This window comes from Mesoplodon mirus (assembly GCF_964341445.2).
Source record: "Mesoplodon mirus genome assembly, chromosome: 2".
Taxonomy (NCBI): domain Eukaryota; kingdom Metazoa; phylum Chordata; class Mammalia; order Artiodactyla; family Ziphiidae; genus Mesoplodon; species Mesoplodon mirus.
The window spans coordinates 17,043,406-17,187,584 of NC_138977.1; the positions used below are offsets into that span (position 1 = coordinate 17,043,406).

The 144,179-nt window shown below is 38.4% G+C and overlaps 4 protein-coding genes across 12 annotated transcripts in view; 2 read left to right on the forward strand and 2 right to left on the reverse strand.

Moving 5' to 3' along the window:
* The window catches only part of LOC309811332 (uncharacterized protein C4orf54), a 17,860-nt gene extending 17,273 nt beyond the window's left edge, over positions 1–587 (forward strand). The window contains exon 3 of the mRNA XM_082633974.1: positions 1–587. This exon is cut by the window's left edge and continues 613 nt beyond it. The gene's annotated coding sequence lies outside the window, so the exon portion shown is untranslated.
* Positions 588–17,887: 17,300 nt separating this feature from the next.
* On the reverse strand, positions 17,888–63,428 carry MTTP (microsomal triglyceride transfer protein). Its single transcript, XM_082629360.1, has 18 exons — positions 63,301–63,428; positions 57,446–57,633; positions 55,830–55,973; positions 50,062–50,169; positions 48,736–48,852; positions 48,312–48,451; positions 46,373–46,523; positions 44,069–44,226; positions 40,911–41,079; positions 39,976–40,083; positions 35,230–35,442; positions 32,875–33,086; positions 30,625–30,722; positions 30,398–30,519; positions 28,796–29,023; positions 23,148–23,272; positions 20,731–20,901; positions 17,888–19,223 (listed from the first exon to the last, which is right to left on the reverse strand). Exons 1-18 carry the CDS (start codon positions 63,359–63,361, stop codon positions 19,052–19,054), a joined length of 2,685 nt encoding a protein of 894 aa, XP_082485486.1. The 5' UTR covers positions 63,362–63,428; the 3' UTR covers positions 17,888–19,051.
* A 1,920-nt stretch (positions 63,429–65,348) lies between these two features.
* LOC309795889 (snRNA-activating protein complex subunit 1-like) lies at positions 65,349–66,643 on the reverse strand. Its single transcript, XM_082608690.1, is given in 2 exon segments — positions 65,349–65,863; positions 65,866–66,643. Coding segments are annotated over 2 exon segments (1,122 nt in total). The 5' UTR covers positions 66,626–66,643; the 3' UTR covers positions 65,349–65,501.
* A 9,443-nt stretch (positions 66,644–76,086) lies between these two features.
* Positions 76,087–113,235, forward strand: TRMT10A (tRNA methyltransferase 10A). 9 transcript variants are annotated; one of them, XM_082638240.1, is made up of 9 exons: positions 76,458–76,780; positions 81,269–81,342; positions 81,577–81,773; positions 85,433–85,595; positions 99,981–100,052; positions 101,122–101,196; positions 109,563–109,712; positions 110,790–110,895; positions 112,093–113,235. In XM_082638240.1, the coding sequence occupies exons 3-9, from the start codon at positions 81,589–81,591 to the stop codon at positions 112,356–112,358; spliced, it is 1,017 nt and encodes a 338-aa protein (XP_082494366.1). In that variant the 5' UTR covers positions 76,458–76,780; positions 81,269–81,342; positions 81,577–81,588; the 3' UTR covers positions 112,359–113,235. The 9 variants fall into 9 exon arrangements, with proteins under 9 accessions (XP_082494364.1, XP_082494372.1, XP_082494366.1 ...); XM_082638243.1 differs by having other exon boundaries at positions 76,480–76,527; XM_082638242.1 differs by lacking the exon at positions 76,458–76,780 and adding an exon at positions 76,815–77,464.
* The last annotated feature ends 30,944 nt before the right edge of the window (positions 113,236–144,179 follow it).

Consider the following 144,179-nt stretch of genomic DNA (forward strand, 5'->3'; position numbering starts at 1 on the left):
TGGTACAATGCCATGACACTATTTGTTGCCTTAAAATAGAATGGCTTGAAAGACTAGAGAGCCAGTGGTTGCATTTAAAGTTAAGTTCTTAGTTTCAGAAAGGTATAAAATATCTACTTCTCTCAGAATCCAACCTCTGCTATGAGTGTAGAGGATTCTTTTTCTTCTTCAATGATCCCTCCTTAGTTGCACACTCCTGTCTCTCACGGATTATTTGGAGTCTGAAGAGTGACCTGTTTGGGGCAGTGGAGTAGAAAGTAAACTCTGATTTGGTGGCTCTGATTATCTCCAGCCCCAGCCATACCCACGGCAGTGACCTAGGTTTATATCACTTGCTCTTTATGGTTTTAAGAGATGTCGAGAATCCAAATCACAGAATCTTTCATTGACATTCAATACTGCCTCAGTTGTAGCCCAATTCTGAAGGTTATTTTAGTGAGTGTTCATGGTGAGTTTTGAAGTTGATTGAACAGATAAATATTTAGCTCGTCATAATAATGAGTCAATATATATTCAACAAGTGTTACATTGTAATATTTCTTTACTTTTTAAAACAATAACTTGAAGGTTCTCCCAGGCTTTTTTTTTTTTTTTAAAAAAGAATCTCCTCTTATTTACTTATTTGTTCAAAGATAAAGCATTCTGGTCATTTTTTAAAGCTTTATTTTGATTTTAATGATCATCAATATTGGTTTCTGCTTAAAACAGCTTCTTGAAACCACAGAATTTTATACTGCTCATAACTGAAGGTGTGAGTAGAAAAATTAAGAGACTGATTTTTGTATGATTTACGTAATCTCATTACTTTGTATTTATGCTTTCCATCTCCGTTGGACTCTTTAAAAAAAAAAAAACTCAATTTCACATTCAGGAACTTCCTTAAAGGGATCTTACTCTGAAAAGAAGTTCTGTTGGGTAAAAGGAAGGGTTTGAGGCAGGAATAGTCAGTTCTGGTCACAATTCAATCAATCATTGAGCTGATGAGCTATGACATGAAGCAATAGCCTCTCTGAGACATGGAACATGAAATATGAAACAGTCTCTGTGTTTGGAAAAGATGCCCTTGTGCCATATTTGGGAAAGCATTATTCCTTTGTCATAGAGGTCTTCTTACCCAAGTACATCAACAGATTCACCCCAGAACTTGCTTAATTTTTCACCACTGGGAAATTTCTCTTACAGCATCAGCCCTTCCTCATTTTCAGTAGAGATGTGCTGGGCAAGAGGTCACCTAATATTGAAACAAGAAAGTAGACTCAATCAAAGATCTTAAACTTATAATACTTAAAGCAGCACCGTGAAGTCTCAAGTATTTGAACACATCTTGTGAAACTCAGATAGGATTTGGTAGGTAGAACCAGAATTGATAAGACTGTTTTAAAATGACATGTGACTTAGGAAAACCCAGTGCTCGTGTCAAGTAGTCAACGGCTTACCAGGTCTTCAAAATGAGAGACATCTCCTTTCCTAGAACACGTGGTAGAGTTCTTACCTACCAAGGGTCTGGGAGGCCCATAAGCTATTTATCACTATTTATCATTATTTATCACCAGCAGATCTGAGCCTTAAATTCCCACATTGAGGTAAACTAGGACAGAAACTTGGAAAGAAAGGAGAAATTTTCATTTGTCGGTTCTATCAGAGAGGCCGTGTCCTCTGAGAAGCTGCTGTGGATGTAGTAAATGTCCAAGTGGTTAAAATGTGACTTTAAAATAGTATTCTATGAACGCCATATCATCTACTGTTAATTTGATGGCTTTCCATTTCATCAAGCCATAAAAAACCAAATCAAACCTGCCGGGCCATTTACTACCTCGAGTGATAGGGAGGAACATTTTTAAAAACATGAGGTAAATCTAAATCCCCATTTTCATTGTTTTATTTATTGCTTGAGGTTGAATTGAGATTTGAATAAAACAGTTGTGCCCTTCCTTTTTCAACCAAAGTTAAATAGAAAAAAACCAGGAGTCTATGAAGTCTTCCGACCCATAAAACCATTACCCTACCAGTGTCCTTTTAGCTACAGAACTACTCTTTTATGGCTCATGTACACAAAACCATTACTAAAGCATGTAGCATTTCCCATATAGTGCCTGGAGCTTGAATCTAATTAGCATTTCAGTCTGGCTTTTGCCGTTTCCTCTCAGGGTTACATGTGTGACTCCGTTTTCCATATGAATCACAGGGCATTGTGTATAGAAATCTTGACCCATTTCCTGTTTTTCCCTGTTGGTTAAATGGTAAGGTTGAGATATGCTCCATTTGAATTGTTTTTGGAAAACTGAACAAATTTGTGACCCGTACGAAAATTTAAGTCGCCAGAATGTATTTTTCTTAAAAAGCACTCACTGAAATTGCCCTCAGGATGAAATGAAGCCCAGATATGCAGTTAGTAACTTAACATATAGGCTCTCTGTATGTCTGCCTCTGTCTCCGTATGTCTGTATGTGTATGGCTCTCTGGATATTACTGAATAAATAAGCTAAAACAAATTACACTTTGACATCTGTATGATAAATCTTAAATGTTAACACACATTTCAAACCCATCCTTATATCACTAGGAAATATCTAGAGATATAAATTTCTTACTTTCAGATTTGACTTCATCATTCTAGCCTCTTAAAGAGATTTAATGCATTTTAATTATTTTCATATTTCATAGAAATGGAAGTCAGTGTTTGCTGCAAACTGAATGCTCATGCTACCTGAAATAATACTTTGGAGTGCAGGACAGTGTTGATTCTTAAGTAGATTGACTATAATCTCATGATAAGTATATATTATATGTGCATGAGAAAACACATTCAGTAATAGCCTCTGTTTAAAAACTATCACGGTATACATTTTCCAATGTGGTGCTTGAGGAGTTTCGTTCTACAGTTTACAAGGTGTAGGTTTGCACCCCAAATTCTCAGGGTATGCTGTTTTACCCAAATACTTGAAAGAAAAAGGTGCCCTGTATTTTATCAGTACTGTTGAGGGGAAAAATTATGTGTAGGTTTGTTTTACAAAACTACTTATGAAAATCAACTTCACAAATTATGTTAGGCTTTTACATAATTCCTAAGGAAGTATACATATAGATATGATACATATTTTCAAGAGACTCTTTCTATATTCTTAACTAACTTCTGGGGCCTAAGTAGACCTCACAGGTGCATAAAATCATTAATAAAGCATGTAGCATTTGCTAAATTGTACCTTGAGCTTGAATCTAATTGGAATTGCAGACTCTGGTCCTTGGGGGTGGGGGGGAGTGTCCATCTGTGTCACGTGTCATTACAAGGCCCAGGGGAGGATTCTGAAAATTGGACTCATTTGTATGCCCCTTGTCTCAGAAGAGAACTAAATGTTCACAGTAACATTGTTAAGCTGTTAACATTCTTGTTTTATGTTGCAGCTAGAGCATATTATTAGTTATTTTCCTATTTGATTCATAATGGTGCAGAATAAAACACACACACACACACAAAATACATCGAATTTGATTTCTTTTTTAAAGTTTCCTACTTGCTTTTTATAAGCTGGTATTAATGGCAGAAGTGCTATCCAGGGCTCCCTGAAATTACTTGTCATCCCTGTATCTTTTTCTAGAAGGTGGTCCTTTCTTTTTCTCCCCCTTTGAAGATGTAGGTTTCTATATTTACATTGACGTCATCTTATTGTACAGTAAAGACAGTGATGGTTGAAAAGAATGTGAAGACTGAGGAAGTTAGGTCCCAAACAGAGGAGAGTAAATTGTGTGGTAAATGGAGAAAGACATTGGATAACGCTGAATTATACCCCTGACTATGAAAAAAGCCAGTGGGAAATGGAAAGAACATGAACATTTAAACTGCTCTCAGGATAGAAGTCTTCGTGGAAGAGTTCCTACTTGAGGTCTGATGTGATTCAATTATGGAATGCAGTGAGCATGGCCACTGGGACGGTGAATCCAGCCCAAAAGCTCTGAGAATTACTTTGTCAGTGGATTGCATATGGAGAAAACTACTTAGACAAGGACTCTGTGAGACTGACTAGCTTACTTACCTTTAATTGCCAGCATTTGTGATTGTGCGATCTTGTGTAATGGTCCTTTATTTTGACTCTTTTTGAAAAAAAAAATGTGTTGTTGGCTTTTTTTTTTTTCCAGTAAAAGAAAATGCAAAGAAAACATGCATTCTTTCTCTTTATTTTAACTCAAGAAAAAGCTTTGGACATTTTCATTTTCTCTCTGTCTTCTAACAAATCCTTCCTTTAACTAAAATACTCTATTATAATGTTTCACATCCAGGTTGTATTAGTTTCTCTTGCTGTGGGAACCACAAACTTAGTGGCTTAAGACAACACAAATTTATTATTTTACAGTTCTGGAGATCAGAGTCTGGTATGGTCTTTCCCTGTAACCCGGAGTATTTCACCTGATCAACCGAAGGCATCTAACTGCTTACATTTTTAAGTAGCATTGTGAGGGGCACCTACCAAGTTGAGAGATGCTCCACTGACACCAAAGAGTAACCCAGACAACGAGCGTCCCTGAGGGTCCACACTGAGACCCAGAGGAGTAACTGTGGTCTGTCCCCTTCAAAACCTAAATATCTGAAGCACACATTTGGAGACCCACTGCCCAGGGAGGGTCTGTACTGTAAAATGTCAAGCACTAGTGGAAGTCACTATAAACTTTAAGATTGAAGCCCCCAAAAGATTTGAAACCACATTCCACAAGAACATACATCCAGAATCCCTTACATATGTCCAGGGTTTGGGGGTTGTAGGGCAAGAAATTAAGTTGAGGGCTGTTCTAGGCCTTGTATTTTCCTGACTCACCTCTGGCTTCCAGCTCTTGTTTCCAGTGAATTCTCAAATTCCATTTTGCCTCAAGTGTGCATTCCTTTACTCTGCATTGCATTACCCAACCAGGCTTCATTGCAGGACACCCATCCCGTCCTGAGTATTCCAGACTTGAGACTGTATATGTGGGGCAGGGTTTTCCCGAAGGCTTAGGTACATGGGATGGAGATTTGCAGGTGCTCCACCCCACGGCAGCCAGCTGCATTAGCAAACACCTCAAACCTGAGCACTGGCATCCCTGTTCTTATACAGTCCCTGCCATCTCTGGCACTAGGTAATCTTGCTGGTTGTTGAGTTCATTTGTGCTTTAGCCATGCTGCCTATGGCCAGAGCCCTCTCCCTCTCTTCACCCTCTGCTTCCTCTGCTCCTTAGCTTACCGGCTCAGAATCCTCTAATTTCCTAGTATTTCTTATATAGAGCAATTTAACCACCTAACAAAGCCCTACTAAAGCAGATCCACTGCACTATGTCCAGAACCATTGTTCTAGTTATGTATTGCTGAGTAACAATCCACCCCCAAATTTAATGGCTTAAAAAACACAAAAATCGGGCTTCCTTGGTGGCGCAGTGGTTGAGAGTCCACCCGGTCCGGGAGGATCCCACATGCCATGGAGCAGCAGGGCCCATGAGCCATGGCCGCTGAGCCTGCGTGTCCGGAGCCTGTGCTCCGCAACGGGAGAGGCCACAACAGTGAGAGACCCGCGTACTGCAAAAAAAAAAACAAAAACAAAACAAAAAACCACAAAAATCATTTGTTTAAGTTGTGAGTCTGCAAATTGGGCAGAGCTCGGCATGGAAGTTTTGCCTCTGCTTCAGACAGCAGCGTGACTTCCAGGGGGAATCAACTCACATGACTAGAGAGCTGATGATAGCTATCAGCTGAGAGTGCAGTTGGAGCCAGCCAAGGGCCTCAGTTCCTCTTCAGCTGGGCCTCTCCTTGGGCTGCTTGGGCTTCCTCAAAACATGGTGGCTGGGTTCCAACAATGAGTATCCAAGAGACAGGAGCAGATGCTGCCCATTTTTCATGACCTAGTTCAGGAAGTGACACAGCATCATTTTTAGCATACTCTATTTGACAAACAATCACAGAACCCAGATTCAGCGGGCAGGAACACAGTCCCAGCTCTCAATGGAAAGGGTGTCAAATAATTTGGAAACTTGTTTTAACCACCATCCTCATTAAGGGGTGTTTGTAAACAGATCCTTTTTTAAAAAGGAGTTTTAAAGTTAGTTCTTAGATTAGTGTAGTCTCGGTCAAAGATTTTAGAAAAAATCTAGAATGACAATGGTCTATACAAGATTTGTTGGGCATGCTTTGTGTGTGTGTTGGGAGTATGCTGGAATCTCAGAGGGCAGAATTTCACTGCTGTATTTCCAGCATGGAGGGAATCAATGTTGTTTAGGAATGAATGAATGCCTGCTATATGCCAGGTGCTCTGATTCATGAAGAGGTTCGGATTTCAGGAAGCCTTTAAACATGGTGAGAATGCCTGATACGCTGATGAAGCTCTCCAGTCTAAGCCTTGTCAAATGCACAGAGATTGAAAGAGGAAACTGGCCAGCAGCCACAAAGAGGAGATCCATGCCAGTGACCCAGCATGGGGCAGACAGGGAGCAAAGAGGTCTAGGTGTGAAGAGAACCAGAAAACCAGTGCAATAGCAAGAGACTGAAAAAGAAAAAGCTGTTTAGTTGTGTAGGGGGCAGGTAGCTGCTGAGGGCAATAAGGGAAGGAGTGTATGGAGAAGTAGCGTGGACTAAACCCTTTGGTAGCAAGTTTATCCAACAGAAGTGGTATGAAAAGATAGTCGTCAAAGACACAGCAAAATCGTATATATATTTTTTATGCTCCTTGAAGTTACAACGCAATCAACAGATTGTCCCTTGAGTGTAATCTTCCCTGAAGGCTTATATACCTTCAGTGCTACTGGATAGAGAGGGAAAACAGGTTTTATTATACACATATGTATATTCCACACAAACACACATTAGATACAGTATTGCAGCATAACATTATTATATATAATATGTGACATACTATATATTATTATAAATAGAGAATTGTGAGATAATATATATTACCCCAACCTGTAGTTGTATTCAAGAAATATTAACTACTACAATATACCTCTCCATTATAACATTTCTGCTCCTGAAAAATTCAAGTTCACTCCTATACAGGTTGTTTAAAAATACTCAGACCAAACCATTTATTGGGATATCTCCTGTTTATAAAAATAGTGAATGTTCTTTGAAGGATATTTAGAAAATGTTAAAATTTCTAAAAACTGAAAAGTAGGGAAAATTCTTAATCACTAAACAAAATGCCTCCAGAAATAAATACTTGCAAGTGTATTTGATACTTTACATGCTATTTTGTAGTCTATTTTTTTCTTCATAAATTTATAAACCTACCTCCTTATCTTCCAGTATTCTTAAAGGAATGATTTTTAACAGCTATATCTTAAATTTCTTTATATGGCTGTATCATAACATGTTTAATCAATCTCATATTTTTAAGTACTTAGTTTTTATGGTTTGGGGCTATGAAAATAAATGCTGCAATGAACATCTTTGAACAAAAATCTTTCCAAGCATCTCTGATGATTTCCTTGAGATAAAGTCCTCTGGGTAGAATTACTGAATAAAAGGACATAAACATTCTTAAAACTTTTCACACAGATGTCTCCCCAACATCCACCCGGAAACATGCAAACACCTCATTTAGAAACTTTATATTTTAGCACTTTTACAAAATTATCCTGATGACCGAGGGATGAGAAGCTCCTTGTGATTTGCTGAAATACATATTTCCCTGCCGAAAATACAAACTCTTACTTTCAACCCCCCAACAATCCCCCCAGATACACACACACACACACACACACACACACACCGCTTCCAAACTTTAGGAGAGACCTGTGGTCTTCTTATGACTTTAAGTGTCTTCCTTTTTCTCAAGAGCAAGGCTCCCAAAGTGTGACCGCCATCAACAGTGTGCACTTTACTTGGGAAACCTCACCTGTTTCAATGCAAATCCTCAGCACACTTCAGGCCAATTGAATCCAAAATGGGGGGGAGGGGCAGCAATCTGTGCTTTGACAAGCCCTCCAGGTGATTCTTCTGCACACAATTTTGAGACCCACTGCTCTGGACCACAGGGCACTGGCAACCACCAGCTGACCTCTTTCTTGGAGGGAAGCCAGAAGGCTGATGTCCTGAGTGGAGAACTACGCTCTTCACCCACCACGTTAGTGTATTCATCCCCAAAGAGATATTCCCCTCCCCATCCTCATTTTCCTCGATGATTTTTTTTTTTTTTTTTTTTTTTTTTTTTTGCAGTACGCGGGCCTCTCACTGTTGCGGCCTCTCCCGTTGCGGAGCACAGGCTCCGGACGCGCAGGCTCAGCGGCCATGGCTCACGGGCCCAGCCGCTCCGCGGCATGTGGGATCCTCCTGGACCGGGGCACGAACCTGTGTCCCCTGCATCAGCAGGCGGACTCTCAACCACTGTGCCACCAGGGAAGCCCCCTCGATGATTTTTTTAATGGAGACAATAAATGCCTGTTTCAGGGTTTTGGGGAACATTAAAAAAAATAGTGCTTAAGAAATAAAGCAAAGGTACACATACAAACATACACAAAAACAAGAAAAGCAAAAACTAGGGTCTTTGGGCTGGTTGTTTTTTGAAATAACAAAACATTGGAAACAATTTCAATACCTATAAATAAGAGAATAGGTAAATACAATGAGGCTTATTAGTACAGTGGAACAGAATGATGTCATTTAATGAATGAATGGGAACCACCTGTATCTGCATGAATAAATCTGAAGATCAATGCTGAGGGACAAAATCAAGTTGCAAAATGACAGGTGCAGTGTGATACCATTTATATAAACTCCCAAGTATATCAAACAAAAATGTCTATTTTATGATTACACAGAAACTTCCTAAGAACCAAAAGTCTGGATAGAAAGATACCAACTTGAGGAGAGCAGCTAGTTCTATGGAGGGAGGAAGGGAGATCAGGGAAAGACAAAAAAGGGGCTTTAACTATACCTGTCTATTTTTTTTTTAATATCTGAAGTCAAGAAGGACTTCCCTGGTGGCGCAGTGGTTAAGAATCAAGGGACCGCAACAAGCTCAGTAGTTGTAGCTTGCAGGCTCGGTAGTTGTGGCACACGGGCTTAGTTGCTCCACGGCATGCAGGATCTTCCTGGACCAGGGCTCGAACCCGTGCCCCCTGCATTGGCAGGCAGATTCTTAACCACTGTGCCACCAGGGAAGCGCCAAACCTGGATCTTAAATGCGTAGATGTTTCACCCTCTATTTTCCATCTGAAGTATTTTGTAAATAAGAAAAACATTTTATTAAAAAAATTGTGTTTTGACCAGGAGCTTTTGTGAAATCATGTTTACTAAATTGCTTATCATAAGAAAAGAAATATTGCTTTTCTTCCTTTTTGGCAAAGTTAATCTAGCCCTTATTTTTTGTTCCTTTATTTTTTTCTTTTGAGGAAAACGTTAGAGCACTGGGCCATGAGGGACATTGCTTCACTCTGGAGGCTCTGACAGACAGCAGGCTCTGTCTGCTTCAAATGTCTCCTTGGCCACTCTGAAGGCAGTCTGAGCATCCTGAAAGTTACAAACGTACTGACGTCCCTGGGGAATAGCTCAGTAGTTACTGAACATCGGCTGTGCTATGTGGAGGATACTAAGGACATATACGTGGACCTGAGCTTGAGAAGCTCACCCTTCATTTGGGAAAATAGGCTATTTACATAATAAAAGAAAATTTTAATGACATAAGGAAAGAGAGACGGGTAGGTTGGTATGGTTAATTCTCAAGTGGTGGTATATGTAATAAGTGTACCTGGGAAGCAGGTGGCTCAGTAGCTGGCAGTTTCTATGCATAGGAAATGCAGCGGAAGCTGGGCTTGGGAAGATTCATTTGGGCAGAGGGCAGGTGGAAGGATGAGAGCCAAGGAACCGGAACAGCTGAATGCTGTTGTGTTTGGAGAGTGCACGTGACAGGAACAGGAGGTGTGCTGTTTGTTAAGACTAGTACACATGAGGCTGGAATAAAATGTCGAACTGGAGTGGGGAGAAGAAATTGACTTCCAGGCTTAGGAGCTTAGACTGGATCCTGGGTACATGCTTAAACTCTAGAGGGAGACTCCAGGGTTAAATCCTGACTCTGCTCTCCACCAGCTGTGCGATCTTAAACAAGTCACTGAATATCTCTGTTCTTCAGTTCTCCATACACAAAAGGTGTATAATAACAGTTTCTACCTTATAGGGTTGTTTTGAGAATGAAACGATTGGATACCTATGAAGTGCCTAGAGCAGTACGTGTTGCCTAACAGGTGTAATATAAAATGTTGAGTAAAAAGGGTAGAGGGAGACTGTGGAAGACTTTGGTTAAGCACAAATAATTCTAATTTTTAGGTATTGTCTTCTCATCCCATAAGTGCTTTGTATTCACCAAGGCCCCTCAGATTTTATTAAAGAGCTGACGTCTTCTTCCCTAATTGGGGAATATATTAGAACGTGTCCACTCTTAAGCATCTCTTTGTTTCTCAATCATTTGATTCATCTCATACTGAAATCTTACTCATGACTGTGTTTACATGGTTGATCCTCAGGCAGATTGAGTGGAAGAAGTATAAAAAAGTGGGGATAGGTACCTCAAAACAGAATGGAGGTGACTCACTTTCACCAACAAAAGAGTCAGGTAATTTAAACCTAAAGCCTATTCTGAAAAGAGAACGTCCAAACTTTTACATGTAATCCTAGATTATGGCAGGAATCTTTCTAGTAAAAATAGAAGGATGAAAATAGCATACAGGTTTATGTGATGTTCCAAGTCAACTGTGAATAAATTAAACTTTTATTAATAGGAGGGTAACAAAGGATTACTAACTCATTCTAGCTTAACTGTAATCCCATTATGGAAGGTAAATGATTACCTAATGTACCTCCAATGGCAGACTTTTTATTGATATCAATTTTTATGTTCTTCTCTAATCTCATCAAATAGCATATGCAATTGTGTGGTAGACTTTCTGAGAATGTGAAGTGTCTGCACACTCAAGCTGAAGACAAACAGATCTGACTCCATTTGGGGGTCTGAGATGTCCTGGATAGTAAAGGAAGCTGATGCACAAAGAAGCCAATTCTGGTGAAACAGTAGATGAAGAGAGGTGAAGAAATCATATGGCCTCCTTCAAATTTCACCTCCTTGATGATTTTTTCTTTATCTTTCTCCTCTTTATGCTCTCTTAGGATTGTGAACACGTTTCTTTTACAACATTTATTAATTGTACTAAAATTATTTGTAGTTGTATTGTTTTCCCTAATTCACTGAGTTTCTTGAGTTGAGGCAACCCATCTAAATTTTTTTAACCTAGTATATTTCTTGATCCTAATAGACTTTCCACATTGTAAGATAATTAATTAAAGAAATTAATAAATTGTAGGGGAGAACCCATCATATAAACTGGAGCTAGATTTCTTCCATTTTCTCCTCCAAACCCCTCTCTACCCTTTTCATCTTTGTGGATAGTCTGGGTCCATAGAAACTCTTGCCCTCTGCCTTGTGGCTGGTCTCAGCCAATGGGTACCATAGGCAGGAGATCCAAGGGAGAAAAGAAAGTGAAGTCAGGATGTTTGTTTCCCTGGTTCCCTCCGGTGGAGGTGGTGAGGGCTGCTTGTGTCCCTTAATCCAAGGCCACAGGTCCACATGGCTTAGGCTCTTTGGGTTCCAGTGATCTCCCTTGACCTTTCCTTCTCCCTGTTGTTATGAGCCTGGAGGTGCTGTTATCACCCTTGAGGTTTCCTTATATCCTGCCCTTATCTTTCTAAGGTTTATTAAGCTCTTCTCAAGTTACCCAGTTTGGATGTGCCATCAGTTTTATGCAGTGGCCCTGTTTCCTACAGGGATCCTGACAGAGAAAAAGAAAGAGACAGTGAGGGTGAAAGTGACTAATAATACGCAGAAGTTTAGACACAGAGATGATATCCTGCTCAAGTCCTGAAGAAGGATAATGACTGAGTTGAGATGCAATCTTCTTCCCATATTTTCTTCGTTCTCAAAAATGTTGTACATGTCACTTATGATATGGAGTCCTTCTTACTATTTTCTAGAACTTTCTACCGGAACCTGCTTATTTTAAGGCTGAATTTTTTATTCATTCCATGCTTCCTCATGGAAATACTTATTCTTTTTTCTTGGTAATTATCACATTCACAGAGAACAAAAGCAAAGGAATTTGGTAAAGAAAGGATTGGTGAAATCTGAAGTCAATTTAGGCAAGTAGAGAAACGGATGAAAGTCGTATTTTTACAAAATATGAGAATAATCTTACAATGTGAAAGTAGCGATTTCATGATAAGCAAATAAATAAGCCTGGTAATCTTCCTAAAACCCATTTTCCTCATGGATGAAAGTCCAGAAAATAGATTCACTCCATAGAGTAGTCATAACGTAACACGTTGCTTTTTGTCAGGAGTTCTATTGGACCACATATTGAAAGTGAATATTAGTGAGCACTTATTAAGTTCTTGCTGTGTACCAGGCACTGGCGCATAACCTTACCTCATCCTCACAACAACCCATGAGGAGAGGCTCATTTCACAGATGTGAAAGCCAAGAGGCTTGGCAGTTTATATAGCGGGACTATGTGGAAGAGGTGAGATTTCAGATAGACAGGAGTATCTTACTCAGAATCGCCCTCACTACTGTCCTCCCCTGCTTCCCACTTTCCTGGATGCTGCATGTGAGAGGTTCAGATATCCTAGCCATACTGCACCAAGCCCTGAGAGTTAGAGAAGCATGACCACTGTGCTGTCTGACTAGTTGGAAGGTAGAGGTAGAAAGTACATGTAAACAAACCCCATTTTATTGAAACCAATCATAGGTAAATAAGAACATTGCACACCACATCTCTAACATTAAAAACAACATTGATGGACTTCCCTGGTGACGCAGTGGTTAAGAATCCGCCTGCCAATGCAGGGGACACGGGTTTGAGCCCTGGTCCGGGAAGATCCCACATGCCACGGAGCAGCAAAGCCCGTGAGCCACAACTACTGAAGCCCACGCATCTAGAGTCCGTGCTCTGCAACAAAGAGAAGCCACCGCAATGAGAAGCCTGCACACCGCAACGAAGAGTAGCCCCCACTCGACACAACTAGAGAAATCCCGCGCACAGCAACAAAGACCCAATGCAGCCAAAATTAAATAAATAAATAAAATTTTTAAAAAATTGATGAAAGTGAAAAATAACATTTATCAAATGCTACTGTGTGCTCAACACTATACATGCATTATGTCAATGAATCCTTAAACCAACCCAGTGAACTAGGGATTATCATACCTATTTTAGAGATGACAGATAGAGTCATATACCCAAAATCATTCAACCAATAGGTAGTAGAACTGGAATTCCAAGCCAGGCCTCCCTGCCCCACTCCCCTGCTGGACCCACTGTCTCAGCTGACAACTAAATTAATGCAGAAGAAGCAACAAAGCTGTGATCAATCTGAGTATGGAACAGACTCTTAATGTCAGGATAGACATCTCGAATTCTGTTCCTCCTCCCTGTACAGGAGTGCATTTAGGCTATTTTGAATGTGTTTTAAGGTTTCAAATAAGTTTTTATGAATTTTAAAATATATTATTTAGTGAAAATAGAACCAGATCATTGCCAAGTGATCTGAGCCTTCCTTTCGGGTTCGGGGGTTATTATTATCCCTCATTACTATCACCCTCACCACCATCTTCACTAGCACCATCATCTTGGCTATGTCCACACTTACCACTTCCATTCAACCTTCAACCTCCAAGTTCAAACCAGGGCAATTAAGCAATAAAAAGAAATTAAAGATATTCAGAATAGAAAGGAAAAAGTAAAACAATCTCTATTTACAGTTGATGTGATCTTTTATATGGAAAATCCTTCTATCATAAGATGTTAGAATAAGTGAGTTCAGCAGGGTTGCAGGATACATGATCAAATACAAAAAAAATTGTACTTCTATATACTTGCAATGAACAATCTGAAACTGAAAGTAAGAAAACAATTCCATTTATAATAGCATCAAAAATAATAAAACACTTGGAATAAACTTAACAAAAGAAGTGCAAAACTTATACTCTGAAAATTACAAAATGCAGTTGAGAGAAATTTTAAAAGATTTAAGTAAGTGGAAGGGTGTCTCACATTCATGGGTCAGGAGACTTAATATGGTTAATATGGTAATAGTTCTGAAACTGATGCACAGGTTGAATATAATCCTTATCAGAATCCCAGCTGGCTTTGTAGAAAGTGACAAGCTGATCCTAAAATTTATATGGTAACTCAAGAGACTCAGGATAGCCACAACAATCTTGAAAAAGAACAAAGTAGGTAGACTCACAAGTCCCAATTTCAAAACTTACTACAAAGCAACAACAATCAAGAGAGTGTAGTACTGGGATAAAGATAACATGCAGATTAATGGTATAAAACTGACAATCCAGAAATGAGCATTTACATTTATAGTCAACTGATTTTCAACAAAGGTGTCAAGACAATTTAGTGGGGAAAAAATAATCTTTCAACAAATGCTGCTGGGACAACCAGGTATCCTCATACAAAAGAATGAATTTGGGCCCCTACCACACATCATATAAAAAGATTAACTCAATATAGACCAAATACTTAACTTAAAGCTAAAACTATGAAACTATTAGAAGAAAACATAGGGGTAAATCTTTGTGACCTTGGATTTGGCAGTGGTTGCTTGGATATGACCAAAAGTACAAGCAACAAAAGAAAACATAGATTACTTGGATTTCACCACAATTTAAAACTCTTGTGCTTCAGAGGACATTATCAAGAAAGTGAAAAGACATCACACAGAATGAAAAAAAAATTTGCAAATCATATATCTGATAAGGGACTTACACCCCAAGTATATAAGGAACTCTTACAACTCAATAATAAAAACAAATAATCCAATTTTTAAAGGGGCAAAGGATCTGAATAAACATTTCTCCAAAAAAGATGTAATAATATGTAATGGCTAATAAATACATTGAAGGATGCTCAACGTCATTAGTCATTAGGGAAATGCAGATCAAAACCATAGTAAGATATCACTTCATATCCACTAGGATGGTTATAATCAAAAAGAAAGATAATAAAATTGTAGCTGAGGATGTGGAGACATCAGAACCCTCATATACTGCTGATGGGAGTATAAAATGGTGTAGTCACTTCAGAAAACAACCTGGCAATTCTTAAACAGCTAAACATAGGGTTGCCATTTGACCCAGCAATTCTACTCCTGGGTATATACCCAAGAGAAATGAAAGCATATGCCCACACAAAAATTTGTACACAAAAGTTCATAACAGAATTATTCATAATAGCCAAAGGTAAAAATTACCCAAATGTCCATCAGCTGATAAAAGGCATATCTACATAATGGGATATTATTCAACTGTAAAAAAGAGTGAAGTACTGATACTAGCTGCAACATGGAAGAACCTTGAAAACATAATGCTAAGTGAAGGAAGCCAGTCAAAAAAGACCATGTAGTTATAAGATTACATTTATATGAAATCTCCAGGATAAATCTATAGAGACAGAAAGCAGATTAGTGATCGCCTCAGGCTGGGAGATTGAAGAGATTGGGGGTAGGAGCTAGGGGTACAGATTTCTTTTTGAAATGATGAAAATGTTCCCCAATAGATTGTATGATAGTTGTACAACTTTGAGACTCTACTATATTTATATATATTACAAAAAATTGAATTCTACACTACAAGTGGATGAATTGTATGCGATGTGGATTGCATCTCAGGAAAGCTGCTATCCAAAAAATGCACATTTGTTGGTAGCACATTCAGACCTGCCTCCAGGGATGAAGCACCTTTCACGGAGGAAGGGACACAGGACACTTGGCAAAGAAAAATATCGAGACCTGTGAGTGTACAAGGACTTCTGATGCTGTCAGAGAAAGAGACCTAGAACTACAGAGAAAGGACAATGACTCTCAGAACTTTGTAGCATAGCTTAAAGCTTTGTAGCCACTGTTCCAGTCTTATCATTTTCATAACTACTATTTGTATTCTTTTAGCAGCAAATTTAAAAAACCCAAACAATCTGGGAAATATAGTGGATTCAGAGAGCAGTTTCTGGGGTAAGACTGCTATATTTGGATTCTAGTTTTACCATTTCCTAGCTGAGAAAAGGTCTCCTGTGGGGTAAGTTAAACGTCTTCTGTGCCCTGGTTTCTCCATCTGTAATCGTGCTGTCCAATTCAGTAGCCGTTAGCCACATGTGGCTATTGAACACTTGAAATGAGCTAATCCAAACTGAGATGTGCTATAGGTGCAAATTATATATCACATTTCCAAGACCTAATCCTCTCCCCCAAAATAGAACATCCTATTTGATATGATAATACTTTGGATATAGTGGGTTAAAAATAAATTATTAGGGCTTCCCTGGTGGCGCAGTGGTTGAGAGTCCGCCTGCCGATGCAGGGGACACGGGTTCGTGCCCTGGTCCGGGAAGATCCCACATGCCGCGGAGCGGCTGGGCCCGTGAGCCATGGCCGCTGAGCCTGAGCGTCTGGAGCCTGTGCTCCACAACGGGAGAGGCCACAACAGTGAGAGGCCCGCATACCGCAATAAATAAATAAATAAATAAATAAATAAATAAATAAAGTTCATGTCACCTGTTTCTGTCTATTTTTTGAATATGGCCACTAGCAATTTAAAATTGCTTATGTTTATATTTATTAACATTTATATTACAAACCTACATTTGTATTTATGGTTATTTTTAAACAGGTTTATATTTATAAACAGAAGTCAAAATTATCTGTTTACATTATATTTCTATTGGACAGTGCCAGTCTACAACATGGAGGTAATAATGTTCCCCGTTAAATGTGGTTGTTGTGAAAATTAAATAATTTTTAATATACGTAAAATGCTTAAAAATCCCTGACCCTTACAAGCGCTAAATAAGTGTTAGCTTTAAAAATGTATTTGAAGGTGGTCAGGTTCGAAGAAGCAGAGGGCAACTTGCCATGGGCAGTACATCTGTGAGAGACAGGGCATGACAGTAGTGCTTTGTAGAAGAACAGCCAGGCTAAATCCTTCAGGTCTGCAAGGAGAGGCTGACTGGGCACAGGGGCTCATGCCAGAGGGTCGTGCAGTTCCCAGACAGCCATCTCTGCAAAAGTCAGCCGTATGGACACTGGTGTTTGAAACAGGTCAACAATAAGGATGCCAAGTAAGTTTTTCTGGCTCTAATATGTCACATAAAATGTGAAATATCACCCTACTCCTCTAAAATTTGTCTCATTTATCTAGAAAGGAGTTAATGTTTGTTCTATGCTTCAGGTTTCTTTTTTCTTTGGAGCATGTTAGAGTTGGTAAGTACCATCCATTCTCCAAATAAGTGGCCATATTTGACTCAGCCAGGCAGATAAGCAGTTGGGAAATAGCATAACAGTAATACCCGTGACACTGCAGTCATCACTCTTAAGTAAGCTATTATTTTACGTAATAACTAAGTTATTATCACAGAAGCAGCTGTGATTTACTAAGTGTCACATGGATGAGGTTCCTTAGCCCACAGCCTCTTCAGCTCAGTGCCCTGCATCAACTTGCTTTTGCTGCAGCATGAGTATCTCTACAGAATGCTTCCTCCAAGGCCAATGCCACCACCACCAAGAGTACCCCTGAAACCCTCCTGTTTTTATTCCTTTTTCTCTTCTCAATAACATAACAGTACGTGTGCAGGTCCAGAGCTTTATAAAAACTGGGCTTAGAGCTTGTTTTTAAGCTTGCCGGTCCTTATGAGCTTCTGACTGCTTCTGCTGCTATTTTCAATAGCGTATTTTCCAAAGGGCTCTGACCACCTATTAGAGCATCTGGCCTGTTCTATAGAGCTTCAGAGGCTTAGCTGTATATGTGTCTGGGCTCAGAAAGGGGCAGGAACAGAGAAATATGGTGCTCGAAATAATGGAAGACAAAAGCAATTCAATAGGAATTCCACATATTTATTTCATCACACATCATTTTAAATTTACAACTAGTGGTGGGCTAGCTAAACTTCCCGTGTGTGTGTGCGTGTGTGTGTGTGTGTGTGTTTAATGGACAAGTGAGCACCTGTTATCTGTTTTGGGCCTGTCGCTATCCAAACATGTATCTGTTTTATTAGTAAATATTTGAAAATGGTTAACGTGGCTCTTTTAATTTGTACAAATAGAGACACTCTTTTCTTGATTTCATTTTTTAGAAGTCCAAATCCATCAGGTTCTCAAAGCATTATTAAATTCTCTCAGCCATTCTGGCTTTTGTAGACTGCAGTCCAACAGACTGGAATTTCCACCACTAAACAATTGAGTGAAAAATAAAATGATGAATATTTGAGGATGTCCCTTATAAAGGACAGTGGACCACATTATAGTCTCAAAGAGATACAGCACAAGAAAAAATCAAATGGAGTTCCTGAAATTAATATTTCTAATTCTGATATGCTGAGTCCGACATTTTTGTAAGCCAGAAGGCAGAGGACTGATTAGCTTTCTTCTAGCGATCTGACTACATGGCCAGCAGAAAGAAGAGATGGTATGTGTTCATTCTGTGTGCCTCTTACCTCAATACTCAATAAAACTAACAGAAGAGATAAATATTAATTCTTGAAGATGGCTGACAAAAGCCATTAAAAGTCTTATCCCTTTCCTCCCTGCTCCCCTCTCCAAGAAAAAAAGGTCTGTTTTTTCCTGATTGGGCATGTTTCGTAGAAACAAGCTGTGTAAGGTTCTACCAAGGGCTTCATATACATTGACTGAAAATTGTTAAAACAAAATTGTGCTCTCCTGAATGTGTGTCTGTGTGTCTTATTTTTTACAAACAGTAGTTTCTTCTTAGGGCAGAACTATTTTCATAGTACTAAATGTGATTTGAGAGAGATACAATAAAACTAAGAATGCTACTAAAAGTGTCACATAGGTTGGCTCACAATGACACTGTAGGTAGTACTGAATGATTCAGGCCCAAGCTTAATTATGTGAGGTTTTTCACTGTTTTTTACAAAACTCTTAAATACAGGTAAATATGTAAACACTGTGCTCTCAGGGAGCAAGTACTTAGGCATGTCACATCATATCCCTTCCGGGGAGATGGATTCCAGTGAAACAGCCCCATCAGTTTCAAAACCAACCGCTGGAACTACTCTCTGGTTGAGGAGGAAACACCGCCTTGCACATGTCAGAGTTCTCTTGGTGCAGCGGGAATTCAGATCCCGCTATTAGGCTTTCTTTTCTCTTCCGAGAGACATAACCTCTGCCTGTGGACAGCCTTTCATACTTTGTCTCAAATTGCCTGCATAATAACAATAATAACAAAATTACACACATATGAAAGTCACCCCACACCCGTCAGAGCCAAGTTATTGAGTGAACACTTGAAGCTTCTGTTTCAAAGCCATTTGAGAAAGGACGTGAGTACCAAAGACGACTAGCTTTCGTTCCCATGAATGGGGTGATTTTTTTCTTCGCATTTCTTTTTACACCAGCAGATACACTCCACACGCCTGGGATATGGGAGTGCTGCTACTCATTCTTCTGGAATGAGGGACCAAATGCCTCTCAGCTTTCTGCAGAGGCTGCTAAGCTTTGGAGGCCTTGCTGTGTCCCCCACCCTCATTCCAGGAGCCCCACCTTTGGAGTATTCCCCTTTTGAGAAAGGAGCAAATCCAACTGGATTTAAGCTGAGAATGCTGACAGGGAAACATCCCCAGAGCCCTGGCCCAAGTGAAATGTGGAACCTAACCAGTTAGCCTTGTGCCTGGGCTGCTGGTCACTGCATTTTGACCATTGCAAGGTTGATTTTCTAAAATGTATTAATGGAGGTTTATTCTAGACATAGGTTAATAAATTAGCAACAGCTTAATGTACAATAATCTACGATCTTTTCTTCTGTAAAAACATAACCTGTTCATATTTGTACTTACATCATCTAGCATTCCTTACATGGATCATGAAATGAAAAAATAAATAAAGAAGGTGCATAACTCTGCCCTACTTATCAAAGGAGATCATGTAAAACATGGTTCTCTGCTTTAAGTCTACAGATTCCCTTCATGGTTAAGCGTGCATGTCAAGGCGACCTCTACACCCACCACAGAAAAGTCAGTGCTCCCTAGACCCGAAGCAGCCTACTTCCTCACTATAGTATTATTAGAATAATTGTCACAAAATTCAAAGGGCACAGTGTAAATGAAAAGCTCTAGAGTGGATAAGGTGTTGGGAAAACTACATGGACAGTTATATATTTAGTTTCTGGGACACTAAGTACTCTACTAAAAGCCTTTTTTTTAAAAAAATTCAAAATCCCCAAATCTTAAGCTTGAGCCAAAACTTAAACCAGGTCAAGTTGCTGTTGTATGGATTACCTAAAAATTGTGATTCATTTGGGCTCTTAAACCATGGTAAATGATTGTCAGATGTTCTGTTTTGAACTTTCTGTCCAAGAGACAACTGTGAAGATAGCTGATAGTAAATATGCATCTAGTGTTTTTGCTGAAACTGTGTGGTAATTCTTACAGTAAATCAAATCCCTTTGTTGCCTTGATAAATTATTTCTGGGCTAGAATATGATATTATCTCCAGAATCAAATGAACTAGTCATTATAGTTTCTTGGTATCCTAGAAACTAACTTTTTTTTTTAGTCTTATCAATTATTCTTTTACTCATTTAAAGAAAAGTCATGTTTCACTGGGTTTTTACCATTTTCCTTTAATTTCTATAACAGAATGCGCAAAACTGGGTGCAAGTTCCTGGTGAACTGGGGCTGGCCGTGGAACATTCCAGAAGCACTGCTTCTTACCTGTATGGAACTCCATCCCTGTCCATCTGCAGGCACACTAAGAAGGGGTACTGAGAAAACTGCACTGTGGAGATAAACTCCAAGCCTGCTTCTGCTTCCACACCAATTTCCAGGCCAGCTTTCACAAAAGAGGAGTCCACTGTGATGTCACCAGTTATTACCACAGTTACCCTAAGAATTGAGCAAAATAAGCTGTTAATCACATTTAACTGAGCTGAACTAACAGACCACAGGGTCTGAATTTCTCATGCTGATAACTGGAAAGAAACACTTAAGGGACTAATAGGTGACCTAAATGTGCTTAGAATTCTGTTGGTAACCAGGAACTGGTTTGTCCCAGCAGTTGGGCAGTGAAGTTTTGCCCTGCTCCTGAGTCCTCCCCCAGCCTTCAATTCTAGATGTGGGAATGAAATGTCTATCAGGCATTAATGTTTGGTATGGGCATACCAAGAGCCATGATGAAAACATGCCTGGAACCTGGTCCTATCAGGAAGTCAGAAATACCTGTGTTATCTTGAAACAAAGTCTAAGCTCACCCAGAAGACAGTTGATGTTTACAACAATTTTCTTGGTAACTATCTCTCTGTTGGCTTCTATGTAGCTACCTCAATTCCATTTCATTACTTTCTCTGATGACAGAAGTCTATGGTGGCCAAGATATTTGAAAAATACAGTATCACAAAGAACCCTTCCTACAGCATGTATATTGGGTGCCCCAGAAAGGACAGATATCATAGGTTCTCCAGTGATCACCTAGACAGATTGGATTGACTCGGATAGAGGCTTGGATGAAAATGAAGAGGATAAACAATCCTAGTAGAAGGCTTACCTCTAGGACTACTCTAATTTAATTGCAGACTTTAGATGAAATCAGAGCTGTACGTTCGTGCTCTTTTAATAGGCTACTAATTTTTGCTGTGCTTCTCACAACACACCTGCTGCTATTGCCAGTGTAAAAGTAGGTCAGAGGTGGTATCATTTAAATCCCTGAATCCTTTTCCCTGAATTCATTAAATCCCTGAATACCTTCTAATATCTTACACTCAACAAAGGCTTTAGAGATATTTTTTAAATGAACAAATGGAAAATTGAAGATGAATTGGCTATAATGTGGACACTGGCAGATACTTAGGGATATCGTGTCTCTTTTAAAAAGCCAGAAATTTTTGTTGTAGCTGTTGTTGATTTCCTTCTGAAAATAATTCAGTTCAGTTTAATTTGGGTAAACTTCTGTCTAGAAAATACATCAAAAAGATGACCAAGATGACTGATGCAGTGGGAAGCCCTAAATTATATTGCTTATCACTCTGAAACCCTCTCTCATTTCTCATTCTTTGGTTCCTTTTAGTAACACTGAGGGTCACCTTTCATGTTAAAGGTGCCACCTTTTGATTTTTCTCAATTCCTTCATCCATTGTTCAAAATAAACTAAAAATCTAATTTTAGCACTCCTATCTCACTTCTGCCCCACTGTATTTTTAAATATCCAAAAAGGTAAAAATCAATTGCATTTTCATGTTCTTTTCTTCAGTATTACAACAAACAGAAGAATAATTCTTTTGATTATCACATTGGTTCAAAGACATTGTTTTAAGTTCAAAATAAAACACTTTCATTTGATCTGATGGGTCAATTAGAAAAACTAAAGGAGCAGAGAAAATTCTGTTTAGAAAAATGAACACTAATAAAAACATTTAAGGACTCAATGTTTAAGAATTAGATTCTCACAAAAGTGATCATCTTTTTATTTTTCTCCACTGAAGACAGCAAAAGAGGAAAGATTTTAAATCCCAACAAGAGGTATAAGCTAAAAAAATTTGCTTAAAAGTAAAGTCTTCTGACAGCATTGTCAGCTACTAAAGTGGAATACCAAGAGAAGATGAACATCTCATCCACTGTGCAAGCTGTCCATGGATGTCTTTAAAAGCGAAAAGATCCTTGGCTGAGTCATATTAGGTACCTAGCTGCTCATAAGAAGCTATGGAAAGAATGACTTCCCATGGTTACTCACTACTCTACGATTTAATGATTACAAACAGAAAGCATAGATTTCAAGAAGTCGGAAAGTTAAACAATTCCAAAAACATATCTCTGCATATAGAGAACAGACTTGTGGTTGCCAAGAGGGAGAGGGGGTGGGGGAGGGGTGGACTGGGAGTTTGGGATTAGCAGATGCAAACTATTATATAGAGAATGGATAAACAACAAGGTCCTACTGCATAGCACAGTATATTCAATATCTTGTGATAAACCATAATGGAAAAGAATACGGAAAAGAACTATATATATGTATAACTGAATCACTTTGCTGTACAGCAGAAATTAACGCAACATTGTAAATTAACTATATTTCAATAAAAATTTTTAAAAACCTTATCTCTGTGGTTCTTTGCATAGAGTACTATACATATACTTACCGATTTTTCACTCGGGTCTTAGACTCACGATACCACAGGCTAAACTCCATTGAACCTGAAATATCAATAGCCAGACCACCCTGGACATCCATATTTGCCTTAAGTCCAGACTGCAACAGAAGCTCCTAGAAACAAAAATACAGAATAATAGTTAGAAGAAGAAGAATTAGAAGGAGGAGGAGGAGGGGGGGAGGGGCACAATGTAGCCAGCCCCTTTCCAAAGGCACATTCAACCTCCGGCTGTAGGTAATACCATTTGAGTTGTGTTAACATTGAAGTCTTTCTCTAGGCTTGGAAACACATTCTAACCTTGATCACGGAAGTAGATTATTGATTTGCTAAATTATTTAGTCAATTCAAATACTAAAGAAGTGAAGTGTCAGTTGACAAGGGTGCTTTCTTTCAATCTTTGCCTCACTTTGGGAGGGGCAATGGTTCTCAAAGTGTGGTTCCCTGACAAATAACATGAGCATCCAGGGAACTTGTTAGGAATGGAAGCCCCATACCTACTGAATTAGAAACTCTGAGGGTGGTGCCCAGAACTCTGTGTTTTAATAAGCCCTCATGTGCTTCTGTTGCACCTAAATTTGAGAACCACAAGACTAGGGAAAATGAAAGCATATCCATCAGAAATCCAGTGTGGCTTTGGAGTGGGGGTGAGGGTTTGGGATAGATGATCTCTTGAAGTCCTTTACCACTTCCATAGTTAAATGCTGTGTCAAATATAGTAAACTGCATCCTGCTGGTAAACGAAAGGCAGGATAAAAACTGCCGATGCAGTATACAAGTTCCAGGAATTGCCTAGGAAAGGAAAGCTAGGAAAGTAAGGCAAGGCAACTTAACTAAGCCATAATACCCTATTGTTTGACATTTGGAATGACATCAAAATAACAAACAAGACCAACATGAACTCCACGGCATATTCCAGAGGGACAGCACTCATTTACAAACATAGTCAATCCTCAGTAATTTTGTAGTTGTCTGAAACCCATTGTTTTATGCTGTTTGCCAGCATTTACCCTTTAAGTCTTGCAATTCTATGTACATTAGATGGGGCGATGTTGGCTGAAAAGTTCTCCAGCTGGATTGGAATCAGATTGCCTTGGGACAGTGTTTGAAATGATAACAGTTCTGGGGAAAAGGCTCAGTACCTTTAATTTTGATATTCCTCCAAAGATCTTAGGTCCACAGCAACTGGCAGCATGCCTAACTTCTTTACATAACTGCCCTATTCAGACCAAATAAGCCATGCTTTCGCCAACTATTAATGCCGCAATTTCACTTCCTAGAAAGTACTGTGTTGATCATGGATCCCCCTGAATTTTCTCCAACTTTCGAAAGAGTGTGGCAAGAAATCTCAATCATAGAACTTGGTTTACTAGAAAAGTCTGATTGTGGCATGAAACTACCTTCAGTCTGAAAGACACTTGGATGAAAGCATGAGATTCTCAACACAGAACTCGGGCCGCATTAGGAGACAGCCCTAAGGATACTTACTGCTACATTAGGTCCAGAACAAAATGTGGTGGTGGTGGGATGCAGGGCTTACCTCAGGCATCATAACTGATATGAAGGAAGACAAATTATCCTGAGAAAACCACGATAATCATGTCCCAATTGTAACCTATGCCCCTGAGCCGCAGAACCAAGATGTGAGTTCTGCATTTGTACTGTTATTGTCATTGTTTCCAAACTGGCCCTATTGTATGCCCTGCCTCAAAAGTACTTCCTTATTTGGATCATATTCTCTATTCCCCATTTGAAAACTATCATCTTGTTAGTCCCTAACTCGGCAGAGGTCTGTGATGTGGACTTCAGCCTTCCCACTGGCCACACATTACGTGGATGTCAAAACACACCAACTGCCATGGAAAAGAACATTTCACGGCTATTAAACAAGGTGCCTTTTGTGGGGAGAGAGCATTTCCACTGCAGTGTGGGTTTTGAGGGGCGCCTTGGCTTTCCGGGAATATTCCACTTCTCTCCTGGGGTGGGGATCGTGGAAGAATTCTTATGCATAGTCACAGAGGAATTTGTTTGCCCCCCCCAGCAATAGAGGGACAGACCACTGACCCCTGTAGAAGGACAAACCACTCTTTCCTTCGTGAAAGGGACTAAACCACATAGTGCAGTGGTTCTAATTTTTTTTTTTTTTTTTTTTTTGCGGTACGCAGGCCTCTCTCTGTTGTGGCAACGGGCTCAGCGGCTATGGCTCATGGGCCCAGCCATTCCGTGGTATATGGGATCTTCCCGGACCAGGGCATGAACCCGTGTCCCCTGCATTGGCAGGTGGACTCTCAACCACTGCGCCACCAGGGAAGCCCAGTGGTTCTAATATTTGAGGGGTGTTAAGTAAGTAGAACTAACAGCTTTTGAGCACCTACTGTGCCCCCAAAGCTCTACATTTTGTATCTCATTTAATGCCCATACAAATCTTCCATGGTAGGCATTATATCTGAAGACTGAAAAGAAAAATTAGGCTTGGAGGCTGCATGTGGATCTAGAATGAATACCCAGACTGTCTCTTGTGGGGAGACTTTTCTACTACCATACATGCATGGCTAGCAGGAAATCATAACAGTCATTTGTCTCCTAGTGTGCAAGGAAGGCTGTTCTGAGAAATATTGCAAAAAAAGATAAAGCATAGGCTTATGTCCTTGTTTCACCAAGAGGACATGTTTATTTAAACTCTTCTTTATGAACCAGAAGAATAAGATACTGGAGCTTTGTATTTATAGCTAATGTGACCCCTTTGATCTTTTACTTTTGGGCCTAAAGGTGTTTCTTAGAGCTCAGACACTGATATTTTGACAACTCATCCCATTGCTCCCATTCAGGAAAATATGTTCTCTGCTGGCTAAAGAGGATCCCCCTGTTCATCTGACTTTATAGACATCCTTCTCTGAAGAGTAATCCAGTTAGCTGCAAAAAGAGAGCGAGAGAGTAAGCACAGAGTAATTCCATCTGCCCTGGCGTTTGTGATGGGTCATCCACTGCCAAAATTTCCTTCAATGTCAGCACTTGACCTAGAGTGGTATGTGCCCCTGAAGCTAGGATGGCATTACTGGAGTGTTCTGCAGAGCCAGGGAGACTCAAACAGCATATTTGTATAATAAACCCAGATCTGCCAAATACTCCAATCTAAATTACACTGGCATTGGGCTATGTTCATAACTAAGGGAAGATCTTTCTCTTAGAATATGCCTGCAGTGCCCTAGCTTAATGAAGACAAAAATCATACAAGATAAATCTAGATCAGGGGTTGGCAAACCATGGCCTACAGGCAAATCTGGCCCACTGGCTATTTTTGTAAATAAAATTTTATTGGAACACTGCCACGCTCATATGTTAATATATAATTTATGGCTATTTTCACTCTACAGTGGCAGAGTTGAGTAGTTGCAACAGAGACCATATGTCTCACAGAGCCTGAACTATTTACTTTCTGCCCTTTACATAAAAGTTTGCCAACCCTGACGTAGGTTATTACTTATCTTTGCATCAAGAGTTATACCCCGATTCGGACTATTAGGCGTTGCTGTTGGGTAGGAGAGTACATACAGGTGGTACTGAACTGTTATTATTCCTGCATCTTAAAATGTGGACTACTTTCTCAGCACTCTTATGCCTTCTTCAGAGATTCTTTCATTAAGAATACACCTCTCCAGAGGTAACACTTCAATGGAAAAATGCTGATGTAAAATTATAATATAATTTGAGACCAATTTTTCTTCTGTGACTTTGAGGATTAAGGGGCATGAAACGCATTGCTGGTTGTCCTTCTTTTCATTCATATTAACAGAAACACAGTTTTGTTCAGAGTGTCAATACAACCATTGAAAAACTATATTTACCAGCTTCTCTTGCAGCTAGAGATATCCATATGGCAGTTTGGGTCAATAAAAAAGGACTTCTTTTTGTAGACGCTTATCTTTTGTAGAAATAGATAGTACTTGCAGGACAGTTCTTGAAAAAGAGTCTCAGACTCTGCTGCACCTTACCCTTCTCTCTCCCTTCCTGGAATGAGGAGTTTGTGCTGGAAGTGCAGCGGCCATCTGATAATCATGAGGGGACAAGCATGAGGTTGAAAACCACAAGTAAAGATGGCCAAGCTGAGGAAAAAGAGTCTGGATCCTAACAATATCTTAGGGTTTCCATATCAATCCTGGACTACCTACTTCCAAATACTTGTTACATGATAAAAATCAAACTATTTGGTTAAGCTACCCCAAACTGGCTTTTTTTTGTTATATACAGCTATCCTGAACTGTTATGAGGAATAATAAAGATAGGGAATTAGCATCTAGCTTCAACCAATGACATTTTGGTGGAGTTTTAGTAAATCTGATATTTAAGGTCACTCCCAGATCTTAAAATCTATGATTTCATAACCAGAATCCAACAAATCAAGATCCTCAAATTATCTGGCAAAGAACAAAGCTGATAAAAACTGTGAACCATCTGTTCCAGATGCCTCACTTTATGAGTAGCAAATCCTGGTTTAAAGCTATTAAGTAACCTCCCAAGAGCACACAGAAGGTAACTAGTGAAGGCAAAAGTCAAAACTAGGCTATTACTTATGAATTTATTAAACGACAAAAGCAAACTTCCCAAGCAAGTCCTATAGTCTATAAATTTTAATCCAATCTCCTCATATATCTTCAATATCATAAATATAAATCAGAGTGCAAGTGATCACTTTAAGGATTTCCCATAAGATCCTTTTTTAGCAAAAATTCCATTTTTATATTGTTATGCTAAGGCAGGAAATGTCAAGCCATTAAAGAAAAAAATTTTAAGCATCAAACACTCAAACTCAAAGGTTATTCAGATTAACCCTTTTCTGTTTCTCAAAAAATTCCATGAGGCAGCCCACTCCCATCTCACAGTAACTTGGTCACCTAAATCTTACCACACAGAATATAGTATTGTCGTACCTTAGTACAGTAATGTAAGATTTAGGGGTGAAGCAAACTGAAAACTATTCTGAAGAATGCAGGTCAAGTGAATGAAAGTAATCCTATTCTTTAACAATGAGTGAACCATTGTAAGGTTCTGTGAACATGAGAATTTGGGGCAAAGAGTTCCATTAAGCATGTGGTTGGTGTCAGTGGTCGCTTGTGTCTCTACGAATTTGGCAGGGATGATGCACTATTTGGATCTTACCACTGTTGTCATGATAAATGTCATCAGTAACTATGAAGCCATGTAGTTTAGCTCTTGCCTTCAGAAATCACCTACGCCCTTGTGCCCGGGAAAGCCAAGTGAAGAGATAAGGCCATCTCTTCTCTGTTGAATCCTAGGTTATTTTCTCCATAATTTCTTGTCTCTGTTCACATCGGTTTCCCACCACCACCGCCTTTTAGTTTTATTGAGATATAAATGACATTGTATTATACTCATATTATGTTGAGTATTTCTTCTTCTGCCTCAACAGTGAAAAGATATCTTAATCAGATAATATAGACAAAAGAAAACACATTTATCTGTAGCAAAAGAGAAAAAGAGAAAGGGCAATAATACCAAGAGGGTCAAATGCTTTGAATGTGAGTTCCAAGGTGTGTGGAACTTTGTCTTGTATCCTCCAAGCATGGAGTACATTTAAAGCATGCCTTTTACATTCAGTAAACAGTTGCAGAATGCATTACCTGGGAATGATCTATTAGCAGAATAAGTCCTTTCACCACACTCATAGGGTCGCTAGATGCTGACAGCATTTTGGACATCAAGTCACTGTATCCACTGAAAAAAGTGACAGGTCTGAGCTGAACATCAAAGAGGAGGGCTGACAAGCCAGCGTAGGAGTCAAGGTTCTCCTCTCCTTCATCGGGAGTGGCTGCAATTAAGGACTCCAGTCCTTGGGCTTCAATGACCACCTAGAGAAAACGGATATAGCATTCATGACATTAGCTCCCTGCCTGTTCTGTACGTGATGATGAGCTATAACTAGAACTTTCCCAGGGGTCAAAAACTCAAACATTTGCAGTTGCTAGGCAAAAACAAAACAAAAACAACTCTAGGCCTGAATATGAGTTCGTTTTCTTCATTTAATCCTCACAGCCACCCTTTGAGGTTCATATGATTGTATCCATTTTGCAGATGAGGCCAAAGAAAAAGCTCAAATGGCAGAGGTAAGTCTCAAACCCCTTCTGTCTGACTGCAAAGACCATGAGCTTTCCATTTAATGGCGTCATCCTAGAGACTCAGTCTCTGCAGAACTGTCATATGTGGTGGATCAGCTATCTTGTAGAGCCCCTAAAAAGAGGTGGAGAAGTGTTGGGACAGTGTGCCCTATGAGAGGGTGTGGAACTCTCTAAGCCAAGACTCACCCCTTTCCACATAAAACTTTCTCCAGTAAATGAAAAGATGATGAACGCTATGAGGAGCCTCACACCCTGATCTCCACCACACACAGGAATCCTACAGATTCTCTGTCCTCCACACCCAGCACCTTAGCCACTGGGCATTTGGCATTTCAGAATGCGTATCAGAAAACAGATGGCGATTCCTCAGGACAGAAAGCATGGTATCCTAACTAGAGTCCTACCAAAGGTGTAGTAATACAATATTGATAGGAACTCAAGTTTATATACATTGCATCATTTTTAAAGCTTAAATGAGCTTATTGAGAAGGCTAAAGTTTGATATGCATAAAAACTAAAAAGAAAGTATATTTCACAATTAGGAAGACTTTAGAGATTGTCACCACATTTGGGGTAAAACTAAAGGGACGGAAGTCAGCCAGTTGTCAAATGCCTACACTTTATTCTTTTCTCTCTTAGCAATATTGAAAAAATGTAGATTGACTCTTTGGAGAACCATATTCTATTATGAAAGCTTTTATTATGGGGAATCAGTCTCTTCATAGAAACACCAAGAGAAGGAAATATATTCTATAAATAAATATCTGGAGCTCCAAGGAATATATCTATGGATAAAAATATTTTTTAAAACATACATGAGAAATACTGGCATGACTTCAGTTTTGTGACTATGTGTACCTTTGAAAAAACTATGGATGTTTGGCAAGTCCAGTGACTCAAAACACATAAGTTTTCAAGTTCACGTTTGAAACTCTCTCTGGGACTGTAAACCATACAGCCTCTTGCAGATGATGGAATCATGGGCGACATGATAGATTCACCATTAATTTACACGTTCTATAGTGTTATCATTAGTATATATTTTATTTTACTGCACACTAACCTCTTACATACTTTAATAAGCAAAATTAATGAAAAATGAGATACCTGGATACTATGAAGAGGATTTTTCCTAACGTACTGAAAGATGTTCAGGTTACTTCTCCTTAGAATGCCAGAACCAGAGTAAAGAATGTCAAGGCTATAAGTAGATGCCGAATGGGGACTACCTAAGGACAAAAAATAATAATAATAACCTGTAATTTAACAACAGTTCCAGCAATACCGAGCAGGGGATGGAGCAGGGAGGGAGAACCCCTTTTTGGGTTACGTACGTTCTATGTAGCCAGTATAGGCAGAAGAGGATCCACTCTTGGAGAAACGGTCATAATTATGAGCAAACATTTCCTTCAGAACTCGACGGACCATCTTGCTGTAACACATAAAAGGAAAAAGCTGCACATTCATGGTAATGGCTGTTTCCCAAGTCAGATTTGGAAAGAACCCAAATCCTCAGTGGAAAAAAGAGGGGGCCAAATTTTCCTCATGCCACTCCAAAACTGGGGAGGTGCCAGCTGGAGTGCCAGCATCAGGATTAGGGCTTTCCCCTTCATTCCTCGGATATTTGAAATTCAGTTTGGTATCAAAATGACAGCAAGGCGAGGACAGCCAGCTATGAGATGGCTTAAGCTGGCTGATGGACACACCTCAGGAGTGGAAAACACATGTTCTTTGAATCATCGTGGTTCTATTGTTAAATAGTATATACTTTTAAGGAAAGTTGTACCAAACTGGAGAGGTTGCCCATTATTTCTTTAAATGTTTTCCTACACCCTCTAATGTTATCACTGGCTAATGATATATAACAGCAAATTCCCAGGAATTTCTTCTACATTTGCATAGTTTTCAATGAAAGAAACATCTCAGTAAAACCCAATAGTCTCCTGTAAAGTAAGTCTTAAACCTGACCCCATACCTCTATTTTATCTACTTAACTAATTAGTGTTGAGATATTTCCATTCCTGACTACTTAACACTAATCATATCAGTAATAATAAAATTATAACAACTCAGCAAAAAATAAATCAAAATAATCAACCAAAGAAATCTGGACCTAGTTCTGAGGTAGAACATCACCGAGAGGAAGAATGGTTATCTTATAGGTTTTTCCCCCAGTATCACTAGCTTATAAGATTTTAGCCTGAAAAAGGAAAGATGAAGAGTAGTCCTCAAATATTCAAAGGGCCTGCATGTGGGTGAATGATTAGATCTCTTCCACTTTGCTTCAGGAATAAAATCTGGGCCAATAGAAGATTTCAGTTATGCAAAGCAGTAATGGAGAGAGTCTCTAAATGATGACACAAGTTCCCTCAGAGGTGGTGAACCTCCCACCACTGGAGAGGTGCAAGCAAAGTCTGGACACCACCTGTCAGGAGACTAGACCCCCGCACTGGAGAGAGATAGCAAGTGAAGGGGCCTCTCACGTCCCTTCCAACTCTGATGCTTTCAGTTTTGAGAATCTGACCTGCAGTGTTCGCGATGGCTTCCTCATGTTTCCCAGGCTGCTCTCTACCCAGCTGCTTCCTCCTTACTGTCCCCTGAATCACTAGGTTCAGAAGACAATGGCAGCAAATACACCCAGGATCTCCCCCACAGAGTCTCACAAAAGCAAAGCAATAGAAGAGAAATCAAATCCATTTGACCAGGCACACATGGCTGCCGAGAGAATTTGTTTCTTTTCTGCATCTCTGATCTGCTTCGCCCTCCTTCCTTACTTGCCCTGCTCCTTTGTCTGTACTTACTCTTCCTGTTTCTTTTCCCTTCAGTCTCGCTCCTTGTTTCTTTCCTTCGATCTTTCCTGCCTTTTTTTTCATTTCCTTTCTCCTTACCTATTTCCCACCTCCTCCCATGTCTGTTTCCCTTTTCAACTGGGAACACTCAAACATGATCCTTCCTGAAGGCAGTGCTCGGCATGTAACTCAGGGGAAATGAAGATTCCTTCCCTGGCCCTCTGATTTCAGTGAGGAAAAGGGACAGCAGTGAATTTGGGAGAAGAGACTTGGGAACTGGAAGGAGGATGATTCCAATAAGTAACTGAGAGCAATGAAGTCTGCTGATTCCATTCTTCATATTTTGAATAGTCCTAAAACATGGGTCATGTCTAAGGTTTTAAACTCAAATGGTAAATTCATTTAACCTGTGATAAATGAGGCTTCAAAGATTCCTAACATTTGGAAAGTTAAGATGAAAGACCATTTGGTGGGAACCTACCTCATTTTACGATGCTAGCTATAAAAAGAGTCCTACTGAAAATACAGTTGGATTTTAAAACATTGCTAACATTTGGCAATATAATGTTACCAGACCGAACGGGAGACCTAGAGTAAAAAGATCATACCCAGAGTTCCAAATCACAGCGCCAAAGTGAAGTTGTTTAATCCGGCCCTGCAAATAGTTTTGGCAAACTCTTTGGTTTTATGCAACATAACCCAGCATAAAGACCACACCATTATTATTAGCCACACATGTACCACATCAATATACAAATAAGCTTGGATAAGCAGAGACAGGGCACTGCTTCATACCTTGCAGGCATTTCAAAACGTAGGATGTCTTGGACAATGGAGAGCATGTATTTATTCATTTCTTTGGGAAGCTCCCCAATAGAGAGGAGGATGTTTTTTACTTCCATGTAGGATGGATTGTTATCTAAAATGATGGCAGCTGCAGTAGTGCGCACAGTCTTTTCGTGAACTTTATGATTCTGGTGGTATATCCTGTTCATAGTCTTCTTCACCTGTTCGTAAGATGTTCAAGCTTAGTTAGTGCGCATCTAGATTTTTTAAATTGATATCGTGCAGGAAGAGTTAACGCTCATAAAATAGACATGTGTTCCAATATTTCCCATATTCTTTTGCAGTTATGTTGGGGTCATAGTTCTGGCTAGTGGACCATGAACAGAATCACTGTGGGTAACTTCTGGGCCAAGGCAGTTAAGAACTGGTGTATCTTATCCCTCTCTTTCTTCTACTACGGTAGAGAGCTCAGGGCCACATTTTCCTTTAACTACTTTAGCCATAGAGTGGATGAGAAGCTGAGATTTTTGAGTCTTGTTTGTTATTGCAGCATATCATGGTATTCCCTAACAACCACAGAATTTTCAAAGATACAACTGCCACATGGCAAAGGAGCTCTGGAGAGAGATGGCTATATGACCCTACATTTCCTTACAGTGAGGTACCTCAGAAATTTCCCTTCTTTTTTTAAATTAATAGACTTTATTTTTTAGACCAATTTCAGGTTCACAGCAAAATTAAGCTGAAAGTATAGAATTCTTATATACCTCGTGCTCCCCAGCCCTCCCCTCTTCCCCCAACATACAACCTCCTCCTGTATCAACATCCTGCATCTCAGTGGTACATTTGTTACATTTGAGGAATCTATATTGATAGATCATTATCACCCAAAGTCCGTAGGTCATATTAGAGGATTTTCTTTTTTCAACAAAACATTAACACAAAAGAAAACTTGCCAAAGTAATTACATTCTGTGGCAACAAATAATTTCATTGGTCACTAGCACTGCCTAACAATATGCAGTGCTTGGGGTTCTGTATCAGGCATTTATAAATATTTCTTTCAGTTCTACTTTCCTCTGCCTTTTTCTATCTCCCACAAATGTTGACCTTGTTCTCAGGTATATAGGAATTAAGAATCACCTAAGCAAAAACAACTAGGAAAGGACAGAGCCGGAATCCACATGTTGGTCTGTCTATCTCCAAAACTCATGACCCTAATTACCACACTTTGCAGCTTATCAACTTTGACACAAAACATAGTTGCAAACTGGGAACATCATTCTCAGCAGGCAGTTTATCTTACACTTTATAAACATTCTCTGCCCTAAAAAAAATTTAGTTGGGATGGCTTCCTGAAACTGCAGCTGTAGGAACCAACATGGTAGTACTTAAGCCAGGTTATTCCAGTGTCAAAAAATTTAAGAGCATCTTAAATCTTGTGGAAGTAAAGACATTTCAGAAAAGAATTTGTTTCTTTTTTTATTATTATTATCATTTGGAGTACTTTATTGAATTTTGATACTAATTTTAAGAGGACCACTTGACAACAAGAATTCATCCTGGGGAAGATATTTTGAAATCATATTTAACAGGGAATTGCTGAAGGAACTGGCATTGGTACCCAAGAGGAGAGAGGACTTTGCCTCTATTCGAATACTTGTAGAATTCTCCTGCCAGAGGGGAAGCCAAACTAAGACAAATAAGTGTTAGTTACAGGAAGGAAGATATCACCTTGATATGAGCAAAAAAATTGGACAGTGTGAGTTGTCCAATAATGAAGAAGTCTTGTGAAATATTGAACTTCTAGTCACCAGAAACATTCAAGTACAGGCTGCATAACCATACTGCAGAGATGTTTTCCCTAACTTTTCATGTACCGGTCATTCTGGACTTATTTCTTTTCCTGGAATATTCCACCCTCTTTCCCATTTGTGGGTCTTCACCCATATGCTTTCCCTGCTTGAAAGACTCCCACTTCTTTCTCATATTCTATCCAACACACATATCCTTTCTTCTGCCTGACCGTTTTTCATCTTTTAGCTTTAGGTTCAGCTCCCCTTGCTTTATCTTCCTTTCACACTCTTGACTTCCTATATCTTAGCATTATCTATTACATTTGGTGATAAAACAAGAGAATGTGCCTCAATATTTATGCTTCAGGATATAGGACATTATCTATTCAAAATGTGAGGCTGCTTCAGAATAGCCTTAAATCCAATTTAAGAGTTATTTCTAACAGGAAAGAGAGATTGTTAGTTTGGAAAGAAAAAATAGAGTGACTTCAGAGAAGTTTGCATGTGACTTGTGATTAGGCATGCTTTTTTCCTTTTGTGAATGTTGCAAACATTCTTGGAGAATTTACCTCATCAGTTATGAAAGGGGCATCATATCTCTGGAGAGTGGTGGTGGCGAGGTGGCTGAGAGACCCCTCTCCTGTCTCCGCGTACTTCAGAAGGAGTGGGATGCCTTCCGGAAGCCGGGCATTCTTCAGAGCCAGCAGGTACATCATTTTGTCCTCCTTTTTTTCTGCTTTTTCAAGTCCTCCCAAGATTAACTTCTTGGCTTCTACCACTCCCTAAAAAATCACATTCTACATCAGTCATATGCATAACCATATATTAAACAAAGCTTGGGTTAGATCAGCTTCACTCTTGTGTCCAAGATAACAGCTTAAAGTTTTAGAAAGTTTTACACTGGTTGCCTGACTGAGGCACACAATGAAAATGAACAAGTAAAGCTTGATAAAGGTGGTGTTGTTTTTTTAAAAAATACATACATAAACATATTAAGAAGCAATGAGTATAATTAATAATGGGCATATTTACTTTTAAACACATTCTGAATGTATAAAGTCATTTTTAAAATTCCCTTGTGAAAAAAATAATAAATAAAAATAATAATAAAATAAAATAAAATAAAATTCCCTTGTGATCGATTATTCCTAAAACTGCCCATTCACTGAAATTCTAAAATAATGGTTAGATGGTGCCTAAATGGTGGCACACACCTTTTCCTTAGTAACAACTTCAGTGAAAGCACTTAGCACTCAACTGTAAGGTCTTGTTCTAAATGTTTAAAAAGTGCTTGTTTCCACTTGATTCCAAATTTGATTAATGCTGACATACTGTTCAAAAAACATTCCTTGAATGCCTTTTATGTAGCATGTACTTTGCTAGGTACTTTTCAAACATATTCTTTAATCAGAAAAGGCCTTTTAGTTTTCTGGCCTAGAAACTATGAACTAGCAAGTTAATAGTTTAATGGAAAAGCAAATTAGAAATAGGGACATCTAGGCTCTTATTTTACCTTTGCTGCTACGTATGTTTTAGGGGCTTCAGTATCATCTGTAAATAAAGGTTCCTAAGATCTAATTCATCTATAGGATTTATAAACTCTGAAACCAGGCTACAGGTACACACACACGTGCACACACACACACACACACACACACACCATGGGAGAGATGGGGGGTAGGGAAGATATAAAAGGCCCCCAAAGAGAATGAAGATGCTAAACTTCAAATGTAATTAAAGAAATACCATTTCTCAACTACCAGATTGATCTTTAAAAATACAAAAGTTTGATAACATACATTGTTATTGAGCCTACAGGGAAATAGGCATTCAGGTGGAAGCATAAAATGCTACAATTCCCATGGAAGATAATTTGGCAAAAGCTAACAAATCTGCATTTTGATCCAATACCCTGGCCCTGAAGCTATATCTCCAAAATTAAGAGAAAGTGTGCCTAAGATTATTCATTTAAGCATTATTTGTAATAGTAAAAATAGTGGAAACCACCTAATGACCGACCATACATGGGAGAATAAACTGTTGTGCCTCAGTGTAACACACAATAGAGTACTAGGCAGTTGTAAAAGGAAGGAGGAAGATCTCTGTGAACCAGTATGGGGTGATTTCCAAGGTATGTTGTTAAGTGGAAAAAAGAAGATGCAAGAGAGTGTATATAGAAGGCTATATTTTGTGCAAGAAAGAAGAAATAAAATGTGTGTGTACATCTGCTTACTGTTGCAAAAAGAAACAGAAAGGAGAACCTAAAACTAATGATACCGCTTACATAGAAAAGGTAGGTGAGAATGGGTGGAAGGGTAGGAAAGGGAATGAGATCTCTTTGAGAATACTTTTAAAATAATGTCTTGACTTTTGAATCATGTGACTATTCCATATGTTCAAGAAATAAAATGAAGCCAACAAGGATGAAAGGTGGCTAAAATTGATTTCAAACAGAAGCAAATGAACATGATTGTATATCAGAGTAATAACATAACTAAACAGAAGAGAATAAAAAAGAATTAATCCAAACAATGTTTGAACATAGTCCTCTGACTGTATACCTTTAGTGAAATATATTCTAAGGTCAAAAAGACTGTGATGAAGTCTTGAACTTTATTTAAGTCAGTTTGGTTTTTGTAATGACGTTGGTGTAACAATTCCAAAATTATTTTGTACATGTTTTAGGATTGAGCAAATGAATCAGGATATTAACATCCTTGAGAACCAGGGTTCTCACTGTGGGAGAAGGAAGGTATAATTACGGAATGATGGAAGGAGAGGAAGAACCCTGTAGAACTGGAGGTAGCAGTATGAACTCGCAATTTAATAAATGTAAATATATGTATTTTGTCCATTATAAGAGTCTAGATGCAATGGCACTCAAGAAATAAGAAGTAAAAGTCTTTAGGGGTAAAATGTCAGATGCATGCAACTTACTCTCAAAGGGTTCAACCAAAATAATATAAAATGAAATAAAACAGAATGAGATAATGCAAATATGACAATACGTTAACAATTGTCAAATCTAGATGAAGCAGGTATACAAATATTAATGGAATTGTGCTATTCTTACAACTTTTCCATAGGTTTGAATTTTTTCAAATATAAATTTGGTGAAAAAAGAAACTAGGATACAGGGAGATCAAAATGTAAGCAAAAACAAATAGAAAAAAGAAATAGAGGTTTAGTACTCATTGTGACCTGTGTAGCTGCCATTTAGACTGTCATAGGGCAGTAGCTTTCATGCCAGTAAATGCTGAAAAGCTATAGCACTCGATAGCTTTGCAGGTATCTTTTGGACAGTAAGGTATTGTGGATTGTGTGCCCTTAAATTTGTATTTAGAATACATCGTTTTCTTTCTATCCAGATGTCTTTGATATGGGCAAAAGATAGATGCGTATTCCACAGCAGAAAGTTGAAAAGAAAATTTGAACATTTGCTATGGTCCATTTGGTAGCCAAGTCTCATTATCTTCAAAGATGCATATTTTTTAAAAGTTGCTCAAAAACATTAACAAAATTGAATGACAGTGATGGATCGTTTACAGCTATACTCATAAGGTAACTTTAAAGATGTGATAATTAGGCTGTCCCATTATCAGAAGAACTTTAAATGTAAACCTTTGTTTTGCTTCCTTCTCACTCTATATGCCTCCCTTGGGTAATCCCATTGTCTCCTAAGGTTTCAGTCACTCTCTATTCCTGGTCCTAACTCCTTTTCTGGGCTACAGATGGATGTGGCCATCTGCCTACTGAACAACTCAACCTGGTGTCCCAAAGGATTCAAACATAGCCAAAACATAGCCAAATTAATAGCTCTACCCTCCTCCCACCCCCAAACCAGGTTCTATAATAAATTTTGCTTAAGTGGTTCACATCACCATGCATCTAGTATCCTAACCTGGAAGCTTAATAGTCACCTGGATTCTCACCTCTTTCTCATTCCCCACATCCCATCAGTCACTAAATACTATCAATTCTATCTCCTAAAGGGCTCTTGAATCTGTCTCCTTCTCTCACCATACAACACCTATGTTAATTCAGACCTTTATTAATTTGTGCCCAGGTTGTTGCAAACATTTCTGATCAGATCGTACTGGCCCTAATGCAGCTGACCCCCAATCTATATACCATTTTGCTTCTTTCTAGGTTAAAAAAATCGGCGTGTGTCATTCACCACCTAAAAACCACATTATTCTCTCTTTTCTCTACAGAATGAAGTCGAGACTCCTTAGCTTGCCATTCGTAGAGATCCAGCCTACCTCTCTTCTCTCTTCCCTTCTTTCCTTCATCAGCACTCCCACCTATCTGCCCCACAAACATACATATTTTTTGCTCCAGCCCCACAGAATTTCTCACTGTTCTCAAGCATACCAGGCTCATTCTGAGTTTGGGCTTTTTTATACAGTATTGTATCTCTCCTAGAATGTCTTTTATTCCACAAAACTATCTCTTCACCTAAAAACCTCTTCTAGGCTAAGCTATTTGATATTATTATTTTGGTGACAGCTTCCCCAGCACTCCCAAACAGAATAGTTTGGTGCATCTTCTGTAGTATTCACAGAGCACTCTTTTTTTATTTTTATTTTTTAATTTATTTTTGGCTGTGTTGGGTGTTTGTTGCTGCATGCGGGCTTTCTCTAGCTGCAGCTAGTGGGGGTTACTCTTCATTGCGGTGTTTTTCATTGCGGTGGCTTCTCTTGTTGCCGAGCACAGGCTCTAGGCACGCGGGCCTCAGTAGCTGTGGCACACAGGCTCAGTAGTTGTGGCTTGCAGGCTCTAGAGCGCAGGCTCAGTAGTTGTGGCGCATGGGCCTAGTTGCTCTGGAGCTTGTGGGATCCTCCCAGACCAGGGCTCGAACCCGTGTCCCCTGCATTGGCAGGCAGATTCTTAACCACTGCGCCACCAGGGAAGCCCCAGAGCACTCTTTTTATATTTCAATATTATTATTTATCTGTTTGCATTTGATAGACAGACTAGGAGTTCTTTGAGGATGGTAGAATGTTTTATGTATCTTTATATTAAGGCATTAGCATAATGCCTAGTACAGAGTAAACACTCATTAAATACTACTGAATGGATGTTTTTATATGTGAGTTTTGTGTTTAGCCAAGATATTTGATATATGATTGCTGAAGTAAACCAGCCAACTCAAATAATTATGGAAATTGAAAAATATAAGAAGTCATAGTCCTTTTGATGTCATAAAAACCATACAAATTTGATTTCTGCCCCAATGGTGGGCAGCACGGTAAATGTTAAATAGATTGGTCCAGAATTATACATACAGTAAATGAGATTGGATTTGCACTTACTTTGAGTTTGCAGCCTTCATTCTGACACAGCTTCCTGACAAGGGCCCCAATGATGATCATAACGGATTCTCTGATGTCATTGCTCCCAAAGGAACCTTTGAACTTACTCTATTAGCCAAACAAGGATAAAATAGGTTACCAAAACATTTAAACATTTCCAAGGGATATTTTAAGTAAAGAAACAAAGTAGCCAAAGCCTGAGGAAATTGTTTTTATGTTCCTAGGTTGCAAACTCTGAATTTTGCTTTGGGGACACTTACAAATTCACTATCTAGCTTTGGGTTGAAGAGTCTTAGAGTCCTTCCAGGTATTTTTAACGTGGGTCTGTGAAGTCCTGACAGGTTTATGGACTGGGCTCATTGGGTCAGTGAATCCAAAAAATGGTCTGTAAAATTTTATGTATGGGTAATGAGGGGTTTCACTGATTTTATCAGATTTTTCAAACAAACCCATTTTCTAAAAAGATTATGAACTATTCCCCTAAATCATAAGTGAATAAGTGCACTTTTTGTTTTTAAACCTTGGATCCAAGAGAACTCTAGCTTTTGCTTCCAATATAATTTTTAATATCAGAAGAATTATATCTTATATATATATAACATGTATAAGATTATACATTATACAAACATGTATAAAAAATGAGAAATTTCTGAAATTTTGTCCTATGTTACATTATATGATAGGTGAACACAATCTTTAAATTTCCATAAAGTATAGTTTAAGTTATTTAGAGGAATTACAGAGAAGACACTATGTGAAATAATCTACTGTACAGTTAATGAGCAACAGAAAGAAAATAGTCCAAAGGAATTGGAATATTAATAATCAGAAGGCTCTAGTTTCAGCCTGTATTCTGATGCTAGCAAATTTAATTACTGCCTAGATTCCTAAGAGCAGCCAAGAGCCTTTATTTTTGCAGTTTCCATTTGACTTACAATGAGGGCTCTCAGGAGTTCTTCATCAGGATGGGAGGCAAATCCGCAGGCATAGAGAAACCTCTCCTGGAGGATAATGCTACTGTCGCTTTTGAAATCCAAAAAGTCCAAAATGGCATCTAAGGAGTCTGGGGTCTGAGCAGAGGTAACAGCATCCACCAGCTGGGGTCTACGAAAAAGGCATAGTCGTGGATATCAATGTTTAGGGTGCTTAAGAAATTATTTGGAATCGCTACCATTCATAGACCCCATTGGTTTACGTTTCCTAAAGAAGTGAAAACATTTTTATTTAAACAAAAGAAAAATGAATGAATTTCTCCAAAGACCCTTCCCCATTTTATTTGAAATCTCTCCCTTAACTCCCTTCTTTCTCCTCAATGTATACTCAGAATATACAAATTAATTTTACTGTATTAGCCTAAGCCTAAGCCAAATATAATTTGGAGATTTATAAATAAAATCATATAAATAATATTATAAATTAGGTTCAAACTCTTTTCTGTATGGGTCATATATAAAAGCTATGGTCCCCAAAGTCAATTCTTTCTCTAATTAGCTTTGCAAATGTATACATTTCTCAAATACATAACTTAACTAGGGCAGTATCATTTAATGGAAAGATGGGACATTCTTTTAACTTTCACTTATATCCAAGAGAGACGTTTTTGCTCATTTTTTAAAAAATAAAAAGCACCATGGTATAGTTCAAGTTCAACCACAATGATTAGTTGTGAGCAGAGCGAAACTTCTGCAGGAAAGTGCTAGTTACATATTCTGCTCATCAAGAATTTTTGGTTGGCTGAGTCTTGGGATGGTAAAATTTCTGAAACTAGTTGCCATACTAATGAACATATTAGGTATGTACTGATATATATTTTATTCCACATTCACATAACATACCATACATGTATTTAACATGTTATACTTTTTAAAAAAGATATTCTTGCACTCTACCATTTTGATCCTAACAAAAACCCTAGCGAATGAAGCAAACTGAGAGAGAGGTAATACTTATTAAGTGTCTATTATTGCACTAGAAATTTTAGGTGTGCAACCTCTTTTTGCTTTAACTTCTTCATCCGTAACATGGGGCTAAAAACAGTAGTTATTTTAGGATTGCTGGGAGGATTAAATTACATGATCTATGTAAAACACTTAGAATAGTGCTTGGCACATTGTAAATGTTCAATAAATATATGCTGGTATTAATACCATCACCTCACTGAACATCTCTATCAGTTTAATACTAATATTCTCCCTTATATATAAAGAAACAGAGATAACCAGTCATTTGTTCAAGGTCCCATAGCTGGTAAAAATATAGCTAGGATTGGAACTCAGGTTTTTCTGACTGGCGTACACGGTCTTTAATTACAGTGTTTCCTAAAGTGTTTTTCATGCAATACTAGTCCTACCAAATGCTTTAAGAAAAGGGATTTTCAAAGTTGTGTAAGTTTGGAATATGTTTAAGGAAACTTATACATAATATTATCAGATTAAAGATGCTGGATATTTCTGTAGCAGAGAACTGTTTAACTTGGTTTCTCCCAGTGTTTTTCAAACTCAGTTGCTCACAGAAGCCTTTCCTCTTGGCATACTTGTTAATATTCTATAAGTTATAAGATACACATAATAAAAACTTCGGGAAACGTTACATTCCACCACCCTGACTTTCACTATCCTACAATAAATAGAAGGAATTATTCTCTGTATTTTACGGATGTTGAAAGTGAGGCTCAGGGAAGCTAAATGTAAATGACCTACTTAAAGGTTGTATGCTGTTGGAAGTCAGAAATTAAAACTAGGTCTTCTGATATTAGTGCATCCTAGTATCTTTTCTACCATACTACGTTACATGTGTGTTACCTGTGATATGGTACAATATTGTGTAAATAACCTGATTTAGAAACTACATCATGCAATCATACAAATTATTGCCACCTTAAAACTTTTAGGATACAAATAGTGTAATCTCTGTTCTAAATAGCTAATTTTTGCACTCTTCTTGTCATATTTTTGTTTTTGATAAAAAGATATGTCACTCTAAAATATATTTTTCCTAAGTTCTATGATTAAAACAGAGTCTGAGAATTTATGATTTTGCATATATTTAACTTCTGGTTTAAATATTTATTTTTGAAGATAGTACCCAATTAACTTTTGGGTTGTCATATGGAATTCATATCAATTTTTTTAATGTCCTCAAGATGAGTAAATAACAAATACAATCTAGAATAAACAGACTTCTCAGAAAAAAAACTAAATTCTCTTATTCTTGGGTAATTGAGTCCCTTGAACTCAGTGACTACTGCTGCTCTGTGTGTATGTGTATGTGTGTGTGTGTGTGTGTGTACATGCACGTGTGTAACTTGGCCACTTTCTACTTTCTATTATCTTAATGGCTAGTTTCCACTGTTTGTCAAATTAACTGAGCCATGTTCTATATCATCAGTTAGGATAATTCGTGTCATATGGTTGACTTTGTAGTTACAGACAAATTTTATATTACAAGACCAAAACACTTTTACTTAGAAAGTGTATTTGTATTTACAAAGTAAATTTGGTAATTAAGTCAACTCTCTTTACGGTGTATGTCAAATAAAGCATTCTCTCATCAAATATTCAAATAATGTACATATTTCTTTTCTCTGGATTCTTTTGGCTGTTTACCTCAGTACTCAATTTTCTTTTTAAAACACGGCTTCAATGGGGATGATCACATAAAAATGAAAGCACATTTTCAATTGAAAAAATCATATTCGTTTTTTGTTTTTATAATCAACTCTGAAATCTTTTCGAGTGTAAGTGAATAGCTAGGGAACACAATTTCACAACAGTGAGGCAGCACATGCGCCGTGCTGTCACAGTGAAGCCCTGCCCCCCCATCTATGTACCAATCCAGACCTGATGTAAACTCATGAATACTCAAAAAACAATGTTCACTCTGAGTCACTACTGAAAGCTTGTTATTGCATGTCTGGTCAATTAACCACTGCATTACTGCACTGAGGTATAACTGTTCAATGAAAATGCAAAACAACAAAACAATTGATTGGAAGGTGAGGCAGTTGGTTAAAAAAGGATCTTACTTGCTTAATAAACAATAACCCAGTAATGCTTTCCCACAGACAACCCCACACAATGTTCAGGGCACTTACAGTACTTCCTTGTTTTCAGCCTTTAGGATTTGGAGGATCTCTTCTTTCTTTGCAGTCCTGAGGTGCTTAATAAAGGTCAGGAAGCTTCTGACAGCCTCAGCCTTGGAGAGGTTGTCAGGCTGCAGATGTTTTCTGATGGACTGCCAGTGCTCCGAGAGCTGCAAAACATGGTCGCAGGCCCATACCACATTCATAATTCTGAACATCCACACTTACAAAGGATGTTCTTTCCAGAAATAAACTTTCCTTTGTATCTGACAAGCCAAAGAAGCTTTTTGTGTCTTAGCTCAATATATCTGATCGCCCCCTGTCCGTACCACAGTCCTGTGGCTCTCAGAGGCTAACACAGAGGCCTGCTGACTCTGTGTACAATTCCCCTGTAGGAGGACTGTTTTTGTCTATTAGCACTTAGCTCAAAGGACCTCAAGCTTCTGGGCATATGGGTCATTCCATGGTTACAACAAGGGAATTCTACCTGAGGCCAGACTTTGACTACCATAGTGAAATGATGCCAAAATTTCATTAACAACAGGATATTTTGGAGGGGAAAAAAAATCAGAACTGCTGAAGAATTGTATCAGGTTTCTGATGTAGTGGAACCTTACTGAAAACCAGTTTCTGTAATAATTTGAGCTCCCTATTCTCTTTATTTTACTGCTGTATGAAATACAAACAATAGTAAATAGTTTACAAACAATAGTAAAACATATTGCTGGGGTCTGAACTGTTCATTTCATATATCTATGTTAAGTAGAGTATTATTTAGATAAAGGTAATTCTCACATACACCATCATTATGTTACTGTGGTTTTAAAAATAGTAAATAGTTCTAATTAATGACATCCTTTGGCTTAGAAATAAGCTAAAAACTTATTTTTCATAGTTTACCACTTTTCCCCAGTTGTAAAAGAATGTATTAAGTCTCATCAGTGACCTCTAACTCTGAATAATGTCCATGCTGCCAGTTTTTAAATTACTCATTCCTTCCAATAAGCAACAGATATATATTTTGCTCTTTTTTCAAGTCCCTTTTGGTTACCTAATCTTAAGAGGATATTCCAAAACAAAATTCCAGTTGTACTTAGCTAAAGATTTACTGGGTCATTTCTGAGGGCAGAGAGCATATCAATGTGAAGTCAGATTTTTTTTTTTCTGTAAAGGGTTGCACTGGTGATATTATACTGAAGTTGGAAAACAAATTCCTCAAAGACATAAACCTTTCCCACAATAATGAAGAAACAGTTATGAAAAATCTTAGATGGCTCAGAATGTTGGATAACTGTGGGGGGAAAAATTAACAGCCTAAGAAAAGATGATTGGTTTCATTAGTCACCTTTCTAAATAATTTCCATCTCATATGACATTAGAAAATTATACCAGAACATGAGATGATTTATGGAAGAAAAACAAAAGAAAAAACCAAGTGTGAGAACATTATTTTTTGGTCTCATTTTGGTTTTCCCTTAATTCAATTTTGGTCTATTTGAGAAACTAGCAAGGAATTAGTGTCTCACACTTTAAGCAAATTATGGTATTAGTCCTTGACGTGTCTACTTTTCTCAACACTAATAATAGCCAAGGGTAGAGCATCTTTTGGGAGCTACAAACAGAGCCTGAAGCCAAGGGTTTGCTCTCCTGACAAGAGGTGAAGTATTAGGAAATGCTGGAACCCAGAGCTATGTCTGTGGCCATACATCACAAATGATGCATGAAATAAATGAAATTTCTCTTTGCTGGATTAAAAATGTTACGAGATGATCTACACTTTGCCTTGGGGATGTGCTACCTCATTTCTGGCTGTAAGTGTAGGGGAGGTTGGGGCACGGTAAGTCAGTGTTCCCAATTTAGGCAAAGAGTTTGGTATCCTTTTTTAGTCCTCACAGCGATTCTCAGAACACAGAGGTCAGTAAAACATTTCACCTGTGGACATATTGCTACCAAATGGCAGAACTTTCAGGATTCAGACCCCTGTCTGTGCTCTTGATGCCACACTCCCCCTTAACTTCCTGAGGTCCTTGTCCCCACTGCATTCTAAGTGCTGCTTTGAGGAAGCTCTCCTCAAGTCATAACATTTTTTATTTGAAATGAGTGGATGGTAATCATTGGTTAATTATTGTTGTATTATGCATCACCTTAGGTGCATATTATTAGGCTATTGTCATTATAACTCAGTGGTGGCTGGTAGTTCTTTGTAAACTTTCTTTACAAATTAACTGACACTTCCATTGGAGACAAAAGGAAAACAGAACTTTAAGCCACGATTATTCCACGATTTGGCCACACAACGCAGTTGCTCACACTTACAGAAGGGCATCCTTTGCACTCGATCTCAAAGACCTGGCCCACAATGGGAATGGCCGTGTATTTCGAATCAACTGCTTTAATGATGTCCGCAACCTGCTTCCCAGGCATCAGTCTTGGGCCTGCTTCCGTTGTCTTCAGCTCTAATTTCTGCCTGCATAACCAAGGAAGAGAAATGTCACATCAGCAGCATTCTTTTGAGTGAACAAGCTACTAATTGTCATTCTTTTGGCAAACAAGATACTAATTTATTCAAATTCTGTAAGGCCATGTCTTTCAAACAGTGATATCTCCAGCAGTAACAGAAACCTCAAGACAATTATGAAATTTTTCTGGAGCAACAATTTTACTCAAAGATTCGAAAATTTAAGTCTGGAATTTAAAAATATTATGACAAGAGACTATAGGAAAGAAAATTTGCCTTGATATGTGATGTCACCTCTTTTGGATTTAGCCCAGCTCTCTGAAAATGATGTCTTCAGTACAACCACGTTTCACTTATTAACTAAGACAATTAGGAAATCTTGTTTTCCAAAACTGGCCTCAATAATATTTTTATCTGATATGCTCTTTCAGAAGCTTGCCTCTCTCCCTTTAAGAGGTGGAATCTACAGCCCTCTCCTTGAACATGCTCCCTTTAAGAGGTGGAATCTACAGCCCTCTCCTTGAACATGGGCAGGACTCTGTGACTGCCCCGACTCATAGAGGACAGTAGAAGTTTCAATATGTGGCTTGTAAGGCTAAGTCATAAAAGGGAATTCAGCTTTCATCTGGCATGCTGGCAGCACATACCTCGAGAGAATTGAGCTGCCATGTAAGAAGTCTGGCTACCCAAACCTGCCATGTTGAGAGGCCACATGGTAATAAAGAGAGATGCATAAGGAGCCTCAGTAGTTTGAGTCTCCCAGCCCAGACACCAGATAGGTGAGGGAGCAGCCTTTGAACCAGTTCTGGTCAGTGACTGTCTGCAACTGCACAACAGACACCAAGAGAGGCATGCCTAGCAGGACCAAGGCAAGTGCCAGGATTATGAGTGAGAATAATAAAGCGATTGCTGTTTTTTTATACCACTAAGTTTGGAGTGGTGTGTTATAGAGCAATGGAAACCTGATAAACCTAAGTAATTAAAAATATTAATTTTATATGAAAATATATGAAAACAATATGGATATAGTACAAAGTAGAATGCAAGGTTCTAATCCAGAGGAGACTTCAATAAAATTTCAAGCATTTATGGTTTGAAGCATTTCTCCCAAGATTTTGCAACCATGTACCTCTGACATAAGGGCTACTTCAGAAGAAACATTTGCGAAACAATGACATAAGATAAAACTTACATTTAATGCTAGAGATGTTCTTCTGAATTAAAATTTGAAAATAATACATACTCTTAGATTTGAAATTCTAGTTCTTTAGCCTGTGAGAACTATTCTGACCAGAGAAATTTTCTCCAATTGAAATAATAGGCTCGAATATGTAAGTACTATAAATCACATCAAAAATTCTGTCACATCACTTTAGTATGGAACTTTTCTCTGCTTATTAACAACAATAACAAAAAATAATCTTGAGGCAAGAACTCACAAATGCCACCATTTTTTAATGCTTAACATTAAAATCATTTGACAGAGAAATTAGAAAATAAATGAGAATGAATCAAGTAGTTTGTCTTTTCAAAATTTAAATTCTATTCAATAAACAATTTATTTTTAATGAGATTCTATTTAAAAACATTAAGTATTTATTACATGCCATATATTACTGTAGATAATATGAAAAATAAAGATGAATAGACATAATCACTGTTTTAAAGGAACTCAGTCAAAATGAGGAAGCACTACATATACATGTGCATGTATATACACACATATATTTTTTAAAGCCAAGTATAATAATATATCAAAGAACAGTAAAGAAAACTTAAATTCTAACATTATCTTACTTTGATAATATTTTGCCTGCAATTGTTTGTAGAAAATTCAGCCTCAAAGCATGTATCTCTTCTGCCAGCACAGCTACAACAAAGCTGTCTTCTATCTTATAGGTAGTGACAGATGTGGCTTTCGAAGTGACACCCAAGACCTAAATAAATAAATATATGTGGTTGTAACAAGTAATTAGCTTTTTATCTTTGAATCAAGCCAAATAGTGAATTATCTTCATCTTCGCAAGAACTTCCCCATCACCCACACCTACAATATATTAAGATAAACCTATTCATTTGATATTATATAAAACTAATACCCTAAACTAAAAATTATAAATGTTCCCAAATTATATTGTTACCTTATTCACCTATTATTTTTAAATAATCTCTACAAAAGGTAATTACTTGGTTGCCTCAAAGAAAGTGATAGCAAGCCTACCGGATTTAGGGTTGTAAATCCAGACCTCTCTGTTTTGCATGAATCCAAGGCCTTAATTTTGATCACCTTATCTTGATGAGCCTGGTAGGTCACTTTACAATCTCCAGAGATATCTACCTAAAAAGAAAAGCAAAAATACAATGTTTGGGATTCTCACATGGACCATTTGAATTCCGGTGGGAAGTGGCTTGAAAATTGGGGTTCTAATATGTCATGGGCGACTGCCTTTCTGCCCAGGCTGACAAGTTAGGAGGGCAGAAGAATTCAATGTTTCCTGCAGCGTGTGGATTCTTTTCCATTCCCTTTGTTTGAGTCTTATGAGTGCCTTCATATTGCCCCAGGAATAATAAAGGATTTCCTACTTCTCTCTAATGTCTAATAGGAACTGGACAAATGGCCTGGTCATAATCAAAACCTCTCGTAAATGGGTAATTATGTGGCAAGGGGAATTGACTTTTAATGCTGTATGTAGGCTGTGTGTATGTGTGCGTGTGCGTCTGCGTGTGCACACATGCTTTGATGAGCTGAGTATGATTCGAAATCCTCAAAAACCTGTGGAATTAATTCAACTCATTATAAGTCACATCAACAGTTTGAATGTAGGCAAATGTATCTCAGTACAGACTCAGTTTAGCGTCTCTGAGTCTTCCCTCTGGCCTCTACAAGCACCACCCCCAGTCTTCATTCTAGAAAGCTAACCAGCATTCCCTTGGCCCAGCCTTGCCATCAGATTTTCTTACCCACTGATGGACTGGCTGAATTCAGACAAGACAACTTGGACTCAGCTTTGCTTTTGACTCCAGGTATGGTACTGAAGGAGTCACTCAACTTCCCTAGTTCAACCTCGGTTTCTTCATCTATAAAATGAAGAGGGTTTGTATAGACCAGTGGTTTCTCAAACTGACAATACATCTACATTAGCTGAGAAACTGTTAAAATACAGATTCTAATCTACTTAATCAGAATCTCTGCAGTGAATCCAGGGAATCTATATTTTTAATAAGCTCCCCGTGGGATAGTGATGCACAGTGATGCCACTGGAATATTCTCCAAGGTTTTTTGCGTCTCTATCATTCAGTCATTCTATAGGTCTCTTTAGTATGACTGATTCTAATTCCTTCTACCTTGTATTCAACTACAAATTGGGGTAAACGGCAATTCGTTTCATATGTAAATGAGATAACCACCCAAGTCACCCTTTCTAAGCATTACCATAGCAGTGACTTTGTTTTTTACTGAATTTCTACAGATAGAAACCCATATAAACAATTTTGGTAACTTTATTGACAAATACGTTTCTGGATCCTTAATAATATTAGTAAGTACCTCATTGGTAGTTCCAGAGCTTAACTGCATCTGAAATAGACTAGCCAGGCCTCTCTTGAGATTTTCTATGGCTACTGGTTCATCTTGATATGAGTAGAACTCTTTGACCTAGGGAAAAAAAAAAGGACAAACATAAATAGAGCAAAAATGCATCATTTACCAGATTTGGTTAAATAAATAGCAGGGAAGGTTAGATTCTCATCCCCTATCAATTCTGGGAGAAAGGGATCTGTTAGTCCAAACCTGGGACTTCTTTTTATGTGAAAAGAAGCTATTTACATTACTAAGAAGCTAGACCATCCAAATACGATATTTCAGGAGACTGCTAATGAAGGCTCTGAATATGATGAGCGTAACATAGGGAAGGAAATTGAGCACCGATACAGGGCGGGATTTCTGTGAAAACCAGAAGGATTGCCCAAGGAAGAGAAATCAGGAACATTCTCTTCAAACATGTCAATGTACCCTCTACCTGTGATTCTGCTTGAAACAAAAACTAACCAAGGTTTAAAGTAACATCAAAGAAATAGATTCTTGGAAGAGAATGGCAATCCCCATGCTTGAGACTCCTGAGGCAGCACAGCCTCTAAGGGCTATGATAAGGGCCCACACGTGGCCCAAATGCCCGTGGTCAAAATTCCACAGGATTGATGTTCTGCCCTCCATAGCATTCATGTTGGCCTTGGGTATAAGGAGACATACAAGGTTGGAAGACTTGAGGTTTAGGGTGCTAACACTGCATGGCCTGCCCCACGCACTGTTTTGAGTCTCTCTTTAGAAGGTGGGAAAAAGAGGTTGGAATGAGGAAGGTGACTGTGACTCGGCTGCACTAGTAAATGGCTTATCTTAGCTTCGTTTCGTCCTTGAGATTTATAGGCACAGAGGTAATAGCAATGTCTCATACCATTCTGAACATTTAGCTCATGTTTAGGAAGCAAGGATAAAAATACAAAGAATTTTCTGGAAAGTAGGCTGTCATTTCTTACTCTGTTTTGACTCCAAACATGTCACATGATTTAGAAATGGAGAGGTTGGATATAGCTTCCCTGTAAAAATTCCCAAGGTCTATGATAATTATAGCTGGCATTTCTACCAGAAATATCCTGAATGCCTTCCTATTTCTCTTTAAAACCAACCATGATTTCTCAAGTAAAACTGAAAGCTCAGTCATTATGCAATAAATTCAATTAATACCAATCTGAACAATTTAGTGTACATGAAAACTCCCTCATCCCTTAGAAGAAGAAAATACTTTGCCTGAATTATCCTAACAAGTGCCTCAAGTTTTCTATTTTTATTTTCTACATATACTCTGCCTAGCGATAGATTTATTAGGTACTTCATCTGGCAATCAATTTTAGTCATTACAGTGGATGAACCTATAAATGTTGGAATTGTGTTTGTCCGGCTTAAAAAGGAACTGGAATAGTGATCTCAGTGTCTGAAAATCCATGGCATCATATTCTCAAACAAATCACTGGCAATTTCTCAGAACCAAGGCTGAGTTTCTGATGTTCTATTTTGTAAACTAGGTCTTCTTTCCTTTCAGGAATTATAGTGTAACTTTCTTTTCAAATATTTGAGAGTATGGAATCTGCACATATCAGGACTAATAGAGCTTCACAACTGGATCGCTTGAGCCCATACACAGTCAGAAGGGCTTACTGGTAGCAATACACACATGCCTAAGGCCTGTGACTTTTTTGGTCTGAGCCTTAAATACTTCAGAAAGTGAGAGGAGCCATGAAGTGGGAAAAATGCTTGTACTATCATCAGTATCCTCACTTTGCTTCCAAGCTACAAAATATGCCTGAACTATTTATAAAGTTTTACCTAAAATTTCAGGAAACCCAGGTCTCAAATTTAATCTTTAGACTATGCCTAAGGTTAAATGCTCTCCTGCTACTCCTACTTCTTTTGATCTTGACTGCTAGATACCTAAGAAAATGGTATGCTGAATTTTTTCCTGGAAGGCTGAGCAACGTAAACTGTGAGACAGAAAAAGTTTTTTTCATTCCTTCTATTAGCTTTTATTATTTCCCTAGAACTAGAAAAGTGGACAAGTCCCTTATTCCTTTGTCTGCCTGCTACATTTGGGGCCTAAATTCTCTTCCTTTAGTACAGAGCAATGAGATCCAAAGTGAAGACAGCACTGGTATCCATATTAGCTAAATGTCAAAACTGTTAGAATCGAGTAGGGTTTTGATAATTCAGAAAATAATAATAAAATATCAGAAATTGGAAGTTTAATCCACACGGCTGACACAACAATAATCTCACATTCATTATTTCACAACAGGAACTAAGTAAGTTTTATTATATTCAGGCCATAAAGCTGATTACTTCATTCAATTCTGAAATGAGCTCTGAACATCCAAGAGTACAGGACTCTTATCTAAATTCACAGTCCCCAAAACTGCCAGAGACCGGCAGCATCGTAGACTAGTCACAAACTAAGACTTTAACCCAAGGAAATGAAACATAGATGGGGAAGGGTGGGTTGTGGGAAAGGAGACTCAGTGCCTCTTCTGGGATAATTTTGAGGGCCAATCTCCCCTTGGAATCAGTAGGGATTATACATTTATTTTCCTTAGGAAAAAATTACTTCTATATATTCCCTTAATTTGCACACTCGTTAAGAATAAGAGAAAGTGAATTTTCATTAACTGGTCAAAGAGCAAAAATAAACAAAAAGGATCTCAGCAAACAGAGATTAATCATTTTATCTGGTCTACTTAGCTGAAGCTATGTCTCTTTCATATGTATCTAAGACAGAGCATAGCTAAGAAATGGTACATTGGAAAACAGACAAGTGAAGAAATCTATAAAGAATTAGAAGGTTTTCAAGGTGCCACATTTCTTTTGGAGGTTCCGTGTGTGTACAGGAGCCACACTGCCAGATTCAGAGAGCAAATCAATGTCTAGGAACAACACAAAATAAGGGACAGACTTGGCAGCCACATGATTAATGTAATCAATACTGAGCAAAAACCAGAAATAGAAGTCTGGTAATATTCTAGTTAATTGGATTAGCATTCAACACTGTAACTTGAGGCGTCTTTTGCATGTCAGTCTTAACCAGAAAACTGTCAAATTTCTGACTTCATCTATGATTTGTAGATAAAACTAGAGTCATGCCCAAACATTTAAGTAGGGGAGATAAGTAGGCATGGAAAAAATATGTGCAATAAATATGCATCTAACTATTTCCATGAGATATCTTTTCCAATGTAAATGTGGGAGCTTAAAACAGGGGGCTCTGGGAGGACAAAAATACATGCTGATGAGTATCCTTGAAATCACAGAAATTTCTTAAATTGAGCCTGGGATAGAAAATACTCGTTGAGAAAACAGCAGTACAGTCTTCCCTTTCATAATTTCTCTCATAGTAAAATGAAGTGATAGTTTAAGTAATGATCTTTCTGACAATGATGTGGCTAAAAAAGTCCAAGTGGCTTCTTAGTCTCCAGGGTCATGTTTTTTCCAACAAGTACTTTATTGTGTAATTGAAAGATACCACAATGTACTTTGACCTGTAGCTGCAGTAAATCATCACAAGTAATAGCTCCTGTAGAAATGGCATGTTGGAGTCACTGAAATAATGATGTGGCAGCTCCATACCAGCCTTTGAACAGGGAGGGCACTGAGTGCTTTTGTATGTGTAACAAAAGACTTTGTACTCAACCGCTACCCAAGGGGCTATAAAATGATTGGTTTGTCGTTAAGATTATAAATGCAACTAATAGTTTATAAATCAAGCATGTTGCCACATTGGAAGGCCAGAGATGAAAATAACAGTATTTCATGTTGTTAATAAAGTTGTGCCATATGAAAATCAAGTGAGTTAATAGATACAGTGAAGAATAAAAAGAAGACTTCAAGGCAATCAGACTTTTTTCCCCCCAAATACATTCCAGCTCGAAAAGACAGTAAAACATAAAGGCTTCCGGCACAGAAACCTGTTTTAAATCCCAGCTCCACCACTTGCCAGTTGTGTGACCTTAGGCAAGTTTCTTTACTTCTCTTAACTTTGGTTTCCTCATCTATTACAAGAGGATGAAAAAGCAGCACCTGCTTCCTAGGGCTGTCATGAGGAAAAAGAGAGAATTCATGTAATGCCTTCAGTCCGTGCAGGCATTAACCACTAAGTATGTTTTAGCTATTATTAAGCAAACAATAGGCACAGACTTCCTCAAAGTCTGACTCATTTTAGCCCCATATAACCTTATTTGTTCATTCCTTTAATTTACAAACATTTATTGAGTTCCCACTATGAACAAGGTGCTGAATATACAAAATAAAGACACAACTGCCACCCAAGAGAAGCTTACTCTGAATGTGGATGGTAGACAAGTAAAGAGACAATTACAATACACTGTGATAAATGCTTGGATAGAAATAAGCTCAGGGGAGTATGGGGTTTGGGAAAGGCTTTCAGAACACCAAGTTGGTCAGTGCAAGGCTTGGTTCTGGGTGCTTTGGGGAGGAAGGGAGTAGAAGGGCTGGAATATAAAGAGGAACAGCAATTTTCTCCACCAAAACCCATAATCTAGCAATGAACACAAATGACCAAAAGGAAAGTAATGAGGGGCATGAGTGAGCTATAAAGTGCTAAGAGGGTTCTGAAGAGGGATAGTTATTTCCAGCTGGCTAGAAGGGTGGGAACTTTATAAAAGAAAGGGCCTGCAAGCAAAGCCTGAAGCATGGTAAGTATTTTAACAAGTGGAGAAGGAAGAAAAGGATTCTTGAAATGGTGATTCATGTTTGGTTGCAGGAGAGTGATGATATAATAATCCTTCTTGTGAGTCCTTTTTTAGTACTTTATTAAAAATGAGCATCATGAATAGCAAAATATTTCATGTCTGAAATTTATATTTTGAAGTATTTGTTTTCACTTTTAGTTTGAATCTAGAAATTTTGGATCTAGATAAATTTTAGAGATTTGTAGTTTTAACTATAATGATCCCTTTCTGTTTTTCTACTTTAGTTCCTAAAAGTAAGCTTTCATCTTATACTAATATGTTTTTATACATGTCAGTATAACATCTATGCTTTTCATAAACTCACATATGTAATGCTTGATAATTCACAGATCAAAATTGCTTTTCAATTTCAAACATACTAAGACCATTTTAATAGACTAGACTCAAACCGTAAGAAATGCACAGTTACAGAATTTTCAGAGCAAACTTCCAATGTATATTATAGTGTTCATTCATTAACATATAAAATGCTTCTCAGTCGTAGCTATAAAATAATCTAAATGTTTTTCTAAAGAATCAACTCTATCTTAGAAATGCCATACCCCTTCAAAAGCTTCAATTTTATACTTAATCCAGTTATTGGTTTCTTATGACAAGTTAATATCATTATCTAAGTTAGATCATTTCATTCTCATAATTTGTCTACTTTCCTGAATTTATCCAATCATCTCTGATGACCTATTGTGTTACAATATCTTTTGAGTTCTTCCTAATTTAATAAGGAATGTACCTTTTAATTATGCCTCTTACCAATAAACATATACTTGATCCTATATAAAGATTTTTCATAAAAATAGGGAACATAAATGGCAGGAAATATAAGTGAATCCAATGCCTTGATTTACTTCTGAAACATTTAATTTGCAACTTCTGTTTATTAGTTCTTGAAAAATTCCATTTTCCATAAAAGTAGTGACACCATGATCACCTAAAATAATATCTACTGAAGGAGAGGAAAATATGAAGTTGGAAAAAAAAATGTGGAACTCCAAAAATCACTTTTACCTTTCCATGGACTAGATGAAGGAGCATAGGTCTTTGTAGAGCTTCCAAGTTTTCCTTTCTCATGATTTGGGATGGCTTTTTTCCTTTGAAAATGCTCTTCTCTCCTCTCTGTTTATTCACATTTTCAACCTTTACATCTTTTATCTGGAATCATAGAAAGAAACCTATTAGAAAAACTTCCTATGTCTGTTTCCATCAGAGTCTCCTAGAAAATAAAATGGTAAAGCAATAAACAGGGTTGGCCATAATTTCTTCTGTCATTCTCAATTCATGATTCATAGGACCTAACTATCAACTTTAAAAGAATGGAGAAGGTATTAAAAATTAGATTTTTGAATTAGGTAAAAATACTGACATCAAGGAAATCTGTGACTTCAACTCTACCCAATACTCTGTAATGGCCTATATGGGAAAAAAAAATGTTTTTAAGAGTGGATATATGTATAAGTGATTCACTTTGCTGCACACTGAAACTAACACAACATTGTAAATCAACTACACTCCAATAAAAATATTTAAAAATTAAAAAAAAAGAAATCTGTGACTTCAGGCCTACAATAATTGTGGCTAGAAGATAGCTCTTTTATGTCATTGTCACTCTCTTCATTTATTTTGAACTGCTGCTGTTTGCCTGCTCTCTTCACTTTCTGTACCATTTGTTTGAAAGGAACCCTGCCCCACTGTACTTTATTTGTACATACAAAATTAAAATGAAGAGTCTGATCACTGAACAAAGAGGTACAGAGTGTTTTCTGCAAATTACTGTTCTATTGAGAAATGGCTTAGTGAGGTGGATGATAAAATTTTGATCCAACTTGGAAAACACACACAGCTATTAGAGACAACCAAAGAAGCAAAGATCACTTGATAAACGTATTGCAGTGACAACTCATTATAAAGTATATCAGTAACTACTTATCAGTGACAATGAAGCAAATCTTGGTCCTGTGTACCTGTTTCACACTGACATGTAGAAGGAGAACTGACTATACTAGAGAAACTATTGCCTTTAGGTCCTTGAAAAGCAAATGTGGACTCACCATATATTGAAACCGGAACAGGCCCCAAAGGCCATATAATTTGAATCTCTTTGTCAACACATAAATCTAAAGCATCATAACTGACCAAACACTGCCATTCAGGGGAGCACCTCGTTCTGTCCTCAAGAAGAATGCAGAAAAGGTTTACTCCCTCATTGGTAATTTTACCTGTTGGATCAAGGAACTCAGAAAAGTTGGAAGGTTACAATTTATCTCCTCCTTCAGTTAGAGTGGTCTCGATTGCTTTACACATAACATGGATTCTAGACTCCTTAGTTTCAGAACACTTCAAATGGATTCTAGTTTAATGTGTCTATTAGTATGACACATAGAACTGGACATCATACTTCAGTTACTTACCCATACACACCTTCATTTGCCTGCTTCAACAATTTGGAAAGATCAGATCACTTTTGGTTAGCAAAACCTTCAAAACTGTATCTCTACTTATTTCAGTGATGGATAACAAATTCAATGACTATATGACCAAGAGTACAGACAAGTGCTGTTGAATGGTACACTTCTCAAAGACTGCTGACATCTAATCTTTGCATCTCTCTGGTAGAAAATGCCCACCATAATTTGGATCAGTTGGTCGTCATCACCATCAGGACTCCTCCACAGTAAGACAACATCCACATTGGATGAAATTCGGTAGCCCACGCTGTCTTGGAGGTTTCCTTTGCCCCGATCAAGAAAAACTTCAGTGGAGTATGTGAGTTTGTATAGCCGGTCATTATTTAATGAGAGACCAGTTGTGTGACCTGCATAAAGATAGTGACACAAGTCGAGTCTTAGCTGTAAGGCACCCATCAGGCCAGGGACTGTGCTATCTAGCACAGTGGTACACAGTGGGAGCTTATGTTTGCTAATGGAAGTAAATTTTTGCTAAGTGAAAAATTTCTACTTCTCTACCTGCTGAAATTATTAGCTTGAACAACAACAAAAACCACAACAAAGAAATAAGCTTCCATTTCAGAAAACCTTAGCTTGTATTCTTAATCAGATTATCTAAATATTGCCCTGCTTGAACTATAGAATATTTTTTAAAGAAATATCATTGTATTGCTTTAAATTATATGAATATGATTGCTTCCCTGCCCCCCACCCCAGCTTTACTGAGGTATAATGAATATGATTTCAAGTAGAGATGCAGCCAGAGATTGCTTTATAATTTAATAAAAAATATTTGTTATTAACATATCATTTAAATACAAGAGATCAAAGCCAAAGTAATTTTAGTAGTTAGAAAGCAGTCCCTTACATTGGATATTTTGAGTATTTAAAGAATATCCCTCTAATGCACTTTATCCTATTAATTTAATTAGTAAACTTTTAGTATGAATGTACATTTCAAGGCTACACATATGTAAATTTAAATTAGCTATTCCTGAATAAAACAATGTTTTCCTACATAAAATCCTAGCACAGGCTTTAATCTGGCAGGGATAATTTAATGTCAAATAGTATACAAGTCAGTATTATGACCAAAAAAAAATTGATATTTGGAGGAGTTCATACACTCTCCAAGTCAGTTTATTTTAACCCAAAGAAATGTAAAAGAGTAGGATCAAGTCTTTCCCAGAGATGACTTGCAGTTTATGGTTATACAAAGTCTTTGTATGTTTTCTATCCATAGCTCGCAGAAGATAGTAAAAAAATGACTTCAGTATACATTTTTCCTCAGTGCTAACAGGGTAGCATTGCCTAGTTAACTATATAGGGAACCATATCTTTTTTTCCCTCAGGACATATGCACGTGGGAGAGGGACAGGAAAGGAGGTTGAGATGACTAGGACAGAAGTGAGGCAGCTGAGAAAGGAAGTGAAATTACTTGGAAATTCAGAAATTAGTAAACCTCTGAAAAGTCTTTACTATTTACTGTCTCTATCACCTACTATGGCGCCTACTGCCCAGAGGAAAAAAAGGTCAAATACATTGTCTCTGATAAACTGTTCTAAGTGTTTTATACACATTAACTTATTAAATCTTCACAAACACCTAATGGGGTGGGTACTATTATTAGCCTGATTTTATAGATGAAGAAATCGAGGGACACAGAGATTATACACTTTACCCAGTGGCGGAGCCTCTAACACCCTGTCTGGATCTAGAGACCATGCTCTTACCTATACTATACACATAAAACCTTTAGGTTGAACTCTTCCATTCCTGGGGAGTGAGCTAGGAATTCATTCATTCATTCTTTCATTCAACAAGGATGTACTGAGCACCTACTGGGTAGTAGGCACTTTTCTAGGCTCTGGGGCTATACCAGTTAACAAGCAGACAAAATTTCTACCTTTGTGGAGTTTACCTTTAAATGAGGAAGGGATGGAAAATTTAAAAAGCAAGTACATAAACAAATTGTAAAGTATGTTAGAAGTGCTAATGAAGAAAAATGAAACAGGAAAGGGAACTGGGATGCTAAGGGAAAGAGCTTTGTGAGAAGGTAATACTCTGGGCAAATACTTTAGGTTAGCCACATGGATGTCTGTGGAAAGAGCACCCCCCTTCCCTCCTTCCCCACATTCCTACCCAGCCCCCGCCCCTCCGCAGAGGGAGTAACAAGTTCAAAGGCCCTGAGGAGAGTTCATGCAGGTGTAATGGAGGAACAGCAAGGAGGCCAAAGAGGCTGGGATTGGCTAAGTGAAATACATAGCAGAAGGAGATGAGGTCAAATAGGTACCCATGGGTGGCTGGGAGACTTGGGGGGATATTTGCATAGATTTAGAATTGATTGAGTGACATGAGGAGCCACTGGAGAGTTTTGCGTGGTGAAGTTATACATGATCTGACAAACCTGCGAAGAAAGGTAATAAGGCGTTTAATAGGAATCAAGAAAAGCCAGGAGAAGGAAGTGTAGGAGGGGGTCTCCAAGTGTGTACACAAAAACAGGCTGTGTCCAAACACCAAGTCAGGCAGAACCTCAGGTATGAGATACAGAAGGCAGACAAAGTCAGGAGAAACCTTGCAGGAGATGAAGTCTGGGACTCCCTCTAGCCTCCCTGATCTCCACCTCTTCTGCATTTTAACTGGGGACACTGCTGCAGGGTCAAACACTGGCTTTCTGACCAGGAAGGTATTTTGGTCAAAGAGGCCTTCTTTTTATGACACCTATCAAATTCCACGTAGGGCAAAAAGGAAATACATGTTGTCTTATCTAATCCTCACAGCAAGTCTGAAAGGTAAGCAGTATATGGCAGCTGAAAAAAGCTGACTCCACATTTAATCCAACATAGCAGATATAATGCAGAATTTGATGTTGGAATATGCTAAAATTCAAGTTTTGTGTACTACCTGAAGGTGTCTTCTGATTAAAATAGCTATGAAAAATTTGCAGTAGCCTCTCTTTAATTCCAAAGCTTTCCAAACTATCATGTTGTTCTTTTTTTTTTTTTTTTTTCTTTTACTTGACTGGTCAAAAGAACGTGAAAAACGACAATATATATCAGTTCCTGACTATGATTTGGAAGTGATAAAGCACAGGAAAGACTGGGCTTTGTTCTCCTAGAACTTTTTCCTACCTCTTTCAACAGGAGATAAAGCCTAAAATGGTTTAAATAAGTGCTGACAGTGCTGAAGTGTTGCTCCTTTTATCCTTTCCTCTTTGATAATTATTGATATTTCTGTTTCTGTTATTCAGAGATCCGGCAATACTGGGCAGTGGGGGCATGTCCCATTTATATTGGTGGCTAAATTTCTGTCTTAAGGTGTTGCTCTGTAGAGTATGCAGAATGGCAATTGGAACTGATGGTAGATTAAACAAGAAATCAATTTTAGCCCCCAAAGGAGTCAGTACCTCTTCAAGGTGCCCCTTCAAGTGGAATTTTTAGTCATGTAAAAGGAACAAAACTCTTAATTTTGAACTTTTTAAGAAATATCTTCAAATATTCTTTAATTAAACTTAGATCAATATAATAGTTCATTGACTTAAGCAAAAAGACAAAATAGAGATAAGTTAATAAAGGTGAGGCTTGAAGAGACCTGCGTTGGTGATAAGGAAGATAGGTAATGGGATTTACAAACCCAACAGAAGACTAGAAGGCTGGAAGTAAACGAGTAGGATGAAGGATAAGGGAGAAAATATGGAAGATGATTATTGTGAATGAACTGAAAAGCATGGTAGGGCCAGGCACTGAGAGAAAGACTGGGCGTGAAGGAACAGTTCAGGTAACAAGATTAAATAGAAAGTGTATGGGCAGGTTATCAAAAGGAAAAGCACTATAAAGAAAACCCAAAGAAGGCACTGAGAATGGACCCACCATTAAAAATGTGATTCAGTAAAAGTAAGGGAAACCCGAGTCTTCCAAACATTCAGTCAGCATATCAGCATATCTCTTCTAAATAGACCCTTCTCCATTCTAATTCTAAACCCCTCCTCCATCCTCTTTATGGTCCAACCTCTCTCAACATCCACCCAGATCTGGGAATTTGCTAAATAGTTGCATTGAGAATTAAATTTGAGATGACTTTTGAAGTGATGCATAACATCTCCAAATTTATAATGACCTGATTTTAAAGTAAACTCTTCACACGTAGTTCGCTTATTAAATGTCAATCATTGCAAAGGGCAAGGAATCTATAATTAAACCATGGTACTATAATACAAAAAATTACCCCATCTGGGTAAGAGAGAGCTGTCAAGTCCTGTACTTTTTATTCATGGTATTTGGCAAAAGCAGCTTATACCATGATGCTAATAATGCTTAAGCATTGGAGCCCTCACTTACCCAGGCTTCTTCCAAGATCTTGGAAGGGGACCCTAGCATTGTGTACACATGCCATATCTTTTTTTCAGTAACATTTGCAAAAGTAGGATATTTTTGTAAAAAAGTCGATTTTTTTTCAAAGATGGAGCCTAAATTGCATAAGCTTCAGGTTCTAAAATTCTGGATTTGCCACTGAACTTACACACAAAAAACTGTAGCTATCTGTTATGTTCTAAGTCATATTTCCCTGTATGTCATTGCTCTGTGTGTGTGTGTGTGTATGTTTAAATCTTTATAAGTGCATGTATTTGAAAACATCAAGTTATCCAATGTTCTCATTTGTAGGATGGGGGGAAGAAAGAGAAGTCCACAATAACTACTATATCTCAATTATTTTTCTCAAAATAATCATGGTATTGGTTTGATCTCATGGTGTATGAATCATTCATATTTCCAATATTCAACAGTTTATTTGACAGATAATAAAATGGAAGCTTTCTATATAACAATTCTCTGTCAGATATAATTTACAAACCTTTACTTTTTTCTCATTAAAATTTCCTTTCATCCGAGTAAGGACTGTATCTTTAAATACTGAACATTTTAGAATCTGGTAAAAATATATATATTATCTTTAGTTCAAGAACCTAAAGTGTGATTTGCTTAGGTGAAATAATTTACCCCCCCCCTTTTATTGCTCCAATAGCAAAGATTGTCTCTTTTCCTCATGTGAAAATTTTCTGTGCAAAAAAATCTTGAGACAAACTTTACCTTATGAAAAAAAGCCATAGTTATCCCAAAAGGCTTTTAAAAGTTTACAGGTGAATTACTTTTTATCACTTACTAAGAGTACACAGTTATTAAAGTTGGACCCTATCATGCTAAGTCTTTTCTTAGGCCAACTGGCTTTGACAGTGAGTCCTCTTAAGAGATTCTAAAAAGTGGTGATTCTACAGGTGCAACATTTAGAAATTCAAGGTGTGCATAAACTAGCTGATTTAAAACAAGATTCCATATTAGTACATTTCATACAGCTTTTTAAAATCGTTACTCAAAATGTTTGCTCTGAAAGTTATCAATTCATGTGTTTTTTAATCATCTTAAAATAGAAACTATAATGAGCAACACTATTTTTCCAAAGATAAGTGTTACTTTTTAAATCTATGTCATGTAGTTTTATTTTCTGTAATTCACCAACTCTGATAGTCCTATCACTTCTGAATGGTAATGGAATTAAATACAGCCTTTACCATTTCATTCATAATCCTTTGGCAAGTCAAATGCCTTTTTCATTGGGTCTAATTCTTCTCGATATCACATTGCTAGGCAACTAGAAGGAAATTTAAGAACTGTTTTTTTTAAATCTACTTTTACAATTCAAATGAAGGAGCTGCATTCATTGAGTGACCAACAGCAGCAGGTAACAATAGTTGGCGTCTTTTTTTCTCCCTTTTAAAAATAAACCATGAATGAGAAAATGAAGCAAGAAGCATGCTAGTCTGAGGGACTGAAAGTAAAAGGAACCTCTGTTTTCTTTATGTAGGAATTTGAATTTGCTTTTCATTCCAACCCAGTCATGCCTTCACCAACATTCCAAAGTTACATGGTTTTGAAGATCGCTTAGTTTGGAATTCTTTCACTACACACACACGCACACACACACATTTTTCTCCCTCAACGATTAAAATTAAAGTTTAGCAGAAAGCAACACAAACTTACCTTTAACAGAAGCTGAATATGAGGAAATGAAGCAGAGAAAAAGCACAGCAAGAAGAATCATATTGACTAGCTACCCTCTAATGCATCCAGTTCCCAGCTAGGAGACACTGAGAAGTGGACTCTTCCAATGGCAGCGAGGGAGTGACCCTTCTCAGAACCTGCAATAATAATGGTTATCTTTTGGGGGAAAGGTCAGATTCCAAACTCCAAAATCAGGACCTAAGTTCACAGAAGGGCTCACTATTAATGATTAATCTTAGGTGGGCTGTAGTTTTCAGTCTCTCACTCTTTTTATTTATTTTTTACTCAATAAGAAAAATCAAGAAAATTTTCACTTTTGAGAGCTAAACTAAACCAGTCTACCATCCTATAAATCTAGAAGTACTGAGGGGCATTCAAGGAAAACTGGTGGTGATACTTTTCTGCTCAGTACATAATTATCATCATGCCTATAACATTAAATGCCTGTCTTCACATTTACCACTTTATGTGGGAGGGTGGTGAGGATTTGCAAACTCAGATAAATTGGAATTTTATTGTCTTGTATGGTCATCTGAATTTTTTTATACCATGTGTATGCTATTATTTAAAAAATCACTGAATTTTAGAATTTAAATTTAAAAATTTTAACTTGTACCACCACCAATCACTTCAAAATAATGTTAGATAAAACATTCAGTTCTGAAACCTAGATGGTTCTCCTTATGTGTGAATCAGCATTGTCTACCATTAACATACTAGCAGGCAATTGAATTTATCATAGTAGACCTCTAGCTATATCTATGACAGGAAACATTTGTCTGAGTCCCCAGACTGGCTGGATGGAGTCCCCTGTGCTTTCTTTTTTTTTTTTTAGATGTACAATGTCTGTAAACTTTAATGTTTATACAAATCCTAGCAAATAACCTGGTACACAAGTGGCCAATAATGGATCCCAACGTTAGAATATTTAAACCCCAATGTCAGAGTATTTAAACCCCAGAAGCTCTGCCCAATATCCACATCATGAAAACTGCCCTATCTGTTACCAGAAACATCTGAAGTCAAGGAAAACAAGGGAAACAGTCAAGGGAAACAATTTTGTTTCACGGCTAATATGACAGCACAGATTCTAATAAGTGAAAGTTTTGTCCGGGCTAGTGTTAGTATTTTGATTTTAAAAGATTACACACGTTTTCACTCACGGGGCATTTGTAGAATTCCTGAATATACCACACTGGAAAACAACATGGAGTTTAATCCATTTTAAGACGGGCTGAGCCAGCCACATGATGTGAGATGGTCTGCTATCAGCAGCAATTCAAACACCATGGCTAAAGCAATCTCCATTTAAATCTCTCAAATGAGAAATTAACAGAGAGGCACAGTCATGAAGCTATAGAATTCTTTTCTTTAAGTACCAACTTTCTGTACCAGACACATTCTGAAATTTATATTACCACTCTTAAAGGTTTTATTAGAAATAATCAGTATTTAAATATTGTACCTAAACAACGTATTGAGTAATCATATTATATGTATAAATGGACAAATACATACATACATCTGTACCTACACAAGCATTCATGTATACATACAGACATGTTAGGCCAAAGAGAGCTTTAAAACAAGCACAAAAGAATACTTAATTGATTACAGAAGTAGAAACTGAGCTTCCTAAGTTATCAATCACATAAGTTACTGACCATATAAGTTTCAAATATTAAAAAAATAAAGCAAACAAGGCAAAAACATTATTGCATTTAACAACATAATATATAAAATAGCTAATATACATCATAAACAAACATTACCAAACTAGACATAAAATAATTAGCCATTTACATATAATAAACATTAATATTTCAAGAAAAAAGATTTTAAATAGAATAGTTAACTCTTCCAGAACTGTACTAAGATAGTATAATAGCACAAAAAAGTTGTAGGAAATAGCAATAATCTGCAAATAACAGAATTATTTCTATTACATGCTAAATCCAAATTTTATCATTTATGCATATTTCACAAAAGATGTTAAAATTAAATTTTAGAGTAATACTATAATTTTTTGTACTTTTATTCTAGAACTATATTAAAGCATTGACATTTCAAAGAAATACCTACAGCTTCCCAGAAGAATTATTTTTAATATTGGCAGTCTTCCTGTTCAATACACAAAATATAAATCTTTTCTTCTGTCAGAAAGCTCAAAATTGAGTAATCTATACCAGGCTCTTTGTTCTGTGTTTTCTTCTCCTCTTGGGTGCAGTGAACTCTGTTTCACTAAAACTTTCACTCTCCTCTTCCTCTTCTGTAATTACAGGCATACTCAGACTTAAAGATTTATCTTCCTTATGTACATTTTGCATGTCACCTCTGTTTCTGGAAGACATCTTCCTTCCTGCTGGTTTCAGCGTCTCTTGGTTTCTTCTTTTCCTAGTTGCTTTGGTTTGTCCTTGACTAGATGCAGAATCAGAGTCAGAAGAATCAAGTTTGGCCTGACGATGCCTTCTTGACTTGGATGCCTGAACAAAAACTGAAAAGGCCCTTGATTTTATTTCCGCTAATGTTTCTGCCCTTTCGCTTCTGATTGTTGTGAATTTCCTTCACTCTTTTCTTCTCCATCTTTAGCTTTTGATTTTAAGGATAGATTCTTTCTGTCTTTGTGCCATTGCTGATGCTCCAAAACTATGTTCTTGATATTGTCAAAAAAATCGTCCTTTATCAAGCTGAGGGCTTTGTCTGGATTGGATCTATCAGCTGAAATCATATGTTTCATTCTCTGATAATGGTCATGAACATTCATCATTTCCTCTAATACATCAGAAGTGATAAGTTTCATTACATGATCACTTGGGTCCTTAAAGTCTTCAGTAACTTCAGGTCGTTGAATTCTTTTCTTCATTCTGTACAACAGCAATGTAGGCATTGCTGTAAAGTGAAATGCTCTGTCTAGTCGTAGCTTCCTAAAAATATAAGCTGCATCAAAATGTTGTGCATTTATCAAATCTTGCTGAAAATTTAAAATTTCATCCCAATCTTTCACGGCAACTCTAATCTTTTGTTTTGGTTGACACAGTTGGGTGTTATATAATCCATACAGCAGATACAAAGCACAAACTCTGATTTGGAAGGTGTATGGAGGTAAAAAATATCGCCAAGCCAAAACCAAAGCTTCCTTTGTAAACGTGTTCTTTTCTAAATTTCTCATTCTACCACAGAAGATGGTCCCGAACTTCATACTCCTCCAGAGGTCGGTGAAGTCCTCGAAGCGCACACTGTCCATCTCCTGGAAGCGGCTGAGCAGCGCCTCGCAGTCTGCCTTCAAACCTGCAGGAGCCCCCATAGCTGCAAAGCTGGGACGCCACGCCCCCTGTGCTTTCTGAATCCCATTTCTAGGAAGAAACTCAGAAGGGGGATTCCAGCCCTTAACACTTTTGCTACAGAAAATTAATTATGACACTTCTCTAAAGTGAATACCCTAGTATGGCTAAGGCCACATTAACTAAACCAACTCTGTCCTTGTGCACTTCTGCAAGAGAAACCTGATATGAATAAAACCTACTAAAATGAGGTGGTTTGGGGGGCACGTGGGGATGTTTTGGCAAAGGAAGGAATAAAGTGCTGGCGAAGGGCTTTTTGGAATGAACTTGAAAATACTTATGGCCATCTTTAACCATAAAATGGGTTCCTAAATCTACCCTCATCTCTCTCCAAACCCTTTTCTAGAATCCTAACCTTAAGCTTAAATCTTCTAGACAACCCCCCCCCAACCAGGTAAAAGACAGTCAACTTTATAGACAGGGCCACAAGATGAAATCTAAAATTTAAAAATCTCACAGTTAAGCATATTTCCTCTCGAAATATATTTTTGTATAAAGAACTGAAATGTAAAAATTGTTTGTCTTTATCATCTATTGAGATTAGAACTTCATTTCCTATCATGTTTTATATATAAATCATGACTAAAATACCTATACAAAAATAAAATATTTGGTTATGACAATCACTTTATATATAATGTTATCCTGGGGTAAATAGAAAAGGCCATTCTTAGAAAAATAACTGTTGAAGAAATATAAGTTTTTATGAATAGTGGGTATTATAAATACAAGATAATGTGAAAGTGCTTTATTGCTTTACATTTGAATAGATTTCTATGTATTCCCACAATTTCTTCATTATATACATAGTGACATGAAGCCACTATAGTCACTTAAACTTTACATACTTATTTAAATTAAGAACTAGTTTGAATCTTATGAGAACTTTGTATTTCCATTTTAGGCTCACAGCTACATGTTTGTGGTTAGACTATGTGGTGCATGATACATGTCTATTCAGGTAAAGGACCGTTCATTGTCAGGTGTTTACCAGAATCCAACCAACAAAAGGCATATCACTATTGCCTAACAAAATCTGTTTCATTGAGCATTTGCTTTTCACTAGAAAGCTCCTATGAGTCACTGTATTAAGTAGTCATTTCAACACAGGGTGTTCAAATAACGCTGTTTCTCTTGGTAATAAAAACCATCATCCTTTTATATTTTGCTTGTAACTTTTTACAAAGACATTTGAAAGACTTCTTAAGACTGTTTCACAGAGATGAAATAAGAATGCCAAAGTCTTCATATTCAGTGAATTCTGGGTACCAAAGGAGAGGCATTCTCCTCATTTGCTCTGTTGATCAAGCAAACATTGTACAATATATGTGGGAGATACCTCCAAACCTCATCAAAAGTAAATCAGCTATTTACATGGTATGTGAAGCAGGACAGAAGCACAGCACAATACAAAAAAAAAGAGCTGCCATCTTTAGAACAATTACTATGTACAATACACTATGCTAAGCACTGAACACTTTGTAGTATATCCTAACAACAATCATTTCACACGTTAGCAAAATGACATTCAGATTTATTTAGTAAAATGATTTAGGGACCATAGAAAAACAAGCCTTGAGATCTAGATCCGATACTCTCCTTAAAAAAATATTAGAAATAGGAGGTAGAAAAAATTGATTTCTTATGGATGACATAGAATTATTAATTGGGGGTCTCTTTTAGTAAGTTCATCACACTTTTGTATGGAGGCTAAAAGAGCACTTGATTGCTGTTGTTAGATGTTCCAGGCTGAACGGATTGTTCCAAGGGAAAAAATTGATCTGTGCTAGCCAGGTCAAAATCAAATAATAGATTTTAAAACAATGCTATTGCAATGAACTTCCGTTGGTAAGTACATGACACTGTGGAGTATTTGCTATACTACTATTTTGCAGTGATAATAAGAGACTATGAAATAAAGAGAGCTGACTGATTCCAAAGTACAGTAGTGTTTCTGTTGAGTATCAGAGGTTGTTAGGAGTTAACTCATTTCCTAGATTAGAAGATAAATGAACTTCACCCCACTAAAGGTTGGAAGGAAATGTATTAACCTACTACACATAGTAAGTCAGAATGTGTGGATATATAGACAAAATAAAAAGTCTTTATAACATCAGAACATTTTACTCTGTTCCAGAAAGAACCACGACATTAACGAAAAACAAATTCTTAGAGGGACTCTTCAAGTTATCCCTAAGCAGTCATAATAAAATCTAATAGTATTTTCAATTCAATGAGGGAGTTAGCATTTTCAAGGAATCCTGAAAAAATATTTTTGGTAGGTTAAGAATACAGTCAGGACTTCCCTGGTGGCGCAGTGGTTGAGAGTCCGCCTGCCGATGCAGGGGACACGGGTTCGTGTCCCGGTCCGGGAAGATCCCGCATGCCGCGGAGCGGCTGGGCTCGTGAGCCATGGCCGCTGGGCCTGTGCGTCCGGAGCCTGTGCTCAGCAACGGGAGAGGCCACAGAAGTGAGAGGCCCGCATACCGCAAAAAAAAAAAAAAAAAAAAAAAAAAAAAAGAATACAGTCAGCCTTCTGTATCAGCAGATGTGGAACCAGGGGATACCCAGGAGGGGCAACTGTAAGGGATTTGAGCATCTGCAGTTTGGTAACAGCGGGGGTCCTGGAACCAGTCCCACATGGATACTGAGAGAGAACTGTATTTTTTTTTTTTTTTGCCTTTTGCCAGTTAACATTTTCTCAATTTATTTGTTTGTTTTTAATTTTCACTGGAGTATAGTTGATTTACAATGTTGTGTTAGTTTCAGGTGTACAGCAAAGTGAATCAGTTACACATACACATATATCCACTCTTTTTTAGATCCTTTTCCCATATAGGTCATTACAGAGTATTGCGTAGAGTTCCCTGGGCTATGCAGTAGGTCCTTATTAGTTATCTATTTTATATATAATAATGTGTATATGTCAATCCCAATCTCCCAGTTTATGGGACTGTATTCTTATGATGTGATGCTCTCTTTCATTCCAAGGCAAAAATTATAGAATACATACACTATTTTTTAAGGTATTCTTTAAGAATTCACTTTGAGAAAATACAAATGCACTAAATGCCTTTCCTTAGAAAGAGTAAACAAGACTTAGGTTTGAAAAGTTTGGAATCTAAGACTCTCCAGAAGGGATAGTCATTTTCCATAATGGAGTTATTAACCAAACTTTACCTCCACCTCCCATCCCTCCACACACATGTATTTGACAACCACCAAAAAAATCCTCATGGGTCAATAATAGTCACCCTAAGAGGAGTCTAACTTTACACTAATTTTGGCAGCATAAAACCGAATTTCTAGCATTTAAAGGAGAAAATTGATGGCTTTCTTTCAATGAACTATTGTAAAGAAAACAAACTTAAATTTTGATCAGAATCATTTTATTTACTAAGACATTCCAGAGATTTCCCATATAGACTGCATCCAGTTGTCCTCATTAATATCTTACATTAGTGTGGTATATTAATCATTCACAAATTAACTAAAATCCTTACTTTAGATTTCCTTAGTTTTAATCTAATGCTTTTTTTCTCTGTTCCAAGATCCCACCCAGGTTACATTAAAATTAGTTGTCATGACAGTTTCTCTGATTTTCCTCATTTAAAAATTTTTTTTTTTTTTTTTTTTTTTTTGTGGTATGTGGGCCTCTCACTGTTGTGGCCTCTCCCGTTGCGGAGCACAGGCTCCGGACGCACAGGCCCAGTGGCCATGGCTCACGGGCCCAGCCGCTCCGCGGCATGTGGGATCTTCCCAGACCGGGGCACGAACCCATCTCCCCTGCATCGGCAGGCGGACTCCCAACCACTGCGCCACCAGGGAAGCCCTAAAAAAATTTTTTTTTATTGGAGTATAGTTGATGTACAGTGTTGTCTTAATTTCAGGTGTACAGCAAAGTGAACCTGTTATACACATACATATATCCACTCTTTTTTAGATTCTTTTCCCATATAGGCCATTACAGAGTACTGAGTAGAGTTCCCTGTGCTATACAGTAGGCCCTTATTGGTTATCTATTTTATATATAGTAGTGTGTATATGTCAATCCCAATCTTCCAGTTTATCCCTCCCCGCCTCTTACCTCCTGATAACCATAAGTTTGTTTTCCATATCTGCAACTCTATTTCTGTTTTGTAGACAAGTTCATTTGTACTCCCCCCCCTTTTTTTAAGATTCCACATATAATGATTTTCCTCATTTTTGATGACATTGACAGCTTTGAAGTGTTCTGCAGGATCCGGTCAGGTGTTTTGCAGCATGCTCCTTTATTGGAGTTTGTGGAATGCTTTTCTCATGATTTGAGTGGGCTTGTAGGTTTGGAGGAAGACCCCAGAGGTCCCATTTTCATCACACTATATCAAAAGTACATACTATCAATGTGATTTATCATTGTCAATGTTGACCTTGATCATCTGGCTGACAAGTGTCGTCAGGTTTCTCCACTGTAAACTTACTCTTTTTTTTACCTTCTTTTCCATACTGTACTCTTTGGAAGAAAGTACTAGGGGCAGCCCGTACTTACGGAGTAGGGAATTATGTTGCTCCTCCTTGAAGGTGGAGCATCTATATAAATTATTTGGAATTTCTCTGCATAAGAGATTTGTCGCTTCTCCCCATTTATCATTTATAGCCATATAAGCACATGACTATTTATATTATATTTGGGGTTATAATCTAATACTACTTTTAAATTTACATCTACAAGTGTTCCAGCTTCAGCCATCAGAAGCTCTTTCAGTTGGCTCCTGTGTTCCTTTGACATACCCCATCCATGTGTGCATGTCTGTTTAAGCATTTCCTTCATTTCTGGCACTACAAGATGCTCCAGGCTCATCTTGTATGTTTTCACCCCCATCCTAGAATCAGCCCTTTCTCCAAGTGGTTCCTTTTACTGAAGAATGGTATTAGAAACCAAGATCTGAGCACAAAGTGTGCTCGTCCCTACAATATTGAGTCTTTTAATCCATGAACACAGAGTATCTTATATTTATTTAGATCTTTATTTCCTTCATCAGAGTTTTGTAGTTTCACTCATATAGATACTGTACATATTTTGTTAGACTTACACCTTTCTTTTTGGTGCTAATGTTTTCTTGAATTTTAAGTTCCAATTGTTTGTTGCTAGTAGATAGGAAATCAATTGACTTTTGTATGTTAACCTTGTCACCTGTGACCTTGCTATAATCACTTATTAATTCCCTGAGGGGTTTTTTGGTTGATTTTGGGGGGATGTTTTTCACAGACAATCATGTCACCTGAGAACAGTTTTACTTCTTCCTTTTATTTCCTTTTCTTCTTACTGCACTAGCTCACTCTTCCAATATGATGTTAAATATATATGTGTACTTTTTATATTTCATATTCTTTTCTGAGTTGTTACTGCTCTTCAAATCTTTTTTCCAAGCACTTTATTTCTGAGTTTTTCTGTTTTATGTTGTTCTATCTCCTAGCATTTAAAAAATTTCTCATTTTGAAATATTAGCTTATAGTTTTCATCTATTTTTCTGCTTCATATTCTTTTTTATTATAACAGCTTTAAATAGGATTCAATTACTATTCTTTTCATGGTGTATTTTTAGGCTAAATAAGTTATTCTATACGTGTAAGAGACAGAAGTGGGTAGAATAGCTTTTCTAGCTTCTAGAGCTTCCTTTTCTGAGGTTTTCATAAAATCCTGGTCATTTCTTAGCTCTGTCTCCTCTTCTTTTCTCCCACTTTTATGTGGACCTTTTTTCTTTGCCTCTGTTGTCCCTGTCCTGTTCAATTTGGATTCTACTCCCCAAAGTTTCTTCTTAGTGTTGGGCTTTTTTTCAGGTTCATTAAGTTTTGAGAGTTCTTGGACCCTCACACCCCATGAGCACTTCCAGACCTTCCTGTTCGTACTTTTGTATTCACTCTGAAATTAGATTCTATCAGTTTTACTGCTAATCTCACATTGATCTCCCTTGCTTTTCAGTGAATACCTGTTGACAGTTTGAAGTCCTCCCATTCTCATGGCCTTCAGCTGCTCTGTTGTCTTCCCACTATTTCCTCTTACACAGATGCTGATACTAAGTTGGTGGTTTGCTCCCACCTGTTCATAGTTTGAGCTTTATAAGGATTCTTTCTTGTTGTAGCCATGATTTGTTCTTGTAATTAGCGTCGTTCTGCTATCCTAGATGTTCTACCTGTTTAATGAGGAGATTCAGACTACACTGTCTCCATAGTCATCTTCCTAGAGTCTTCAATAACTTAAGAGGGGGGGGTATAAGGTATTTTTTAAAACATTTTTTAAAACTTTTTCTATATTTTTGAAGGCAATCCAAATGCAAGTTGAAATGATTATAGATGATAGGTTGATTTTAGATACCTTTCACGTCATTTAAAAGAAATTAGGTTCTTTTTGGCTTTCTTAGCCTCAGATTAATTACCCACAAGTGTAACTCTATTCCCAGACCTCCCCAACCTACCGAAGAGTACTCTCAGACTTAATAAAACATCAGAACTCGGCTTAAAATAACTTGTGATGACTGCCCTATGTTTTCAGGCCAAGCATCTTAGAGGATCTCATAATTTTATTTATTACCATATTTTTGTGTCCTAAAATTCTGTTTTTATCTGTACTACAATCTACAGTCCAATTTAACAAAGTGGCTGCCAATTGTCTGAATGTGGTCCAAGACATGTTTTGTTTAGCCTGCTCAGTACTTAAAAACAAACAAAATAGTTGCCAACACTTAAAAATCAAATTTCACGTAAAAATCCAGATTTCCGGCTGCTGTTAAAAAAAATTGAGATCTGGGCTTCCCTGGTGGTGCAGTGGTTGAGAGTCCGCCTGCCGATGCAGGGGACACGGGTTCGTGCCCCGGTGCAGGAAGATTCCACATGCCGCGGAGCAGCTAGGCCCGTGAGCCATGGCCGCTGAGCCTGAACATCTGGAGCCTGTGCTCCGCAGCGGGAGAGGCCACAACAGTGAGAGGCCCGCGTACCACAAAAAAAAAAAAAAAAAAAAAAAAATTGAGATCTGATGTCATTAGGCCTACTACTTGGAACTTGTACCCTGATTAAACAGAGTATGCTCTCAGGTTTGTGGCACTGTTCTCCTTGATAGCTTTCCTCATTTACCTTCTAGTCCTAATTGACATGATAGGTTTGTAACCCATGGTCTAGCATCTCTGATCTCAACCTCTTGTGTTGGCTTAAAGTACTAAATATGGGCTGATAATTTCTAGATCTGTTTCTTCTTAGATGTTCTGCAGACTCCTCAGAACCCATATATTCAAAACCAAACTAATTTTTCCAACCTAATTTTCTTCCACTATTCTCCAAATGACCCAGTTAACAGAATTACATTCCTACAGTTGTCCAAATTAGAAAAACTCTTAGGGTTATTCTTTCCTCTCTCTTTCTCATCCTACCCACAGCTTATCAGTCATGTACCAAACTATGACATGTCTTTGCTTTCACTGTTCACAATATTTAATTTAATTTCCCAATATATAAATTTTCCCTTCTTGATCTCTGGAAAACTCCTATTTACTTTCCAAGATGGAGCAAATTATTCAATTTCTGAAACTATGTCCCCCACCTCCAGGAACATTTAGTTGCTCCTTTCCATGTACAGGCATCTCAAGTACATTATATGTTGTATGATTTTTAACACTGGCTCTCCCACTAGACTAGGGATTCCTCAAGAACAGAGATTATTATTTAGTTATCTTTGTATCAACAGTACTAAAACAAACAAAAAATGGAACTCAATGAATATGTCAAATTAAACACGAATTTTACAAATCAATGAAAATAAGATTATTTCATATTATGATTTTTACCTTCCTATATTTTCTGAATGCTTTCTATATCTTTGGTTAAACTGTTGGTTTTTGGTGCTTGGTTTGGATTGATACTAGAATCATTTTAAATTTCGCACCCTATGATTATAAAGTTAAATGGCTATGTCAAAAGAAAACATTGACCCCACTGTTACAATATGAGGGTTTTTAAAGTAACTTAAAATTTTTGTTTTAAATATCTAAGGATATCAGGTATTAACACTGAAAAAATATACATAATTATTCATAAAACAGATCCCTGAGGGGCAACTGAACAGCTGTTGAAAGTTCTGGCACATCACTATGGCCAGCCTGAGTTTAATGACCTACATGTGAAGGGCTACATATCCAATTACTAATCCTACCTCAGCTTACTCGTTGGCCTGATATGGAGGCAGCTGAAAAAAGATGCCCTACTAACAGATCAGAAATGGATCCAGACTTCTCTGCCAATGCTTAGTTAAAAGATCTTTTGGACTGGAGATAATGAAGAAGGAGACGTGGCTCACAACCATGTTACAGCTGACATAGTTTTTCAAGTAAAATTTGATGGTTTAAAGCAAGAGTGACTTCCGTTTTGTAACTAAATTTAGAGAAATTTCAATTCTTTAAGAAAACTCAAATTCAGAATTTAATTTTCTATTCACTGAAACCTTTAAACGTGTTAAAATGTTTTCAAATATCAAGAATAATTTACTTCAGAGTTCTTCCCATACTGAGATGGCAGTCTTCTATTCATTGAGTCAAACAACATTCTTCTCTTCGAATTCTTCAATAATCATCTTTTAGAAGTACGACCAGGGACTTCCCCGGTGGTCCACTGGCTAAGACTCTGCCCTTCCACTGCAGGACCCGAGGGTTCGATCCCTGGTTGGGGAACTAGGCTCCCACAGGCAGCAAGGCGCGGCCAAAATAAATAAATAAATAAAACAAAACAAAGGAGGACCAAATTTAAAACAAATAGAAAATGACAATCTGCCGGATTATGTTTCAGCCCTCCCTCAGTTGACTTGATCTATATATAGCAAAAAGATTACATAAGGTCAGGTATTATAAACAATGAAATGTCACCTGACGTTTTGCAAAATTGCATATGTAAAACCTCTCAAGAAATGAATGGAGAGTAAGACTTGCGGTTGTAAGCAAGAAAAAGATTAAACATTCCAGGTTTACACGCATCTTATTGGGAGTTTGACTCACTTTTAAAATTTAATTTTCCATTTGAGCTGTGTAAAATCATGTGCTACTAACAACCTTCTTCTGTATTAGTTACAAATAGTTTAGGCAAGAGATGCTTTCATCTCCAACACGGAAGAATTAAGAGCCCTTCATCAGTATTTCGCAATTGTAATTTTTAAGAGTAGGAATGTCTTAACATCCCCCGCCATCCCCACAGAAATACGAGTGAATATATGACGCAGATATAACCTTGCCTTGAAGTGGAAAAACAGACATCAAGCAACTATCTCCCACTCCAGAAACCCTAACTCCAGACCCCGCCCCACATAAACTCCCGCCCCTTTCTCCCCCTGCGGGTACGGAGTTGGCGCAGTTAGCTGACGTAAGACGTAACCTCCGTAGCCTCCTACGCGTAGCTACCGTGTCTGCCTCTGGGAGTTGAAGTTTCCGAAAGAGGACCTTCTGGAGTGGTAAAGACCACTACAAAAAGCTTTCTGTGCGGGCTCTCAGGTTCCCCGACAACTCCTCCGTTCGGTAAGTCTCTTGGCATGGAGGCTATCGCTCGCCTACCCTTTGATATAATCCGAGCGCAAAAGGAGCGCGTGCCACTGCCGCCTTCCACTAGCAGTAGGACTTCCAAGGGAGAGGGGAGGGGGACACTGGAAGCAGCAGCCGAGACCCAGCTTCCGAAGGAAGTGACGTCAGAGAGAGAGAGCGCCCCCTCGCCTTGCCAAACAGATTTTTGATTCGTCGGCTACAGTTTAATCCCGCCTCTGGAATGCGTCCGCGCTCGGGCGGCCTGTAGAGAAGAGTGGGGCGCGGCTCTGCCCACCAGCGTCGGGCCTGTCGCTGTCGACGTTTGCTTGGGGGTATCGATGCGGTCCCTAGCTTGTGAAGGGTGTGCGCTTCCCAAGAATGAGGGAGAGGGAAATCTGGACTTTGAAGGGCCTGAAAACGAGTTGTGGTTCTGCCACTTGGTGGCTAGAGAGCGTGAGCAAGTCGCTTCGCCTCTTTAAACCTGCCTTACCTCAGTTTTCCAAAGAGGGCTGACGTCGCTGAGCGCTCTGAAATGTGGGGAGAGCCCAGGGCGAAGTTGCTTCAGGTGCTGTCAGCCCCACGGTGGTGAGCTGAGGACGATTTTAAGAAGTCCGTGGTGTTACTGGATTTCACTGAAATATTTTGTGTTAAAATTCGGGACTTTTTCTAAAGATATAAAGAGGATAGCGACAGAAGACTTTCTCACTTTTATTTTTCTTTGTTTTAAATCTTGCCCCGTCTCCCCAGCCCGGCCCAGCCCAGCCGTCTGCCTAAGGGCCTCATAGCTGAACCGAGCTATGCACATTTGGCCCGCGCGTTTTAAGGAGGGTATTCTTTCTCTATCACCGTCAGGTCATTTAATACCATTTTGCAGTTATTCCGACATTCATTTGGATCTTTCTGGAAGGGAGGCTGTGTCATAAATTATGAAGACTTTAGCCCAATCAGTAAAACCATGAATTTTTTTTTTTTTTAACTTTTGGCCGGTTACTCATTATGATGTATGTCCACCTTGCCGGCAGTTGTGCTAAGAAGTGGGAATACAAGGACGATTGAGATACTATTTTTTAATGTATTTATCCCATACCAAATTGCCTTAGTCATCCTTATCCAGTTGTTAATTTTATAAGACCATCAGATAACGTGGATCTGCAACTAAATGAAACATTTTTTTTTTTAATTCAATGCCCCGGTAAACTAAATTTCACGCAATTATTTCTATAATTGCTACAAAATTTGTTGAACGTGGTGAATGAATGAAACTGAGCTGTGAGTATCTCTGCATGTGAGGGAGGAACGCAAAACTCCATGGAGTTTATATTTTGCTTAACAGGTTAATCCAAACAAGCTAGTACATAGTGAAATGCTTATTGTATGTTGTAGGCAGTAGGAGTTGGTACGTATCTTTGTAAAGTATGCTGCAAGCAATAATTTATAGGATCTCAAGCTAGCATCATTTTTGTTGTGCAATGTTTAATGTAACTAGCTTATTCAAAGCTTAAAAAAAACTCTTACTACAGTGCATTTTCTTAATTGGGAATAACTTTAAAAATAATAGTGATAATAATGTTGACTAGCTCATGACCTTTTGTATTTGATAGGCTGTTTAAAAACATTAGTATGCAATGATAGGCAAATTAGATTTAACTTAGACTTCTTAGATAGGAAAGGCGAAAGCTCCCCCTGGTGTGCATGAGCTGTAAAACATTGCTATACTTTTCTAAAATTCTCACATGATAAAGCAAATCAACACTTGCAGTTTGGAACAGAGTAGAGAACTAGCAAAAAATGCCACTGATAATAGAAATATTCTGTCAGAATATTAATCACTGTTTCATGAAGAAAGCAATTTGTTTCCTCTGAATTTTAATTGTGCCTTTAAGTTTGCACATTAGGCTTAATGGGCAGGTTTAGCTTATGTTTTCTCCACCCTATATTGTTTTGAATACATTCATTGCCCATTTTTATTAACGTACTATCTATGGAAAGGAAATAAAAGTGATCCTAGGGATCACAATATATAGTTAAATTTTTTCTTCTGATCTTTTCAGGCTTACTGTGTTTCTCCTGTCTCCTGTTCCTTAAATTGAATGCTAACCTTATTTTCCAGATTAAAAAAAAATTAGCGAATGCACTCAAGGTTATACATTTACCCTCAGTTACCTTTTTGGCCTGTAGTTCTCTCATCCTGTTATTTGTATCTAAGTGCTCGGACATACTATTTTTTCGTTCTATTTTTCTGTCTGAATTCTGAGTTAGATTCTGAGGATGTCTTCTAATTCATCAATTACCTCTTGGACTCCAGGTAATCTGGAGTTTGTCTCATATGTTGAAATTTTTATATCTTCATTTCCTGGTTTCCAAATTGGTTCTTTTTTACACATTCTTGTTTTCCTATTTTTATGCCTGCTTTTGTGTCCCAATTACCTGTTTTGTTTTTATGGTTATTACTCTTCATGAGCTCTGAAAGATTTCAACCAAACTTATTTTAAAGTCATTTTCACATTGCTCTATTCAATTTTTATAGAGTGAATTTATCTCCTTCTTGTTGATTTAGCTGGGTTTTTTTTTCATCATTTCTGTCTTTTTGTAATTTTGCTTTGCAGACTCATCTTGAATGGAATTATGACTTCCCTCTCCAAACTACTGATTTTGTGGTTTCTCCCACCCATGACCCTTTTCAGTGCTTCAGCCCACAGCAGAGCTTATATATGTGGTTCAGAATTCTAATCATGTAATAATATAAGTTCATATGTCACCTCATGCTGGACCCAGGTTGTAGCCAAGAGGCTGTGTCTGTTTCCTTCAGATTTCCCCCAAGTAGTCAGTTTTGTATAAGCTATAGTCTATAATTTTACCTGTTTTCAGGCTTTTTTCATGGAAAGAGGAGCCCCACCCCTAACACTAGTTTAAGGGTTCATCTTAAACTGTCTCCCATCTTTCTCCCACCCTCAGTCTTGTATTCTTCTTCTTCTCTTTACTTTAAAGCTAGGAAAACTAGCTGCCTTTACACAGAAGACCCAGTTCTTAACCTGGATTTTGAGAGAGGCTGTACCTTTTTTGTTTCCCCTTTTTATATTTTATCTACTGATGTCATGTATTTCAAGATTGGGAGGCAGGGTGCATCAAAACATGAACTTTTGGCAATGATCTCTAGGAAGTCTGTCCCAATTTTTTTGGTACAGAGGCATAAGAATAGAACTGGAGCTATTTTTTTCTCCTTATGTTTCAGTGCCACGGGTCTTTTCAGAGCCCTCCAACAGCAGGGTTAAAGCAACACAGCTCTTTAACATTCTTTGGAAACCCTCATTTTCTAAATAAGACTTTGGATTTCTGGGAGGTGGTAGAGTTTGATGTGGGTTGGAATCTTAGCTCCATCACTTCATTTGTCTATTCATTCAAGTATTTTGAGGACCTACTTTGTGTGACATTTGCTCTAGGTGCCTTGTTTCTTAGGAATTATTTAATAGCTTTCTAACTTTGGGCACGTTATTTAACCTTTGTACCTCTTCCTTTGCAAAGTAGGTATATACTATCTACTTCATAGGGTTTTTATGAAGAGTAAATTAGATAATACATTTTTATTAAGCATAATAAGAATTAATGTTTGCTCTATTTTCATTACTTTAAAAAGTCCTTTGTAATATCATATTCACTCATTTGTTTATTCTACCAATGTATAATAAGCATCTACGAAGTGCCAAGCACTGTATTAGTATGGACAATATAATGTTGGGCAAAATCAGACTTATCCCTTACCCAATGGAGTTTCCAGTGTAGAGTCAAAGTTGAGTTGTCATTTCTAGGAGATGTTCTCCCTAAGGAGAACTGTTTGGTTGGTGGCATAAGGAAAACTTGTGAATTCTTACTTGTATTACTAAATGATTTTTTTCCCCTCTTAGTAATTTTGTGACCTAGTAAAATGCCAGGGCTTTTGCTTCAGCCCCTAAAGCATGCATCTTAGAATTTCTTGTCTTTCAGTCAAAATTCAGTAAACTTTCTAAGTTTGCTTTGGTTATCCCCATATGTCCTGTTATATCATTGCACTTTTAAAGAAAGCAAGAACCATATAATAAAACCACTGCTCAAATTATGTTCTGCAAAGGTTTTTTCCTTCCATTATCTGAATTGTGGGGATTGTTCTTTTTTCTTTTAGATGTTAGCTTCTCTGCACAGACTTGTTAGCTATCTCTGTAAGAGGGAAGAATCATATATTTTTCTATAAGGCCAATAGAACATATGCAAGCTTCATGCTTAGTCTTTGATAGGGATAAATAACATACATTCTTAAGCTTTGATGTTAAGAATCAATTAAAGAGAAAAGATATCTCATATTTCTAACCCTTTCCATAATCTGAAAGCAAGTTCAGTTCTAGGCAATGGATATGAAGATGTGGGTGTTTAAATCCAAATAAAGATGTTTGAGTTGGCCCTAAGTATTCCACAGCTGATTACAGAGTCAACTTACGTATTTTGTTTTTCAGCTGTGACTTAAGTGGAAAATTGACAATTACATATTTACAATGAAATATATTGGGGTGGGGGCAACCAAAGTTGTTCTCTGCACTGGCCAAAAGATAGAAATATATAGCATGTCTGTTGTCAAAACCCAATTGTTGAGGGTACGCCCAGATAGTGAAAGTAATATTTTTCTTGTATGGACAGCATTAAAGACAAGTACAAAAAGGTGTCTTCCATCTCTTAAAAAATAGTATATTTTTTATAAAACTATATTTTCATTATATAAAATTTAAAAATGCAGAAAGCCATGGGTGGGTCAGAATTAAAACGTGTGTATGTATTTTTTAAAACAAAATTGGACATTATGTATTGTTTTTTGCTTTGATTTTCTTATTTAACATAACCATTTCCCTTTATCATTAAATAATTTTGGGAAACATGATTCTTCTTGGCTGTTTAGTATTCCAAGCCAGTGTTATCAATGAACTTTAATTTATATTTAGTCCCCATTTGCTGACATTCAAGTAGTTTCTAATTTTTTATTGTTAAAAATAACAACAGTACATATATCCTTTTGCATTAACTTTGTGTGTATTTCTAATTAATTTACAGGAATTTATTCTAAGGATATAAATTACTATGTGAAAGAGTATCACCACCATTTTGAAGCTCTTCAAACATTATAGGTCTGAGTAATTTTCTGGAAAAATTGTGCCATGGCCACCAGTACTGTATGAAAATATCCCATTTCATCAAATGATCTTTGCCAGTAAATGACAATTAATTGCCCAGATTTGCATTTTTATTCATTACTAATATGGTTTAATTTTAATCACAGCCTTCAGTCTTTTTTTTTTTTTTACTTTTTTTTGTGTTTGTAAGTCATCTGTTCATGTCAAAGTTGCTTTTCAATTTTTCAGAGGCATCAAATAATGTCATCTGAAATATTGCCAGCATTTAGTGAGACTTCTAATGTTGAAAGAAAGCAAGACTTAAATGAAGACCAAGAGGAGAATCAGAAACCAGGATTAGGTGAAGGGTTTGAACCAATATCTAAACGGCAAATGAAGAAGCTAATGAAACAGAAACAATGGGAAGAACAAAGAGAACTCCGCAAGTATGTATCAAAATGCATGTATTCTACCCCTATTCACAGGGGTATATTCCAGTATACCCCTATTGGAATGTTGGACCTTGCAGTAGCCCTTTGACATATTAAAAATAATTGTGTTAATTAAAATTCGGACTCTACATATTGTTAGCTAACATTGTCAGTTGGCTACTAAAACTCTATGTGTTTTATTTTTTTAGCAGTGTTGATGAATTTACACTGTACACTTTTCTCACCCAGAACCTATTGTGAGTAGCAGCACAATTTCTAAAATAACTGATTTACAAAAGGGATATAGTTAGCATCCATGTCCTAGATATGGAACAAAAATAACCAACTCAGAAAGATCAAATTTGGGCCTAACATTGATTTTGCTAGAAGAACTATTGCAAGTTTTGGTGAGAGCAGTTAGGCTGAAGCTGTCACCGTATAAAGACAAAATTTACTAGAAGAAAATATTGTTGATGCAGATGAGAGAAAAAAATATGACTTTTTTTTACAAACAATTTTACTTTTAAATGGGAATAGTTTTTAAAAAACCATTTTATTTTATTGAGGTATAGTAATTTACAATGTTGTGTTAGCTTCAGGTATACAGCAAAGTGATTCAGTTATATATATACATGTATAAGTATATACATGTATATATATTCTTTTTCAGATTCTTTTCCATTATAGGTTATTACAAGACATAGAATATAGTTCCCTACGCTATACAGTAGGTCCTTGTTTATTTTATACATAAGTAGTATGTATATGTTAATCCCAAATTCCTAATTTATCTCCCCACTCCCCTGCTATCCACTCTCATAACCATAAGTTTGTTTTCTATGTCTCTGAGTCTACTTCTGTTTTGTAAATAAGTTCATTTATATCATTTTTTTAGATTCCACATATAACTAATATCATAAGACATTTGCCTTTCTCTGACTCACTTCACTTAATATCATAATCTCTAGGTCCATCCATGTTGCTGCAAATGGCAATATTTCATTCTTGTTTATAGCTGAGTAACATTCCATTGTATATATATATCACATCTTCTTTATCCATTCATCTGTCGATGAACATTTAGGTTGCTTCTGTGTCTTGGCTATTGTAAATAGTGCTGCTATGAACATTGAGGTGCATGTCTCTTTTCGAATTAGAGTTTCCTCCGGATGTGTGCCCAGGAATGGGATCGCTGGACCATATGGTAACTCTGTTTTTAGTTTTTTAAGGAACCTCCATACTGTTTTCCATAGTAGCTGCACCAATTTACATTCCCACCAACAGTGTAAGAGAGTTTCCTTTTCTCCACACCCTCTCCAGCTTTTTTTGTTTTTGTAGACTTCTTAATGATGGCCATTCTAACTGGTGTAGGGTGATACCTCATTGTGGTTTTGATTTGCATTTCTCTAATAATTGGTGGTACTGAGCTTCTTTTCCTGTGCCTCTTGGCCATCTGTGTGTCTTCTTTGGAGAAGTGTCTATTTAGGTCTTCTGTCCATTTTTTGATTGAGTTGTTTGGTTTTTTTGATATTAAGTTGTATGAGCTTTTTGTTTATTTTGGAAATTAATCCCTTGTCAGTTGCATCATTTGAAAATATTTTCTCCCACTCCATAAGTTGTCTTTTTATTTTGTTGATGGTTTCCTTTGCTGTGCAAAAGTTAGGTCACATTTGTTTATTTTTGTTTTTATTTCCATTACTTGAGGAGATGGATCCAAAAAAATATTCCTTCTATTTATATCAAAGAGTGTTTTGCCTATATTTTCCTCTGGGAGTTTTATAGTATCTGGGCTTACATTTAGGTATTTAATCCATTTTGAATTTATTTTTGTATATGCTGCTAGAGAATGTTCTAATTTCATTCTTTTCTATGTAGCTGTCCAGTTTTCCCAGCACCACTTATTGAAGAGACCATCTTTTCTCCATTGGACATTATTTTTTTTTTTTTTTTTTTTTTTTTTTTTGCGGTATGCGGGGCTCTCACTGTTGTGGCCTCTCCCGTTGCAGAGCACAGGATCCGGATGCGCAGGCTCAGCAGCCATGGCTCATGGGCCCAGTTGCTCTGTGGCACATGGGATCTTCCCAGACCGGGGCACGAACCCATGTCTCCTGCATCGGCAGGCGGACTCTCAACCACTGCGCAACCAGGGAAGCCCTCCATTGTATATTCTTGCCATCTTTGTCATAGATTAGGTGACCATAGGTGCATGGGTTTATCTCTGGACTTTCTATCCTGTTCCATTAATCTATATTTTTGTTTTTGTGCCAGTACCATACTGTTTTCATGACTGTAGTTTTGTAGTATAGTCTGAAGTCAGGGAGGATGATTCCTCCAGCTTCATTCTTTTTTCTCAATATTATTTTGGCTATTCAGGGTCTTTTGTGTTTCCATACAAATTAAAATAATTTTTTTCTAGTTCTGTGAAAAATGCCATTGATAATTTGGTAAGGATTGCACTGAGCCTGTAGATTGCTTGGGTAGTATAGTCATTTTAACAATATTGATTCTTCCAATCCAAGAATGAGGTATCTTTGCATCTGTTTGTGTCATCTTCAGTTTCTTTCATCAATGTCTTAGAGTTTTCAGAGTACAGGTCTTTTGCCTCCTTAGGTAGGTTTATTCCTAGGTATTTTATGCTTTTTGATGAGATGGTAAATGGGATTGTTTCCTTAATTTCTCTTTCTGATATTTCATTCTTAGTGTATAGAAATGCAACAGATTTCTGTGTATTAATTTTCTATCCTGCAACTTTACTGAATTCATTGTTGAGCTCTAGTAGTTTTCTGGTAGCACTTTAGGATTTTCTATATATACAGAATTATGTCATCTGCAAATAGTGACAGTTTTACTTGTTCTTTTCCAATTTGGATTCCTTTTATTTATTTCTTTTTCTTTCTGCATGCTGTGGCTTGGACTTCCAAAACTATGTTGAATAAAAATTTTACTTTTTTTTTTTTTTTTGACTTTTTTTTTTTTTTTGACAGTTTTTTGCTTTATTTATTTATTTATTTATGGCTGTGTTGGGTCTTCGTTTCTGTGCGAGGGCTTTCTCTAGTTGTGGCAAGCGGGGGCCACTCTTCATCGCGGTGCGCGGGCCTCTCACTGCCGCGGCCTGTCTTGTTGCAGAGCACAGGCTCCAGACGCGCAGGCTCAGTAGCCGTGGCTCACGGGCCCAGCCGCTCTGCGGCATGTGGGATCCTCCCGGACCAGGGCCCAAACCCGTGTCCCCCGCATTGGCAGGCAGACTCTCAACCACTGCGCCATCAGGGAAGCCCCAAATTTTACTTTTTTTATATGGTTATAAATGTAACTCAAAAATCATGTAGGAGAAGAATGATAAAAGTAAAATTTATCATAACTCTCAAACTCAGTATTTTAAAAGTTTTGTAAGTACATCTAATGTGCTAACAATAGTAAATAAAATTATTAGTATAGTTCGAATTTGTGTAAAAAGTACTATACTGTTTTTGCAAACTCATTTATTATGTAAAGCTTTTAGATAGATTATATAAAATTGCTGATATCTGACAATTTTTGATCCATGGAAGTGGCAATTTTGTTATGGTTTAGTCTGCTAATTTTAAAAAGTAATTGTTTCTTTGTCTATTTAGAAAAGTATTGTAAATGTATGAATATACAAATAATGAAAAGTTATTTTCAATTACTAATTTTAGACAAAAGCGGAAGGAAAAACGCAAGAGAAAGCAATTAGAGCGGCAGTGTCAACTGGAATCAAACTCAGAAGGAAGTGACAGAAAACGTATTCGAAGAGATGTTGTTTACAGCCCACTCCGCCTTATCATTGACTGCAGTTTTGATAGCTTGATGGTATTAAAGGTATCATGAATCATTGTCAGAAAAATCCTGTAACTGAACTAGGCTGAATAATTTTTGCTTTAATATGTAATATGACTTTGATATAACTTTATGTACTAAAATGCATCTTTTTTTTCTTTTAATTGTGGTAAAATACATGTAATGTAAAATTTACCATCTTAACCATTTTTAAGTGGACAGTTCAGTAGTGCTAATTACATTCATGTTGTTGTGCAGCCAGTCTCCAGAAGTCTTTTCATCTTGAAAAACTAAAATTCTATCCCCACTGAATGAACAACCATTTCCATTCCCCCTCCCTCAGCCCTTGGCACCACCATTCTACTTTCTGTCTCTATGAATTTGACTACTCTGTGTACCTTATGTAAGTGGAATCCTACAGTATTTGTCCTTTTGTGACTGGTTTATTTCACTGAGCATTATGTCTTCAAGGTTCACCCACATTGTAGTGTGTGTCAGAATTCCCTTATGTTTTAAGGCAGAATAATATTCTAGTGTATGTATAGACCACGTTTTGTTTCTTCATTCATCTGGTGTAGATTGACATTTGTGTTGCTTCCACCTCTTGGCTATTTTGTTCTTTTTTTGTGTGTGTTTAAAATTTATTTTATTGAAGTATAGTTGATTTACAGTGCTGTCTTAGTTTCTGCTGGGCAGTAAAGTGACTCAGTTATACATTTATACATATTCTTTTTCATATTCTTTTCCATTATGGTTTATTACAGGATATTGAATATTATTCCCTGTGCTATACAGTAGAACCTTGTTATCCATTCTATGTATAATAGTTTGCATCTGCTAATCCCAGACTCCCAATCCATCTCTCCCCCACCCCTCCTCCCCTTTGGCAACCACAAGTCTGTTCTCTGTGTCTGTGAGTCTGTTTCTGTTTCTGTTTCATGGATAAGTTCATTTATGTCATATTTTTAGATGCTACATGTAAGTGACATCATACAGTATTTGTCTTTCTCTCTCTGACTCACTTCACTTAGTATGATAATCTCTAAGTCCATCCATGTTGCTGCAAATGGCATTATTTCATTCTTTTTTATGGCTAAGTAGTATTCCATTGTATAAATATATCACATCTTCTTTATCTGTTCACCTGTTGATGGACATTTAGGTTGCTTCCATGTCTTGGCTGTTGTAAATAGTGCTGCTCTGAACATAGGGGTGCATGTTTTGTTTTGAATTATAGTGTTCTCTGGATATATGCCCAGGAATGGGACTGCTGGATCATATGGCAACTCTATTTTTAGTTTTTTGAGGAGCCTCCATACTGTTCTCCATAGTGGCTGTACCAGTTTACATTCCCACCAACAGTATAGGAGGGTTCCCTTTTCTCCACACCCTGTCCAGCATTTATTATTTGTAGATTTTTTGATGATGGCCATTCTGACTGATGTGAGCTGATATCTCATTGTAGTTTTGATTTGCATTTCTCTAATAATTAGTGATATTGAGCATCTTTTCATGTGCTTTTTAGCCATCTGTATGTCTTTGGAGAAATGTCTGTTTAGGTCTTCTGCCCATTTTTTGATTGGGTTATCTTTTTTATATTAAGGTGTATGAGCTTTTTTTTTTATTTTGGAAATTAAGCCCTGGTTGGTCACATCATTTGCAAATATTTTCTCCCAGTCCATACGTTGTATTTTCATTTTCTTCATGGCATCCTTTGCTGTGCAAAAGGTTATAAGTTTGATTAGGTCCCAATTGTTTATTTTTGCTTTTATTTCTATTGACTTGGAAGACTGACCTAAGAAAACATAGGTAGGATTTATGTCACAGAATGTTTTGCCTATATTCTCTTCTAAGAGTTTTATGATGTCATTTTGTATTTAAGTCTCTAAGACATTTTGAGTTTATTTTTGTGTATGGTGTGAGGGTGTGTTCTAACTTCACTGATTTACATGCAGCTGTACAACTTTCCCAACACCACTTGGTGAAAAGACTTTGTTTTCCCATTGTATATTTTTGCCTCCTTTGTTGAAGATTAATTGACCATAGGTGCATGGGTTCATTTCTGGGCTCTCTATTCTGCTCCAGTGACCCATATGTCTGTTTTTGTGCCAGTACCACACTGTTTTGATTACTGTAGTTTTGTAGTATTGTCTGAAGTCTTGGGAGGGTTATGCTTCCAGTTTTGTTCTTTTCCTCAGGATTGCTTTGCAAATTCTGGATCTTTTATGGTTCCATATAAATTTTAGGATTATTTGTTCTAGTTCTGTGAAAAATATCATGGGTGATTTGATAGGGATCACATTAAGTCTGTAGATTGCTTTGGGTAGTATAGCCATTTTAACAATATTAATTCTTCCAAGCCAAGAGCATGAGATATCTTTCCATTTCTTTGAATCATCTTCAGTTTCCTCAGTTTCCTTTATTGATGTTTTATAGTTCTCAGCATATAAGTTTTTTACTTCCTTGGTCAGGTTTATTCCTAAGTATTTTTTTTGGGGATGCAGTTTTAAAAGGGATCCTTTTTTTACATTCCCTTTCTGAAATTTATGGTTAGTGTAAAGAAATGCAACTGATTTCTGTATGTTAATCTTTATCCTGCTACCTTGCTGAATTCATTTATCAGTTCTAGTAGTTTTTGTGTGGAGTCTTTAGGGTTTTCTGTATATAGTATCATGTCATCTGAATATAATGACAATTTTACCTCTTCCTTTCCAATTTGGATACCTTTTATTTTTTTTGTCTGATTGCTGTGGCTAGGATTTCCAATACTATGTTGAATAGAAGTGATGAGAGTGGGCATCCTTGTCTTCTTCCAGTTTATAGCAGGAAGGCTTTCAGCTTTTCACCAGTGAGTATTATATGGCTGTGGGTTTGTCATAAATAGCTTTTTAGATTGGCATGCTTTATATTACCCCATACATCTTATATTGCTTTAATTTTTTTCACTTGGCTTTCTGTTTGCTGTTCTGATTGTTTGATTTCCATTAGTCTGTCTTCCATATTGCTTATTTGTTCTGCATTATTCAATTTGCTGTTTGTTGACTAGCTCAGCTTTTGTCTCAGCAAATGAATTTTCTAATTTTTCTTGTCTCTTGTTTATATTTTCTAGTTCCTTTTCCTGGTAATCTGCATTTCTGTCAATAGCCTTTCTTACTTCCTTCAGTATTTTCATTATCTCCTTTTTGAACTTGATGTCTGTTAGACTGAAGGAGTCTGTTTCATTGTCTTTGACTGGCAATCTCTTGATCTTTTTATCGGGAGTGGTTCCTCTGTTTTCTTCATTTTACTTATAGTTCTCTTACTCTATGAGTTTAGGAGAAACAATTATTTCCTAAATAGTTGGAGATATTTTTATGTGGGAATGTCCCTGTGTAGCCTGCATGGGTTTAATATTTTTGGTGAGAGAGCTGTTTTTTCTATGGATGCCTGCTATTGTCTCCTCAATAGAGGGTGTGACTGGGGTTGTGGTGGCCAGAGCCTGCACTGAATATTGAGCAGGGCCTCCTCTTTGCTCTGTGGTTCTCACAGCCCTATTGGAGGCAAGGCCTGTTCCCCAGTTGTTGGAGTAGAAGCCCCCAGATCCACTTCTGAGCTGTAGTGTGAGGTAAGCAGTATTGAAGCACTCCCACTGGGAGAGGAGCCACTGAGTATTCCTCTGCCAGAGCTGTCCACTGAGAAGTGTGCTCTGTTGTGTCATCTGTCACCTGTTGTGCAGGCTCACAAAGTACACTGTTGTTGGCACTGCCCTCAGCCTCACCTCAACCATGGGAATGCAGGCTGTTGGCCCCGTTGTTCCTCAGGTGCTGGGTTCACAAAGCCACCAGCGCAGATCCGCTGGTGCAGATCCACTGAAGTCAGGTACCAGGACCGCAGTAGTTGCACACCTGAACCTGCCATGGGAGCTATGGATGGAGCCCAGACCCCGGCCCAACTCCATATGCACACACCCACAAAGCCCAGAGCTGCTAAGGCCAGACCCGCCCCAGCCAAGGGAGCACCTGTAGCCCACTTGGATGTTCCGCAGGAACTGAGTTTACAAAGCTGGCAGCAGTGGCCTAAACCCACAGATCACACAGCCACAGGGAGAGGACTCAGATATCAGCCCTGCTTCCTAAGTCACAGGGCCCCTGGGGATCAGCTCTAATTTCAGCCCCGCCTCTGTGTGTGGGCAACTCGCTGGCAGTTGCATGCTCCCAGAGCTTGTAGAGGCAGCACTGAGCCTGCTGAGAGCTCACTGAGAAAGAAGCAGCGTTGGCAGGCACTGCCCCTTAACAGTGGGGTTTCAGTGGCAGCAGCACACCTGCTGTGAGTGCGCCAAGGGTGAGGCTGCTATGGCGGGCCCTGCCCTTCCCTTTGTGCACCCCTTAACAATGGTGCTTCACTTCTGTGGCAGGCCCGGGCCACAGTCCAGCCCCTTCAGGCTGTCTCCGTGCAGCCAACCCCAGTCCTCTCCCTGGGTCTGTCCTCTGAAGCCCGAGCTTTAGCACCCAGCCACCGTACACAAAAACAAAAGCAGATCTCAGACTGGGGAGTGCAGGGTGGTGGCAGGGACCATTTGTGCAGGTCTCCGTCTGTTCTGCCTGCTGCAAACCAGCTGCTGCACTCTCCTCCAAGCCTCTGAAGCTCCCTTTCTGTCCCAGTTGATCTCCCTGCCAGTGAAGGGGCTTCCCAGGGTGCAGGAACCTTTCCTCTTTCACTGTTCCCACCCAGGGGCTCAAGTCTTGTCCCGATTCCTTTTTTTTCTTTCATCCTACCCAGTTACATGGAGATCTTTCCTGCAGTTTTAGGTGTCTGAGATCTGCCGGTGTTCAGCAGGTATTCTGTGAGAATTGTTCCACATGTAGACGTATTTTTGATGTATTTGTGGGAGGAGATGAGCTCTATGTCCTTCTATTCTGCAATCTTGATTGGAACCCTCTAAAATGCATCTTTTTTTAAAAAAAAATTTGTTGGAGTATAGTTGATTTATAATGTTGTGTTAGTTTTGGGAGTACAGCAAAGTAAATCAGTTATACATATACATACATCCACTCTTTTTCAGATTCCTTTCCCATATAAGCCATTACACAGTATTGACTAGAGCTCTCTGTGCTATACAGTTCATCTTTATTAGTTATCTATTTTATGTATAGTAGTGTGTATATGTCCGTCTCAGTCTTCCAATTTATCCCTCCCCCACCTTACCCTCTGGTAACCATAAGTTTGTTTTCTACATCTGTAACTCTATTTGTGTTTTGTAGATAAGTTCATTTGTACCCTTTTTTTAGATTCCACCTATAAGCGATATCATATGATATTTATCTTTCTCTGTGTGACTTACTTCACTCAGTATGACAAACTCTAGGTGCATCCATGTTGCTGCAAATGGCATTATTTTATTCTTTTTTATGGCTCAGTATTATTTTATTGTATATATGTACCACATTTTCTTTATTCATTCCTCTGTCAGTGGACATTTAGCTTGCTTCCATGTCCTGGCTATTGTACGTAGTGCTGCAATGAACATTGGGGTGCATGTATCTTTTTGAATTATGGTTTTCTCCAGATATATGCCCAGGAATGGGATTGCTGGATCATATGATAGCTCTATTTTTAGTTTTTTAAGGAACCTCCATACTGTTCTCCATAGTGGCTATACCAGTTTACATTCCCACCAACAGTGCAGGAGGATTCCCTTTTCTCCACATCCTCTCCAGGATGTATTGTTTGTAGATTTTTAAATGATGGCCATTCTGACTGGTGTAAGGTGATACCTCAGTATACTTTTGACTTGAATTCCTCTAATAATTAGTGATGTTGAGCATCTCTTCACATGCTTTTTAGTCATCTGTATCTCTTTGGAAAAATGTCTCTTTAGGTCTTCTTCCAATTTTTTGATTGGGTTGTTTGTTTTTCTGATATTGAGCTGCATGAGCTGTTTGTATATATTAGAGATTAATCTCTTGTCAGTTGCTTCATTTGCAAATATTTTCTCCCGTTCTGAGGGTTGTCTTTTTGTTTTGTTTATGGTTTCCTTTGCTGTGCAAAAGCTTTGAAGTTTAATTAAACTTAAAAGGTTAAGTTTTAATTAAACTTTAAGCTTAATTAAACTTAAAAAGGTCCCATTCGGATGTCCCTGGTGGTCCAGTGATTAGACTCCACACTTCCAATGCAGGGGGGCGTGGGTTTGATCCCTGATTGGGGAACTAAGATCCCACGTGCATGGCCAAAACAAAAACAAAAACAAAAGAAAAACAACAGTTTGTTTGATTTTTCGTTTTATGTTTGTTACTCTAGGAGGTGGATTGAAAAAGATCTTGCTGTGATTTATGTCAAAGAGTGTTCTTCCTATGTTTTACTCTAAGAGTTTTATAGTTTCCAGCCTTACATCTAGGTCTTTAATCCATTTTGAGTTTATTTTTGTGTATGGTGTTAGGGCGTGTTCTAATTTCATTGTTTTACATGTAGCTATCCAGTTTTCTCAGCACAACTTATTAAAAAGACTGTCTTTTCTCCATTGTATATTCTTGCCTCCTTTAGGTAACCATAGGTGCATGGTTTATCTCTGGACTTCCTATTCTTTTCCATTGATCTATATTTCTGTTTTTGTGGTAGTACCATACTGTTTTCATGACTGTAGCTTTGTAGTATAGTCTGAAGTCAGGGAGCCTGATTCCTCCAGGTGCGTTTTTCTTTCTCAAGATTGCTTTGGCTACTCAGTCTTTTGTGTTTCCATACAAATTTAAATATTTTTTCTTCTAATTCTGTGAAAAATGCCATTGGTAATTTGATACGGATTGCATTGAATCTGTTGATTGCTTTAGGTAGTATAGTAATTTACACAATATTAACTCTTCCAATCCAAGAACATGGAATATCTTAGATCTCTCTCCATATGTTTGATTTCTTTCATCAGTATCTTTTTTTTTTTACATCTTTATTGGAGTATAATTGCCTTACAATGATGTGTTAGTTTCTGCTTTATAACAAAGTGATTCAGTTATACATATGTTCGCATATCTCTTCCCTCTTGTGTCTCCCTCCCTCCCACCCTCCCTATCCTGTCCCTCTAGGTGGTCACAAAGCACCGAGCTGATCTCCCTGTGCTATGCAGGAGATATTGTAAATATTTACAATATCTATTGAAAATAGACCTGCAATGAACATTTTGCTACATGACTCTTTTTGAGTTATGGTTTTCTCAGGGTATATGCCCAGTAGTGGGATTGCTGGGTCATATGGTAGTTCTATTTGTAGTTTTTTAAGGAACCTCCATACTGTTCTCCATAGTGGCTGTACCAATTCACATTCCCACCAGCAGTGCAAGAGTGTTCCCTTTTCCCCACACCCTCTCCAGCATTGATTGTTTCTAGATTTTTTGATGATGGCCATTCTGACTGGTGTGAGATGATATCTCATTGTAGTTTTGATTTGCATTTCTCTAATGATTAATGATGTTGAGCATTCTTTCATGTGTTTGTTGGCAGTCTGTATATCTTCTTTGGAGAAATGTCTATTTAGGTCTTCTGCCCATTTTTGGATTGGATTGTTTGTTTTTTGTTATTGAGCTGCAAGAGCTGCTTGTAAATTTTGGAGATTAATCCTTTGTCAGTTGCTTCATTTGCAAATATTCTCCCATTCTGAGGGTTGTCTTTTGGTCTTATTTATGGTTTCCTTTGCTGTGCAAAAGCTCTGAAGTTTCATTAGGTCCCATTTGTTTATTTTTGTTTTTATTTCCATTTCTCTAGGAGGTGGGTCAAAAAGAATCTTGCTGTGATTTATGTCATAGAGTGTTCTGCCTATGTTTTCCTCTAAGAGTTTAATAGTTTCTGGCCTTACATTTAGGTCTTTAATCCATTTTGAGCTTATTTTTGTGTATGGCGTTAGGGAGTGATCTAATCTCATACTTTAACATGTACCTGTCCAGTTTTCCCAGCACCACTTATTGAAGAGGCTGTCCTTTCTCCACTGTACATTCCTGCCTCCTTTATCAAAGATAAGGTGACCATATGTGCGTGGGTTTATCTCTGGGCTTTCTATCCTGTTCCATTGATCTATATTTCTGTTTTTGTGCCAGGACCATACTGTCTTGATTACTGTAGCTTTGTAGTATAGTCTGAAGTCGGGAAGCCTGATTCCTCCAGTTCCATTTTTCGTTCTCAAGATTGCTTTGCCTATTCGGGGTCTTTTGTGTTTCCATACAAATTTTGAAATGTTTTGTTCCAGTTCTGTGAAAAATGCCAGTGGTAGTTTGATAGGGATTGCATTGAATCTGTAGATTGCTTTGGGTAGTAGAGTCATTTTCACAATATTGATTCTTCCAATCCAGGAGCATGGTATATCTCTCCATCTATTTGTATCATCCTTAATTTCTTTCATCAGTGTCTTATAATTTTCTGCATACAGGTCTTTTGTCTTCTTAGGTAGGTTTATTCCTAGATATTTTATTCTTTTTGTTGCAATGGTAAATGGGAGTGTTTTCTTGATTTCACTTTCAGATTTTTCATCATTAGTGTACAGGAATGCCAGAGATTTCTGTGCATTAATTTTGTATCCTGCTACTTTACCAAATTCATTGATTAGCTCTAGTAGTTTTCTGGTAGCATCTTTAGGTTTCTCTATGTATAGTATCATGTCATCTGCAAACAGTGACAGCTTTACTTCTTCTTTTCCGATTTGGATTCCTTCTATTTCCTTTTCTTCTCTGATTGCTGTGGCTAAAACTTCCAAAACTATGTTGAATAAGAGTGGTGAGGTGGGCAACCTTGTCTTGTTCCTGATCTTGTGGAAATACTTTCAGTTTTTCATCATTGAGGACAATGTTGGCTGTGGGTTTGTCATATATGGCCTCTATTATGTTGAGGTAAATTCCCTCTGCCTACTTTCTGGAGGGTTTTTATCATAAATGGGTGTTGAATTTTGTTGAAAGCTTTCTCTGCATCTATTGAGATGACAATATGGTTTTTTCCTTCAGTTTGTTAATATGGTGTATCACATTGATCAATTTGCATATATTGAAGAATCCTTGCATTCCTGGAATAAACCCCACTTGATCATGGTGTATGATCCTTTTAATGTGCTGTTGGATTCTGTTTGCTAGTATTTTGTTGAGCATTTTTGCATCTATGTTCATCAGTGATATTGACCTGTAGTTTTCTTTCTTTGTGACATCTTTGTCTGGTTTTGGTATCAGGGTGATGGTGGCCTCGTAGAATGAGTTTGGGAGTGTTCCTCCCTCTGCTATATTTTGGAAGAGTTTGAGAAGGATAGGTGTTAGCTCTTCTCTAAATGTTTGATAGAATTCACCTGTGAAGCCACCTGGTCCTGGGCTTTTGTTTGTTGGAAGATTTTTAATCACAGTTTCAATTTCAGTGCTTGTGATTGGTCTGTTCATATTTTCTATTTATTCCTGATTCAGTCTTGGCAGGTTGTGCATTTCTAAGAATTTGTCCATTTCTTCCAGGTTGTCCATTTTACTGGCATAGAGTTGCTTGTAGTAATCTCTCATGATCTTTTGCATTTCTGCAGTGTCAGTAGTTACTTCTTCTTTTTCATTTCTAATTCTATTGATTTGAGTCTTCTCCCTTTTTTTCTTGATGAGTCTGGCAAATGGTTTATCAATTTTGTTTATCTTCTTAAAGAACCAGCTTTTAGTTTTATTGATCTTTGCTATCATTTCCTTCATTTCTTTTTCATTTATTTCTGATCTGATCTTTATGATTTCTTTCCTTCTGCTTACTTTGGGGTTTTTTCTGTTGTTCTTTCTCTAATTGCTTTAGGTGCAAGGTTAGGTTGTTTATTCGAGATGTTTCCTGTTTCTTAAGGTAGGATTGTATTGCTATAAACTTCCCTCTTAGAACTGCTTTTGCTGCATCTCATAGGTTTTGGGTCATCGTGTCTCCATTGTCATTTGTTTCTAGGTATTTTTTGATTTCCTCTTTGATTTCTTCAGTGATCACTTCGTTATTAAGTAGTATATTGTTTAGCCTCCATGTGTTTGTATTTTTTACAGATCTTTTCCTATAATTGATATCTAGTCTCATAGCATTGTGGTCAGAAAAGATACTTGATACAATTTCAATTTTCTTAAATTTACCGAGGCTTGATTTATGACCCAAGATATGATCTATCCTAGAGACTGTTCCATGAGCACTTGCGAAAAATGTGTATTCTGTTGTTTTGGGATGGAATGTCCTATAAATATGAAAGAAGTCCATCTTTAATGTATAATTTAAAGCTTATGTTTCCTTATTTATTTTCATTTTGGATGATCTGTCCATTGGTGAAAGTGGGCTGTTAAAGTCCCCTACTATGTATGTGTTACTGTCGATATACCCTTTTATGGCTGTTAGCATTTGCCTTATGTATTGAGCTGCTCCTATGTTGGGTGCATAAATATTTACAATTGTTATATCTTCTTCTTGGATCCACCCCTTGATCATTATGTAGTGTCCTTCTTTGTCTCTTCTAATCATCTTTATTTTAAAGTCTATTTTGTCTGATATGAGAATTGCTACTCCAGCTTTCTTTTGGTTTCCATTTTCATGGAATATCTTTTTCCATCCCCTCACTTTCAGTCTGTATGTGTCCCTAGGTCTGAAGTGGGTCTCTTGTAGACAGCATATATATGGGTCTTGTTTTTGTATCCATTCAGCCAGTCTGTGTCTTTTGGTGGGAGCATTTAATCCATTTACATTTAAGGTAATTATCGATATGTATGTTCCTATTCCCATTTTCTTAATTCTTTTGTGTTTGTTATTATAGGTCTTTTCTTTTGTTTCTTGCCTAGAGAAGATCCTTTAGCATTTGTTGTAAAGCTGGTTTGGTGGTGCTGAACTCTCTCAGCTTTTGTTTGTCTGCAAAGGTTTTAATTTCTCCATCAAATCTGAATGAGATCCTTGCTGGGTAGAGTAATCTTGGTTGCAGGTTTTTCTCCTTCATCACTTTAAATATGTCTTGCCACTCCCTTCTGGCTTGCAGAGTTTCTGCTGAAGGATCAGCTGTTAACCTTATGGGGATTCCCTTGTGTGTTATTTTTCCCTTGCTGCTTTTAATATGTTTTCTTTGTATTTAATTTTTGACAGTTTGATTAATATGTGTCTTGGCATGTTTCTCCTTGGATTTTCCTGTATGGGACTCTCTGTGCTTCCTGGACTTGATTAACTATTTCCTTTCCCATATTAGGGAATTTTTCAACTATAATCTCTTCAAATATTTTCACAGTCCCTTTCTTTTTCTCTTCTTCTGGAAACTCTATAATTCGAATGTTGGTGCGTTTAATGTCTCAGAGGTCTCTGAGACTGTCCTCAGTTCTTTTCATTCTTTTTTTTTTTTATTCTGCTCTGCAGTAGTTATTTCCACTACTTTATCTTCCAGGTCACTTATCCATTCTTCTGCCTCAGTTATTCTGCTATTGATCCCATCTACAATATTTTTAATTTCATTTATTGTGTTGTTCATCATTGCTTGTTTCATCTTTAGTTCTTCTAGGTCCTTGTTAAATGTTTCTTGCATTTTCTCTATTCTATTTCCAAGGTTTTGGATCATCTTTACTATCATTATTCTGAATTCTTTTTCAGGTTGACTGCCTATTTCCCCTTCATTTGTTAGGTCTGGTGGGTTTTTATCTTGCTCCTTCATCTGCTGTGTGTTTTTCTGTCTTCTCATTTTGCTTATCTTACTGTGTTTGGGGTCTCCTTTTTGCAGGCTGCATGTTCGTAGTTCCCGTTGTTTTTGGTGTCTGTCCCCAGTGGCTAAAGTTGGTTCAGTGTGTTGTGTGGGCTTCCTGGTGGAGGGGACTATTACCTGTGTTCTGGTGGATAAGGCTGGATCTTGTCTTTCTGGTAGGAAGGTTCATGTCTGGTGGTGTGTTTTGGGGTGTCTGTGGACTTACTATGATTTTAGGCAGCCTCTCTGCTAATGGGTGTGGTTGTGTTCCTGTCTTGCTAGTTGTTTGGCATAGGTTGTCCAGCACTGTAGCTTGCTTGTCATTGAGTGGAGCTGGGTGTTGGTGTTGAGATGGAGATCTCTTGGAGATTTTCGCCGTTTGATATTATGTGGAGCTGGGTGGTCCCTTGTGGAACAGTGTCCTGAAGTTGGCTCTCCCACGTCAAAGGCACAGCCCTGACTCCTGGCTTCAGCACCAAGAGCCTTTCATCCACATGGCTCAGAATAAAAGGGAGAAAACGTAGAAAGAAAGAAAGAGAATAAAATAAAATAAAGTTATTAAAATAAAAAATTATTAAGAAAAAAAAAATTTTTTAAGTAAAAAAGAAAAAAAATGGACGGATAGAACCCTAGGACAAATGGTGAAAGGAAAGCTATACAGACAAATTCTCACAAAGAAGCATACACATACACACTTAGAAAAAGAGGATAAGGGGAACAAATAATAAATCTTGCTCTCAAAGTCCACCTCCTCAATTTGGGATGATTCATTGTCTATTCAGGTATTCCACAGATGCAGGGTACATCAAGTTGATTGTGGAGATTTAATCCGCTGCTCCTGAGGCTGCTGGGAGAGATTTCCGTTTCTCTTCTTTGTTCGCACGGCTCCTGGGGTTCAGCTTTAGATTTGACCCCGCCTCTGCATGTAGGTCACTGGAGGGCATCTATTCTTTGCTCAGACAGGACGTGGTTAAAGGAGCAGCTGCTTCGGGGACTCTGGCTCACCCAGGCCGTGGGGAGGGAGGGGTACGGAGTGCGGGGCGAGCCTGCAGCAGCAGAGGCCGGCGTGACATTGCACCAGCCTGAGGCGCGCCGTGCGTTCTCTCGGGGAAGTTGTCCCTGGATCCCGGGACCCTGGCAGTGGCAGGCTGCACAGGCTCCCGGGAGGGGAGGTGTGGATAGTGACCTGCGCTTGCTCACAGGCTTCTTGGTGGCGGCAGCAGCAGCCTTAGCATCCCATGCCTGTCTCTGGGGTCCGCGCTGTTAGCCGCTGCTCGCACCCGTCTCTGGAGCTCCTTTAAGCAAGCGCTCTTAATCCCCTCTCCTCGCGCACCAGGAAACAGAGGCAAGAAAAAGTCTCTTGCCTCTTCGGCAGCTCCAGACTTTTTCACCCCTTCAGGTTGTGTTCACGCCGCCAACCCCAGTCCTCTCCCTGCGCTCTGACCGGAGCCGGAGCCTCAGCTCCCAGCCCGGCCCCCCCGCCCGGCGGGTGAGCAGACAAGCATCTCGGGCTGGTGAGTGCTGGTCAGCACCGATCCTCTGTGCGGGAATCTCTCCGCTTTGCCCTCCACACCCCTGTTGCTGTGCTCTCCTCCACGGCTCCGAAGCTCCCCCCTCCGTCATCCACAGTCTCCGCCCAGGAAAGGGCTCCTAGTGTGTGGAAACCTTTCCTCCTTCACGGCTCCCTCCCACGGGTGCAGGTCCCGTCCCTATCCTTTTGTCTCTGTTTATTCTTTTTTCTTTTGCCCTACCCAGGTACGTGGGGAGTTTCTTGCCTTTTGGGAGGTCTGAGGTCTTCTGCCAGTGTTCAGTAGGTGTTCTGTAGGAGTTGTTCCACGTGTAGATATATTTCTGATGTGTCTGTGGGGAGGAGGGTGATCTCCGCGTCTTACTCTTCCGCCATCTTCCCCCTCTCTCATCAGTATCTTACAGTTTTCTGAGTACAGATCTTTTGCCTCCTTAGGTATTCCTAAGTATTTTTATTCTTTTTGATGTGATGGTAAATGGGATTGTTTCCTTGATTTCTCTTTCTGCTCTTCTGTTGTTAGTGTGCAGGAATGTGTACTCCACCCAGCAACGCTCTCATTCGTATTAGATGGAGAAATCAAAAGCTTTATAGACAAGCAAAAGATAAGGGAATTCAGCACCACCAAACCAGCTTTAAAATGCATTTTAAAATTAAGTTTTTCAAAATCTGTGACCCTAAATTAAAGTAGCTAATAAGTTGCTTTTATTTATATGTATATGTATAGACAGAGGAAAAGACAGATACCATAAGAGATTATGAAACTCAGTAACTGCATATTAATCATAAAGAGCTGTGGGGAGTTTGTTATTTATCCTAATCAAAAGGAAGAAAATTAGAAATATGATTGGCTTAATAGAATTATTTCTTATTTAATAGTTTGAGAAACCTGGTTGTTTAAACAATGCTACTAAAAGGAATATGTTTATAACCTTTGGTAGTTATAAAAATTGTAATAGCATGACTATAAGAGAGTTCTTTTTTTGTCTCTTAAGAAGAGTGAAAGTTTTCCTGAACTTGCATTTTAAGTGGCTACAAAATGTGAAATAATGGGTCATTTATAGAGTATTGACTTATGGTAATTATTTTATTAGTATGTAAGAAAACTGAATGGAAATTATCAGAAAGGACTTGTATTTCAAAAGAAAGAATGTCCCTATCTAGTCATCCCTTCTGCTTATTCTATTCCACTTGGATTGTGGAATGGCCATAGATAATTTTGAAAATATTGCTTTAAAAATTGCACTCTTTTATAGGACATTAAGAAACTTCATAAGCAGATTCAACGATGTTATGCAGAAAATCGACGAGCACTGCATCCTGTGCAGGTATGTTTGGGGAATTTAAAACAAACTTCCAGTTTCCTTTTATATCTTCCTTTGGAAAAGGCACAGGTAATCCTCGTTGCTTTTATAAGAAAGAGCCTTACAGGTAATCTTTCTTAGAGAACAAAATGCCTATTTGTAAAAATGTTTTATTTTTCTACAAAAATAAAATATTCTAAACATTTTTTCACGTCATTCTCAAACACATTGTGCCCATTCATCATCAGTCTTGTACACACTGACCTGTTCACTGCTGTGTAGTTGAACATCTTCATTAAAGGACTTATGCATATTTTCATACCAGTTTCTCAACTCTCAATTCCTTCCTTTCTGGGGAATGGGGTAACTGCCCCTGGCTGATATGTGCCATTGTGTCTGTTGGCTAGATTTTTTCTACTTAAAGGATATTGAGTCACTAATAATTTTGAAAGGTACTTTATTAGCTAGAATGAGGAAGTGATTTGTGAGACTAGTTGGCTGCTCTTAAGAGTAGGGTCATTTTTCTTACTGACTTTGTTTGAATTCTAGGTGACCTAAAAATGAATTCTGGCTCACTGATGTTAAAAACCAGAAAATCTTAATATACTTTTGGTTAGATATTTTCTTCTTATCAAGTGATAGTAATATTATATTTTTACATTCTATATTCTTCTCACCCTCGATTAGATTTGAAATAGGTTTCAGGGTTTAGAGTCAAAGCAAAATTATGAAGATTTTGGACTGGTAAAAAATAATTGTAGTGGCAAAAGGAGGGGAAGGAAAACTTCACATGGAAGCAGGAAGTTTATAGTAAAGTGATCATTAAACAAGAGGCAGATTATAACTGCTTAGAAAACAGTATGAAAATGTAGATGGAATACAGAAGTTAGTGGGCTAGGAGATACACAAAAATACACGTTGCTTGTACCACAAATTTATTCTTGCATGTTTAAAGCATGCCATAAATTTATTTTTTTCCAGAATGAAAATATTTTGTGTTTCATTGATAATCAGATGAGTGTATGAGGGAATAAAATATTGACTTTAATAGTCATTTGCTCTCTCTTTCTATACCTGCCAATCTCTTTATCAGTTTTACTTGACAAGCCATGGAGGCCAATTGAAAAAGAACATGGATGAAAATGACAAAGGATGGGTCAACTGGAAGGTAACTAAAATAGATTAACTCTCACATAATTCAAGGTATTTTTATGCTTAAAGGTCTACATTTTTTACCTAAGTTCTACACAATGCTAATAAATATAAGACTCAGCAGCTACAAACCCTGCATATCACTGCACCTAAGTTTACCAGTGGGAGAAGCTAAGAGCCTTGAGATATAGTCTGTACTTGCTTTCATGAAATCTCACTTGCTATTTTACTGCCAACTTTAAAACATACTTTTTAAAAAAGGAAAAAAAGGAAAAAATTTAAAGGTCTGTATGCAGTCTCTACCTAGAAAACTGGCTATACATTATTTATAAGAGTGAAGTCACTCTAAAATTTGGAAATGTACTTGCATTCTCTTTCTTCTAAATCTGTGCTATACCATATGGTGTCCACTTCCACATGTGGCTATTGAACTCTTGAAATGTGACTGGTCTGAGTTGAGATGTGCTATAAATGTCAAATAGACATTAGCACAAAAAAAAGAGAATGTAAAATATCTCCTTAAAATTAAAAAAAAACCCACAGTTATTATAAGTTGAAATAACATTTCAGGTATATTGTGTTGAATACAATGTATTATTAAACTTAATTTCATCTATTTCTTTTCACTTTTTTTTAATGTGGCTATTAGATGATTTCAAATAATATATGTGGCTCACATTTTTTCTATTGGACTAAACTACTCTCAGTCATTTGCAAAGATGACTAATAGATTGGCTTTAGTACCAGTCCCTAAGGAACCTTAACCCTATTCTACTCAGAGAAGTAGTGGGTTATTCCTACACTTTTTTCCTTTCTCCAAGCCAGTTCTCACCGTGACAGACTTTCCCTGTCTCACTTACTAATCCCATAATGACTGCATTTATTTTATTAATAGTCCATAGTATAAAACATTTCCAAAGGTTTTTTAAGTTTTAAAGTACAATATATTTACCAAGTTTTATGTTCATGCCTATTTTCCTAAGAAATAATGTAATAAGTTAAAATAGGCATACTTTCAGTTATTTTGTGGCTTGTTAAATTTATTATTTCATACCACCAGTTTTCCAGAGACATGTGAGTTCGCTGGTCTCTAATTATGCACATTCCTCTTGGGGCCCTTATTAAGCATAGGGATCAAGTTTATAATATACCATTTTCCAGAAAAATTGCTGTTTATTAATCAATAAGGTATACATCTTAGGTGAGAGGTCTCTACTTCATTTTTGATTTCCACAAAAATGACTGAGAAATGCCATCTGAGCCTGGCGATGCATCTTCCTTTATTCTTTTGGTGCAATTTGCAAACTTCTGACTGCCAACTGTTGTTCAGTCTTGTACCTCTGACCTGACAGTTTTGGTGAAGAAGATTTCAAATGTGTATCTTTGTGGAAGCAGATGCATGGAATTTATTACATCTGTAAGCCCTTTCCGTTAGATGATTCATGTAGATGGAGAAGGAAGTAATTGGAGAAGGCATTCTTTGGCTGGAGAATAATGTGAGCAAATACCTGACAAAAATGCATTTGTTTTGTTGGAACAGAGAAAAATAGGTTAGTGCTATATTCAGGAAAAAATTACTAAGTTAAGGAGCTTGAATTTTATTCTACAGATAAAGGTAAAACATGATAGTGTTTTCAGAAAATGAGTGCACAATCCGTATGTGGAAGTAAATTGGAGAGATCTGAGGCTAGAGACAGGGAAATAACATCAGGAGGCTACTTAAATAATTGAGATGTGAGGTGAAAAGATGTTGGAGTAATAGATTCTAAATAAATAATACATTGTTATAATATTCTTTCAAACTTCCTTTCATATATTTTTTGGATAGGTTTGTCTAGAGAAAAGAAAATAATCATTTTTAGCCAATTTTCACAAAATCCTATTAATAACATCTCTCCCCTTGTGTTTTTTTTTTTTACATCTTTATTGGAGTATAATTGCTTTACAATGGTGTGTTAGTTTCTGCTTTATAACAAAATGAATCAGTTATACATATACATATGTCCCATATCTTTTCCCTCTTGCGTCTCCCTCCCTCCCACCATCCCTATCCCACCCCTCTAGGTGGTCACAAAGCACCGAGCTCATCTCCCTGTGCTATGCGGCTGCTTCCCACTAGCTAGCTATTTTACGTTTGGTAGTGTATATATGTCCATGCCACTCTCTCACTTTGTCACAGCTTACCCTTCCCCCTCCCCGTGTCCTCAAGTCCATTCTCTAGTAGCTCTGTGTCTTTATTCCCATCTTACCCCTAGGTTCTTCATGACATTTTTTTTTCTTAAATTCCATATATATGTGTTAGCATATGGTATTTGTTTTTCTCTTTCTGACTTACTTCACTCTGTATGACAGACTCTAGGTCCATCCACCTCACTACAAATAACTCAATTTCATTTCTTTTTATGGCTGAGTCATACTCCATTGTATATATGTGCTGCATCTTCTTTATCCATTCATCCAATGATGGACACTTAGGTTGTTTCCATCTCCTGGCTATTGTAAATAGAGCTGCAATGAACATTTTGGTACATGACTCTTTTTGAATTATAGTTTTCTCAGGGTATATGCCCAGTAGTGGGATTGCTGGGTCATATGGTAGTTCTATTTGTAGTTTTTTAAGGAACCTCCATACTGTCCTCCATAGTGGCTGTACCAATTCACATTCCCACCAGCAGTGCAAGAGCATTCCCTTATTCTCCACACCCTCTCCAGCATATATTGTTTCTAGATATTTTGATGATGGCCATTCTGACCGGTGTGAGATGATACGTCATTGTAGTTTTGATTTGCATTTCTCTAATGATTAATGATGTTGAGCATTCTTTCATGTGTTTTTTGGCAGTCTGTATATCTTCTTTGGAGAAATGTCTATTTAGGTCTTCTGCCCATTTTTGGATTGGGTTGTTTGTTTTTTTGTTATTGAGCTGCATGAGCTGCTTGTAAATTTTGGAGATTAATCCTTTGTCAGTGCTTCATTTGCAAATATTTTCTCCCATTCTGAGGGTTGTCTTTTGGTCTTGTTCATGGTTTCCTTTGCTGTGCAAAAGCTTTGAAGTTTCATTACGTCCCATTTGTTTATTTTTGTTTTTATTTCCATTTCTCTAGGAGGTGGGTCAAAAAGAATCTTGCTGTGATTTATGTCATAGAGTGTTCTATGTTTTCCTCTAACAGTTTGATAGTTTCTGGCCATACATTTAGGTCTTTAATCCATTTTGAGCTTATTTTTGTGTATGGTGTTAGGGAGTGATCTAATCTCATACTTTAACACATACCTGTCCAGTTTTCCCAGCACCACTTATTGAAGAGGCTGTCCTTTCTCCACTGTACATTCCTGCCTCCTTTATCAAAGATAAGGTGACCATATGTGCGTGGGTTTATCTCTGGGCTTTCTATCCTGTTCCATTGATCTATCTTTCTGTTTTTGTGCCAGTACCATACTGTCTTGATTACTGTAGCTTTGTAGTATAGTCTGAAGTCGGGAAGCCTGATTCCTCCAGCTCCGTTTTTCGTTCTCAAGATTGCTTTGCCTATTCGGGGTCTTTTGTGTTTCCATACAAATTGTGAAATTTTTTGTTTTAGTTCTGTGAAAAATGTCATTGGTAGTTTGATAGGGATTGCATTGAATCTGTAGATTGCTTTGGGTAGTAGAGTCATTTTCACAATATTGATTCTTCCAATCCAGGAGCATGGTATATCTCTCCATCTATTTGTATCATCCTTAATTTCTTTCATCAGTGTCTTATAATTTTCTGCATACAGGTCTTTTGTCTTCTTAGGTAGGTTTATTCCTAGATATTTTATTCTTTTTGTTGCAATGGTAAATGGGAGTGTGTTCTTGATTTCACTTTCAGATTTTTCATCAGTGAATAGGAATGCCAGAGATTTCTGTGCATTAATTTTGTATCCTGCTACTTTACCAAATTCATTGATTAGCTCTAGTAGTTTTCTGGTACCATCTTTAGGATTCTCTATGTGTAGTATCATGTCATCTGCAAACAGTGACAGCTTTACTTCTTCTTTTCCAATTTGGATTCCTTTCATTTTCTTTTCTTCTCTGATTGCTGTGGCTGAAACTTCCAAAACTATGTTGAATAAGAGTGGTGAGGTGGGCAACCTTGTCTTGTTCCTGATCTTGTGGAAATGCTTTCAGTTTTTCACCATTGAGGACGATGTTGGCTGTGGGTTTTTCATATATGGCCTTTATTATGTTGAGGTAAGTTCCCTCTATGCCTACTTTCTGGAGGTTTTTTATCATAAATGGATGTTGAATTTTCTCAAAAGCTTTCTCTGCATCTATTGAGATGACCATGTGGTTTTTCTCCTTCAATTTGTTAATATGGTGTATCACATTGATTGATTTGCATATATTGAAGAATCCTTGCATTCCTGGAATAAACCCCACTTGATCATGGTGTATGATCCTTTTAATGTGCTGTTGGATTCTGTTTGCTAGTATTTTGTTGAGCATTTTTGCATCTATGTTCATCAGTGATATTGGCCTGTAGTTTTCTTTCTTTGTGACATCCTTGTCTGGTTTTGGTATCAGGGTGATGGTGGCCTCATAGAATGAGTTTGGGAGTGTTCCTCCCTCTGCTATATTTTGGAAGAGTTTGAGAAGGATAAGTGTTAGCTCTTCTCTAAATATTTGATAGAATTCGACTGTGAAGCCATCTGGCCCTGGGCTTTTGTTTGTTGGAAGATTTTTAATCACAGTTTCAATTTCAGTGCTTATGATTGGTCTGTTCATATTTTCTATTTATTCCTGATTCCGTCTTGGCAGGTTGTGCATTTTTAAGAATTTGTCGATTTCTTCCAGGTTGTCCATTTTACTGGCATAGAGTTGCTTGTAGTAATCTCATGATCTTTTGTATTTCTGCAGTGTCAGTTGTTACTTCTCCTTTTTCATTTCTAATTCTATTGATTTGAGTCTTCTCCCTTTTTTTCTTGATGAGTCTGGCTAATGGTTTATCAATTTTGTTTATCTTCTCAAAGAACCAGCTTTTAGCTTCATTGATCTTTGCTATCATTTCCTTCATTTCTTTTTCATTTATTTATGATCTGATGTTTATGAGTTCTTTCCTTCTGCTAACTTTGGGTTTTTTTTGTTCTTCTTTCTCTAATTGCTTTAGGTGCAAGGTTAGGTTGTTTATTCGAGATGTTTCCTGTTTCTTAAGGCAGGATTGTATTGCTATAAACTTCCCTCTTAGAACTGCTTTTGCTGCATCCCATAGGTTTTGGGTCGTCTTGTCTCCATTGTCATTTGTTTCTAGGTATTTTTTTATTTCCTCTTTGATTTTTTCAGTGATCACTTTGTTATTAAGTAGTGTATTGTTTAGCCTCCATGTGTTTGTATTTTTTACAGATATTTTCCTGTAATTGATGTCTAGTCTCATAGCATTTCGGGCGGAAAAGATACTTGATACCATTTCAATTTTCTTAAATTTACCGAGGCTTGATTTATGACCCAAGGTATGATCTATCCTGGAGAATGTTCCATGAGCACTTGCGAAAAATGTGTATTCTATTGTTTGGGGATGGAATGTCCTATAAATATCAATTAAGTCCATCTTGTTTAATGTATCACTTAAAGCTTGTGTTTCCTTATTTATTTTCATTTTGGATGATCTGTCCATTGGTGAAAGTGGGCTGTTAAAGTCCCCTACTATGATTGTGTTACTGTCGACATACCCTTTTATGGCTGTTAGTATTTGCCTTATGTATCGAGCTGCTCCTATGTTAGGTGCATAAATATTTACAATTGTTATATCTTCTTCTTGGATCGATCTCTTGATCATTATGTAGTGTCCTTCTTTGTCTCTTCTAATAGTCTTTATTTTAAAGTCTGTTTTATCTTATATGAGAATAGCTTTCTTTTGGTTTCCATTTGCATGGAATATCTTTTCCCATCCCCTCCCTTTCAGTCTGTATGTGTCTCTAGGTCTGAAGTGGGTCTCTTGTAGACAGCATATATATGGGTCTTGTTTTTGTATCCATTCAGCCAGTCTGTGTCTTTTGGTGGGAGCATTTAATCCATTTACATTTAAGGTAATTATCGATATGTATGTTCCTATTCCCATTTTCTTAATTCTTTTGTGTTTGTTATTATAGGTCTTTTCTTTTGTTTCTTGCCTAGAGAAGATCCTTTAGCATTTGTTGTAAAGCTGGTTTGGTGGTGCTGAACTCTCTCAGCTTTTGTTTGTCTGCAAAGGTTTTAATTTCTCCATCAAATCTGAATGAGATCCTTGCTGGGTAGAGTAATCTTGGTTGCAGGTTTTTCTCCTTCATCACTTTAAATATGTCTTGCCACTCCCTTCTGGCTTGCAGAGTTTCTGCTGAGGGATCAGCTGTTAACCTTATGGGGATTCCCTTGTGTGTTATTTGTTGTTTTTCCCTTGCTGCTTTTAATATGTTTTCTTTGTATTTAATTTTTGACAGTTTGATTAATATGTGTCTTGGCGTGTTTCTCCTTGGATTTTCCTGTATGGGACTCTCTGTGCTTCCTGGACTTGATTAACTATTTCCTTTCCCATATTAGGGAATTTTTCAACTATAATCTCTTCAAATATTTTCTCAGTCCCTTTCTTTTTCTCTTCATCTTCTGGAACCCCTATAGTTCAAATGTTGGTGCATTTAATGTTGTCCCAGAGGTCTCAGACTGTCCTCAGTTCTTTTCATTCTTTCTTTTTTATTCTGCTCTGCAGTAGTTATTTCCACTACTTTATCTTCCAGGTCACTTATCCATTCTTCTGCCTCAGTTATTCTGCTATTGATCTCTTCTAGAATATTTTTCATTGCATTTACTGTGTTGTTCATCGTTGCTTGTTTCATCTTTAGTTCTTCTAGGTCCTTGTTAAATGTTTCTTGCATTTTCTCTATTCTGTTTCCAAGATTTTGGATCATCTTTACTATCATTATTCTGAATTCTTTTTCAGGTTAACTGCCTATTTCCTCATTTGTTAGGTCTGGTGGGTTTTTATCTTGCTCCTTCATCTGCTGTGTGTTTTTCTGTCTTCTCATTTTGCTTATCTTACTGTGTTTGGGGTCTCCTTTTTGCAGGCTGCAGGTTCGTAGTTCCTGTTGTTTTTGGTGTCTGTCCCCAGTGGCTAAAGTTGGTTCAGTGGGTTGTGTAGGCTTCCTGGTGGAGGGGACTAGTGCCTGTGTTCTGGTGGATGAGGCTGGATCTTGTCTTTCTGGTGGGCAGGTCCATGTCTGGTGTTGTGTTTTGGGGTGTCTGTGCACTTATGATTTTAGGCAGCCTCTCTGCTAATGGGTGTGGTTGTGTTCCTGTCTTGCTAGTTGTTTGGCATAGGGTGTCCAGCACTGTAGCTTGCTTGTCGTTGAGTGGAGCTGGGTGTTGGTGTTGAGATGGAGATCTCTTTGAGATTTTTGCCATTTGATATTATGTGGAGCTGGGAGGTCCCTTGTGGACCAGTGTCCTGAAGTTGGCTCTCCCACCCCAGAGGCATAGCCCTGACTCCTGGCTGCAGCACCAAGAGCCTTTCATCTACACGGCTCAGAATAAAAGGGAGAAAAAGTAGAAAGAAGGAAAGAGAGAAAGAGAGAGAGAGAAAGAGAGAAAGAAAATAAAATAAAGTTATTAAAATAAAAAAATAATTATTAAGAAAAAAATATTTTTAAAAAGTAAAACAAACAAAAAAAAACGGATGGATAGAACCCGAGGACAAATGTTGAAAGCAAAGCTATACAGACAAAATCTCACACAGAAGCATACACATACACACTCACAAAAAGTGGATAAGGTGAACAAATAATAAATCTTGCTCTCAAAGTCCACCTCCTCAATTTGGGATGATTCGTTGTCTATTCAGGTATATTCCACAGATGCAGGGTACATCAGGTTGATTGTGGAGTTTTAATCCGCTGCTCCTGAGGCTGCTGGGAGAGATTTCCCTTTCTCTTCTTTGTTCGCACAGCTCCTGGGGTTCAGCTTTGGATTTGCCTCCGCCTCTGCATGTAGGTCGCCGGAGGGCGTCTATTCTTCGCTCAGACAGGACGGGGTTAAAGGAGCTGCTGATTCTGGGGCTCTGGCTCACTCAGGCCGGGGGGAGGGAGGGGTATGGAGTCTGGGGCAAGCCTGTGGCGGCAGAGGCCGGCCTGACATTGCACCAGCCTGAAGTGTACCGTGCGTTCTCTCGGGGAAGTTGTCCCTGGATCCCAGGACCCTGGCAGTGGCAGGCTGTACAGGCTCCCCGGAAGGGAGGTGTGGAGAGTGACCTGTGCTCACACACAGGCTTCTTGGTGGTGGCAGCAGCAGCCTTAGTGTCTCATGCCCGTCTCTGTGTCCGCGCTGTTAGCTGTGGCTCGCGCCCGTCTCTGGAGCTCCTTTAAGCAGCGCTCTTAATCTCCCCTTGTGTTTTAAAGGATATCCACATCAAACCAGAGCACTACAGTGAATTCATACAGAAAGAAGACCTGATTTATCTTACATCAGATTCACCTAATGTACTAAAGGAATTAGATGAATCAAAGGCCTATGTGATTGGAGGATTAGTAGATCACAACCATCACAAGGTACTATTAAGTTTTTATTTTTGCTCTTGCTCATACTTAAAATTGATATATCAGTTTTCTTGATAGTAATATCAATTTTCTTGATAGTAAATACTGATAGTTGATGTTTGAGTGCCTACAATATTTCAGTCACCTTTCTAGCTAAGCAAAGCATTTTGCATATATTAGTTTGCTTTATCCTCACTGCAATCCAGTGAGGTCAGTGCTATAAAAATTTTTTAAATAGGGCTTCCCTGGTGGTGCAGTGGTTGAGAGTCCACCTGCTGATGCAGGGGACACAGGTTCGTGCCCTGGCCAGGAAGATCCCACGTGCCACGGAGCGGCTGGTGCCGTGAGCCGTGGCTGCTGAGCCTGCGCGTCCAGAGCCTGTGCTCCGCAACAGGAGAGGCCACAACAGTGAGAGGCCTGCGTACAGCAAAAAAAAAAAAAAATTAAAAAATAAAACATGCAAACTATTGGTTGAGAAATTTAGCTCTTCTTCCTCTTTTGTTCTTTCAGTCCTGATTAGACCCAGGCTTTAAGGAAGAGAGAAAATTTATATTCAGCATTCTTTTAATTGACAGAAAGGGAAAAATAAAATTTATAGGCAGTTGAACATTTTTTTCAATTCAGGTTTTTATTTAATTTGTGTTTGCCATTTGTGCCTCTTAGTGTTACGTAATTGAAACATAGTTTTGTCTTTTAAATTCATGGGAAGAATGATGATGCTTCTCTAGGAATTCAGTTTGTGTACTTTAAGAAAGAAAGGCAGTGTGGCGTGATGAGAAGCTATTTGAGTCAGGAAGCATGAGCCAGGTTTTTCCTTTGGTTCTGCCACTGAGGAACTTTGTGACGGGACAGAGAGCATAATGTCTTTGGTTTCCTCGTTTGTAAATTGGTTAAGACAAATGCCAGCAACATTCTAACTATACTTATTGTCAAGAGAATGTTTCCAAATTAGTGGTTAAACGTACACACACACTTTTTCAGATTATATTCTCTGAACTAAAGTCTTTCCTAAAAATTATTTATTCTTTCATAGACTTTAACTTTAAATAACATAATGTTCTAGCCCAAGTTACAGTGTCTTTGTTTTAGGGACTCACGTATAAACAAGCATCAGAACATGGAATTGATCATGCACAGCTCCCCCTTGGAAATTTCGTGAAGATGAATAGTAGAAAAGTTTTGGCAATTAATCATGGTAAGCTATAAGGGGATAAACTGAAAATGTACCTGAGTGAACACTGTGAAAAATAACATTACATTTACATTTTGGACAAGTAGAAAATATACACCTTTGGAAAACACACAATTTGGGGTACAAAATTATAAAATGTAATCATTTATGATTTGTTTGAATAATATATGCATACTTTAGAAAACTTTGATAATGTACAAAAGTATAAAGAAAAATAAATAGGTGTAATTTCACTATGCAGAAATACTTTGTAGAAAGTTTTTGGTGTGTTTTCTTCCAGTTATTTTCCTATGCATATATAATATTATTTATTACATAATTGGATTCTTACTCTATTGCATAAAATGTTATAAATCCGGGGTATTTCCCCCCCATTTATTATTATATTTATTGAATCACTGTTAGTGGCTATGTAATTTTCCTTCATCTAAATACACAATAATGTAACCATTCTCCTGTTGTTGATATTTTTTTTCTTTTTACTATTGTAAATATCCTTGTAATAGACATCCTCAGACTTAAGTCTGGAGTTTTGCTTTCTAAAAATTTTTTAGTAGAGAGAGATTTTTGTTAGTACACAACTACTAATTGGGCTTTTAAAATTTCTCTATAGCAGGCTCTAGGGAGTTATAGAAACAAACTTATTGATTCAAGGAATGAACTTCTTCTAAGACTTTTGCTAAATTAGTGGAAATTACTTTTCTATCATAAAGTAATCCAAATCTCCCCCAGCAGTGTATTAAAGTGAAAGGACATTGGAGATAGTATTTAAAAAAAAAAAAGCAGGCAAGACACTCCCCAGTGTGAGTGGCACTATATAGGAAAGATAGAAGAAATTTAGGTTAACGGTGACCCTTTTTTTTTTCTAGTTTTATGTTAGCACATAAAGGATAAAGAAGTGGAAGGAACAAAGAATAGGAAGGAAACAAAAAAGGTCCTCTGTCTATTATAATTGACAACAGATAATGATAAACCTCTGCGTGCTTAAGAACTGAAATGAGAAAAAGCTACAAAAGAGGTAGCAGCCTTGAGAGCCTTAGGCCTATTGGCTCTGACAGCTAATACAGGGGAAAGAAGTAGTAAGAACAAAGTAGTTATTAGGACATACTAGCACCCTTAACACAAAAGCAGTGTGTTTTAAAGCATGCACCATTGTGATGGACTAGGTTAAGAAACACATGGAGTTTGTCTTTGTTGCAGTGTTTGAGATTATTCTGGAATACCTAGAAACAAGAGACTGGCAAGAAGCATTTTTCACTATCTTACCCCAAAGAAAAGGAGCTGTTCCCACAGACAAAGCCTGTGAAAGTTCTTCACATGACAAGAAGTTCACCAGAGTTGAAGGTGGATTGAACAGTGATTCCAGTGAGGAGGAAAATAGAAATGAACTAGATTCACCACATAAGGAAGAAAAGCAGGATAAAGAAAATAGCACTGAATCTACAGTGAACTCTATACTACACTAATGTCATTTTTTTTAAGTTTAAGGAAAATTAGGAGAAAATGAATATAGAATTTCATAGAATATTTCATAGAATATTTAAAATGGAAGAAATTTTCTTTTATTTCTGTTATGAATTTTTTTAACATTCTTTTTTTAGAACTAAGTGATAAAAAGCACTAAAAAAGCATTTTTTTTGTTTTTGCATAAGATTTAAATGTGTAATTTAAAAATTTTCTAAGCCTCAAATAAGCATTTCTTGAGAATTTTACCTTATTAGTAAACCTTCATTCTCTTTTATTTACAAGATTGTATTCTTCAGAATGTGCCTTCTGACCTTTCAGTTTTATTATTATATGTCTATATCAATGTCTTTCTGATTTATTGCCTACTTATTTATGGAGGCAGATATCCTAAAACTCCTTTAAGTCTACCAAAATGTTCTGTATGGGTGGTTACCTTCTATTTGCAGCTTTTATATTCAATTTAGTTACTTCAAAGGAATATAGTGATTTTAGGAATAAGTATTGGATTGAGAAACTCAAGAATTGATTTCTTTTGAGAGCCCATATCTGTTCTTCCTTTGTAATGCCTTTGTGGTTCTAAAGCAATCACTGAAGAGTTAAGACTCTCTTTAATATATTTTCTTAATTTCAATAATGATGGTAAATTATTTCAATTACAAAATTTAATTTTTTAGCCTATATTATTTTTAAAGGCTGTTGAAGGATCAATTTTATCATTACCCAAATTTAAAAAGAAACAGTTCTTAAAAAAAAAAAAAGTAGCTCTTAGCAGATATTCTTTTCCTTCCATATGTACTTCTTTACAATAAAATATATTGGTTCTTAAGCAAATAAAGTTAACTTTATATGTGCATCTGTCTACTATCATATAATAATATTCAAGCTAATGTAAATGTATGTTTCTATAAATAATATAAGCATATATGAAAATATGCATGTAATTGTATATACATCTATTTGTCCATATCATGTATGATTCTCAGTTATTAATCAATGATAATAGGATTGAGTTGCCATACATCTGTTTTATTTGTGTGAATGATTGTGCTGAAAATCACTAAGGAATTTAAATTTCATAAAGTGCAAAAATCCATAATGCAACATTTGTATGAGGGCATTGGCAAGGGAAGATGGGGCTCGAAAGAGATATTTTAGTTCCTACCAGTAAATGTAGAGCAATTACGTTTAAAGTGATTATTCTCTGTCACAGCTAAAGTAACATTTCAGAAGCCTTTTCTGAGTTTGCATAATTAAGTTTCTATTCTTTTTACTCATTGGCATCTCAAATTATATATATATATTTGGTAGAAAGTTCACTGAATTTAACATTGATGTCCACTGTCTCTTACGTTGCTTTATTCTTAGTGATCTTTATAGTTATTCATCTAAGGTCTGTGAGCAACCTATGTAAACAAAGAAAAGCCCCCGCAATGGTAGCTTAATGTCTTAAGTTGTATTTTTCAAAGTTCCAGGTTTTTCTGAGTAAATCTAGTTGGTGGCATGGAACATTATGCCTTTTCCTTAAATTACTCCATACGGAATAAGGCACAGTTTAATATTGAAAGGTGGAGAAAGATCATTACAAGCACTACATAGTTTAATTTTCACCGATTATAAAAGCCCTGTAATTGTTTCCTAGGTATGCCAAAACAAACTGTTGCAAACCAGTGGTTTAAAACAACAGAATTTGTTACTCTTTAAAAAAACAAAAACAATAAAAAAGGACGTGGAAAAATGCTCAAAATCATGAATAATTAGAGACATGCAAATCCAAACAACAAAGAGGCATCACCCCTCATCAGTCAGAAAGGCCATCAGCAAAAGGTCTACAAACAAGAAATGCTGAAGGGGTGGTGGAGAAATGCATACCTTCCTATGCTGTTGGAGAGATGTAAACTGGTAACAGCCACTAAGGAGAACAGAACGGAGGTGACTTTAAAAAGTAAAAATTCCATATGATCCTGCAGACCCACTACTGGGCCTATAACCTGAAAAGACCAGAATGGAAGAGACACAGGCACCCAAACGTCCACTACAGCAAGATTTACAATAGCCAAGATATGGAAGCAATCAAAATGGCCATCAACAGATGAATGGACAAACAAGAAGTGGTACATGTAGCCAATGGAATATTAGCCACGGAAAAGAATGAAACCATGCTGTTTTCAGCACCATAGATGAGCCTAGAGATAATCATATGTGAAGTAAGAACAAGAAAGACAAACATCCTATGATATCATGTATAGATGTTATCTAAAAATTGACACCAATGAATGTATTTCCACAGAGAAAGATACTCAACGACTTAGAAAACAAACTTATGGTTAACCAAAAGGAAAGGTGGGAGGAATGGATAAATTAGGATATGGGGGTTAACATACATATACTAATACAGATAAAATAAATATATCAAAAAGGACCTACCGGGCTTCCCTGGTGGCGCAGTGGTTGAGAGTCCGCCTGCCGATGCAGGGGAAGCGGGTTCGTGCCCCGGTCTGGGAAATCCCGCATGCCGCGGAACGGCTGGGCCCGTGAGCCATGGTCGCTGGGCCTGCGCGTCCGGAGCCTGTGCTCTGCAACGGGAGAGGCCACAACAGTGAGAGGCCCGCGTACCGCCGAAGAAAAAAGAAAGAAAGAAAGAAAGGCAGGGCTTTGCTTGTTAACTGCAGCAAAAAGACATAATTTAAAAAAAAAAAAGTACCTACCTCGGGCTTCCCTGGTGGCGCAGTGGTTGAGAATCCGCCTGCCGATGCAGGGGATACGGGTTTGTGCCCCGGTCCAGGAAGATCCCACATGCCGCGGAGCAGCTGGGCCCATGAGCCATGGCCGCTGAGCCTGCGCGTCTGGAAGCCTGTGCTCCGCAATGGGAGAGGCCACAACAGTGATTGGCCCGCGTACCTCAAAAAAAAAAAAAAAAAAAAAAGGACCTACCTAATTGCAAGGGAGGTCTACTCAACCGTCTGTAATAACCTACATGGGAACAGGATCGGTAGATGAATAGATATATGTATATGCATAAAATGAACCAGGTTCTGTACACCAAGAACAAACACAACATTGTAATCAAATTTACTCTGATAGAAAATAAAAATTAAATTAAAAAAACAAAGAAGTAATGAGACATAAGCTTTTGGGGGTTTGTCCTGGCACATTCCACTCCAATTTACAACAAAGGAACAGGACTTCCAGGAAGGCTCTGTTGCCCTAGTAACCAGAGTGGGGAATTGAGAAATCCTGCCACCTTGTGGCCGTTTCCCGCAACAGCAGCTTTAAACCTAGTGCTAATGGTCACATAATATTCACAAGGACTGCAGGGCTGTAAATGACACCTGCCCTCAAAAAATGTCCTGCGGTCAGGAATCGACAGGAAAATTCAACACAGGGCAAACTTTCAAGAAGACAATTTCAAGAGGTGACTTCTACTCACACCGTTTTTTTTTTTTTCATAAAGCACATGAAAAACTGCTCAACATCACTAATTATTAGAGTCAGGCAAATCCAAAATACAAAGAGGTATCACCTCACACCAGTTAGAATGGCCATCAGCACAATATCTACAAACGCTGAAGAGGTGGTGGAGAAATTGGTACCCTCTTATGCTGCTGGTGGGATGTAAACTGGTAGCAGCCACTAATGAGAACAGAATGGAGGTAGCTTTAAAAGGTAAAAATTGAGCTACCATATGATCTGGCAGTCCAATTGCTGGGTGTGTATCTAAAGACCAGAATTCGAAAAGATGCACCCAAACGTGCACTGCAGCAAGATTTACAATAGCCAAGACATGGAAGCAAACAAAATGTCCATTGACCAATGAATGGATAAAGAAAAAGTGGCACATGTCCACAGTGGAATATTGTTCAGGCATGAAAAGAATGAAATAATGGCAAATGCAGCAACACAGATGAACCTAGTTGTAATCATACTAAGTGAAGTAAGTCGGAAAGAAAAAGACAAATATTGTATGATACCACTTAGAGGTGGAATCTAAAAATTAATACCAGTGAACCAATTGACAAAAGAGAAACAGAATCACAAAAGTAGAAAATAAAATTATGGTTACCAAAGGGGAAAGATGTGGGGAAGGGATAAATTAGGAAGCGGGGATTTACAAATAGAAACTATTACATATAAAATAGATAATCAACAAGGACCTACGTATAACAAGGGAGTTCTACTCAACATTCTGTAATAACCTATATGGGAAAAGAATCTGGAGAAGAACAGATATATCTATATGTATAAATGAAAGATTCTGTACACCTTTGAAACACATAACATTGTATATCACTGTTACCCCAAGAAAAAATAAAAATTAAATTAAAAAAAAGAAGTGATGAGACACAAGTTTTGGGAGTTTTTTCTGTCAGATTCCACTCTAATTTACAACCCCCAAACAGGACTTCCACAAAGGCTCTGGTTGCCAGAGTAACCAGAGCTGGGCTTCGAAGAAATCCTGCCACTCTGTGGCCATTTCCACAGACAACAACTTGAAAACCAGTGCTTAGGGTCACTGCATATTCGCAAGACCCTGTAAATAGCACCTACATCTTGGGGTAAGTAATGGAAAATGACTTAAAACAAGGCAGAATTTCATGAGCCAGATTTGAAGAGGTAAAGTTTACTCAACTTTTAAAAATGACAACATGGAAAAGTGCTCAACATTGCAAATTATGAGGGAAATGCAAATCAACACTACAACGAGGTATCACCTGTCACCAGTCAGAATGGCCATCTTCACAGTCTAAGACAAGAAATGCTGGAGAGGGCGTGGAGAACAGGGAACTCTGCTACACTGTTGGTGGGAATGTACATGGCTAACAGCCACTCTGGAGAACACTATGTAGGTTCCTTAAATATCTATAAATAGAGCTACCAGAGGATCCAGCAATTCCACTCCTGGGCATATATCCGGGGAAAACCATAAATCGACAAGATACATGCACCCCAACGCTTGTTGTAGAACTGTTTACAAGAGCCTAGACTTTGAATCAAGCAAAGTGTCCATGGAAGGATGAATGGATAAAGAAGATGTGGTACATGTATACAATGGAATATTACTCAGCCATGAAATGAATGAAATAAGGCCATTCGCATCAACTTGGATGGACCTATATACAATCATGCTAAGTGACATAAGTCAGACAGAGAAAGATAAATATCATATATCACTAATAGGTGGAATCTAAAAATTGATACAAATGAACAAACTTACAAAACAGAAACAGAGTCAGAGACTTAGAAAACAAAGTTATGGTTACCAAAGGGGAAAGGTATGGGGGTGGCTTAAATTAGGAGGTTGGAATTGGTACATAGAAACTTACATATAGAAAATAGATAATCGTCAAGAATCTGCTGTATAGCACATGGAACTCAACACACTGTAAATAACCTCAATGGGAAAAAAATTCGAAAAAGAATATATAGACATCTCTATAAGTGAATCAAGTTGATGTACACCAAAAAGAAACACAACATTGTAAATCAACCATACTCTGTTATAAAATTAAATTCAATTTTAAAAAATAGAGAGAGAAATGGTCAATAAATTCGTTCAGGTGTGGTGAAAGGGCTGGTGTCACATCCCTGGAGACAGACCCATTTGGGTCCCAAGTCTGGATTGCTGTGGAGCTGGGGGTGCCGGGGAGGATGTTCCAGCCAATGCAGCCCCCTTGGACCTGTACTGCCTGCTCCCCACTGCATGGGGCCACAGTCTCCACATACAGGTGAGTCCCCCTACAGCTAAAACATGCTTGGGACACTCAAAGGATGGTGGCCCCCTGCTCTGGTTGAGTTTTGAAAAGTCACCTGGTCTCCACATGTTCTGGTGGTGCGGTTCCCACCTCCAGCCTTTTTCCTAGGAGTTGCCCCACCTCCGGAAGACAGCGCCCTCAATAGTAGGTTTGGCAAAGCTGGGATATGTCCAGGGAATAATGGGTAAGTCGTGAGAAGGAATGAGACACCAGCCCTTGGGTTTTGGACACGCACATTCCACTGAAATTTACAGCCCAAGAACAAAACTTTCCAAAAGGCTCAGGTTGAAGAAATCCTGCCCCTTGTGGCTGTTTCCCAAAACAACAACATGAAAACTGGTGCTTAGGGGCACTGCATATTCCCAGGGCCTGCAGCACTCTAAATGATTCCTGCTCTCAAAAAATGTCTTGTGGGGCTTCCCTGGTGGCGCAGTGGTTGAGAGTCCGCCTGCCAATGCAGGGGACACGGGTTCGTGCCCTGGTCTGGGAAGATCCCACATGCCGCAGAGCAGCTAGGCCCGTGAGCCATGGCCGCTGAGCCTGTGCGTCCGGAGCCTGTGCTCCACAATGGGAGAGGCCACAACAGTGAGAGGCCCGCGTACCGCAAAAAAAAAAAAAAAAAAAAGTCTTGTGGTAGGTAATCAAAACTGACTTTGAAACAGAACAGAGTTTCAGGAACCCAATTTCAAAAGGTAAAGTTTACTCACACTGTTTTAAAAAGAGCACATGAAAAGGTGCTCAACATCGCTAATACTTAGGAAGATGCAAATCAACAATGCAAGGAGCTATCACCTCGCACCATTCAGAAAGGCGATCTTCACGAAGTCTAGGACAAGCAATGCTGGAGAGGGCGTGGAGAAAAAGGATCCCTGCTCCACTGTTGGTGGGAATGTAAATTGCTAACAGCCCCTGTGGAACAGTATGGAGGTGCCGTAAAAATCTAAAAATAGAGCTACCAGAGGATCCGGCAATTCCACTCCTGGGTGTATATCCAGGAAAAACCCTAAATCGACAAGACACATGCACCCCAACGTTCACTGTAGCACTGTTACCAAGAGCAAAGGCTTGGAAGCAACAAAAGTGTCCATGGAAGGATGAACGGGTAAAGAAGACGTTGTACATATATACAAAGGAAAATTACTCAAGCATGAAGTGAATGAAATAAGTCCATTTGCTGCAACTTGCAGGGACCTAGATATGATCGAAGGAACTGACGCAAGTCACACAGAGGAAGATATGTCATATGATATCACTTATAGGTGGAATCTAAAAATTGATACAAATGAACTAACTTGCACCACAGAAACAGAGTCACAGACTTAGAAAATAAACTTACGGGACAAAAGGGAAAGGTGGGGGGAGGCATAAATGAGGGGGTTAAATTAGTATCCATACCCTTATATAGAGAAAATAGATAATCAATAAGGACCTAGTGTAGAGCACAGGGAACTGGACTCAACACACTGTAATAACCACAATGGAAAAGGAATCCGAAAAAGAATATATAGACGCCTCTGTGTAAGTGATTCAAGTTGCTCTACACCAAAAAGACACACAACGCTGTAAATCAGCTTGACTCCATTATATAATTAAATTGCAAAAAAAAGAGAGAGAGATGGTTACTAAATGGCTTGCGGCGCAGTGACCCAACTTGGCAATACATCCCTGGAGCCAGAGCTGGCTTGGGACCCAAAGCTGCACTGTCATGGGGCTGAGCGAGCCGGGGAGGACGTGCCAGCAATTGGAGCCCCCTTGGACTTGTACTGCCTGGTCCCACTACATGGGTCCAAAATCTCCAGGTCAGGTGGCCCCCCCCCACCAGCTAAAACATACCTCGGACACCCAAAGGATGGTGGACCTCTGGGCTGGAAGAGATTTGAAAAGATACATGGTTTCCACAACTCCTGGTAGTGGGGTTCCCAGCTCTGGCCTCTATTCCTGAGAGTTGCCCCACCTGCAGAAGACATCACCCTCAAAAGGCAGTTTTGCACAGCTTGGAATTTGTCTGGGGCATGATGGTTAGCAGGGAGAAGGAATGAGACACAAGCTCTTCCGTGTCTGGACAGTCACATTCCACTCTCATTTCCAATCAGGAAGAGGATTTCCCCTAAGGCTCAGGTGGCCCCAATAACCAGAGTGGGGCATGAAGAAATCCCGCCCCTTTGTGGCCGTTTCCCCAAACAACAACTTGAAAACTGGTGCTTGGGGGCACTGCGTAATCAAAAGGCCCTGGAGGCTGTAAACGACACCTGCGTCTTGGGGTTAGTAATCGAAAATGACTTGAAACAGGCAGAATTTCAGGAACCAGCTTTCAAGGGGTAAATTTCACTCAGTGTTGTGTTTTGTTTTAAAGAAAAAAAAAAGGTCTATGAAAAGCTGCTCAAGATCCCAAATTAGAGGGAAATGCAAAAAACACAACAAGGAGGTATCACCTCTCACCATTCAGAATGGCCATCACCACAAAGCCTCAAAAGAAGAAATGCAGGAGAAGGCTTGGAGAAAAGGGAGCCCTGCTACGCACTTGATGGGAATGTAGATTGCTAACAGCCACTCTGAAGAACCCTAGGGAGGTTCCTTAAGAATCTAAAAATAGAGCTACCAGAGGATCCGGCAATTCCAATCCCGGTTTTATATACGGGGAAAGCTATAAATCGACAAGACACATGCACCCCCAGCGGTCACTGTCGCACTGTTTACAAGAGCCTAAACTTTTAAGCAACAAAACTGTCCATCAAAGGATGAATGTATAAAGAAGATGTGATACATATATACAATAGAATATTAGCCATGAAATGAATGAAACAAGGCCAGTTGCAACAACTCCGATGGACCTAGATACGATCATACTAAGTGACATAAGTCAGACAGAGAAAGATAAATCATATAATATCATTTATAGGTGGAATCTAAAAATCGATACAAATGAACTAACTTACAAATCAGAAACAGTCACAGACTTAGCAAAGAAACTTATGGCTACCAAAAGGAAAGGTGTGGGTGAGGCATCAATTAGGCAGTTGAATAAGCACACATACGCTTATATAGAGAAAATAGATAATCAATAAGACCTACTCTGTAGCGCACGGAACTTGACATAACACATTGTAATAACCAAAAAAGAATATATAAAAATATGTAAGAATCTGAAAAAGAATATATAGACGTTTTTGTGTAAGTGAATCAAATTGTTGTACACCAAAAAGAAACACAACATTGTACATCAGCTATACTCCATTATATAATTATACATATACATATATATACATATACTCCATATACATACATACATATACATATATACAGCTATACTCCCTTATATAATTAAAATTAAATTAGAAAAAGAAGCAGGAAGGGTTACGAAATTTATTCAGGGATGGTGACCCAAGCTGGTGTCACATCCCTAGAGCTAGAGCTGTTTTGGGTCCAAAAGCCTGGACTGTTGTGGAGCTGGGGGTGCCGGGGAGGATGTTCCAGCAAATGCAGCCCCCTTGGACCTGTACTGCCTGCTCCCCACTGCATGGGGCCACAATCTCCAGATCCAGGCAAGGCCCGCTACAGCTAAAACATGCCTCGGACACCCAAAGTATGGTGGACCCTCTGGGCTGGAAGAGGTTTGAAAAGTCACCTAATCTCCACTCATCTGGTGGCGTGGTTCCCACTTCCAACCTCTTTCCTTAGAGTCTCCAGACCTCCAGAAGACAGCACACTCAACAGGCGGTTTTGCAAGCCTTGAGACTCGTCCAGGGGATGAAGGGTAAGTGAGGGAGAAGGAATGAGACACAAGTCCTTGGGTGTTCGGACAGGCACATTTCACTCTAATTTCCAACAGGAGCAGGACTTTCCCTAAGGCTCAGTTTGCCCCAGTAACCCAAGTGGGGCATGAAGAAATTCTGCCACCTTGTGGCCCTTTCCTGAAACTACAACTTGAAAACTTGTGCTCAGAGGCACTGCATAGTAACAAGGCCCTTGAGGCTATAAGTGACAGCTGGCCTAGAAATATCTCTTGGGGTAAGTAACTGAAAACGACTTCAAAACAAGGCAGAATTTCGGGAACCAGATTTTTTCAAAGGTCTTCTGAATCTATTGATATGATAATAATTGTCTCCATTAGGGTGTTGTTAATGGATATTTATTTGATTTTAGATTGATGAACCAGCCTTACATATCTGGGATTAATCACTCTAAGTAATGATATACAATTCTCTCAAAACATTGTTGGATTTGATTTGTTAGTATTTTGTTAAGGATTTTTGCATCAATGTTCCTGAGAGATATTGATTTACTCAATAGTAAATAGTTTATTTCCTATTCATATTTTCCTCTCTGTTTTGATGTTGTGATTTTGGTGTCAGACATTCATTTGAGGAAATTCTCAGTCATTTTTTTTAAAATATTTTTTGTTTTGTCATCTTTTTTTCTAACATCTTTATTGGAGTATAATTGCTTTACAATGGTGGGTTAGTTTCTGCTTTATAACAAAGTGAATCAGCTATTTGTATACATATATCCCCATATCTCCTCCCTCTTGCATCTCCCTCCCACCCTCCCTATCCCACTCCTCTAGGTGGTCACAGAGCACTGAGCTGACCTCCCTGTGCTATGCGGCTGCTTCCCACTAGCTATCTATTTTACGTTTGGCAGTGTATATATGTCTGTCACTCTCTCACTTCGTTCCAGCTTACCCTCCCCCCCTCCCCGAGTCCTCAGATCCATTCTCTACTTCTGCATCTTTATTCTTGTCCGGCCCCTAGGTTCATCAGAACCATTTTTTTTTAGAGTCCATATATCTGTGTTAGCATACAGTATTTGTTTTTCTCTTTCTGACTTACTTCACTCTTTATGATAGACTCCAGGTCCACCAACCTCACTACAAATAACTCAATTTCATTTCTTTTTATGGCTGAGTAATATTCCACTGTATATATACACCACATCTTCTTTATCCATTCATCAGTCAGTGGACACTCAGGTTGCTTCCATGTCCTGGCTATTGTAAATAGTGCTGCAGTGAACATTGTGATACATGTCTTTTTCAATTACGGTTTTCTCAGGGTATATGCCCAGCAGTGGGATTGCTGGGTCACATGGTAGTTCTATTTTTAGTTTTTTAAGGAACCTCCATACTGTTCTCCATAGTGGCTGTATCAATTTACACTCCCACCAACAGTGCAAGAGGGTTCCCTTTTCTCCACACCCTCTCCAGCATTTATTGTTTCTAGATTTTTTGATGATGGCCATTCTGGCCAGTGTGAGGTGACACCTCATTGTGCTTCCGATTTGCATTTCTCTAATGATTAGTGATTTTGAGCATCTTTTCACGTGTTTGTTGGCAATCTGTATATCTTTTTTGGAGAAGTGTCTATTTAGGTCTTCTGCCCATTTTTGGATTGGGTTGTTTGTTTTTTTCATATTGAACTGTATGACCTGCTTTTCTATATTTTGGAGATTAATCCTTTGTCAGTTGCTTCATTTACAAATATTTTCTCCCATTCTGAGGGTTGTCTGTTCGTCTTGTTTATGGTTTCCTTTGCTGTGCAAAAGCTTTTAAGTTTCATTAGGTCCCATTTGTTAATTTTTAATTTCCATTTCTCTAGAAGGTGGATCAAAAAGAATCTTGCTGTGATTTATGTCACAGAGTGTTCTGCCTACATATTCCTCTAAGAGTTTTAGAGCGTCTGGCCTTACATTTAGGTATTTAATTGATTTTGAGTTTATTTTTGTGTATGGTGTTAGGGAGTGTGCTAATTTCATTCTTTTACATGTAGCTGTCCAGTTTTCCCAGCACCACATTTTGAAGAGACTGTCTTTTCTTCATTGTATATTCTCACTTCCTTTATCAAAGATAAAGTGACCATATGTGCATGGGTTTATCTCTGGGCTTTCTATCCTGTTCAACTGATCTATATTTCTGCTTTTGTGCCAGTACCATATTGCTTGATTACTGTAGCTTTGTAGCATAGTCTGAAGTCAGGGAGCCTGATTCCTCCAGCTCCATTTTTCTTTCCCAAGATTGCTTTGGCTCTTTGGGGACTTTTCTGTTTCCATAGAAATTGTAAAATTTTTTGTTTTGGTTCTGTGAAAAATGCCATTGGTAGTTTGATAGGGATTGCACTGAATCTGTAAATTGCTTTGGGTAGTAGAGTCATTTTCACAATGTTAAGTCTTCCAATCCAAGAACATGGTATATCTCTCCATCTGTTTGTATTGTCTTTAATTTCTTTCATCAGTGTCTTATAGTTTTCTGCATACAGGTCTTTTGTCTCCTTAGGTAGGTTTATCCCTAGGTATTTTATTCTTTTTGTTGCAAAGGTAAATGGAGTTTTTCCTCAATTTCTCTTTCAGATTCATTGTTAGTGTATAGGAATGCAAGTGATTTCTGAGCATTTATTTTGTATCCTACTACTTTACCAAATTGATTGATTAGCTCTAGTAGTTTTCTGGTAGCATCTTTAGGATTCTCTATGTATAGTATCATGTCATCTGCAAACAGTGACAGTTTAACTTCTACTTTTCCAATTTGGATTCCTTTTATTTCTTTTTCTTCTCTGACTGCCGTGGCTAAAACTTCAAAAGCTATGTTGAGTAACAGTGGTGAGAGTGGGCACCCTTGTCTTGTTCCTGATCTTAGAGGAAATGGTTTCAGTTTTTCACCATTGAGAATGATGTTGGCTGTGGGTTTGTCATAAATGGCTTTTATCATGTTGAGATATGTTCCCTGTATGCCAACTTTCTGGAGAGTTTTTATGATAAATGGGTGTTGAATTTTGTCAAAAGCTTTTTCTGCATCTATTGAGATGATCATATGGTTTTGTCCTTCAATTTGTTAACATGGTGTACCGCATTGATTGATTTGCATATATTGAAGAATCCTTGCATTCCTGGGACAAACTCCACTTGATCATGGTGTATGATCCTTTTAATGTGCTGTTGGATTCTGTTTGCTAGTATTTTGTTGAGGATTTTTGCATCTATGTTCATCAGCGATATTGGCCTGTAGTTTTCTTTTTTTGTGTTGTCTTTGTTTGGTTTTGGTATCAGGGTGATGGTTGCCTCATAGAATGAGTTTGGGAGTGTTCCTCCCTCTGCTATATTTTGGGAGAGTTTGAGAAGGATAGGTGTTAGCTCTTCTCTAAATGCTTGATAGAATTCACCTGTGAAGGCATCTGGTCCTGGGCTTTTGTTTGTTGGAAGATTTTTTTTTTTTTTTTTTTTTTTTTTGCAGTACACAGGCCTCTTACTGTTGTGGCCTCTCCCGTTGCAGAGCACAGGCTCCAGACACGCAGGCCCAGCAGCCATGGCTCATGGGCCCAGCCGCTCCGCGGCATATGGGATCCTCCCAGACCGGGGCATGAACCCGTGTCCCCTGCATCGGCAGGCGGACTCTCAACCACTGCGCCACCAGGGAAGCCCTGTTGGAAGATTTTTAATCACAGTTTCAATTTCAGTGCTTGTGATTGATCTGTTCATATTTTCTATTTCTTCCTGGTTCAGGCTTGGAAGGCTGTACTTTTCTAAGGATTTGTCCATTTCTTCTAGGTTGTCCATTTTATTGGCATATAGTTGCTTGTAGATCCTTTGTATTTCTGCAGTGTCAGTTGTTACTTCTCCTTTTTCATTTCTAATTCTGTTGATTTGAATCTTCTCCTTTTTTTTCTTGATGAGTCTGGCTAATGGTTTATCAATTTCATTTATCTCCTCAAAGAACAAGCTTTTAGCTTTATTGATCTTTATACTATTGTTTCCTTCATTTCTTTTTCACTTATTTCTGATCTGATCTTTACAATTTCTTTCCTTCTGCTAACTCTGGGGATTTTTTTGTTCTTTCTCTAATTGCTTTAGGTGCAGGGTTAGGTTGTTTATTTGAGATTTTTCTTGTTCCTTGAGGTAGGATTGTATTGCTATAAACTTGCCTCTTAGAACTGGGTCATCATGTTTTCATTGTCATTTGCTTCTAGATATTTTTTGATTTACTCTTTGATTTCTTCCATGATCTCTTGGTTGTTTAGTAGCGCACTGTTTAGCCTCCATGTGTTTGTTTTTTTCCTGTAATTGATACCTAGTCTCATAGCACTGTGGTCGGAAAAGATACTTGAGATGATTCCAATTTTCTTAAATTTACCGAGTCTTGATTTGTGACCCAAGATATGATCTATCCTGGAGAATATTCCATGTACACTTGAGAAGAAAGTGTATTATGTTGTTTTTATATGGATAGTCCTATAAATATCAATTAAGTCCATCTGGTCTAATGTGTCATTTAAAGCTTGTGTTTCCTTATTTATTTTCATTTTGGATGACCTGTCCATTGGTGAAAGTGGGGTGTTAAAGTCCCCTACTATGATTGTGTTACTGTCGATTGCCCCTTTTATGGCTGATAGCATTTGCCTTATGTATTGAGGTGCTCCTATGTTGGGTGCATAAATATTTACAATTGTTATATCTTCTTCTTGGATTGGTCCCTTGATCATTATGTAGTATCCTTCTTTGTCTCTTGTAGTAGTCTTTATTTTAAAGTCTATTTTGTCTGATATGAGTATTGCTACTCCAGCTTTGATTTCCATTTGCATGGAATATCTTTTTCCATCCCCACACTTTCAGTCTGTATGCGTCCCTAGGTCTGAAGTGGGTCTCCTGTAGATAGCATATATACAGGTCTTGTTTTTGTATCCATTCAGCCAGTCTATGTCTTTTGGTTGGAGCATTTAATCCATTTACATTTAAGGTAATTATTGATATGTGTGTTCCTATTACAATTTTCTTAATTGTTTTAGGCTTGTTTTTGTAGGTCTTCTCCTTCTCTCATGTGTCCTGCCTAGAGAGGTTCCTTTAGCATTTGTTGTAAAGCTGGTTTGGTGGTGCTGAATTCTCTTAACTTTTGCTTAGCTGTAAAGGTTCTAATTTTTCCATCAAGTCTGAATGAGATCCTTGCTGGATAGAGTAATCTTGGTTGTAGGTCTTTCCCTTTCAACACTGTAAGTAGATCCTGCCACTCCCTTCTGGCTTGCAGAGTTTCTCCTGAAAGATCAGCTGTTAGTCTTATGGGGATTCCCTTGTATGTTTTTTATTGATTTTCCCTTGCTGCTTTTAATATTTTTTCTTTGTATTTAATTTTTAATAGTTTGATTAATATGTGTCTTGGCGTGTTTCTCCTTGGATTTACCCTTTATGGGACTCTCTGCACTTCCTGGAGTTGATTGACTATTTCCTTTCCCATGTTAGGGAAGTTTTCAACTATAATCTCTTCAAATATTTTCTCACAGCCATTCTTTTTCTCTTCTTCTTCTGGGACCCCTATAATTCGAATGTTGGTGCGTTTGATGTTGTCCCAGATGTCTCTGAGACTGTCCTCCATTATTTTCCTTCTTTTTTCTTTATTCTGCTCTGCAGCAGTTATTTCCTGTATTCTATCTTCCAGGTCACTTATCCATTCTTCTGCCTCAGTTATTCTGCTATTGATCCCTTCTAGAGAATTTTTAATTTCATTTATTTTGTTGTTCATCATTAACAAAACTGCATGGAGAAAAAGCAAAAAAGCAATAGTCGAACACTTCAATACCCACTTGTAAACATTGGATAGATCATTCAGAATGAAAAGTAATGAGAGAACATTGACCTGCATAACACTTCAGAAAAGTAAACAGAACAGATATATACAAAACATTCCATCCAAGGACATCAGAAAACACATTCTTCTCAAGGGCACAGAAAATATTCCCCAGGATATGTCATTCCTTGGCCACAAAGCCACCCTTAACACATTTAAGATTAACATCATATCTCATAACTTTCCAACAACTATGATATGGAACTAGAAATCAATAGGAGAAAAAGCTGAAAATTTTACAGATACATGGAAATTAACACAATCCTTAATAACCAAAGGGTCAATGTAGAAATTGAAAGAAAATTTCCACAGTATCCTGAGAAAAATAAAAATAAAAATTCAAACTACCACAATTTAGGAAATACATCAAAAGTAGTTATGTGCCTACATTTTATTTATTTAAAAATTTTTTTTCCTATTTTATTTATTTATTTATTTATTTATTTAGGCTGTGTTAGGTCTTCATTGCGGTGCACAGGCTTCTCATTGCAGTGGCTTCTCTTGTTGCGGAGCACGGGCTCTAGGCGCACACGGGCTTCAGTAGTTGCAGCACGTGGGCTTAGTAGTTGTGGCTTGTGGGCTCTAGAGCGCAGGCTCAGTAGTTGTGGCGCACGAGCTTAGTTGCTCCACAGCATGTGGGATCTTCCCAGACCAGGGCACGAACCCGTGTCCCCTGCATTGGCAGGCGGATTCTTAACCACTGCACCACCAGGGAAGCCCCATGTGCCTACATTTTAAAAAATGAAAGTTTTCAAAAACATAACTGAACTTTGTCCATCAAGGAAGCAGGAAAAAAAAAGAAGCACAAAATTAGGAGAAGAAATGACAGAGCAAAGATTAGAGAATAAACAGTGGATAGAAAGACTAAAAAAACAGAGAAAAAAATCAACTAAAAGTTTGCTTTTTAAAAAATAAAGCAACTTGACAAACTTTTAGCTATGCTAACCAAGGAAAAAAGAAAGAAGTCCAAAAATCTGATCAATAAGAGACATCAAAGAAATACAAAGGACCATAAGAGCTTAACAATTATACAGCAACAAATTCGATAAATTAGAATAAATGAATAAATTCCCAGAACTACCAAGACTGAATCACAAATAGAAGCCAGACCAGACAAATAATAAATGAGGACACTGAAACAATAAACACAAACCTCCTGACAAAGAAAAGCCCAAGACCAGGTGGTTTCACTGGTGAATCCTACCAAACATTAAAAAAATAATGCCAATGATTATCAAACCCTTCCCAGAAAACTGAGGAAAAGGGAACGCTCACAAGTTCTTTGTGAGGACAGCATCCCACAGACACCAAAGCCACATAAAGAACACTACAAAAAAATAAATCTATAGGCAGATATGCCTGAGGAATATAAATGCAAAATATCTCAGCAAAAGTCTAACCAAACTCAACAGCAAAATAAGAAGATCATACACCATGATTAAATGAAACTTAACCCTGGCATGAAAGAATGGCACGATATCACTCTATTATATATAATTATATATAACATAACATATAAATCAATATAAATTATATATATATAAATTGATAAGGGTGACCTGCAATGATAATAGAAAGAAGAATAAATATGTGACCCTTTCAATGGATGCAGAAAAAGAAATCAACAAAATGCAAAACAGTTTTATGACAAAAGCTCTCAACAAGTTGGGAACAGAAGGAGCATACCTCAAAATACACAGACTAATGCACACCCACTACTAACCTTGTACCCAATGATGAAAAACTGAAAGCTTTGCTTTTAAAATCAGGAACAAGATAAGGGTATCCACGCTCACTATTCTTATTCAAGACAGTACTGGGCTTCCCTGGTGGCGCAGTGGTTGAGAGTCCGCCTGCTGATGCAAGGGACACGGGTTTGTGCCCCGGTCCAGGAAGATCCCACATGCCATAGAGCGACTGAGCCCGTGAGCCATGGCCGCTGAGCCTGCGCGTCCGGAGCCTGTGCTCCAAAACGGGAGAGGCCACAGCAGTGAGAGGCCCATGTATCGCAAAAAAAAAAAGAAAAAAAAAGAAAAAAAAGACAGTACTGAAGTCTGAGCCAGAGCAGACTGAAACAAAAACAAGAAATAAAAAGGTATCCAACGTGAAGAGGAAGAAGTAAACTTTTCTCTCTTTTCAGAAAACATGGTTTTATGTATGACTCCCCCCCAAAACGGTAGAACTAATAGATTAATTCAGTAAAGTTATAGGATACAGAATCAACATACAAAAATCTGTGGCATGTCTATACCCTTAACCACACATTAACTGAAAGAAATAAAGAAAATAATTCTACTTACAATTGCATGAGAAGAATACGTAGAAATAAATTTCACTGAGAGAGTGAAAGACCTGTGTACCAAAAACCACAGGATATTAAGGAAAGAAACTGAAGACAACACAAATAAATGTTAAGATAGTCTTTGGTCATGAATTAAAAGAATTAATATTGTTAAAATATCCATACTTCCCAAAGCAATATACAGATTCAATGCAATCCCTATCAAACTTTCTAAAGCATTTTTCACAGAAATAAAACCAACAGTTCTAAAATGTGCATGGAACCCCAAAAGAATCCAAATAGCAAAAGTAATCATGAAAAAGAAAAAAAAAACAAAACTGGAGGTTTCATGCTTCAAGATTTCAAACTCTATGACAAATCTATGGTCCCCAAAACAGTATGGTATTGACATAAAAACAAACACATACATCAACGGAAACAATAGCACGGAAATAAACCTAAGAGTATATGGTCAATTCATTGAAGACAAAGAAGCCAAGAATATACAAGGGGGAAATATTAATAATCTCTTTATTAAATGTTGGGAAAGCTAGGCAGCCCCATGCAAAAGCATGAAACTGGACCACAATCTTCCACCATACACAAAAAATAACTTCAAATGGGTTAAAGACCTGAAATTAAAGAGGGAAAACCATAAAACTTCTAGAAGAAAACACAAACGCGGCAAGTTCCTTGACAGGTCTTGGAGGTGCTTTTTTGAATCTGACAAAAAAAAGCAAAACCAACAGAAGCAGAGTAACAAAAGGGAGGACATCAAACGAAAAAGCTTATTTACATCCAAGGAACCATCAACAAAATAAAATGGTAATCTACTGGAAAAGATGAATAATACCTTAATAAACCTACCTTTGGAAAAAACTTTGTAGCAAGATTAAATGAATCTTACACCAAAACTCTACTGTTTTGGTTGTTAGGAAATATATTAATATAACTCATGAAATTATATTGATACATTTAGGAAGCGCATGTGATCAACTTCAAAGATGCAGACAAAGGAGCATGGGAGAATTCTACAGGTAATAATGATAAAAATAAAGAAGATATTAATGCATAGGCACTCAAAGAAATATCACATACCCCTAATATTAGTTCACCCACAGAGAAATAATACATTTATTTCCTCTAATTGTCAGAAAGATCACTAGGAGACATGAACACCTAACTGATTTAGCACTTTGAGGTATCAGTAAAACAATTAGTATTGGAAAAGAAGGATTAAAATCATCTCCATTTGCAGAGCATATGGATATATGTATTTAGTAAGCCCAAAGAGTCCATGGAAAATTCTTACAGAAATTAAGACAATAAAATATTGTGAAGATTATAACAGAAGCATATAGTACAGAGTTCATATAGACACATCCCAAGCAGTTACAATGTATATGTAAAAATAGGCTGCAATTTTAGGGCTTCCCTGGTGGCGCAGTGGTTGAGACTCTGCCTGCCGATGCAGGGGACACGGGTTCGTTCCCCGGTCCGGGAAGATCCCACATGCCGCGGAGTGGCTAGGCCCGTGAGTCATGGCTGCTGAGCCTGCGCGTCCGGAGCCTGTGCTCCGCAACGGGAGAGGCCACAACAGCGAGAGGCCCGCGTACCGCAAAAAATAAATAAATAAATAAATAAATAAAAATAGGCTGCAATTTTAAAAGAATAAAATAAAATAAAATGAAAATCTAACAACACATGTGAAAAGTCTATATGAATAAAAATTATCACAAACTCCTTATACAGATAATGCAAACTTGAAGAAAAGAAAAATCAAACTATTGATATTTCCTTAAATAAAATAATAAAACATATATAGAGAGGTAAAATGTACCAATACATATATTTGCATGTACATGTATACATATGTATGTATGTTGGTGTATATATATGTGTGTGTGTGTGTATATATACACATATGTATATACACACATATAATATATAGAGGTATATATTTGTACATATATGTATGTATATATATACACACAAATATTTTTCTGGGGATAGATAATTTATTGTTTACATAAAATAATGAGAAATATATATAAAATGTATGTAAAATAATGAAAAAATTTATGAAATTAAAGATTCATTATTATTTACTTCAGTATATTTTACATACAAGATACTTTATATAAATTTCGTGGAAACTACAAACAAAAAATTCCTTTATCATAGTTACACAAATGATAAAGAAAAAGAATGAACACATACCATATCAAAAAATTTATAAAGGAATTAGAACAGCAACAGTAACAAATAGAAAACCAAGAAAGGGGGACTTGCCTGGTAGTTCACTGGTTATGAATCTGTGTTTCCAGTGCAGGGGGCACAGGTTCCATCCCTGGTTGGGGAACTAAGATCCCACAGGCCATGTGGGCATGGCCAAAAGATTAAAAAAAAAAAAAAAAAAAGGGTAATTGTAAATCCTTATCAACATTTAAGTTAAATTTTAATGGACTAAATTCTCCAATTAAATGACAGAAAGTGGTTGAATTAATTTAAAAAAAAACTTACAATATGCTGTCTACCAGATACTCACTTAAACCTTAAGGACATATATAGGTTAAAGTGAGAAGATGTAAAAAGATATTCCAGCAAATGGCAACCAAGACCATACTTATATTAGAGAATACATATTTTCAATCAAAATGAGTCACAAGAGACAAAGAATGTTGCTATGCAGTGATTAAAAGGTCAAATTATCAAGACACTATTCCAAGTATAAATATATATGCACCCAACACTGGACCATGTAAATATTTAAAGCAAATATTAACAAAATCACATGAAGAAAAAGCAAGAAATTAATAGTAGGGCACTTCAGTAACCACTTGTAAATGTCAGATAGATCATCCAGACAGAAAATTACTGAGAAAACTCTGACCTGCAATAACACTTCAGAAAAGTAACATAACAGATATATACAGAACATTCCATCTAAGAACACAAGAAAACACATTCTTCTCAAAAGCACATAAAATATTCCCCAGGATAAGTCATTTCTGGGCCACAAAGCCACCCTTAACCCATTTAACTTGAAAATCACACCTCATTGCTTTCCAAATAGAAGCAATACTCTCAATATAACTAACAGTAAGTATTTCTCCTTGCATAAGCTTATATCAGAACAGATAACCCACTGATGGTTAACAATAAAATAAACCTAAAGTAATACTTAACCTAGTCAAACATAGTTAACCCAACACAAGTGTGCATTCAAAAAAAGATTTTTTTAAGAAGTAAAAAGTACTCGGCAATCACAAACCCTGCCTGTTTATTAAAAACTTTAACTCTAGCACATCTGGTATTAGAGGCACTGCCTGCCCAGTGACATCTGTTTAATGGCTGTGGTATCCTGAGTGTGGAAAAGTATAGTAGTCATTTGTTCTCTAAATAAGGGCTTGTATGACTGGTCACACAAGGCTTTTACTGTCTCTTTTAATCAGTGAAATTGACCTTCCTGTGAAGTAGCGGGAATAATATAAGAAGAGAAGAACCTATGGAGCAACAATTAACTAATTAATCCAGAAAAAAAATAAACAACTGAACTTTAACATAGCTTTTAATGAATTAACAGTTTTTAAAGCAACTATAATCCAATAAAAATTAATTTTTAAAAAAGTGGGCAGAAAAGAAAAAAAACAATTTTGGTTGAGGTGACCTTGGAGAATAAAAACACCTCTGAGTGATTAAAATTTAGACCAACTAGTCAAAATGCTTTATCACCTGTTGTTCTAAAACACTGATCAACCGAACAAGTCATACTAGGGATAACAGTGTGATCGTATCCTAGAGTTCATATTGACAATTCGGCTTATGACCTTGATGCTGGATCAGGACATTTCAATGGTATAACTGCTATTAATGGTCTGTTTGTTCAACGATTAAAGTCCCACATGATCCGAGTTCAGACTGGAGTCATCCTGGTCATTTTCTGTCTATTATAGATTTCTCCCAGTATGAAAGGACAAGAGAAATACAGCTTACTTTACAAAATGTCTTCAAACTAAATGATATAATCTACATTCAATTAATTTATACATACCCTACTGTAGAACAGGGTTTGTTTCAGTGGCAGAGCCCAGTAATTATGTAAAACTGAAACTTTTATCTGCAGTGGTTCAAGTCCTCTTCCTAGGAATATGTTTATAATCAACATTCTTTCACAAATTACCCAATTTAACTCACCATAGCATTCGTCATATTAACTAAATGGGAAATCCTAGGCTATATACAAATCCAGAAAGGGCCAAAAATCATCAGCCCCTATGGATTATTACAACCCATTGCTGATGCATTCAAATTATTTATTAAAGAACCACTATGATCATCAACATCATCAATTTATATATTATTGCCACAATGCTGGCCTTACAACATGAATTCCTCTTCCCATATCTTATCCATTAATTAGTATAAATGTAGGCATACTATTTATATTAGCCATATCAAGCCTAGCAACTTATTTTATCCTCTGATCTGAATGAGCTTCAGATTCAAAATACTCACTCACTGGAGCTCTACGGGCAGTAGCACAGACAATCTCATATGAAGTCATGTTAGCAGCAACTCTCTTCTCAGTCCTAATGATAAATGGATAATTTACACTTTCAACAGTAATTATTACACAAGAACATCTATGACTAATTTTCTCCTGACCACTACCCAGAATTTATCTGTATACTAGCAGAAATCCAACGAAACCCCACTTGATTTAACACAGTAGAATCAAAGCCTGTACTTGGCTTCAATGTAGAAAACATAGTGGGCCCATTCACCCTGTTCTTCCTAGAGAATATGTCAATATCATTATAATAAACATTTTCACAACAATCTGTTTTTAGGAGCATCTGACAATCCCTACATGCCAGAATTATACACAGCCCAAGTCATCATTAAAACACACCTAACAATCTCCTTTCTATGAATTCGAGCATCCTACCCACAATTTTTTTTTTTTTTTTTTTTTTTTTTTTTTTTTGCGGTACACAGGCCTCTGACTGTTGTGGCCTCTTCCGTTGCGGAGCACAGGCTCCGGACACGCAGGCTCAGCGGCCATGGCTCACGGGCCCAGCCGCTCCGCGGCATGCGGGATCTTCCTAGACCGGGGCACGAACCCGTGTCCCCTGCATTGGCAGGCGGACTCTTAACCCCTACGCCACGAGGGAAGCCCCTACCCACAATTTTGATATGATCAACTTACACATCTCTTATAAAAAATTTTTTACTACTAACATTAGCCCTATGTATATGAGAGTTTTCACTACCTGTCATCATAGCAGGCAACCCACCAGAAACTTAAGAAATATGTCTGACAAAAGACTTTGATAGAGTAAATGATAGAGGTTTAAATGCTCTTATTCTTGGAATTGAACTTATTCTTAAGAATTTTACATTCTCCATGCTACCACATTACACTACATGCTATATAGTAAGGTTCTCTAAGTAAGGTTCAGGCCCGTACCCCCAAAATGTTGTCGTATATCCTTCCTGTACTAATAAACGCTATTGTTTTACTATCATTCTACTGACTATTATGTCAGGAAATATAATTGTATAAGAAGCTCACACTGGTTAATGGTATCCCCATTCTAATAAAAAACAGGAACCCATAAGCTACAGAAGCATCCAACAAATATCTTCTAAAACAACCCTCCACATCAATACTGCTTATAATGGCTATTATCATTAATCTAATATACTCTGGTCAAGGAACACAGTGAAGTACAAAAACCTTTAATCCAGCAGCATCCACCCTCATAACAATCGCCCTTGTCACAAAAGTAGGACTTTCCCCATTTCACTTCTGAGTGCCTGAAGTCACACAAGGCATCCCATGAACAGCAGGCCTGATACAGTTAATGTGACAAAATTGGACCCTGATCAGTTTTATACCGCATGTCACCATCCATCAACCTAAACATACTATTAATCACAGTGATATTATGAATCACAGCTGGAGGCTGAGGCAGACTTAGCCATACTCACCTGGAAAAAATTACACCCTCCTCATCAATTGCCCATATAGGACGAATAACAGCTATTATAATGTATATTCAGATTATAACAATCCTAAACATACTAATTTATATCATAACAACACTCTCTTCTTCTTATTTATGTCCAGCTCATGTACTACAAGAGTATCATCACACACATGAGGTAAAACACCTCCCGTCACCATCCTTTTCCTCACCATTGCAGTATCATTAGGACATCGCCCACCACTATCAGGGTTTTTACCCAAATGAATAATTATCCAAGAGATAACAAAAAAGATAACATCCTTCTACCGACACTAACAGCCATCACAGCCGTCCTCAGCATATATTTCTACTTGCAGCCGACATACCCCACGTCACTAACTATGTTCCCTTCATTAAACAACACAAATATAAAACAATTTGAACATACAAAACAAATAACCTTCCTATCATTACTAATCATAATAGCCACACGGTTACTACCCTTAAAACCCATTCAATCAGTGCTGGACTAGGAATTTAGGTTAGTTTAGACCAAGAGCTTTCAAAACCCTAAATAAGTACAATTTACTCAATTCCTAAAAATAAGGATTGCAAGACTCTTTTCTACATCAATTGAATGCAAATCAAACATTGTAATTAAGCTAAATCCTTAGCAGATTGATGAGCTTGGACCTCAGGATATTTTAGTTAACAGGTAAATCCTCTAGTCAACTGGCTTCAATCTACTTCTCCCACCTTCAAGGAAAAAAAGGCAGGAAAATCACTGGCAGAATTGAAGCTGCTTCTCTGAAGTTACAATTCAATTTACTGATCCACCACAGGGTTTGGCAAAAAGAGGGCTCAATCTCTGTCTTTAGATTTATAGTCTAATGCTAGCTCAGTCATTTTACCTCTGTTCATAAACTGCTGATTATCTTCAACAAATCACAAAGATATCGGCATTTTATATTTACTATTTGGTGCTTGAGCTGGACTAGCAGGCACCACCTGAAGGCTATGAATCCAGGCTGAGCTATGCTAACCTGGAGCGCTACTTGGAGATGCCCAAATCTGTAAGGTAGTCAGAACAGTCCCTGCACTTGTAATAATTTTCTTTATAGTTGTACCCATTATGATTGCAGGCTTTGGAAGCTGACTTGTCCCACTAATAAGTGGGGCACCTGACATAGCATTTCCACGAATAAATCATATACACTTTTGACTACTAACCCCATCATTCTTACTCCTACGAGCATCACCAATAGTAGAAGCTGGTTCTGGTACCAGTGGAACCATATATTCAGCTCTAGCCTGCAATCCGGCCCATGCAGGAGCCTCTGTCGACCTAACCGTTTTCTCCTTACTTTTAGCAGGTGTCTCTTCAATTCTTGGTGCTATTACTTTTATTACTATAGTCGTTAGTATAAAACCAGCAGGCATACCCCAATACCAAACACCATTATTTGTTTAATCTGCCCCAACTATAGCCATATTGCTATAATTATCACTCTCAGTCCGAGCAGCCAGAATTTCCGTACTGTTAACAGATAGAAATTGAAACATTACTTTCTTTGACACTGCAGGAGGAGACCCAATCCTATACCAACACCTAATTTTGAGTCTTTGGTCACCCTGAAGTCTGTATTCATAGCCTACCAGGGTTTGTTATAATCTCACATATCATTACATACTATTTAGGACAAAAAGTGCCTTTCAGCTATTTGGGAATAGTATGAGTCCTGTCCACTGCTTTTTAGGATTTAACTTGTGGGTCCATCATATGTTTACCATAGGGATAGATGTCGACCAGTGAGCATACTTTGTATCAGCTACCGTAATTACTTCTATCCCTACAGGAGTAAAAATATTTAGCTGATGAACAACTCTTCATGGAGGTAATATTATATGTCCTCCCACTATATTATGAGCTTTAGGCTTTATTTTTCTTTTTGCAGTAGGTGGTTTGACAGGAATCATCTTAGGAAATTCATCCCTCGACATTGTCCTCCACTTCAATTACGTAATGCCAATGGGAGCAGTCTTCACTATGATAGGAGGCTTCCTACACTGATTTCCACTATTCTCAGGTTATACACTTAACATGAGCAAAAATTCACTTCACATGTATATTTGTAGTAATAAATATGACTTCCTGCAGCACTTTCTTGGCCTCTCAGGGATGTCACCACGTTACTCCGAGTACCCTGAGGCACACACAACATGAAGTATTTTGTCTTTAGGCTCATTCATCTCAGTAGCAGCAGTAATGCTAATAATCTTCATACTTTGCTTTTGCATCCAAACGAGAAGTCTCAGTAGTGGAGACTGCTACTCCTAACCTAGAATGGTTACACGAACGCCCTCCACCATATCCTATGTTTGAAGATCCTACCTATGTAAATGTAAAATAAGGAAGGAAGGACTCAAGTCCTTTTCAACCAGTTTCAAGCCAACACCATAACCATTATGTCTTTCTCAATAAATGAGGTAAAAGTAAAAAGTAACTTTGTCAAAGTTAAATCATAGGCTAAAATCCTGTATATCACTAAGGCATATCCATTTCATCTAGGCTCTAAAGATTCAACATCACCGATTATGGAAGAACTTTTACATTTTCATAATCACACATTAATAATCATTTTTAAAATAAGTTCTCTAGTCCTCTATATTATTTCACTAATATTGACAACTAAACTCATATACGTACAATAGATGCACAGGTAGAGAAACTTTGAACAATTTACCAGCCATTATTGTAATCTTAATTGCCCTATCATCATTGTGAATCCTTTACATGATACGTGAGGTCAATAACTCTTCCCAAACCATAAAAACTATGGGTCAGTAATGATCCTGAAGCTACGAATACACAGATTATGAAGATTTAAATGTTGACTACTCTATAATCCCCACATCAGAGCTAAAACCAGGAGAATTATGACTAATAGAAGTCAGCAACCAAGTAGTATAGAGACAGCCACTGAAAATGTTTTACACTCCTGAGCTGTTCCTTCCTTAGGCCTAAAAAGAGCTGCTATCCCAGGACACCTAAATAAAAGAATCCTAATACCGACAGGACCAGGCCTATGTTGTGGACAATGATCAGTAGAGGTCGTTTTCCTGCGTTCAAAGACAGGACCGAGGGATATGGGTGAGATATGGGGTGAATCTGGAGCCCATGGGGATGCACTCTCCAAGCTCCAGGATAGGAATGGGGCCTCTGGGGTCCCAGGCCACCCACCATGCCCTCCCGAGCGGGATCTTGGCAACATTCCCTGTCAGTGATGAGGCAGCCCTAGCACTTGTGACGCCCCAGTGCTGTGTCCTATGTGGGCCCCATGCTCCTGGGACCACACCCACACTCTGCAGGTCCACGCTGCAGGGTCCTTCCTGCTGCAGGAGTAGAGACCACCTAGCAAGCAGTTCCCTCCCCAACCAGCAGGAGGAGGGGAGGAAAGCAGGGACACCAGGGGAATCTCACTCAGACAACAACACCCCAGGGGCGCCAGCGGGGACAGTGATGATGCAGATTAGGCACAGACCAAGAGATGGGACCAGAGGGTCAGGTCCTGGCACATCTGCATCCCGGACACCTTTGTCCCTCATACACCCCCTTCCTCACCCTCTCCTTAAATGCACATTCTTCAGAGGCAAACAGGCAGAGCTTCAGACTGAAAGTCAGCTCTTCCAAAGTGACCCGTCAGCAAACACTGCAGGATTCCACTCCAGCGGGGGCCCTGGAGTCGACAACTCATGGACTGAAGTGGACGTCGGTGCCAGGAGCAGTGGGAGGGGATGGGGAGTGAGACTTTCATGGTTGTGGAATTTTGGTTTTGCAAGATGACAAGCTCTAGGGATGGTGGTGATGGCTCCACGAGAAGGTGAATAGATCTGATGCCTCAGAAACGTGCACTTAAAATGCTGATGATGGTAAAGGGTATGCGACGTGTGTTTTATTTCACTTAAAATAAATTCTTAATGTCTTGTTAATTGAGATTTTGACTCCCCTTTATAACAAATGTGGGAGGCCCAAGCACAGTCCCCCACCCCAGCGGCCATCATGGTGCCCTCCCATGGCACATGGGGGACCATTCTTAGGGGGGCTAGTCTGTGCTCACCTGAGGTCTGTCCAGGGGAAGCCAGACAGTGGTGACCCCCATGGATTAGATACATGATATGCTATGATATTAATATGATACCACCAAGGGCTGTCACTCACCAGAACACAGAGCAGCAACCCATTCAAACGTGCCTGACCTCATATGAATGTGATAAGATTAAGAGAAGAAAAGGAACCACAGGTTAATCAGGGCAACCCCCTCAATTCAGATGCTGGAAATCTCAGAGGGGATAAGAACAACTGCAGGCAAAGAGCAGATATACGGTCTCCCCGTACACATGATCCTGACACATGCAGATGGGATGAGACCCACACAATCCCCAGACCCTGCACCTGGGGTCACACGTCCCCTTGGTCAGGACACTGTGACTCTGCTGGTTGCTCCCCTAATGTGGAAACAAGCTGGGCTCCTGGGACCTCCTGGGATGGCAGAGAGAAGTGTAGGGTCGGTCTCCCCTCCCCACACTTGTCCCAGAGAAGTCCTCCTCTTCTCACTTTGGTTCTGTGTGACTTTACCTGTTTTTAAAGCTTTCATGCTAGAGTTGAACACACGACCTTGGTTCTGGCAGGCGCAGTCCTTTCTCGTCTCACTTACATATTGAGAAAACTCACAGGACAGCAGGGCTGAACGCCGAGGGGCAGCTCTGGACGCTGCTGAGTAGGGACGGCAGACTGGAAGGAGAGCTCCACAGCGGCCTCAGCTGTTACCCATTGGCCTTTTGCCCGATCTGCGTGCCCTGCAATCAATTCACCAGCTAAACCTGCCTCCCTACGCACCATGCACATGCTTGTAAATTGGAATAATTTCCCGGTAGCCCTCCTAAGGATTCTCCACGAGCCCCAGGGAAGGTGAACCTTGCAGGGATAAAGACTAAGGCCCCGACCATAGCACTGACCCTTGGGAGGGCCAGGTAACCACACTCGGAAGAGAGGCTGTTACCTAGACAAGCCCACCTCAGCTCCAGACCCCAGACATCTAAGCACTGACCTTCAGATGCAGGCACGGAGCTTCCCAGTACTGTGGCCAGGCTGGGTCTCTACCCAGGTCCTAACATACACAGAACACGGTCAGGTCTAAATGTTCTTATTACAGACAGCACATGGTCAGCCCTAAACATAATCAGTAGACAGGACATGCAGAGGTCTAAATCTACCGTGTAGACAGAACTTGATCGGGTTTAAACTAGCTTAGGGCTGATCTCCTGGGAGGCAGAGGTCACACCCTGGGGTCTCTCATCTCTGGTCACAGGGCTCAGCCCCTTGCGGGAACTAGGATGTGCATTTCTTGGAGAATAAATCAACATCAGGCTCCACCCTTCACCCACATCAGGAAACAGAACAAAAGCTTTGTCATTAAACATTTCAACAGGCAAAACAAAACGTTACCAATTATTTCTCTGCCCACGTGATGGTCAGGATCCAGGGATGAGCCAGGAACTTCTTGAAGTGTAGCCCAGTCTCCTGCAAGAACAGACAAGAACTGGCCTGATTCCAGCATCGCAGGCTTCCTGCACGAGGTGGCCACACTGGAAGCCCAGGCAGGACAGTCCTGGACGGTCCGGGAAGGGAGAGCCGGTCCGCCCGTTCCGCTGGCCGATTCCGGGCGGGACGCTCAGGGCCGCTGAAAGCCCTGCACTCAGGTCCTGCTTCCCTGCAGCGTGCACGTGCGTGCGTGCGTGCGTGTGCACGTAGAGGGGGCGGTGGCTGACGGCTCCTGTGGCTCCCGGTCAGGTGACCTCATGCCCTGGGGCTGACCCCCAGCACTGGCACCGAGCTGTCTTCGAGGGGAAGCACGGGGAGAGGTTGGGGCACAGAAGCCGTTGGAGAGGAGAACCCACCGCGGAACTCCTTGCACACTGGCCCATCCCCACCCGGGGACCCGCCTGCCCATCGTGGGCCGCATGTCACCCCCACCCCCCGACCCCCAAGGGCAGGGCGCCTGCTCTTTCAAAAGCACAGGGTTGGGCTTTCCTGGTGGCGCAGTGGTTGAGAGTCCGCCTGCCGATGCAGGGGACCCAGGTTCGTGCCCCGGTCCGGGAGGATCCCACGTGCCGCGGAGCGGCTGGGCCCGTGAGCCATGGCCGCTGAGCCTGCGCGTCCGGAGCCTGTGCTCCGCAGCGGGAGAGGCCACAACAGTGAGAGGCCGGCGTACCGCAAAAAAAAAAAAAGACTTTGCTCAGATGTCATATTTTCAGAGAGCCTCCTCTCAACCACCTCATGGAGTTGCAGTTCCACCCCACTCTCACCCCTCCCCACTCCTTACCCCCTACCCCTGTTGACCAGAGCCCAGGAGGAAGGGTGAGATGGGCCTGCCTGTTTACAGGCCAGCGTCCTACGGTCTCATGTGAAACCAAATCGCTCGTTAGCCTCCCGTGAGAGCTGCTACCCACGGTGCCAAGCGGGTAAGGCAGACTGGTCAGGGACCACATTGCTGCCTTCAGTTCAGGCCTACTCGTGGTAACTGGCTAGTTGGAAAGTGCTGAAGCTCCAGAGGAAGGTCCTTCCTGCTTCTTCCAGCTGCTGGGGGCTCCAGGCATCCCTGGGCTGTGGCTGCATCCCTCCCATCTCTGTCTTCATTTTCATGTGGCTTCCCCTCTGTGTGTCTGTCTCCGCTCATCTTATAAGGACACGGTTACACAGGATTGGGGCCACCCTAATGCCCTTGTCTTTACTTACATGACCAGGCCCTACTTCCAAATGAGGTCATGTCCTGAGGCCCTGGGGTCAGGACACGGATGTCTCTTTCTCTGGGGATACACAATCCCCAGTCACTCTGAGATAACAGATAATATTGCCCAGAAAACAAGCAAGCCTCTTACCTAAGCCGGCCCCTCGAAGAGGTCTGAGCCCACCTGGTCTCTTGGAAACTGACTGGGCAGGAGAGTGCGGCTCAGGACCCGAGTGTGAAGGACGCCAGGAAGCCCCCGTGTGAGGCTCCCCTTTGCAGCTGCAGCACTGGACCAGCTGATGAGGTCCAGCAGGGCGACCCCGAGCTCCTTAGAGGGCTTGACCCACGTGGACTGGGGGCGACAGGCAGCGGCGAGTGAGTGTGTGATGAAGTGTATGTGACGGGCCTGCAGTGAGCAGGTGAGCACATCTGTGTGTGTGACATCAGGCACACGTGATGGGTCAGCAGTGAGCGCACATGTGTGAAAGATCAGGTGCATGTGATGGCCAGGGGTGCACACACACATATGATCAGGTGCACGTGGCGTCTTGGCGGGCAGGGCACCACAGGGCTGCAGTGGTGCCAGCGGCTCGAGCCACCGACCCTGCCTGGTGTGGAGCATCCCTCCCCCACCAGGTGCCCCAGCAGCTCCCATGTCCCCAACTGCCCCCCCCTCAGTGGCTGCACCTGCGCAGAGTACTTCCCCTGGGCAAGTACTCCTTGAAGAGGGTCAGCTCTGTGGTGATGGTGACCTTCCTCTTCTGCTGCTTCAGCGGGGGTGGCCCCCCCCAGTGGCTGCTCTGCACCAAAGCTTCCAGGCCGCCAAGGGGTGGTCCCTGCACCTGAGACCAAAGCAAAGGACTTGAGGGGCTGTGTTTTCCTCTACTGGGAGCCCCATATACAGGGGGGGCCAGCGGGGCACGTCAGGCACACAGTGCCAGACATTCCGGTTCATCTTCTCCCAACACGGTGGGTGAAAGGAGAGCCACGTGGGACCTCCGACCACACAGGACAAGGTGCGTGTCGAGGACCATCTCCCCACTGTCGGCTGGCGCATTCAGTTTGCTCTCCTGTGAAATGCTGTTCGTGACTGGCCCAGTTTTCTGCTGGGCTATGTATTATTGGGACATATGTATGGGTATTGATGATTGGGTTATTTTACATATGTGTGTGTGTGTGTATACATCAACATGTATATATACTTAGACAAATTCATAATGTCATGTATCCACAATTATAGTATCATACAGAGTATTTCTCTGCCCTAAAAATCCTCTGTGCTCTGCCTATTTGATGCCCCCAGCCCCTGGCAACACCACCCTCTTACTGTCTCTGTAATCTGCCCTCCCCAACATGTCATTTGGTTGGAATCACACAGGACATAGCATCTCAGACCAACTTCCTCTTCTTTTCTTATTTGAA

What these genes read in the sequence shown, in the direction of transcription:
- MTTP (XM_082629360.1), bottom strand. Translation starts at nt 63,361, where the DNA reads ATGATTCTTCTTGCTGTGCTTTTTCTCTGCTTCATTTCCTCATATTCA. An exon ending in ACCAACTGATCCAAATTATG is followed by an intron (nt 55,974 to 57,445) that starts GTGGGCATTTTC and finishes CTATGATTCCAG; the next exon opens with ATAAAAGATGTAAAGGTTGA. An exon ending in ATCCTCTTCATAGTATCCAG is followed by an intron (nt 29,024 to 30,397) that starts GTATCTCATTTT and finishes CGTTTTCTCTAG; the next exon opens with GTGGTCATTGAAGCCCAAGG.
- TRMT10A (XM_082638238.1), top strand. Translation starts at nt 81,589, where the DNA reads ATGTCATCTGAAATATTGCCAGCATTTAGTGAGACTTCTAATGTTGAA. An exon ending in GAACAAAGAGAACTCCGCAA is followed by an intron (nt 81,774 to 85,432) that starts GTATGTATCAAA and finishes TACTAATTTTAG; the next exon opens with ACAAAAGCGGAAGGAAAAAC. An exon ending in TAGATCACAACCATCACAAG is followed by an intron (nt 109,713 to 110,789) that starts GTACTATTAAGT and finishes TCTTTGTTTTAG; the next exon opens with GGACTCACGTATAAACAAGC.